Raw genomic sequence first — 144179 nt, 5'->3', positions numbered from 1 at the left:
ATGTTTTTTTTCAATCCTCCCATATTCTTTGGGCCACCTGCCACCTTCAACCCTAGGAATTTCTCAATGGCTTCTGTCCACCAGGTCACCTCTTTACTGAAGGGTAGCATAAGGGTGATACACACTCATGAACAGTCATCGCTGCCTCCTAGACCGTTGCTTGGTAGGCCCTGGTCTAGGATATAAGCACCGTATAAAGCCTTTATGAAACATCTGTAGTGTTCAGAGCCCTCTCTTCCTGCCCTCTTTCTGTGCTAGCCCAGATGAACTTGTGCCACCTACCTTCGGAGACTACATGACCCATATTAGCATTCAGATCCCAGGAGGAGAAAATAAACCAATCCAGAACTGCAAAAGAAAAAGGACGGCAAGAAGCTGAAGGCTATATCTGGCTGATAATGAGACAAGTTCAATTGTAGCAGGCTCCTGGAAAGCTCATCAAGAACAATCCCTCACATAGTTTCAGAAAATATGCAACAGGAAATTACAGCCTGAAGGCACTGTGTTCACTAGCAATTCCCAACAAAGAAAGGGAGACAGAGGACAAACCAAAATAATTGAATAAGACTCTTTGAGCTTTATATGCAAGCTCTGCACTTGCCAAGGGAAGCAGGCAAGCAGCCAGAAGGGACACAATATATCACTAATTATCAAATATAGGAGAGAAATAGCCTCCTTGTTGGAGAAACAATTCACATAAAGCTTTCTCTTACTTTCTAGCATAGATGCTGTAATATTGGCGGGGCTCAGTAAAAGCACATTTTCCACAACGTAACTCTGGAGGGAGGCATTTGGTAACGTACCTGTGATGGAAGAACAGGGAGAAATCCCCCATGCTTCTTACATTGGCATCACTTTTGTATTGGTGCTTCTAAGCGGAGGCTCAGCCTGTGCACAACATGGACACAAAGAATGCAAGGCACTGTAAGCCATTTGTTTTGTGGAAGAAATTTATGGGATAGCTGTCTGCAGTGATTTGCCACAGTCCTGAGGCACATGAACCCCTTCTTGGCAATACCCCACCAGCAGCCAACTCACTATTGCAGGGGTTGTCTTCTCTGTTTTTCAGAAAGCCTAAGTAAATGTGGGGGATTGAAGAAAAGTGGAACCAGGAGGAGAGGGGAAGCCGTCTACATCCCCTATGTGGCCAGGCAGGACATTGCTTCCTCTCAGATGGGAGCAAGCGCTGCAGATCCAGAGCGCACGCAGCCAAGCCGCTCTGAAGCAGCCTTCCAGCCCTGATTTCTCCTGGAGCTGTGGCCACAGATCTCCTCCTCTGTCTTCCTCCACTCCCAAGACATTTATAGGCAGCGGTCAGTACACTTACAGGTATCTAGCACCTTCTTTCTGTGCCCAAGACCAGTGAGGACATTTAATTATTGAGTCAGCACTACAAAACAACATTGAGAACTGTATCAGCCAGGACACTTTAATAAATGCAATCTTTTCTCATCATAAATTTCCTTGTTACTATTTTGTTTTCTCGAGTCGGTGTTTCATGTGAACTTTGGATGCAGGTACGGGTAGGGCAGCAGCCCCAAAGCTGCAGTGTTTGAGGCAGCTGTAGGTGTAAGACTTTGGGCTCACTGGGAAAGGACAGGACAGAATACAGATCCACTCACCGTTCCCATCATTTTGCCTCACTCTGTATTTGTATGGACTCAGCTAAACCCCTTCCAAATTACATTTTCAGCCAAATTCATGCAGAAAAAACAAAACAACCCACCAAAACCCGACCCAACCCCAGCCTGTCTTTATTCCACTGGATGCTGTGATTGTTTTTGACGCATCCGATCATGGAGCCACGGGATAGAGAACATTCAAAAACACGCTGAGAGCCAAACCTAAGGTGGCATAGATGTCAGGGCAGGGCAGAAACTGGGGGTAACCCCCAAAATCCCCCCCCAGAAGCCGAGGCTGTCGGGGTGCCGGTCCCGCTGCCCGAAGCGCGGAGCGACGCTGCCCCCTGCCGCACGCCGGGCCGGGGGCTGGCGGCAACCGGGATTCCCAGGAAAAAAAACGGCTTTCCCCTGGGATTTTGGGATCATTCACGGGAAGGGCAAAAACCTCAAGCGGTCGGCACGCCCGAGGTTGGTGTTCAAGCCAAATTAGGGGGGTTGGGGGTGGGGTTATGGGTTAAAAATGTAAGCGGTCATCCCTTCGAAAGGTTTGGGCAGGCGATCAGCAAAAAAAAAAGACAAATTATGTCTCTGAGGAAGTGTCTGGGGTGAAGCAGAAGTGGAGGGAAGACCCCCGACAGAAACCCGTCAGAGACCCCGTGTGCGTGATGGCAGAGCAATCACCGCTGTTGCTTCTTTCCCAGCACACGCTGCATTAACCGTATTTTACAGCCTTAAGGAAAAAAGGGGATATTTAATGCCTCAGCATCTGTTGTTGTGAGCCTGCAATATCCTGCCCCTGGGCTTTACAGGCCTTGCAGCAGGAGTAGCAGGCGTGGGACCAGAGACTGGGTTTCCCAAGTGCTCCAGCTCTCTCTGCTAACTTGACATGGGAGGGGAGAAAAGGGAGACTGGAGCCCTACGGACACAGCGGAGGGGAAAGGGGCCTTCACGACGATCTCCAAAAAAATGGACAACCAGCTAGACTTCCCTCCTGACACGTCAGTGAGCACCCCAGAGCTGATGGGTAGGGGAGAAGTTGTTCAGAAAGCTCCCAGCCTTTCGTGATATGAACCCTGATTCTGGATTTTGATGACCTCTCAGCACAGCTTTGCCCCGGCAGGCTGCCCTGGGCATTGCGGATTAGCTGGTTCTGCATCCTGGCCGTGCTTTAATGTCCTCTTGCTCTCTGCAAACCTCCTTACAGCTTTTCCTAGGTTGCTCAGATCCTAGTCTGCATGTTGTCCATACAATCCATGTCTGCTTTTATCTGTGTTATTTCTTTCCAGTTCACCTGGCATAACCGAAAACCGACAGCGTATTTTTGCATCGGTGACAAGACTCTTGCAATCCTGTCTTGCTCACCGTCCTCGCAGACAAGCTGGGAGGGACAGAGGAATTAATGCTTGAGCAAAAGCAGAGAATGTAAAACTTCTTATCAGAGGATATGGTAGGTCGGGCCCTGACAGCACTGCTCAAGAAAGTAAAAGTAAGCCAGCTCGAAAGAGGAACCTTGCAAGGCAGATTTAGAGTTGCTGCTAGGTCGTGCAAGGGTAAACTCAGCTAGAAGGCTCTACTCTCCATGAAGGAACAGAGGAACTATGAAGTATATGGGGAAAAGCACCGGAAAGAGGGGGTTGCTCAGCCTCCGGACTGCTCTTTGCGGCATGTGGGAGCACAGGGATGGCACTCATCCTTGGAGAGGGGCAGGGGCACCCACCATCAGAGCATGCCTCCGGAACACAGGGAAGAAAAGGCTGAACCCAGGCACTGCCAGAGAATTTCAGGCCCTCCTTGGCTTTCAGCATTTAGTACCTTTCACAAAGGGCTGCTTTAGCAGCTTGAAAAAGCAGATTATTTTCTGGACCGTGACTTGCTTCAAGCTGATCATATAGGAAAGCCCAGGCCTAGCGCAAATCCTGGTTTGTGTTCCTGCCACAAGAAGTGAAATTCCACAGTCTGGTGTACAGAAATTAACCCGTGACGTCCCCCAGAGAGGCAGAGAGCTGAAAGGCATGAAAACCCAGTCTCACCATCTCCTTAGGGTATGGTTTGGGAAAGGCAGCAGAAGGATGCAACAGCTCACTGTGGCTGGATGTGCAGAGAGGTTTTTTTGGTCTTTAGGTTGTGTAAAGGAGACAGAAATATCGAGGTCATTTTCAAATTTCAATTTCCTACCATGTAACAACTGAAGCAGCCTATCCCTGACTTCATCCTGTGTTCTCGCCAGATATGCAGTTTTCTGAGATTTTTAGTGCCGGGTTCAAAAAGGGAGGGAGGTGGCTTTGGCTCACCAGCTTGCTTTGTACCGTCTCAAGCCCCTTTCCCACTCTGCTTGGGATCAAACAGCCTCCAGTTGCCATCTTACACGTAGCCTTTCCCTCACAAAGCCTCTGGGGGAGACAAGACGTGGCACTGGCGGGTACCGCGACCACAAGACCAGCACTATCGGTGTTTGTAATCAACAGATCGGGACGGTCTGTGGCTTTGTTCACATCACCGTGTTCTGGGCTTCCTAATATAGATCAAAACAACCATCACCGCAGGGGCAAACTAAACGCCATGGAGCACTTGGTTTTCTTAAAAGCTTTGTTTTCTTAAGCTGCTACCTCAGCTGAAGTCATACCTGGCTTTTTTGCAATCGGCTGCTTGGGCATTGTAGGAACTTAAGAAAACAGATGCTGAAAAGACAGCTCAAATTAGTGTTAACACTAGTCACATGGAAAGGGGTCTTTAAGTACTGAATTAGACAGAGAAAAAGTAGTTATCCAAATCAGAGATACCCACAAAAGCCAAAAACATTCTTAGGGCATATATGACACTGCAAAAGCCTGCAGGTCAAGCAGTCCACCAGCCTAACATGACTTCATTGCAGTCCAGCCAATCAAGTCAACCACTTCGTTGGAGGCAAATTTTCCTGAAAAATTAAAGCTGGAGACAAGTAAAGTGGCTAAGCTCCCAAAAAGCATGGCACTTCCAAGTACAATTTGCAAAACTTCAACTGAGTGCTGGCATCTTTTTTGCTCTTGAGCTTATTATTGTTCATGTGATGATGTGGCTTTCTGTCTGATCTGTGTTCTTCTAACAGTACTTCTACCACTTCTCAACGTCACCTTCCACTTTCTGGAGGAGGAATTGCCTGGGGTTTGTCCTTTTGGGAAGATAAAGGAAGGAAGCTGACAAATTAAAATGCGTAATGCAGGCTTCCCTTCCCTTTTTAGCACTTTTTAAAGACCAGTCCCAGTTCTTCCCTAAGTAAGTGCTTTGTTATTGTTTAACCCAGAAGACTGGAAATGAAGCCTTAGACCAGCTAGAATTCCTCCTCCTCCTCCTGCTGCTGCAAAAAGACCTTAGAAACCACCCGCAGGCCTCTAAAGACAGGTATTTTTCTCTGCTATCAGAGCTGTCAGATCAGCCTTTTCTTTATTCCCAGGGTAAATGTGACTTCTATGTGTACAACCCTGGCTGAGGAAGCTCGTAAGCACCTTGTTCTGCTCTAACATGACAAGAGATAACCTTTCTGTGCCGCCTCCCCATCTCCACAACTCTCCAAGATGTGGCAGAGAGTGGAGCAATACACCTACACAGAGTCTTTTAATATAGATGGCTGGTAAGTCAGGTTCCAGTGTACACTTCCCCAAAACCGTATGGCTGTTGAGTGAGTCACATCAGCAATGTTGCCCTTCCCTTTGCATTTGGACTCCTACGTACACCACAGTTTACTGTGCAGCCAGAGATCATTTGCAGAAGGCATCAACATCGTGATCTTGGGTCACGAAGAATTAAATTGACAGGGTTTTTTTCTAATTGTTACAATCGTGCTTACTTGCACGGACTCTCTGTGGGGTGCATGAAGCATGCACCGGGTCTGTTTGAGTGGCTTTGTGCTCCTTCCATGTCTGATTACCTCTGATGCCTCCTCAAAATTCTCTGTCTAAATAGCTTTGGAAGTTCACTCACCACTACCATTTTAAATAAAGATAATGACAAGCTTTGCTTTGTTTTGTCCTCTCTTTACCTACCTTCTCAGTTCTCTCTGACATTAAAATAAAACCTAGGTGGCAGCAGAGAAAAATTCTGACTTGACTAACTCAACTAGGATATATATGGTTTTACACCAACCATTCAAGGAATTATAGAGCCAATAGCAGCAACGTCATTAAGAAAAACCAGAATATTTTAACACCGTTAATTTAACATCAGCTTTTACCTTTACGTCAGTTGCAGCAAGTCTATATTTTTTTAGAAAGTCCTGTTTTCATTCTCAGGGATGCTAATTTGCTGCACATAATACATCGGCCTGTTTGGAGCTGCAACATTTGTCAGCTGAGGGTTGAAGAGAGGAAGGCCCCAAGACTGCAGTTACTGAAACACACATGTCTGAGTGGGAGTCGAGTGGGTATCTTTACTGAGAACACGTCAACCGAGAGAGGGAGCAGCAAAAATGAAATGAGATACAAAGCAGGAGTTCAAGGGAGAAAGAGGTACGCCTCTTCAGCTTCGGCTTCAAGTGTTACCTCAACCTTTGTACAAAGGGATGACGAACAATCTGCTGTGTGATTTATCGTCTTCTTTTCCTGGACTAGAATACTTGCTGCTCTTATTTGGTCCATGTTGCAAAAGTAATAATGTCATATGTTAATATCCTAGAAATAAAATTTGAAGATTATTCAACAAAGACACAGGTTAACAGCAAAAGCTTTGAGTAATTCATAATCAAAAATATTTAATTTTCAGATGTCCATTATATGTGTTAAATTCTTGGTTACAGAAAAAAGATTTTAACATACAGCATCACAGCGACATATAATCAAGCCATAACAGTGTAGTTTATTACAACTGTGTAAACAAGAAGTATTTCCGTAATGGCACTCTTCATGAACCAAATTCTGGCATACAGAATCTCAGCAGAAGTCAAAAAAAAAAAAAAAAACATTTACAAAGAAAAGAAAACCCCAAATTGAATCACAGTATACCTGGCCAAAATGGCCCAATCCACATTTCGTAAGAGGAAAAAAGTGTCCTCAGAAATTTTGCTTGCTTGTTTTTAAGGAAATTCAATCTGAGTTTTTTCAAGGCATCAATCCAGCATGTGAAATATTTTTACTAACATTGAATAATATGAACAAAGACTAAACATCTTTTAATTATGACCATGTGAATACCTCCTACTGTGACATTATTAGAGACAAGAGTTTATTTGGGAATGCCATTGTCTGTATAGCATGACACCTGCAGAAGATAGTCCTTAGGAAAAAAAAAATAAGTTATTGAGAAATAAAATCCAACGTGCTCCATCAAAGAAAATTTTTGTGCATAAATATCTACGAGGAAAAGTAGTATCTTACTTTCCTGTAACAGAAGTAAACGATTGATCGTAAGACAATGTACATACTGTAAACTGTAAGATGGGGTTTGAACTTGAAATACACTCATCTCAAAGAGATTTTAAACATTAGCACCTGAAACGTAACGCTGGGATTTAAACAATTTTAGTAGCTTTCAGGTCATGCATTAGTTATGGCTTGCTTTACAGATACAATTTTGCCAGCAACATTTTAGTGTTCCGTGAGATCCTCTTAATAAAAAACACATAGGTCTGAATGCCACTACATTTTACACGTGTACCTTTCATATGGGCAGTTTTGCATATGTTCCATCTGCAGACAGAAGGCCCCAGTATAGATAGAGCATAGAAGTTACAGTTATTAAAAAATACTGGAAAATTGGGAGTACATGATATAATTACAAGCTGGTATTTTCAGTTTACAGAAAGCCATAAATTTGCATGTTTAAAAAAAGACATCCAACATGTGCTTAGTCACATGCTGACACAGAGTTCATGCAAACTATTAAAAAAAACCCTTATAAATTTTACCCTTCAGAAATGCTGCATATACTTTGTCCTCAAATAAACTGAAGCCCCCTCAGAAATAACAGGGACCTAATGTGCAGATTGACTCAAGCAACATGTAATTGCTTCCTCTGTAATGAGAAGTGAACAGCAGTATCAAACAGGAAATTTCATTGAATTGTACTTCATTTCAAACACTGTTAAGTCCAAATCCAGATTCACCTGTCATTAGGCAATAAGGCTACCTTAAAAAAAAAAAAAAAAAAAAAAAAAGTTATTTTCTTGGAGGAAGGACATTTTCTTCATAATAGCCTGGATTTACTACATTTCCAGCTGGATCATATCTAGCCACCACAAATGTTGAGCCATCACTAGCAGATGCTTTTCCGACTCCCATCTTTTTTGTGTTCTTCCAAACCATTGCTGTGAAGTGACCTGAAGAAAGAGAAACATACGCATTCATTTTAGGTACTAAATCTGTAACATTCCCTTTAACACGTGAGGGGTGGGGAAAGAAAGAACAATACAAAACTGTTTCTTTAACAGGAGAACAAGCTAAGGACATGAAAAAAACCCAACCTACTTCTAGCATTTTCTCTTGAAAAAGCCTGATCTGATCTGGTTCCGCACTACTATTCCCATTTCCACGTCCTATATCCAAATAAGAATACCTAGTAGAAGAATCATGAAAGAAGTAGTTTGATAAATATCTGATATAAAATTTGACAAAGACATCACGGTCTTTACTTCCTGCAGTATGAACAGCAGTCCTGCCAGTGACTATTATTTAGTTGCTTTAACCATCTCGTACTCCCCCATGTGTCTGCATGTGCAACTGTTCAAACTAATACTGATTTTGTGGCTTTTTCTGCCTAGCTGTAATAGCCACCCCTGCTCTTTGCTGCTCTGTCAGTTGTTCCCTCTATGCATAGACAAATCTCACGGGAGAAAAATGTTATTTTCTTCATCTGAAACAAGCTCAGGCATATCTCCTGCTTGAGCATTATTCAAGGAACAACGTTCTTAGGTTCATTCAACACCGGATTGCCAATATGCAGTCAATGGCTTGTTCCTGATCTGCAAATTATATCTGAAGTGATCTCTGTGATTGATTGGAGTGATATAATTTGGTAGAAGTCACATGTCAATGTAAAAAACAGGATATTACATTTAGTAAGACACCTATATGATTCCAGTTTAGTATTTTCTACAAATTAATTTGCCTTAAAAATAAGTTGCCTTTTAAAAACTTTGTAGTTGGAGGAAAAATACAGTATAAAGAAACCCCACAGATTTTGCTTACTTCCTTATTTCTCAGTTTCCTTTTACCCTTCTGTCAGTTTCTAACATAAAACTTGGGGGAAATTCTAAATTTTTTTTCCCCTCCTAATTTTTTTTCTAAGAAAAAAAGGTAGATTTTTGAAAAATATCAAACAAGTTGGCTAGCCAATTTCTTAAAATAAAAGCTGCGGTTTTGAAGAGACAGTGCCCAGTCTGAACTTACCTGTCCCAGAAGAAAACCCTGGGTTTTGAAAGCTGTAATTTTTTATTTCACTGTACCATCTGTCAGCCACATCCTTTCCTGAAAGACAAAAGAAACCTGCTGTGGAATCATGACATAAACACAGAAGTGTAGCTCACTTTTACAGCCTGGCCAGCAAGATCTTCTGTTAATAGCTGGCAAGAACATCTAGAAACATGGAGAAACAGCCTTTTTACTGAAAAGAGTTTTTTGAAATGTAGTACATGTTACTTACCAAATCTTTTTGGGTTTGCAATAGCTATTGCTACTCAGTTATGATAGAATCATAGAATCATTTAGGTTGGAAAAGACCTTTAAGATCATCAAGCCCAGCTGTTAGCTTAACACTGCCAAGTCCACCACTAAACCACGTCCCTAAGCACCACATCTACATATCTTCTAAATACCTCCAGGGATGGTGACTCCACCACTTCCCTGGGCAGCCTGTTCCAATGCTTGATAGCCCTTTTGGTGAAGAAATTTTCTGTAATATCCAATCTAACCCCCCCGGCGCAACTTGAGGCCATTTCCTCTTGTCCTACGGCTTGTTACTTGGGAAAAGAGACCAGCACCCACCTCACCACAACCCCCTTTCAGGCAGTTGTAGAGAGCGATAAGGTCTCCCCTCAGCCTTCTTTCCTCCAGGCTAAACCACACCAGTTCCCTCAGCCGCTCCTCATAAGACTTGTGCTCCAGGCCCCTCACCAACTTGGTTGCCCTTCTCTGGACACGCTCCAGCACCTCAATGTCTGTCTTGGAGTGAGGGGCCCAAAACTGAACACAGGACTCGAGGTGCGGCCTCACCAGGGCTGAGTACAGGGGGACGATCACCTCCCTGCTCCTGCTGGCCACACTATTTCTGATACAGGCCAGGATGCCGTTGGCCTTCTTGGCCACCTGGGCACACTGCCGGCTCATATTCAGCCGGCTGTTGACCAGCACCCCCAGGTCCTTTTCTGCCGGGCAGCTTTCCAGCCCCTCTTCCTAATTTACTAACTTACTAATTTACTAACTCACTGATTAGTCCAATGCTTTTTGTTAAGCATCTCATGCCATCAATGCCATCAATGACTTGAGTTCTGCTCGACACAAACACAGTCGATCGGTTCTCCACTGGAGTACGGGGCCATGGCCAGCACAGCCTGGCTCAAAGCCTGGACAGGCAACCCACAAAACAGCTGTAGAAGCAAGTGGAGTTCGTCCCGTTCAGGGAAGATCTCTGCAGCAAGGTGCTCGCCTGGTAGGACAGAGCTGATGAAGAGCGCTATACTACCACCAACAGATCAGGGAACAGGACCATCCACCAATTCTCGTCTGCTGTTAAAACTTTAAAAGGTTGAAGTTACAAAAACCTTTGGACAAGAGAGATCTATCTGTGTGGCACAGCATTTGGATCGAGATGGGGGCAGAAATCCTTTTAGTCCTCAAAGAAATGTCCTCAAAGAAACCATCTGGCAATTTAACACATTGAGCTTACATTTTATTCTGCCCAGAACCTTCTGTAACTTTCAGCCTGGAAGGTAGTGAAGACACATCTCCCTCATCCTGGATGAGTGCTGCTGTCATTAGGCTGCTACGTACAGCTTTCACCAGCTCCTCCCTCTTGGAACAGGTTTGAAAAGACTTAAGTGAGCCTTGCCAGATTTTTCTGAGCAAAAGGGCACAGGGATCTTTTCTACAGGGAGGCCTCCCACCTGTGGATGCAGGTATATGAAGACATCCCCTTGCAGCTCCAAGCAACCCAAAGAAAAATGACACTTCTGACATCCTCTACTTTTCCGTGTTCTCATCAGCATTTAACACTTCAAATTTCTGAGTGCATTTATTTTCAGTGGTTCTTACTTAGCACTTGAGCCATTGTGAATGTCCCCTTTGAGGCACTCTAACTCGGGGTACTCCAGGCAGACACCTCAAATGTACATTCCTAGGAGCAGCTGCTGTGTGGAAATCCTTGTGTCCAGCACTGTCTCATCTCATCAAAGGCTTTTACTGACCACAGCTGTATAACGACTGTGACTACGGCCAGGGATGTAGCACTGCATGTCTGTGGGTCTCCAAGGTTGATGTTTGCCAGAGAAATAATCCTTCCTTGTTTTCTGTTGAACAGTTAGGGAACCTGACAGGAAGGAGCAGATTCTGATAATCTGCAGTGGGTCCTGTGGAACAGGCAGCACAGAGGGCAGAAGCTCCGACCAGAACTTGCAGATGCTCTGCACTCAAAAGTCAAATGTTACTTCTCTCCGTTACTGGTTGTTAGGAAATTTTTGTGTCAAACACTGGGAGGGGGGAAAGGGGCAGGTTTTTCCCTGAGCTACATCAGTAATGAAATTTCTGCTTAGCATTCCAGGATGTATAACGCAAGGCCGGTTGATTTCATAGCAAGCTGCCAATGCTGTTAAGCCTACCGCCATGAAGAACGTGGGTCCCTGGTGGACTGTTGGCTGCAGAACAGCAATGACTCATGTTTTGCTATTTTGCAGCAAAAAGTCTTAAACTTGCACTGTTGTAGAAGTCAGACACTGCGTTAACTTCTTTAAACTTCAGTTTCTTATGAGTGCAGTCTGCTAAAAGGATGGCGTTGTTAGCCTGGCAAGCTGGCTGTCAGAGCTGTCATTGAAAGGAAAATATTGAATGAAATGCCATCTCTTGAGAGGTTTGTGAACCGAAAGTACTATGAACTTATCTATGCCATGCTGCTTGTTAGGAATAGTGCTCTCTTAGTAGAGTCAATTTACCTTTTCTACATAAAAAAGTAGAAAACCCTCTCTTGTTTCCCAAAGTAAATGTTTCAGGAATAACAGTAGGTTCCTCCTTTCCCTGCGCCAAACAACAAACCCTGTAGACCTCTTTTAGGGCTGAAGTCTGTAACACAAGTAAATATCTGCTCATTTTGTTACTTACTCTAAAGCTAAAATGAAGACTGAAAAAAGTGTAAAGTGCATCTTTATGCAATACTGATGGAAAAGAAAAAGCACATAGTAAAAACAAAACAAAACAAAACAAAACAAAACAAGAAGACCATCCTGTCCCACCCCAGACTTCAAAGCTATGAAGGATTTAGATATGTTTGTGGTAAGGCGGGTGGAACAGAAGTACAAAATGTGACTGCAGACATATTAGGCCTTATGAAGCACATGTGCTTTACGTGTACAAGTGCTTAAGTGACTATAGTATGTAAGTAGCATTTTTACAAATGTAGGACTGCATTCCCACTGCTACCAGCACTTCATTCCCTCTGTTAACGTATCAGTGTGATACAGCGTAAAGAGTAGCTCAAGAGAAAGTCATCCCCACTCTGCTTACTGTAGCTCTAAGAAGTGTAACTAGGCTCCATGTGACAAAAACTTAAAATCTCCATCATGGAAATACTGCAGGACACACGGAAGTTTTGACAAACAGAGTATCTCTTTGTAATTTTTTTTTTTTAATTTTTTTTTAAGAATACTATCATGTGAAAATTTGGTAACTCTTTAATTCAAGGGAGATGGCAACGGCATCGGGTAAGAATACCTCAGTCCTGTACATGAAAGACAACGAGCATAGCTGGGTAGCACAATCTATGACATGTTAATTCCCAGCCTTCGTGGATGAAAGCTTGCAACTTACTGCAGCCAGGCAGTGACAGCCTAGAAGCTGATAGCTATGCTCCATTTTTCATGTGCAGGATCAGGCTATCATATGGCACTGCTGTCATCCTCCTTGAATTAAAAGAGTGATTGCATCATAGGCTGTGAGAAATTAAAGACTAACTTGTTCTCGGCAAAAGAGAAGGTGACCGAAGGACTAGGCAACTTTTGACAGACTCTGTCTTGAACTCATGTTAAAGAAGTGTCCTGGAAGTGAAGGGAATGAATTGTATCTGTCATATGCCGCAGAAGGTGAGGGGGTCCTACGTGGAAGTTATTACCACGTGAGAAGACAGGTGGGTACCTAGCGATTAAACATCCTCTCTTTCCTCTGAAATACTTTTCTTCTGATTCTTTGCCCCTTGGGGAGCAGTAAGCAATGCAGTGGAGGGACACAAGCCAAACCAGCGTTGAAAGCGACAGCTGATACACAGGGGACTAAGCAAAAACTCTGGTTTGAGCCCAGTGACCCCCAGGCTTCCAGAGAGAGAACAGCAGAGGGGTCAGCAGAGCACCGAGCCTACCTGCTTTAGCAGCAGCTTGCATCCTCAGACTTGCTGGTCCAGAGAAGTGACCACAGTATTTCCATTTCAAATTATTACGGAACAAGTGATGCAGTGATATTTAGCGTCTGTTTCCCTTGCATTTCAATGTTTCATTGAAAACAGCTCCCACTCCCCCCAGAGCTCCCCCAAAACAGGGGTTGGTTGCTGTTCAAAATGCATTTCAATCAGAAAGCAAGAACACAGAAAAGAAATCTCACTCCCACCCCTCATTCCCTATCATAGCAGAAATGATAGAAGTTTACGTCTATCAAAAAGCATGCAGTTCCGTCCTACAGTCAGCGCTGCAGCTTCCCTCCTGTCGCTCCGCTTGCAGACCCAATGAGCATATTGCTGGTTTTTTGAACATACCCTTCCTGTTTGCATCGCTGTAAACCACATTCTTAGTTTCAACACTTTCTCTTTGGAAACATAGTTTGACTCCACCCTTCTCCTAGCGATAGCTGACTGATGACCTGCTCGGTTGGACTTACTAGGTGTTCATTTCAGACAGAAGAGGCTGAATGTTGCTCTCATGAGTTTCATCGGTACCACGACTCTCTGAACACATCTACATCGCATAAAAATTTCGTGCAACTATCCTTGAATTAGTGTCCAAGCATAGTTCTGCCCAAGCCCAGGTCCCGAATCAGCATACTGATTTGATTTTATTTACCGAAGCTATGAGCTAGTAACGTGGCCACGCTGACTGCGCCTCAAGCTGCCTCGTATCACCAGAGGCTTGACCGTGAGAGGTCAGAGTCCTGGTGTAAAGTTCTTCTGCTGACACGACTCTCTGAAGGACGGAGAGAGAATAAGGGGCCACTGCATGTAAACAGGTGTCGGTGCTCTTGCCTGGCCATCCTCTGCATCTCATCAGTTGTCCTGTTGCCTCATTAAATTTCATTTCTAACTATTTTCCTGGGTGAGGAGCTCTGTTCTCTGTGGATGTGGGCGGGTGGGGGGTGAGTGCCAACAACGGGTATCACACCAAGGGTTGCAGGGACCTGGGTGTCTGCAGTGCCGGCAACTGGAGGACCAGTGTGGGTGCGAGTACTAGCAAAACGCAAGCCGGACCCGCTGGCGAGCAGGCGGAGTGGTCTGGGAGGAATCGCTACAGAAGTGTACGGCCACCGCAGAGACAAGGGGGGGTCCTGGCTGACGGCCAGGGAGCTGCATGTGCCTGTGTGCAAGACGCGCTGTAGTGGCGGCTGGAGTGGGACTGCAGCCTCAGGGGTTGGTACGTCCAGGTGCCAGCAACTGGGGAGACTGGCACCCAGGGGCAGCTACTGGGCAGACGGAGTGTCTGAGCTCAGCTGCTGGAGGGACCCACACTGGAATTTTATTTCCATTACTGATATATATATATATATATATATACACATCAAATTTAATGCTATAAAAATATAAATTATATCTATTTTAAAAAATCCATTACTGGGAAATACATATTTTATATGCATATATTATGTTATATTATTTTATTTTTATACATATATTCCAGTAACATACTTCACTGCGATCAGCCCAAAAGGGGAACAGGATAAGGCCACTGGTGCTGTTCATTTTAATGTTGACAGCATCTGTTTGTGCTGATCTGTGTGGCCACCTGCACATATACACATGTACATGCTGTGTATGTGTGCACAAGCCTGGGAATACATTCTCAGCCTCACTACTGGCAACACAAGGCTGTGGCAGCCCTACTACTGTATTCAGCTCCCCCAGCATTTAGTTTCTCTGGACCCAGCCTTACTGTTTCTCCTCATACCAAAGAATCCTTAAATCTTCAAGTAATCCCACCGAGTAAGTTGCTAAAAACATTCTAATAAAAACACACAGGACATATTTCTGTGCAAGGATGGGCAGCACCATGGTGATCTACTTAAAAACTAAGTACCCCAAACCTCAGAACTCTCCTCAAATGTTTGTCTAGCTTTTGTTGTCACAACCTTCCTCCCACCACTCTGAGGGGAAAGAGGATAGAGGTAGATTTAAATTTGCCTCAGAAATAAAATATCTACCTAGGCTGAAGTCGTACTAAAGGTTTTAGGAAGTAATCCTCTGCTTCCAGCGTTCCTCATATAGGTCCTTATTTCATTTGACTTTATTTTATTTACCAGCACTGTATAAGCCTGGTGTTAGACAGCAAGGGAGGCATCAAGGCAGAGCGTGCTCCTCCAGGGCTGGGGCAGAGGGTGGCTGTGCCGCTCTGCCCACTAGTCCCCATCTGCAGGCAGACCCAGGTTCCCCCCATAACAGATCTGGGGGATAACAGAGTGAATTTCCCTTACGAACTCTCTCGAGCTGACAAGCTGCAGTGTTTTCACAGGCGACGCGGCACGTTTTCACGACCACACCAGCCGTCCCAACCAGAATTCAGTCATCCAGTGCTTGCCTTCAGCCTCCGGACACATGAGAAATGAGATGAGGCATCCCGAGAAGCCTGACATACTACAGCTGCCAAGGCAGGCTGCGGTCTCTCGCATTAGTGGCAGATGACAGCTCACTTATTTGAACACAGACAAAGAGAAGTCTGCCACGGAGCAGTTCCTGCAGGACTGGAGGGAAGAAACAGCTGTCAACTATTTCTTGGATTACAGGGATAAACATATTTCCAGCGACAGCTTTAGGCTATGTGACTCTCAAATCCTGAATACAATTCAAGGTATTCTTGTACCAGGAGAGGAGTCAAACTAGAAGGCTTTTGTAGTTGAAAGCTTAAATCTTCTCTGAAACAAGAAATGGATCTTCTGGCACTATTACAGAACTCAATAAAAGCCAAAATAAACAATAGCATCACTCTTTTTTTTAGAGAGAATACAGAGTATGCTGGAGGTTTATTGAGTTTTGCTTTATCTGGGAAAGAAACCGGAAGACACTGCCTGCCTTTGTTAAGCCCTTGAATGGATACCTTAATACAAATTTCAGCCTCATTGAGCAGGGTACAAATTAACTATCCAAAGGAACTATATGAGAAAAAAAGGAAGAATGAACCAACTCCACAGAGATGAAGACTGAGCCCAGGGGAGAGAATAACTTTCTTTGAAGAGCTAGTTTTCTCATTCTGGTATTTTGAATGATCCTGCTGCATAGGAAATGTCGAAGCGTTTTACAGAACAAAAGAGGACGCAGCTTAATTTTCTCAGCAAGACGTTCAATCCTGCGCATAAAAAAATAGCAACAAAATTGCTGAAAACTGGCAAGTTATGTATGGAAATAGCGCACCGAAGAAAACAAATGGGATCCAGAAAAAGACAGGCGTTATATAATTTATGGAAGGATTCATCTGTTTTGTTTCCAGCTCTCTAAATGGCAATTCTGTGACTTTAACCTCGGGGGAAGGAGCATAGGCCATTAACACAAACAAGAAGGGAGAAGTAAGCTGAGTCCGTGAGTCATAGCCGCTATGCAAACTTTGCCATACATCTGTGTTTTCCCATGCTGCTCTGAACCCTTGCCTCAGACTCTTGCGATGGACAGAATGCCAAATATGAGTAGATCAAATTGTATTTTTCCACCCCGGGTTTCTTTTTCAACATGAAAAAGTACCCATTAGGGACTAGAGTTGGCACTTGCAAAGGAACCGAGCAGTGTCTCTGGGTCTAAAACTCAACTGAAATTTCCAGGTCCTTCAAACAGGGCCTCCAGCCTGCAGAAATGATCCGCTGTCTCCCTGTACTGGAAATTCCATGGGTAGGTGGGAATAAAGCAAGCAAGTGGTCACTTTTAATACATCCCACCTGCTGTCTCAGCAGGCTGAGGCATGAGCCCCGAACATCGCTCCAGCGGAGGGCTCACCGCAGGCTCGCAGCCCGGCCAAAACTCAGCTCCTTGGGCATCCAAACCGAAGGCCGCCAGTTACGTGTTACATTTATGATCAGAAAATATACGGAGAGGTTTTGTCTTCTAAAGTGAAGGCATGGAAAAAGGCTCAAAGCCTGTTTGCTGACAGAGCAGAAGAGACTAGATGTCTAACACACTAGCTTCTGTCACTTTGGTGTCCGCCCTGCCCCGTGTTTGCCCCCCCCCCCCAAAGAGGAACTGCTGTGTAACACGCAATGGGCATTTTTCCACCTTCCTCACCACAGCTGGCCTGCGGTCAACCCTCTCTTTGGCTGGGACAAACTAAGGATAAAGGTGAAGTGCAGGGCATTGACGGCTTCCTCCTCTCCTCCCATGGACATATGAGTAGCACAGCAGGGACGCACGAAGCCAAGTCTTACCTCCGAAGGGACGTAGCGCACCACCGCAGTCCCTGACCCCCTCCGTGCCTACGGGTGGTCCTTGCTCCCAGTACACACAGGTGACTGTGTACCACCATCCCATCCCCACGGAGCCTGGGCTGGGCTGGGCTGCGGTTGGACACGTTTTCAAAGCGGAGGAAGCACCAGTACTCTTGCAACCGGATGCCCGGAGCCCAAAGTACATGAGACAAGCCATTCATCCAGTGTCTGTGAGGCAGCAAGGGAAGAAAGCGTACCTGGTTGGTCATAGGATGCCCATGCTAGGTTTTCTCCACATTTTCCGTTAGCAGACTCGGAGCTGTGTTTGAGGACCCTCGTGGTAGCCAGTTCTTCTGCATACCTAGCAAAGGAATCCACACACCAAGTTACGGACCACAGCCACAGTGAGCAGAGAGGAGGGGGAGATGCAAGCAAGGAATTTTGCTGGAAGATGATGATTTAAGTCAAGTTACTCAGCTGCAAAGCCCTGAAGCCAGGGATGCTTTAAGCTTACGCAGACCTAGGAGTTAGGCAAAGGGAAGGCCTGGAGGCCATTTTCCCTCTCTTTCATGAGCATCTGTGTCACCGATGAGAAGGTCCCAGAAGAAATCAAAGGGCAGATCTCCCCCCACCGTGTTCTGCCCAGCACCTGGAAATCCACTGGCCATCCTTAGCTGCAGCTGCTGGTGGGAAGAGAAGTACCTGCCGCGATTGCTACAGGTGTCACCTCCTGACATTTCTAGGCACCTCACAGGAGTAACTTAAATGTTCTCAGTGAGACGAAAAAAAGACCTGAGTGGGGATTCAGTCAAAGCAAGTGTAAAAAACCCTACATTTACAAACGGAAAAAAATCAAATGCAAAACAAGAGCAATGACAGTATGGAAGAGAAGGGGATCACACGGAGAACCTGAGGCAACAACTGTGTACACCAACACAGGGATAAGCAGCACTGTTTCTATAGAAGTTGACATGTGTGAGAGCGTGGGATGTATTTTATTGTCTTATGACAATAAGGCTAAGAATAACATCATGTGTAAAACAATTATTCTCTTTATTCAACATTGGAAAGGCTTCAGTACAGAGACAGTGAAATTGGAAAGGCCATTTGTTATTTCTCATGGCACAAGAAATAGGAGGCAACACACAGAGTCATCAGGTCGTAGATTTAAAAGTTAAGTAAGACACAGCACTTTTCCCACACTGCAGCAGAAGTCATCGCTACAGACGACACAGACACCAAAGCACAAGTGGTTTTGAAAATGAGCTAGACAAATTTACAGTGTGTGTATGTGGGGGGGAATCTTCAGGGCTTATTAAACAACAGCAACAAACCTACTGCTTAGGGAAACCATAATTTCCAGGAGAAATCTGTAATATCCGGGAGAAGATAACGGGGGAAGGATCACCACATTTGTTTTGTCCTGCTACTCCTGCCCTAATCATGAATTACTGGCATCTGCCAGAGACAGGAAATTTGTCCAGCTGAACATTTTGGCCCAAGTTAGTACTTCATTCGTTAGGTTCTCATTTCCTTCTGTCCTAATCCTCCCACAAAAAATAATAAAAAAAAATGTTTAGCTACATCCATCAATTCAGAAATAATGAAAACTTGTCAGTTGTCAGTCTGCTAGATCCTGAACTAGAAGATCTCTAGATGATCCTTCATGCCCTATATCACTACAGTCCTGTAATTTTTCTTTTCAAGGATTCCCACATCCCAAGCAAGAGGCAAGACTGGAACAAAGTACACATTACACACGGATAAAGTTGCCAAGGATTTGAGACAAAGGGTGATTAATTCACTCTAGCTCAGGCAGTTGAAAGCATGAGATTTGCATCTGAGATCATCACCCTATGCTTCATTACAGTCAGAGATAAACAGACACCTGCTGAGGGTGACTCATCTCATGCTAAAGCAGGGATCCAACAGCCAGTTCATCTAACCTGTCGCAATTACTGGAACTGAAAATAGTAGGAAACAGACCATTTTCAGCACAGATAGAGAAGCACGGAAAAGTACCCAGAGATACACCAGATACATATCAACAAAGATATCAGATATACCTAAAGAAAAGGTGAAGTCCTTCTTTGAATTTAAGATTATCTGTCTTGACAAATAAGAGATCTCTTACATTTCATGTCTTCTATTCAGATCAAACCATTTCTGGTTCTTGCTATCAACCAGTCTCACCAGACTCTGAACATGTGTTTCTTAATTCTTACAAGTTAAGTTACAGACCGCAACCAAAGGTTTCCTATTGTTATTCACCACAGTGGGAAAAGTCAGCTGAGACCAGAGAGGACTGTGAGGAATTCCAGAAGGGCCTAAAAATACTCAGCAGGGGCAATAGCACGCTTGGAGATAAATGCGGAGCAATGCATATTTGACAGAATAATCTGAACTATTTATACAAGTTGACTTGTTCAAACCAACTGTAGCACTTTGGAGACACAAGTGTTATTGACAAGTCAACGAAATTTCTTCCTCGTTGTGAGGCAGCATGTAAAACAGAAATGAAAACAACACTTTGAAGAACAGAAGGAAAACCCCAGATGATTACAAAGGTATGTGGATGACTCACTGGCATTCCATCTCTTAGAAATACTGTATCCAGTTATCATGCTGTCTCAAGAAAAAAAGAAATGTGAAAAAATAAAGACAGAATCAGATTTTGCTTGCTGCCAGAGTGCATGCCCACACGCCACATACACGGTGCGCTGTACAGAACAACACCTGGTCTAGGAGTGTGGGAGCTGGTGTATCTGTGTGACGGTGCAGCACCGTGCTCGCACAGTAAATCAGGTTCTGGAAAGGCCAAAGCCTCTCTGGCTCCCAGCCAGCTGGCGTGGAGAAGGCTGCATGGTTATGGTAGAAAGCCTAACGGGAGATGAGATCTCATGTCTGCAGGGATCAAACCGGCCACTATTTAGCTATTATGGAAAGACGTTTGTTTTCTGAATAGTTTAATCAGCATTTATTTACTCCTGCAGGTATCTGCTTTGTACTGTGAGGATCATCCTGAAAAAAATTGAAGATTTTCAAATCTACCTTGAAAAAGGTTGCTGTAAAGGGAAAGGAAGTAATCTGGTTGTCATGTGTACAGCAAAGAGGACAAGCAGTATTGGACTCAAATTTCAGTAAGGAGGACTTAAGTGAGACAGCAGGAAGGTGGAGCCACTGTACGTTAGACTAACAAGAAGTTCTGCAGCCTTCAGCACTGCAGAAGAGGTAAGATGTGTCCCTCCTGACAGATGAGAGAACAACATACACTGATTGTGCTTTTGGGGCAGGGAGATAGACAATTTGATCTAAAATTACTTCCTTCTGATTCCATTGATCTTAGACCAGTCATCACTTCCTACCATGAAAAAGTTCTTTTCTCACTATTTCAGCAGCAGTGGATATTCTCCTGCAGATGACAATCCATCATCTGACCGCGGTGGTGGTGAAGCATGTTTTAGGCAACTGCCCTCTGCAGAGGAGACATACCAGGGTAGACAGATGCAGCCCATGTCTGGAAAAGGGTGCAAGAAAGATTTATACAGTTGTGACCACAGAAGCATCCATGTGACCAGCTGGTGCTATGTGATGGAGAAAGAAGGCATGACAAGAGTTGGGTAAGGAAACAGAAAGAGTAGAGTCCCTCACTTTCCACCCAGTAAATCTTCATTGAGTATCAGCACATCAAAGGGCAAATATTTTTGCAGTATGCACGGTCAAACCTAACAGATAAAAATGTCACGAATCTCATTAGAGAAAAGAAAGGACTGAACTCACTGTTGGGCTCCTCTGTTTAACTTCTTGCAGAGTTTTAATGGGGGGACTCCGTGTTTCTTCCTGTAGTCATTGTGTGCTTTCAAGACCTCTTCAGCAAACTGTTTGGAAGCTGAAATCACATCAAAAAAATTGGAAAGGTCTGTCAAATACAGACATTAGCGAAGACAGAAAAAGCATACCCTGTAGCTAAGACGTTGATGCAGACTGGACTGAAGAACAGAATACCACCCTCATTACCTGGGAGTAGGACGAAACGAACAGTTAATGCCTTCCATCCAGGAACTAACTCCAAGAAACACTCTCATTGGGATGGTACAGACTCACCAAAGGTTGAAGAAAAATGTGAACCTTACTCCTTTCCTCAATAGCAAGGTGATTTAAGGTTAGTTTGACTGACTTTCATTTTAAGATTTCAGTGCACTGCATCACCATTGTCAAGTCTCAGAGTAAGTGACAAATAGGCCCTTTGAGGACGTACACTAAAAATGCAAATTATTGTCACTGTATGCAAGAATTTTCTGTGTTAGTCAAGACACCACCTATGAAAGTACTTTGAAACATGCACCATTCTTTTTGTTCATTATATAGTACAAATTCATAGAGATGTCAAAATGCACCTTTATTTGGCTCAAGACAAATAATTGTTCACAAACAGCAAGTGGTAAGGAAAGAAAGGACTGCTGGGGATGGTTCCCACCCCCCATGCTAGAGTGTATTCAGTAAATATCTGAATTCCAAAGTTACTGCGAAGCTTTAAAAGAGCTCGTGTTTGTACCACAGTAAACTTGGGACTTTCAGCAGCGCAAGGCAGAGGACAAGCAACAAGTCACAGCGCAGTTCACTTTGATAGCAATTTCATGTTACCTCCTTTTATGACTTTGCCCCAAGATTCAGAGAAAAAAAAATTCTCTGTCATTGGTCACCCTGTGGAATTTGCTGCGTTAAGAGAAATCTGGAACCTGAAACAAGGTATTGGGACAGTTAGAGAGGTATGGATGGCATCTTTAAAACAGAAAGACAGTTTTCACTTTCTCTGTCTTGCTGAAGCTTCTGAACAGGCCAAGACATCTTTGAATATTTACTCCACTTCTACCATGACACAGGTTCCTACATTTATTAATGATTCATCAGCTTCATTTCTGAATATCCTAACTAGCATGACTACCATCATTTTCCTTGAGACGCTTCTGAAGCTCAAATAGACCTCATGACTAGAAAGTGTTTCCTGCTACTAACCTTAGATTTCTCAACTTCCTCTCACTACTCAATCCTCACAACTATAATCAATCATTCTCTCCTTTATTAGCATGTACACTATTATTAGCATGCCGTGATGCATTTTCCCCACAGCAGAGCTGTCAGTTTGCACATACTGCTCTTATAACTTTTTCCTAAGGTGATTACCCAATGTATATTCATGCTTTAAGCTGTTCTCAGAGTTCTCTCCAGTTTTCCCAACAGCAGCCTAAGATAATCCAAAGCACATAGAAAGCCATTACTGTTTCATGCAGTACCTTAAACCTTTTGAACACAGTCTAAAGTTGGGTTGGCCTTTTCCGGACCAAAGTGTCATTGTGGACATGTATTTAATATATTCTCCATCAACACGCTTTCAGGCTCAATTTTTTTGGTATAAAATTGTTGGCATAAAACAGCAACAGGAACCCTGTTGAGTGAGATGAGATCTGCCCGCCACCTTCCTCCTTGTAGGTTTTCCTTCAAGTTTGTCTGGGTATCACAAGTTGCATATCATCAAACAAAACAGGCACCCCCACTCTGGTGTTTAAGCACCTACACACCCTTTTGCTAACAAACCTGTCCCATCACTCTTATTACCACTGCTCACAGCTGACTGATTCTATCAGGTCAGAGCTCTAAACCTCTCATCTGCTGCATCATGCGGGGTCATGGCCTATTTCTAAGGCATCCATCACAGGTTACTCAGGAAACCAAGCCTATGGCCAGTTCACTTAACTTCACTGATGCAGGGGTCCATGCTTCCAGCAGGGAAATTTTAAGACAGCCTGCAAATCAAAGAAGTTGAAATACACAGCTTTGGAAGTTGCATCACACACTCCAGGCTGCATTTTTCTGCAAAAGACCACCTTAATGCTTGTGGCTGTTATCACCTAGACTTACTATCTCACCCACTCAGCATTAAATAGTAGATAAACAATCTGACCTGCAAGTGTGAAAGTTTCTATTCAAATTATTTGCTCTCAATGACAATAACAAATTGAAATTCTAAAAAAAAATTAAGTCAACTGAAATACAGGCTTTGTCAACTGTCAGTCCATCCATTAACAGAAGTGTTGCATAATCGAGCTCTGTACTAACACTTTGACTTACAAAGACCAACAAGTCATGGACAAAACAGTTCCTTCTAGCCATGGCAGGCACCGCTACGCTGTCCCTAGAGAACCTCCATCCTCCCCTTCCCTCAGAGGTGGCTGCTATAGAAACACTTCTCTATCGTGACTCAAGCTCATGGGCTAACCGCCTCCTTATGCACAGCTTCTCCCGTGCATGCTGATGTGTGGAGACGGACACCCAACTGCCAAATGTATTTCAGATTTGTTTTGGAAGACATGTTAAGTTTTTCCATTTTACCAATGTTCCATACACTGAGAAGCCAGACATTAAAAGTGAGAGTTAACGGGAGTTTTTGGGCTCCCACCCAAATGGGAACAGCTTCCCAAACAGCTTTGGAGACGTACTTTTTTCCCTTCATGTAAGCCGCTAGAAAAACTTATTTCCTACTGCCAGGAAGTTAGGTTTGGTCATGAATCATTACACAGCTTAATAAGTAAAACAACTAAAGGTATTAGACACAGTTGCTTGCTTCTCATTGTTCGATTATTTACCTCTATTTTGGATTCTTCTGGAATATTGGCTAAGATAATGACAGCACGTGACAACGAACTTCCAGGCTATGATGTGGTACAGAGCACACCTTACAGTTGTTATTTTTTTGGACTTTCGGTTTCATTGATCAACTTTGTGTGACCACGGAAAAGTAAGCAGAGGCATCTAGATTGCCCTTGCCCATCAGATTAGTTTTTCTGAGTATTCTACGTCTCCAGTCTCTTACAGTTTCTAAACAGTGCCAATCTACTCAGTTTTTCTCGTACGAAGAGCTCTTCATGCCTGAACCCTTCCTGCCTTTTCTGTGAACCCTGTCTTCTCCTGCTCTGTTCTTTCCTGAGTTTGGACATCAAAACAGAAGCAAGTTATCTGAACGTGTCTTCCACAATACTAACTGCTCTGCATCGCCTTTGCAGCTGTCAACTGGACCTACTCCGCTGGTCTTGAAGAGCTGCAAGATGATGTGGGGAAAGATTAACCATCAAATATTCCACAAAATACAAACATAAAACCTCTCTACCCAATACCTACACAACAGAAATGCTGGGGGTAGCCCTTATGTCAGCACTGAAGATGCACATTATACCAGGCATACACTTAACTAGCAAAAAAGGCATACTTTTTTATTGCCAAGTATCCACCCCAGTGATTCAAGAAAGAGCCCAGTATTAATTTCTAGAAGTGTCATTGCCTTCTCAGTGCTTTCTGTCCTATTTTTTATGGATTAATCTTCAATGGTAATTTTGCACTTTCCATACATACTAAGTTTTTCGATTTAGACTTCAGATAATTAACATATAATGTAATCAATGAGAGAGAGTTGGGGTTGTTTAGCCTGGAGAAGAGAAGGCTCTGGGGAGACCTTATAGCAGCCTGCCAGTACCTAAAGGGAGTTTATAAGAAAGATGGAGACAGATTTTTTAGTAGGGCCTGTAGTGATAGGACAAAGGGTAATGGCTTTAAACTAAAAGAAGGTAGATTCAGACTAGACACAAGAAAGAAATTTTTTACGATGAGGGTGGTGAAACACTGGAACAGGTTGCCCAGAGAGGTGGTGGATGCCCCATCCCTGGAAACATTCAGGGTCAGGTTGGACGGGGCTCTGAGCAACCTGATCTGGTTGAAGATGTCCCTGCTTATTGCAGGGGGGTTGGACTGGATGACCTTTAAAGGTCCCTTCCAAACCAAACCGTTCTATGATTCTATGAAATGGACCCCATGTAGTATCCTACACAGAAGTGTACCATTATGTCTGTCTCAATCCCTCTTTGAACCATGACACAGGCCTCAACTCTTCACCCAATGTGTGCATTACAGGTAAACGGAGATAATGATACCACCTTTCAATTCTGACCCAAAATAAATAATTAGAAATGTGCTCATATAATGGCTAGAGCAACATATCTGAAGAAAGCTGCAAAATATACTTCAAAGGACCTACCCTTTTGGAAAGAGGTAAATGTGAAAACCTGATACCAACAGCCTTGGCAACGTGACTCATGTTACCCAGGATGCTGCATGTTACTTCCACACTCTTTCCTGCCCAGAACCCAGGCAGGAGGAATCCAAGCGCCAGACTGTATGGAGAGGACACAAATGCAAATTGGACAGAAAACACATAAAAGGGTAACCATTTAAACACCAAGTATAGCCCTGCTTTAATACTGAAATCCCTTCAGTCTCCCTTGACACTGCAGAATTGCTCTACACTACTCTAATAGCAGAAATGGGGTGTGAAATAAGAATGCAGCAAATACAACTTTTAATATGCCCAACAGGTTTGTGAAAAAATTCACTGGAGGCTTTAGGGAACTGTAAAGTAATTATATCAGGAAGTCCTTTGTTACTGTCCCAGATAACTGAAGATACCTCTATTTCAACAAACTTCTCAAAGGATATTAACAGACTGGAAACAAACAAAATTCTTGAGTAAAGCACATCCCAGCTTCTAATGGCCACATTTTCATCTAGGCCTTTCTAAGAGAAGACCTGACATATTTATTATTATTAATCTTTATTAATAATCTTTATCCTCACTTGAAATGTAATTCCCTGGAAACTAGCCCTTGCCGAATCTTTCACACTCTGAGAACAATGTTCCTTCAATGGAGAAGTGATATATATTTAACTGATAGGAGAAATGTTAAGAGGACAGTTATGCCTCTACTGCATTTTGACTCAGCACTTTGGCTTGAAGTCACAAACGCTCCAGGATGGTCTTATACTGGCTGGCCTCTGCAGTGCCACAGGGAGGGAATATTCCATGTTTCTTTCTCCATGTACTTGACTGCACTTTCTTGCTCCCCATTTGGGACAGTAACGTCTTCAAAGACTGGCCATTAATGCTATTTCTAAATATGTCATTTGGGAGCATGGATCTGACCCTCCAATTCATGAATGACTTCCAGCCATAAAAACTGACCTCCTTCAGTGCTAAACTCCCCTGTTCTCTAACAAAACTGGCTGATTGCTTCAAAACATACAGAAGAAATGAAACCATTTATACATCCTGGACGGAAGGAAAGATAAAATGATACTATGTTCAGAAAGTGTTATATCCTGGGTGGGGTTTCTTTGTCTTCTTTGACACCTTTGAACCAAGAATTAAATAAAGGGGCAACATCTCCATCCCATACAATAGGCATTTTTATGGGACACTTCATAATTGTTGGTACACTATTTCCCTTCCAACCTGAATTGTCCTATGACCCTACTAAAACTTAGAAGAGAAAGTATTGCTTTGGGGAATTAAAGGAACTGGGGGTTATAATTAGACATGAGTTTGAATGGGAGTAGTTTCCTGGAACATTCTTGTGTTTATCAGGCTGCTCAAAATAGCTTTCCCTTCAGCTCAGGAGATCCCTCTTCAGGGAGGAGATTCTCTGATGTCTTTCAGCATTCAGTTTTGCCTGAACTTTTCTTACACACCTGCTTATAGCTGGGGTGACCTTCAGGACAACAGTAAGATATCTGAGTTAATCGAATCTGATGGGCAAAGTCCCCGCTCATTTTATTATCTGGGTTTCCTCTACAGCAAACCAGCAACTTAATAACCTTGCATTACCTGTGCCATATGACATAACACACTATTTCCCCCCATACCCAATTTGAGGCTTATTGCCTGAGAATATGAAGCTGCCGGTGTAATAATGTTTCGATGACATTAGTCATCTCGCTATTTGATTGCAAATCCTATTCTTGCTATAATAGACAGTGTTGATGACTTCCTCACTTAAGGCCTTTTATAAACTGTGAGGCAATTGACTGCCCTGATTAAAAAGGAACACCTGGTAAACTGGAAACTGCACAGCTCTGAGAGGCAGCAGAGTCTTCTGTGATATAAGGATTTTAAAAAAAAGCAACACTAATCAGCAAATCAGCAGTCTTGAGCACTGACAGAAGCAAGTTCTCACTGTCATTGGAGGCAAGGGTGGGGGGAGAAGTCTTCTGTTTGCAGCCCCTCTCTCCTCCAAACAATCAGACCAACAAGGCTGTCAACAAGCAGTCACTACCATGGACTGGCCATCTTGCATAAGGTTGGAACTGACTGCTCATCACATCGAGAGAAGGCAGTGTTGGGTTTGCATGAAAGACAATCAAAAGTATGACTTCTATTACTATTCTGCCATGGGAGACAGCTAAATATTGTAATCATGCCACACACCGACACAGACAACCCTGGTAGGCAGTTAATGTGTTAGCTGCTAATCCTTTTAAAAAGGCTAAGGCGACACTATCATTAGTAAGGCCTTGTATTCTTAAACCTAATTGCCACACAATTCCTAGGGTACGTACACTTCAAAATACAAAGCCACAGGTGACCTGCGTGGTCACATTATGCAGGAGAAGAAAGGGAAACAATCTTCTCCATTTCTTCTCTTCCCCTCTTCCCAACATTCTATCTGCTTAGAGTTTCTAATTACAGTAGTTTATGAAGAAAATAAAGTGCAACTGTATTCACTAATGGGTAATACCAGAAATCAGAATTTCCCTACTACCAAATCTGAGCTTCAGCTATTAGGCTGTGATTCCACCTTATAACAATGTTCACATGATAGCAGCATGACACTGTACTCTTCAGCAAGTAACAACTCTTCTAAGCCTTTTGCAAGTCATTTGCATGTCTAACTTCAGCAATTTTTGTGGGTCACTTATTCATATTTTGGATGCTGCATATTCTTGTGCTCTGTGTATGGGCAGCAATAGAGAGAACCTTGTTGGTTCCAGTGCCAAGTCCATTTTACATAGCACTGTTAGCTGTCTGGTGGCAACCAAAATCTTTGCAAAAAGTGAAGAATTTTGTCAAGAAGAACTGCATAAGGGTAGAGTAACTATCCCATGTCTCCTGGGATATGCTCCACCATTTCATACCTCTACCATTTATGTTCTACCATTGCTTGGGGTAGCCATACCTGAACTAGCTTTCATCTCATTAGCTCCAATACCCTCCCACCTTGCTTTTCTGCCAAGGACATTCAAGCTAGCTGGGGCAATGCTCAAAGTATGTTTATTTATGCACCTTCCCGAGGCATGGAAATATGGCCATGCACATTTCTTCTGATCACTGATGTGTAAACTCACCTATCCAGTAGCCCAGACCAGGCAGGGAGACACAGGAAGCTTTCTTTACCCATATTTACTATCAATTACATCATCTCATTCTCATCCCCCTGCTCAACAGGCTAAATCCCAGTACTCATAACTCAAAATCTTGAAAAATATCGTCTTTGTATTTCCTAGAATCATAGAATGGTTTGGTTTGGAAGGGACCTTTAAAGGTGATCCAGTCCAACCCCCCTGCAATAAGCAGGGACATCTTCAACCAGATCAGGTTGCTCAGAGCCCTGTCTAACCTGACCTTGAATGTTTCCAGAGATGGGGCATCCACCACCTCTCTGGGCAACCTGTTTCAGTGCCTCACCACCCTCATCGTAAAAAATTTCTTCCTTACATCTAGTCTGAATAGAATGTATTTAAAGGATCAAATAGGCATGTTGCCCCCACATAACCCCCTAGAAAGGTAATATTCCTCCTAAACCCCAGAATCTTTGAACCCAGCGCTTGGGAGCCAAAGGAAAAAAAGAGACTGCAGTATATGGAAGGAATGTACATGCATGCCTACAGCCAGGGACTGCAGTTCCAAAGGGAAGACCTTTGCATCTCTCCAGAAAGCCAGTGCCGCACCTACAACATTGTGTCATGGACATGCCCTCCTGTGACCTGCCATGGGGGTAGTTCAGGGGAATATACTCCTCCTGGTCATAAGTCCTCATACAGTAGAGCTGTAGAAACTATAGGAGCTATCAAAGTCTGAACATCAGGAAACACTTTTTCATGCTGAGGGTGACTGAGCACTGGCACAGGTTGCCCAGAGAGGTTGTGGAGTCTCCATCTTTGGAGACAATCAAAAGCCATCTGGACATGGTCCTGGGCAACCAGCTCTAGGTGGCCCTGCTTTAGTAGGGGGGTTGCACCAGATGACCTCTGGAGGTCCCTTCCCACCTCAACCCTTCTGTGATTCTAAACTGAGAAGTCTGTTTTAGTCATGGGTCTTCATAAGGCAAAATTCAAGAACAGGTTATACCCTACCACAGTTTATCCCAAGTCACTCCCTGAGGATCATTTATTAAGTGCTCAACTCGTGCCACTGGCCCACAGAATTTACAAGTGTGACAAGCAAACACATAGGGTGTAAGGAAGCATGTATTCAATAATTTCTTAACATCTGCCTATCACAAACTGTCACCAGAGCTGTCTCATGGAAAACAGCCCCCCTGTCCCCCATACTTATATTTACAACAGGGCACGGAGACTTCAGCAATGCATGCAACGCCATTTCAGCTCTGTGACACACAGGTGTATATGCGGGGACAGCTCTCACAAGCTATGTCAGAAAATGGCTCCCAAACACCACTCCTACAATGGCGGCATGGCAAAGCTTCAGGAGGACGGTCAACTTACCATTTCATGCAGCTCTGCAACGATCACGCTTAAAGCTGAGACCAGGCAAAGCCCACACGATTTCTGTTCAAAGCTGAGATTCCCTCTGGTAACTCAGTTCGGTCAACTTTAAATGACATTAAATAATGTTTGTGGTGGCCTTAAACAGGCCCATATTGTCTTCCTCCACAACACCCCAGGCTGCTCCTGTCTCCTCGTACCTGCCGGCAGAGGGGTCAGTTCTGAACCAAAGGGGTCGGCCACCCTCCCGGCCTCGTGTCCCCCCCACTCGCAGGGCCACCTGGCCCCGCTCTGGCAGAGCCGCTGTTCAGACCTTCAAAGTCTGGGCAGAACTTGTGTACATCCGCCTGTGAAAACATAACATAGATATGCTCCAGCTAATCTTTTGGAGAACAACACGGCCTCTCCCAAAACAGTGATCTGAAACAGCCTTCTGGCCTGTTGAGATATGTAATAAACAACAAAGCGGTTAAAATCAAGAGTCTCGTTTTCTTGTGTTTTTTGTGCCTGCACATAAAGCAGCAACCGAGGCAAGTTCAAATCCAGGCAAGATAGACACTACCAGCTGCTCTGATAGAAAACTAAGGGTTTGAATGTTTCCGGTAATAAAAGCTTTCTTCATGCTCAATTTTTTTTATTTTTTATTTTTTTTGAGAAAGATTTCTTGGAGGGTTCAGAAATGCGAGCTGATGTTTTTTGATGTGCAGCTCTGTGGCACAGGAAACCTTGGTGGGTATCTCAGTTACTACAGACCGTCGCATTCCATCTTATTCTGTGTGAGGCCTTCAGACTTGTTTTGGCATTTTTCTGTCTTGACTATGAGGAGCAAAGGCCACTGATCTAACAGTTAACAGCAGTAACTGCTGTTGCACGGGATGGCTGCTGTGTTCTCCTCCCTTCCCCCACCGAAACCCTGACGGTTTGGCAGACAGGTAAAAATTGGGCCCAGAATACTGCTTGCCAAAGCCCGATGGCCTCCTGGCATATTTTTCTCTATTTGCCATTTACTGAACTTGAACCAAGTAATCAATGTCTTCTACGCACAAAAACTGGTAAAGTGTGGGGGGTTTCATTGAATTAACTTGATTTTTTGAAAGGGCCCTTTCCCACCACACCTCCAGTTCAGTCCTGGTGTAACTTGCATTGACGACAAGTTCTAAAAACACCCCGCTGTTACCAAACACGAATGCTCACTTGCTAGCAGTTCAGACTAATTCATTTCCTCTATCCTCACCGGTCCCGTAAAACCAGCCAGCATGAAACACTTTGTCATTTTGGCAGCTTGTGAGTATCGCATTTCTCAGAAAGCAAACAGGTCACTTCTCTAGCATGTTTGTACTTTCGTTACAACCTGCTACGGCTGTCTCCCACCCAGGTGCTCAAGTACAAGTTCGCACTTCAGATCAGCTGAAGGTGTAGCTCGCTCCGCAGAAAACACAACAGTCCTTTTTACCGTGCTCTGAAGGTGCATCTGAAGAGTTAAAAACCAGCACGTGTTTCTGAGGAAGATTAAAACCAGCGTGGAAAACTGCACCGAGTTTGGTTTGTGCCTCTTTTCTTTTTGTTGAAACCCTTTCTCGGCCCTTGTTTTTGTGCTGGCTCAACAAGCAGCACAGTGGGTAACTCCCAGCCCTTTCTCTGGAGTCCCACCCACATTTGCAGAAGGGGGAAAAAAAGACAAGGAAAGAAAACCAACCACTGTAAAAAGATAGCCAGCGTTTGCTGAGCCCGTCCTTGTCTCCGTCTGATAGCATCTGCACCCACCGGCCAGAAGCAGCAGGGCGATTCCCCTGCTCTTCACCTCCGCCTGGTTTTTAGGGAGTGAGCGGGGCAAGCTCCCTTCCCCCCCCAGCCTGGGCCAGAGGGGAAGCGGAAGAAATGAGACTTTTAGCAGCCTGTTTTCTGCCACCATCCGAGCCTTTTCGGAGACTCCCACCACGCAGCAGAAATCCCCGCGCTCCAGAGCAGAGGAGTGGAGCTGGCAGCCAGCTGCTTTCCCCCGAGCATCGTCCGCAGCTGCTGGCATGGCCATCCCTTTTGGGACGAGGGCTGCCGGCAGGACCCCGGCCTCCCACCGCACACAGCTGCAGGGGGGTCAGAGCCCAGCGGACACGGCAGTCTTGGCAACAGGGCAACAAAGAGCAGCCAGCTCACCATCACCTCATTTCCTGCAGAAAATACTTAACTCTAGCCTTTTGGGTTCGGGCTCTCCGGGATCTGCGGGGAGGGGAGCCTGTGCCACACGCTAATCCAAACGCTGTCCCAAAAGAGAAGACCGCGGGGAGGGCAGAGAGGGTCCCCGTCTTTGGCTTAAGTATTTGCAGGAGTTACGGCCATGGGAGGTGTTTTTATAAACCTGATGAGGGCATTTCAGTATGAATTTGGTTTTAGCAGCCTGCAGCTTCCAAGGAAGAAAGCTGAGTCAGACGTACCGGTCTCTTCCAGCACTCGGCTCTATTCAGTCAAGCAAAACCAGTGCTAAGTCTCTAGCTCTGATACTTGCAAAGAACATTGCTTCAAATGTAATCCAACAGCTAGTAACAACACAATATTAGGGAGTTTTTATCAAAGAACCGAGATTTTCAACAGCAGGATTTCATTGCCTGGGGATACTTAGACTTCAAGATAGACTTACCAAAGATAAAAAGTTGAAGAAACTGCTTTGAAGACATTTATTCTAAAACAGTGGTCCCACTTTACATGAATTAGAGCGTCCCTAAATTTACGCCTTCAGGTGATCTCTGCCTTAATCCTTCTGACCCAGGAGTGGAGCAAGGTTTCAAGGTCAGACAGCTCCCAAACTGTTACCTTTCCATACATCCTAGTATAGAGAAACCTGCCCGCATCATGTCCTCAAGAGTACTAGAGCAGGAACATGGGGTATTTTACACAAAACACAGAGGAAGCAGTACTCTGTAAAGTAGCTGCTCTCGCCCATTCAAAGGGAAACCACACTGAATGATCTCAGACAGGAATTTGAAGACTTCAATGCACTGGAAAGGGCAGATGGGATTTAGTCAATAAACCAATTGTCAGGACAGGATCTCAGTTTTATAATTCATCTAAAAATACCACACACGGCTCAAAGACAGTAACCTGGACCCAGTTTACCATTGATTTGAAAAGCATGACACAAGTGACAAAACATTTTTAACATGTACTTAGATCTCAAGCTCTATTTGTGTAACTACTTAGAGATGCAAACATTACCCAAGCCTTGCAAAAGAGGTTTCTGGTCTGTCATTGCTGCTAAGTGTGGAACAACCAACTAATGTGCAGTAATAAATGTGCAGGAAATAACAAAGGCAGCAATTGCCTTATGACTGTATTAGCAATTTGCAAATATTAAAACAAGAGGAGATTCTAATTATTTTGGGATTGCAAGGGGCACAGTGGAATCTCTCTACTGCTTTTGCCCAACACGCTTTGCTAATGTAACGTACAGCCACTAGACTTATCTGGTATTTGTACTTTTTATACTATAGGCAAGGAAGTGCTGAACTTGATACTTCTCAGCAATTACAGTTATTTAAATTGTTGTAAGGTTATTCACTAAATCCCAATCCACTTGAAAACATATGCAGCTTCCAGGACACGGAGCCAAAACCACCCACAGGCAGCTATATGGTGTTTCACCTGGACTGGGTGTCATACCAGTAAGCCCTTTACAGCCACATTTGCAGACAGCTGTGATCTCATCTAGGATGCTGACCTTTAAAAAAAAGGAAAAAAACTCAACACACCCATGCTGAGGCCCATGAACGTGTTACCCGCACAAAGATTTTTCTCAAGTTCCTCTGGAAGAGGCCGATGGTTTTGAGTCAATCAAGTACTAGGTTTTGCTGAGCGTGTCCCATACATGCTGTTTACACACAGGACAGACAGACAATATGCTGACAGGCTCTGATTTGTCACAGAAATAACGTCCTAACCACAAGAGCAAAAATAAACCATCCAGTTTCGCAGCCGTCTCAGAAGATGGGCACAGATTTTCGCTCATGACTCTGAACGGGACAGAGACGGAGAAAGCCCCGAGCACAAGCTCTCTCTTCTTAAGGTCTCTGGCTCCTTGGCAGCTCCCGAGGAGTCTCCCCCAGCCGAGACCTTCAGAGCAGGGCACGCAGACAGCCGGCGGCGGTGGGGAAAGGACCAACAACGCAGCCAGCAGCGGGGAGAGGCTTCACGAGTATGTGCACCGCTGGGGAGAGACTTTGGAGCCGAGCAAGGCTATTCTCAGTTAAACAGTAACCAAATCTTAAATCTAAATCCTTCTGACAGGAAGGGTGATTAAAAGCTTCCCCCCTCCTCAAAGCATCCTGCCGCAGGTAAGTTTTGTCAGACAGCTAGACACAAGATAATTTTATACAGCAAAGCAAAGCTACTATAACTTACAAAATGTAAGCCGTATATAAAATACAACTACCTCTGCATTGTGCAGGTTGGGGGGGGGGGGGGCATTTTTCTTGTTTTTTTTTAATCTAACCCTGTGTCAGAGAAAGCTCCTCCCAGGCTGTACCATGCACAAATGAAAGCAGCTTTCTCCGTGGGAAGCCACTAACTCTTTAGCAATGCTTTGCGAGCACAAAACCAGGCACGGACATTGTAAGAATACACAGCCAACTGCACAAAAGCATTTGCTCACCTGATTTTCCCATGATCAAGTGGTTTGTTTTTTTTTTTTTAATTTCCCCCGCTGCCTTCTCTCTTCAGTGATTTCTGCCGCTAAGTGCCAGGGAACGAAGCGTTTGCAATTTCAGCTCAACTTCTTCAGTCGCCTGCGACCGCTGCCGGAGAACACTCAGCAGCATGAACCCGTTACCGCCCCTTCTTCAGCACTGGAGTAAGCCTGCCCATGCCTTATAAGGCATAGGGACACCGCTTTTTTTTTCTTAAAAAGATCCTGTTTAGGGTCAGGAGCTATTTATCCTCCACAGTAACCAAGCAGCTCCAAAACACCATATGGTTTTACATACCAATTTAGCTTAGTAATCGCGGCTGTCTTCTGATAAGAGTAGGCTGTGAAAATAAATTCTGCTGACAAATAATTCTGCTGCCACAGTGGGCATAGCCCATGAGGTTAATTCATACAGCTTAATACTTGTTAAATTTTTACCTAGTTACTGTACATAAAGTTGAAACAGGCAAGTGATGAGGTAGTTCAAAGTATAACTATATTTTATGTCTAAAATAAATCACCTTCTGCACTGTTATAATCTGTAGAAGATATTAGTAAAATGAAGCATAAGATTTTGCAGGTTACAGAGGAACTGTGCTGACGGTGTATTTCTGTAAAAACAGTTGGATGTGCGTATGCCTCATTTTATCTGTGCAAGCACACTGTGCCACTGTTGTCTTCACACTAGATCAAAACACCTCAAGCTAATCTGGCAAATATTAACTACTTCAACTACGGCAAACACAATACTTTGATTTAACTTCAGAAGCGCTGCATCTCTCCAAATGTTAATTCAGTTACATGTTTCCAACTTTCATCTTTTCATCATCACAAAAAATGATCTGAGGTTACTGCTTCCCATTTTTTTACAACGCTTTTCAAAATTTTGAGATTCGATTTGGTTTTGTGCCAAGTCTGCTGGCTCAGAGGGTTTTAATTATCCTTTACCTACCTCTGGAGGCTGAGCTCCAAGACAAGAAAAGAAACGAAAACTCAGAAATAAAAAGATGGAGGGTTTGGGTTTTTTTTCCTTTTTAAACAAGTAGCAGCAGCAGGTGGGGAAAGCCAACATCCCTTCACCAATCCGCTGCTCCTCCTGAGGCTGTTTCACTGGCAAGGCTGAAAACAGAGGCCGAGGGGGTGTCACTATCTAATAGCTGATGGGATCACTAAGAAGAGGTATGGGGGCAACCGATCACCACCCAGAAAAGGAAACTGCAGGGCGTGAGATCCCACTCATCTTCACAGCTGCCTGACGCTTCCCTTCGCCGGTACCAAGGCAGGCAGCAGAGCAGAAGAAGAGGTCAGAGAAGATGCAGGAGGAAATCTCTTCCCACGCCCTCTGCCGTGAGTGGCAGTAGTTGGCTGAGGCGCAGGGTGGAGAGCTGGAGCTGGTACTATCAGAGCCCTTTATCTGGAGGCGAAAGCCGCTGTTTTATTTGCTTACAGGAGTGAACAAACCATGGACCGGTCTGTGAACCCTAGCCTCCAAAAATGCTCTGCTAAACTTGAAATACTGGGTTGTACTACTCCGAGGACATACATCAGTGCTCAGCAATACCCTGTGCCACCCTATGGCTGTGACAAGGAGTTGAAGGGAATTTAAATTTGTGTAGTTGGGAGTCTCTGGTATTTGAAATGTTCATTTATATCCTTATAGTTGATTGCTATATTTTATACTGTTTATGTTTTAAATCTTTATAAAATTCAGCTGCATTATAAAGCAACATCCCCTTGGGAACTGGACTGCTACTAAGAAAACAGCATCAAGATCTTCAGAAGTGACCAGAGATACCTGCATGCCATTTTAACAACATCCTGTGCAATCATAACTTGGAAAAGAGGGTTTCTCTGATCTGGCAAAAATCTAGCGTTAACCTACAGGAAAAATATGGTGCTTTTTCTGATCAGAAAATAAGGAAACCAAACTTGCTGCTCAGGCATGAAATGTGTAAAGTATCAGTGCAAAGTAAATGCAATGACTCATCAGAGACTGGAAAGCAGTGTAAGCTGAGATACACAAAAACAAAGAGGAAGGGGGGAGATGGGCTTTTTTAGCATGTTAACATTACCTGCTTAAGTTTCTACCCTAACAAATATTGCTGATCTTATCAGATGGAAATTTGGAGGAATTATGTATGCTAGTAATTAAGAATGTAATCGAGTCTTTGAAAATAATGAAAGCAATTAAATAAAAGCCACTGCTAGGGAAAATTGCATACTGTAAATCACTAATATCCTTTTACCAGTTTCAGGTAGTATCAAACATACCGGAACCTGAGTGGAAACAAACGGGATTTCCCATTTGCTTTATGATGTATCAGAGCACCTCCAAATGCACGCTTGTTTAATTACTGCATGATTCCTTTACACAGAGATGACACTGGTATTATCCAACAGTGGGCATTGGAAACTATCTTACAGAAACAGAAATGCCCTGACACAATCAGATCTAAGTCCAGCATTCTGCCTCCTATAGCAACACCTACTAAACATTTCTGGAAAAGATGCAAAAAAAGTGCAATGTGGATTGACTCATTTTTAATTGTTCCATTTTTCTGCTCAAAGGAAAACAGAACAAAAACAGCTGGCTGGAAAAAATAACACTTAACTAGTAAAGACTGGTGTAATAAATATTCTTTCTGGAAATAGGTTATAGAGTACATAAGAAGGAAAAATGCAATTTGAAAGGAAGTGCTTGAATCATTACAATCAGGGAGTTAGAGATAATTCATCTGCAGCAGAGCCTTCATCTGCATCCTGAAAATCTGTGGCTAAAATTTTGGTGTCAAACTGAGTATGTGGCATTCAGATGACAACACATCTTCTACCCTCTCTTCCCTTTTCTCCCAACAAAGGAAATCCATTTTACCCATCTGCATCAACCGCTTCTCTTTCCCTCGATGTGACTGACCCTAATGCTCACAGTCTCATAACCTCCTCTGGTGCCACCATATGTAAACCCACATCCTTCCCCTGCGTTGCTTTCCTGTCTCTTCTGGAAGCTTCCTGCACCTCTTTCCACCAGTGATTTCTCTTTGCTGTCCCCAACCTGCCCTGTGCGACCTGCTGTTCACATTGTGATCAACCCTGGGTAGCCACAGGCACTCCTGTGGTGCCCCACAGATTGCCTCAGGGCACGTGGACCCAGCAAGGCCACTGTGATGGAACTGGCAGTGTGAATTTCCAGGTCTAGCTGGGATTGTGCTGCTGCCTGTTGTCTCACACAGCTTAGTCTTCGCGGCCACGTGCGGACAGCCTCCTCTAGTCCTCCAGCACCTTCCACCAGCCAGCCGCATATGGCTAAATCTGTAGAAACTCAGGACTAAACAGACATCTTTCTGATAGAGCAAGAAACCCCAGGCAGACCCCTGGTCACCCGTTGTCTTCCCAGAGGTCTGCCTCCACGGAGCTGAGCACCCGTCTCCATCTGGCAAGAGAACCCACCTCAGCGGGACTCTGCACCAGCCGTGTGTCTGTTGTGAAGGCCCCAGTAGCATCACGGATTTCAGCCTGCAGATTTCTGTTCCAGCAGCAGTGCAAGTGATGAAGTAACATCTGGCCAGCTGCTGCCTGTGCAGATCCCCAACTGCTTGCAGCCAGGTTCAGACGCATTTAAGAAGGCCCGAGATGAACCCTTTCACGTGTGAACGCTCTTATGGGTCCAGTTGATGCAAATGCCTGTCATCATTAATGTTTTGAATTGTTAATTCATTCCATCAGGTGGTATGAATCAGGTACAATTAGGCACCCACACAGACTGGGACAGACATATGATAACACTGTCATACATAAACCCTGCCAAGGAGGTCTGTATGCTTCCCAGCCTTCTTTTAAACACAACACTAAGTTTCTCCACAAGTCAAACCACGCATACAAAAACTTTGTGAGCAATACTAAGTGTAACAAATCTGTTCTCCCCAGAGACTTTTAGCAAGTGACCCTAAGGACCAACAGTATTCATATGAATATAAATACATCACACATGAATAACATCATATATGGTGACAAGAACCATAAAATTAGGCACCAGACTATCAATCAACTAAAAAACTGCATATTGATGTAAAAGGAAAACAGGGCAAAAATGATGGTAGAATATTTGAGAATGTTCTTCCTGTTCCACTTTTGCCAGGCTTTGCTTGTGGGATCCAATCTGGTATTGCCATTTCGCCTGTAAAGTAATCCAGGCTGCACAGCAGGTCACAAAAATTCAACTTCAACACAGTTGCAGATGTTAGTTTTTCTTGCAAGAGGAGATATTCATCTCTGCTTTCTCGTTTGACCATAACTCTCAGATGCTGAAGAAAATGAAAAGAACTGAGCTGAAAAGAGCAAGAGTACAAAAGCAAGGCTATTCCTCTTTTTTCAGCACTGTGCTGCTATCGGCTGGCCACATCCACAAAGCCCTCACACTGAAAACAGGAGACTGTCACTGCAGAGTAGTCATTGACTTTAACTTCTTCCTACATATTGAAAGATAAAAGCAGAGCGTGATTAATCACCAACAGTCTTAAGGGCTGGATTCAAAGCAAAGGTTTGGGGGACAAAATGCAAGAATACTGTTGTCCAAAGGAGAGTGTGGCACAAGCACTGCCTTTCTCTCCAGAGGCCCAGCACCCTCCCCAGCTGACATTCTTCAGGCTCAGTGCTTGGCCATCTAAACATCTGAGAGCACAAATACACAAATCTCACCAGAGCCAGGCAGTGAAATGCCCACTTCAGCCTCAGGGTGTTCCTCAACGTGGGCCATACTACTGGGCTTGTAGCTTCAGAAAAGAACCAGAGGAAAACCCTCAGCATGGTTGCTCTCAACTAGCTCCAAGCAGGAGCCTCCATAAGAAGTGTCACTTCCCACCTCTGCAGATGCTCAGAGTGCCTCCCCTGCACCCTGCCAGGGAGAAGGACATGGAGCCCCTATGGCTCTGTGAGAGGCAGGGGCAAGCTCAGCCTCAGGGTACAGAGGAGCTAAGGTAAAGAGGGGGAAGAGAGGGTACTCTGGAAGGACTTCTAGCACATAAAAAGATTTGAGGGCATTCAAAAGGAAGAGAGTTTCTGTCAGAGCTACCAAGTGTTACCTCTCTCCTCCAAGGCTGCACTGGGCTCAACAGTACCTGGCGGATGGTGTTAGGACACTTTATGGGCTCTCTGCTTCAGCACAGTACCTCAGGCTGAGGTTAAATGCCATTTTTCCAGGACCACTGCTCCGTGGCTATGATAAGAAAAGTCCAATGACAGCCCAGGTGAGCACAAATACACAAAGGAGTCAGACGACTAGGTCAGCTGCTGACCTCCAGTAGTGGTATATCCATACATAAACACACTGACTTCGCAGCATCTGTGGTTTTGCCACCTTGTGCATATCCCCACAATTTACTACTTTTTATATCAGATCCACATACGCAGTAACCTTTGTTTTAGCAAAACCTCATCCTACTAACTGGAAGCACCTCCTGCTTAACAGCCACATTTTTAGCCATTACATTAAAATATCCTTGTATATGAACCACTGTATGAGTCAGAAAGTAAATTTGAGCAGTTACTCATGAATGAGATCACACAATTATGATAGGTCCAGAAAACACCAGTTTAAGTGTTCAGAAGAAGACAAGAAAGCACATCCGATACTGGGAGTAACTAGAGAAGAAACAAAGGCAGCAGATTGTGGTACTGTTTCAACCTCTGATTTGCTTGTGCCTTGAATTACATGGGTAGTCCTGGTTTCCTGATCTTAAAAAGGATACAGCAGAAGTGGAAAAAGATCATAGAAAGGCAACAAGGGCATGGAAGCTTCATACAGAGAACAGGGTTTTGAGCAACCCGATCTAGAGGAAAGTATCCCTGCCCCTGGCAGGGGCATTGGAACTAGATGATCTTTAAGGTCCCTTCCAACCCAAACCATTCTATGATTCTATGATTCTTCAGCCATGGGAAGAGATCATGGAAAAGGAAATTACAGACATTACTACAAGATGATGAGCAACACAGGTGGCTCATGACTGTTGACTGTGTCCTCCAATACAGGAATCAGAGTACATTAAAAGAAGCTTGTGGGAACAAGGTTAAAAAAAATGGATGTGGGATGCAACAGAGAAGGTGCTTTGGCAAGGAGTTTTTATTTATGTGCACATTGCCTCTTGTCCTACCAGCAGGCACTACTGAGAAGTGTCTGTCTCCCTCTCCTTCACTCCCTCCCTTCAGGTATTTATACATGCTGATGAGATCCCCCCCGAGCCTTCTATTCTCCAGGCGGAACAGTCCCAGGTCTCTCAGCCTCTCCTCACAGGAGATGTTCTAGTTCCTTAATTGTCTTTGTGACCCTTGACTGGACTCACTCCAGTACGTCTGTTTCTTGTATTGGCAAGCCCAGTAAAAACTTCCCAGTAAAGACTGAGGTACAGAGGGCATCACCTACCTCAGCCTTTTTGGTGTCCTGCATCACCAGGCCCCCGCTGCTTTCAGCAGTGGGCCACGTTTTCCCTGGTCTTCCTTGTGCTGTTTATGCACTTGTAGAAGGCTTTCCTGTTGCCCTTCACATCCCTCACCAGATTCAAGTCCAGGTTGGCCTTGGCTTTCCTAACCCTGTCCCTGCAAGACCAAACAGCAGCTCTATCGTCCCGCTGCGTCACCTGCCCCTGCTTCCATCTCCTGTATGCTTCCTTATTACATCTCAATTCAGTTAGAAGGTCTATATCTGTTCCTCCATGTCACTCCTCCATCATCTCCTCTCCAGCAGCTTTCCGACCTGACCTTTACACCAGGCTCTTGTCTTCACAATTCCCCTGCATGAATTTCATTTCCGTATTAGTGACCCACTCAAGTCCTCAAATATAAACTCCAGCACCATCACATCTGCGTTCATCACAGCTTTGGTTCAGACTTTGTACTCCTGAAGAGTGCTGTTTACCACCCCGGGGCTATGCCTGTCCTAGCAAGTAGTTCAGCACAGCAGAGGCAGATTTGTACGGAGAAACCTGATGTTAAAGCTAAACGTTTCACTGAGTTTCATCTTGACCTAAGACTAGCTCAAGGCCAGCAGCATGGAATGAATACCCAACAGCAGCTGTAGCATATCTCTGGCTACATTCAATCCAAAAATAATCCATTTCACACCCAGAGACAGTTCCATAGTGCAAACTAATGAGTGCCAGAATGCTAACTGAGATGGGCACTAGCCCTGCTTTTGCTCATCTCTTTCTATTGTTGATCCTGTGTCCTTATAATTTCATCCAACTCACCTGGCAGAGTCTTGACTTATCTCACTGGTACATGCAATGAATTTGCAATGGCACTGCTCATCTACCTTGTTAGCTAACAACATCATAGCTGATTTTCCTTAGGCAAGATTGCTCTGGCATTACTGCTTTGTGTTTTCCTTCCTTTGACTACAGAAACACAATTAAATCCAGGAAAAGTCAAGCTAATAAATCCAGAAAGAAAACACGATTTTTGTTCAATTATATTGTTTAGTATTTTTCCCCTCAGTAAATACTTTTTCCCTTAGCAGTCTTCCAATACACTGGATTTTAGATGCAACAGGCACACTTTCAAAAAAAGTCCCAGCAACCACTAACACCAAGAATGAGGGCACTGCTTATCACTAGCAGTTGGTATTGGAGTTGCTAAAACGTTGCTGGAAGTAGGCATCTGAGCAGGACATACAGCACACAGACACCTCTGCAGTGAAGACGAGGCTACTCCCAACGCCTAGTGTTTTTGTTCTTCTTTCCCTCTATGCTTCCAATCAAATTGCAAAGCCACCTATGTAGAGGGAAGGGCTAATCAAAGAAGGATGAGGAAAACAGATGCTAATTCCATAGCAGGCATCGCCCGGGCTGCATACCTTCCCAGTGATACTGCCAGGGAAAGTGAGTCCCACCAGCAGACAGCTTTGCTTGCCTTCTCAGGGGGATGGCTGGGAGTAGCGGGGTGTCACCCCTCATGCCTGTGCCAGGACATCGATGATGGAGCTGGACTGATTTTTAGCCAGAGCAGACTAATGGTATGGCCAATTCTACCTGCAAGTCCTACTGCTTTCATGAAAGAGGCAGTAACGGTGACCTGGTCCAGACTGTCCTTTCACAGTTCTTCTAGTACAGTTAAAGCCCCTGCTAAAACTGTGTTCTTGGGAGCAGTGCACCCTGAGGCAAAAAAATTAAAATGCTCCTAAACTGTGAAGAAATAATAAAATTGCACGTGTATGTCAGGTCTGTTGTGGATCTTCTTTCATACCTCCCAGTTCAGGGATCTTACCCTTATCTGCTCATGTTGCTGAAAGCCCTGTCACCACAAGTTTACACCCTAGCATTTGCCCTGGCTTATCTCCTGGCTATGATATTTTCTACCTCTTCCATTCCTGCATGAGACTCTTACCATTCCTTTTTTTCTTTTTTTTTTTTGTATGAACCAACCTGAACCAGCTCTTCTGGCAGTTTGCAGCTCTCTGCAAACCTTTTAGATTGACTGATGTTCAGAGAAACATTTCAGATGCTCCTATCATACTTAGTGCCAGCTCTCAGTTTTAAAGTCCTAGGATTGCAGGAATTTCAGCTATTGCTTTTTCTTTTTTAAAGGTTGTTTTCTAGACCACTTGCTCATGAAGAAAATCCTGACAGTGTCACCTGTAAGAAACAGATGGCAATTTATTTTTAAATAATGTAGGCATCAAGCTATTCTCAAGAAAACTACAGTTTCTGAACAGTGGGAGATGATAAATCAAATTGGAAACTGGTCTTCGGATGCTCAGCAAGTGTTTGGGGGGTTTTTCCCCATCAATTCTGTCCCTTTGTCTTTTCACTTGGAACCTTCTAATGGAATCCTTGCTAACATTCAGTTCGCTTTCTTAACTCTGTCAGCTCATTTATATAGCTGTATTTTCAATACACCTTTTTTTTAAAAAAAAACTATTCAAGATCCTATATAGATAGCACATTTGACTGAAAACATATTTATGACTATTTATGTAATCTTAAAGTCTTTTTTCTATTATTTAAACTAATAGTACATGAAATAATGTACAGACAATATTAAAGTTGACAAAAATTAAATGTTTTGAGTCTTTCATGTGGATTTTAGACAGGATACTTTGGTTTTCCTATCTTATCCTTTTGTCTGATATAATTCTAAAGGCAATATTTCAATTTTTCTTTTTCAAACTACATATCTACACGTGGCTGCATTCTGTCTCACCAGCATTATTCAGCACTACCCATGAGCAGTACCTTTGGTTTTCCTTTTTTCTTCTTTGCTTGTTACTTAGCACTTTTAAGACATTGATCATCACACATAATTTGAATACTACTTATACTGTTTTACAAAATCATAAAAATTACCAGCATTAAGTTTGTGAGTAGATAACCTCAAGCAAGAAGGTAAAGAAAATTCCCTAAATCTCTAAGATTAGCTGGAGCTGGAGTCTGTACTACCACCTTTAGGCTGTACTACCACCCATCGGTTTAAAGCAGAATCAACAAAAGCAGTGGAATGGACAAAGCCTCTACTCTGCTGTTGCAGCACAGCCTGCCGCAGTAACCTAGCCCCTACAAGGCTGTGAATCCCAACAGTTGAAGACCCTTCATTCCTGATGGATTTAGCTGCAGTGGCTAGAGAGATTACCAACCCCCATTATGGCCCTTTTTGACCGTAGCTAAATCTGACAGGGATTTTGTCTTTTCAGGGTAGGGCTTCTGTCTGGGCATATGGGGTTTTCTTGGTAGCTGGCCCAAGACTAGAATTTTTTTCTACAAAAACTGAAGAAGTTTGAAAGTGTCATCACTGTTTGGTTTTTTTTTTGTATGGGAACCTTAAAATATTTACCATTTTCAAACGTAAAGTTCTCTTCACAGATGTAGATGCAAGCTATCTTTCTTATTCTGGAAGGTGTTTCACTCAGGATCACTCTAGAGCTCAAGATGTTAGTATTTGGAAACAGTTCCTGTGCAGGACAGAATCCAAATTAAGCTTGCTACTGATTTCTTAGTACTGCAGGTAAAACTACTTAACCTTGACAGTTGTTTTCAGCAGAAGTAATGAACTACTATGGGTTTTGATAATGTCAATGTAATCCAGTGCATCTTTAAACAATTTATTATTTGGTCAGATAAATCAGCAAATCTGTTTCTTTTCACATCAGTAACTTGCATCCTTCTACAATTTCTTTAGGCTTTATAGCACCTGCAGTATCATTGCTCAAGAGCGGAACAAGATGTGTAGGTCCAAAAATAGTTAAATACAAATATCAATCTTTATGTGCCTACTTCAGGCATGGTTTATCACATAACCAAATACTTAGGTAAGACAGATCACATTGATTTTTGCCCAGGAGCTACAAAAAATGTGGACCTCCAACATTCAGTCCATCTTGCATATCTTGTGAATGAAGCTTTTGTTGTGCGTATATCTATATATATATATACACACAGACACACACATACATCTTACAGTAAACAGGTATGTTTTAGTAAGCCACAGCATTAATTTCAACTAGACACTTGCCTAAAATGTACCTAACTGTAAGAATATAAAAATTTTTAGCATCTCTGCTAGGATAACTAACATCTCTGCTTCATGTCATAGAACTGCTTTTGGAGCCTACAAATTTTGACTTCACAATCTTTAATTTTTACTAACTGTTGCTTCAGATACTTGTTTAGAACCTGGTCCCTGCTGCTGTTGGGAGACAAAGCCATGTGGTTTTCAAAGCTTTATCTATTAATATATATCTAATCCTTGCTCTGCAACTGCATACCTTTTTCTGTGCTTGCAACACAAAATCAGCAGACATGTTGCTTCCCTAATGCATACCTTATTCTTCTGAAATTTGAATTTCAGGTATTTGTAGTGAGCTATAGTGGCAGTAAAACAGCACTGGTAAAATTGTTGTTCAGAGGAATACAACAATTTATGATTAACACCCACTAGGTATTTTACGAGGCTGTATGCAAAAAGGTTCTCGGAAACAGTGGTGCAGTCCGATACTGTCAGGAGAAATGCAAGACCACAACAGGGGTTAGAGAGCTATTAGTTTATTGATAATATACTCACACTGCAATCAGCGCAGGAAGCCCCAGTAACCACATGGAGGGTTGCAAGGGAAAACCGGACAGTGTGGTCAGGCACCTGATAAGAGACTCAGTCCAGGGATGTCCCTGCCTCAACTTGGATACTTTTCCTTTTTGACAGCAGGTTATATATACATCAAGCCCACCTGGTTACACATCAAACAATACAATGCTGCAATAATTAGCAGCTCAGGTCGCTGTGACCTGATGATCATCAGTGGGGGCAGGATGTTGCCTTTGTGAACTGGGACTAGATCACGTGCATCAAGCCATGTCCTTGACTCCTCGCCGATCTTTCAAGTCCTCCCTTTGCAAGTTGTACATCCCAACACAGCGCATTGCTCTGTCCAAACTGCAGGGACCAGGTTCCAAAACTTGAAGTAGATGATTTTATGCATAGTTTTTCTTTTCACCTCATTCAGTACATTAGAAGGAAGGAAAAAAAAAACCCCCACAACCAAAAGACATCCTTGTGGTATAGGTATTTACACTTGTAACAGCACAGATATTTATGTGTTAGACGATTTATATATAAAAGTATGTTTCCTATTATGTCCCTATTTAAAAAGAAAAAAATTAATACAGAAGGATTCTTAAATTCTTTCCCAAATATAATCTGAAAATTTATACTGTGTTTTAGGAAGACTTTTGAAATAATGTACACAAACAAAGATTACCTGAAAATACTGCCTGAAGGAAGACAATGAGTATCAGAATGGCAATATGCCATCAACAATGCTCAGAAATGCAGCTCTTTTGAGGTTAGCATTTCTTTTGTTCACTTGGCAGTCTCTACTCTGGCTGATTCATATCAATCCCAAAGCAAAAATCATCAATAAGGTGCTTCGTTAAGACACGGAAAATAGTCTTCAGTCTTGAAGAGGACTGGAGGTTCATAGAGGGTCTGTTGTTGTCGTGAAGACGACGGTTTCTGCAAATTAGATAAGTTTATTTTTTGCCTTCTTAGAATAGCAAGTTTTAAAACAAAGCCTACAGACCTAAAATGCAAAACAAGAAAAGTTTTAAAGGCATATCTCCTCAGTCAGGCGAATTTTTAATCATAGGTCAGATAGGTCTGGCATATTCTTAATGTTAGTGAAGAAAAGCAGCCTTTGACTTTTGCCTTTCTTTCACCTGAACAGACTCAGTCCCGGAGGGTGTACGATATGCCAGCTTTGCAGAAGCCAAATGGGCATCTTTTCCAGCTGATGGTATAATCATTGTAACCTTCATCCTTCCAAAGCCATATACCTTTACCTTTCTTGCTCCGGCCTTTGAGTTCTCCTCAGCTGCTTCCTTGGAGTTAATCCTAGCCTGTGTACTCATTTACTCAGTTAAAAAAGTCTTCATATGGAAACACACCTAGCAAACGTTTCTTCCAAGAAGGTTGCTGCTCCCGCTGAGCTTCTTTATCAAGTACATATTAGAATATATGTACTATGACATACCATCAGAAATAATATGGTAGTGGACTGGAAAAGAGCTGTTACACTGTTTTTCAGGAAAAGTGCACGTTTCTTTTAAATATTACCTGCATATTGTTTTGTTATACCAAACGGCCCATTTAAAGAGACAACAGCAAGGACCACTACCGACTATCGTGTCAGCCTTCCTGCATGTAAATAACACTGCACTGCAACCAGACCCCGTGTATGTTTTCCATGTATGGTCTTAAATAGAAGGCTTGAAATCAAGTCTTCATTCATTAAAAATTCTTTTGGACTCATGAAAAGATTTTGATGAACCATTTTGCAGAGCTCTTAATCAGTTTGTGTGCAGAGTTCTTCAGGCACTTTTTTGCCTGTCTGGGATGAGAAAATTAGAGTCTTCACTGATAATAAAGTTCAAAGCATACCAAATATCATTAATATACTTGGAGTTTGGAATGCTTTTACAGCACCAAAACGAGGATATAATTAAGCATACCTACAAAAGAGCTAAGTGGAATTTTTCCAATATTCAGCTGAGCTGTATACTTGCTCTCCATAAGAAATAAGTACATATTCTGCCATTATATAAAACATTGCTGATTTATGTCTTTTAAATTACATTTGTCTTTAACTTTACAGGACCATTAATTTCTCTGAAGTAAGTTTGTTTTGTCATTCAAGTTGTAAGGAAATAAAAAAATATAAACAAAGATCGGATCTATAAATAGTGGATATCATCAGTGTATCAGAAATTTTGCCAGATGTAAAAACAATCTTTGAAATCAAAGTTCTGTCTTTAAAATTTATTTCCTATCCTGTACTGCCCTATGAGAAAACACCTTGCAAGCAAGGGAAACTAAGGTCACAAGCATCCTGCAACTCATGACACCAATTTAAGAGGCGCTATATTTGCATATGCGCAAGAAGAGGATAACTTCAATCCAGTGAGGAAATTTCCTGGGCAGGCACAGTACCCACAGTTGCCTAAGTACACATTTATGATTAGTTATTTTTGCAGCTGCTTAGCAGACATTTTTACCTTTTGAGAGAGTCTACATCCTTAGTGATATTAGAGGTCTTACAGTACTGTACTTTACACTGCCTGGTATTCACAAGGGAAGAACTTGGGGCAAAATCTGAAAGTGAGATTACAAATACACAGCTTGAGAAATACAAAATATATCTTTTGTGTAAAGAAACAGCTACATTTAAATGGGAAGAGAGTCAGGGGACTTGACTAGGTTAAAATTGTAGCAGGAAAATGTGAACTACAGCTACAATGAAAATCATGACATCAGTACAGCCTTCTTTTCCAAAGCGTTTGTATATTGAGCGAGCTAGTTAAGTGTTAGGCACGAGGAGAAATCTCTGTAGGCATTTTCATTGAGACATGCTTGTGTTTACTAGTGAAAATAGATACTTTACCATGCAATACTCAGTACCACTGCGGAACAGTGACCTGCCTTTTAGTTAATCAATTAATGGCAGGAAATTCTAAGTGTTGATTTTAATGCTATCCATACTCAAACCAAGAAACCACTGGGCATGACAGGTTCAGCTTGCTGACACTTTCAAAGACACTTTCCACCTTATTAATTGTGGAAAAACTGCTGACAAATTGTTCCCATGCAACACTAAAAAAAGCACTTGCTTAGAACTTTCAAACTTTCTAATTGAAGATTATAATTCCATGGTCAACACTGTTTTTAGCAACAAAATGGAAAATACTGTTGCATATTATTCAAGGCAATTGCTGCAATTGTTTCTTTTTGTAATTGGCTCATAAATAGCAGCTTTGTGTTATTTTTTTAAAAGAAAAAAATGACATCACTCTAAACTTAAACTCCAAAGAAAATGAAGGAATGAGAAGTTAATTAACTTAAAGATTGCGCAGAAAATAGCAGTGAAGAATAGCTTTCCTGAACTGTCTTAACAAGCCACACAGGCTTGCAATACGTAGGAACACAAGTTCCTCAAAACCCCACAACCATCTTCTCCTCCTCCCCTGCAAACTTAGTTTACTTCAGCACTGTCACCGGTATGACAACACAGAAACCTGAGTTAGTACAGGATGAATATAGGAAAAGACACAGAAAAGAATCTGGGATCCAACAAGATGCAAGGAGGAGTATTTATAAATGGTGTACTGGCAGGTGATGCCAAGAAGCATCAGGTGTTGAGAAGACTTTTTTTCTTTTTTTTTTTTTTTTTTATTAAACCAGAAAGGTTATTATAAAACTAGGGCATAGTGCCAGTTTAAGGTTAGGTTAAGGCATCTCTTTGAAACATAGCAGAGAGAGCACTTCAAGTCTTCTGTAGAGAAACAGTCCACGTGTAGTAACAAGGAAAGACAGAGAAAACCACATCCTTAGAAAGTGTAACAAGGTACTTACATGATTACTGAACTGTGTGGATTGAGTATAAATAGAACTTTATTTTAAAAATACTGTGCTGCATAGCTTTCATTTCCTTTTTTGGTAACATTTCTGCAGTGATATTATCAACGTAGTACGATCCTTTAACAGTGTTGTCTGTACAGGCTCCTACTACTTGCTTCACATACTATCAGAGATCGCAGTACTTCAGTATAAAGACTTGTGCATTATATGCTTGTTTATGCCCTTCACGTTCCCTTCTTCATGTATTCAGCCTTGCTTTGGAAAGTTACACAAATCCTTGTAAGAATTTGTGATTTTTAAGTTTGGGAATTTTTGTATTAAGTCTAAGAACTTTGCAAATATCCTAATAAAGTACATAAAAGCTTTACAGTGGAATTCAGATATATGTGTAACAAACTATTATTTTAATCATCTACTCCCGTAAGCAGAGCAACTAAGCTGGTCACACGGTAACAAAAGTTGACTTACATTAAGGAAGGATGGCATGCTGATTGTGTGCAAGATTTTCTTGAATGTGCTCGGAAAAGCTCCAAGGTCTGTTTCTGCCTTTATGACGCGTTCTTCCAGTCCAGCTACGCTATTTCCAATCATCTTCACAAAAGCCTAGTGTGAAAAAAACAAAAGAAATCCAACCTTTTCACTTACAAATTAAAACAGGATTATGTATTGCACAACAGTGGGGAAAGTTCCATTGCTTAAATGAGGAGTCAAAAACTCCATGCTCTATTTCCCTTCCACCTACAAGTCCATTTCATTCCTAAAAATTACTTGAAATACTTAAGAGGCTGCAAGAACAGCTTAAAACTAATAAAACAATCAGTTCTCCTTTTCCTACTTGCCTTTCAAATAACTAATTTAGACTTCTTAGACTCTAGACTTCTATCTGCCTTTCTACTAAAAGTGGGACCAAGGATCTGAGTCACAGATTTGAAGCTTTACCAGGGATCAATAGGTCTCTCGTTCTACTAGTCTCTGAATAGCTCCCAAGACAATAACTTTGAAAGGCATTATTAAAAAAAAACAAACCAAACAACAGAAAACCCAAACTAAACCCAAAAAGGAAGAAGTGGTACTACTGCTTTCTGAAAAAAGATGTCTGCCTTGCTTCAAGCAGGAAACAAACAACAACAAAAAAGCATTTTTTTTAAAAAAGGCATTTTGTTTTACAATGCCCACAGTCTCCAGAAATTCTTAATAAATTGTGCTCTCTTTATTAACCCTGAAATATTGAACCCAGATTGGACACGGAGAGCAAAACGGATCTGAGCCCACTCCACATGCACGCATGCATGCATACACACACACACGATTATAGTATATCACTGATTCTTCCCCCTGCTAAAAAATGGAATACATCTAGAAGATATCAAATACATACCTCTAATTTGTCAATCTTCCTGTATATCTGTCTCATTTCTGTAGCTTTTGTGTAAATCTGAGGTATGCTTTCGTTGACAACTTGAGAGGAATCACTTCGAATCTAAGACGATTCAAAAAAATAATAAAAAAATCAATGAATAAAAGAAAACGTGTAGTAGATTTCACTCTGGAAACTAGAACTTGCTCCAGTTAACAGATTAAAAGTCATAGTTTAAAAATATCAGATTAATATTAGAATAAAAATACTAGATTAAAACTAATAAGCTAGCTTCTTTGTATGGTTTAGTAAGTGCCTTTGAAGAAAATTTATTTTGCATAGGCACATACTTACCTTTACGGTTATGTTAAAAAATAGGCTGCTACAGCCTTATCAGAACTAAGAGAAGGTATATTTCCCAAGACATACTAAAGAATCAAACATTGTAAACTAAAATTTTTACTTCAATTTTACTACCTCTATGTTTCCCCAACTTTGCTGAAAAAGTCAGGCCACAAAATCTTGTTTTATTGGTATTAAAAAAAAAAATAAATAAAAAAAATAGTAAAGTTCCCCTTAGAGTAGTGCAGGAGAACCACATGTGCTATGCTTTAAAAGACAGACTGTACACCAGAGTCAGCTTATAGAAACTTTCCATTCAGTTCCCCCATCTCCCCCTCATGTGAAAGTGAAAACAAAGCTGCCTTTCTAATGAAAGGGTAAGAAAGGGTCCCCTAAAGACAAATCTAGCTTTGGAGGTTTGGCAAATCCGATTAGATACTTTGATTACAGAAACCATGGAGGACGTCTTTACATATTTTAAAGAAGCGACAGAATACCACACTCTTCTTTTGAACAGCTGTCATTACACCAGTCAAAATGGGATTCCACGTATGTACACAGACAAATATATAAATACAACTATGTAACTATGCAGTTAAATAGCTATATAGGCATATTTTGCTCCGATGTGAAAGTTCAGTAGTTTTTGACCACGAGTTATCTAATTATCAAACGTGTTTTCATACTGGAACCTGCCTAGACCAAAGGCTGCTTCCTATCTCCGTCTCGTTTAAAAACACAAGCACACATTAGACTGTATTCCGACTTCAAAACCACAACTACGTGCAGGTTATACACACCATGTCCAGCATTCCCACAAATTCATCCACTCTGGTCAGCAGATCTTCTAGACTCTTGTCTAGGCTTTCTATCTGCAAAACAGAAATCCTTTAAGGGCACGTGAAAACACGAGAAACCCGCAGACTCTCCCAAACAAAACCTCCGAGCAGACACCAGCCAGACTAACGCCAGCTTCGCAGAAATCCCGCAGCTTTCCCATCTCCCGCCCACGTTAAGCGCAAGCGACTCGACACACCGGCAGCACCTCCTCCGGCACGAAACTCCCCCCCCCCCCCCCCCCCAGGCCGTGTAACCGGCGCAGCGGGACGGCCCGAACCGGGAACGGCCGGCGACCCCTCGCTCCGTCCGCCGGGCAGCCGCGAAAGGCCCGCCGTTCTCTCCCGCTCCCCGGGGAGCTCGGCAGGCCCAGCCGCAGGGACGGGACGGGACGGGACAGAGACCGCCCTCCTCTCCGCCGAGGGGCCGCAGCCCCCCTCACCTGCTCGCTGAAGAGGCTGCGGTCGGCGAGCAGGTAGGCGGAATAGGCGGCGGCGGTGGCGCTGAGCGACGCCTCCCAAGCGTCCTCGTCCTCCGGTTCCCCGAGGCCGGAAGCGCTGCTGTGGCTCTGGGAGACGTTCCCGCTGTCCGCGCCGGGGCAGGCGTCAGCCAAGTCGGCCCCGGCCCCTCGGCCCGCTCCGGCGGCGTCCGCCATGCTTCCACAGCCTACCTCCACCCCGCCCCCGCCCCTCGCGCACCTTCCCCTCAGCGCGTCAGGCGGCGCCGCCGCCGCTCACGTGAGCGGGGCGGGGCTCCCCCGCCCGCAGCCGTTGAGGGGAGGCGGCGCATGCGCGGTCGCCGTCGCCGCAGGCGGGGCTGGGAGAGGCTCGGCCCCGCTGCCGCCGTGAGGCGGGAGAGCTGAGGGGAGAAACGCGGCTTCCTCCGGGGGAAGGCCGGCGGAGGATTTGTCCTCTGAAGGCGGCTACGGTGCCCGCGTTCCCTCCGCCACCCGCGTTTTTTAAAGGCCCGTTCAACAACAGCCTGATCCGGATGCGTGAAACCCCAACGGCTCGGCCGCGTTTCCACGCAGAGGGGGTGCCGGCGGTAAACGGCAGAACTGGGAAAGGAGTTCGCCTTAAAAAAACACTACCCCAGGGCCTCAAAGGGACGAGGTCTGAAGGAATCCGTGCCATGAGGAGCGTAGCAAACTGCTCGATGCCCACAGGAATCGGGGTGGCAGCACCAGCCAACAGAAGCAGTACTGGGAAAAAACACGAGGGGATGAAAGTTGGTCTCGCTAACAGCAAGTGGGGGAATCGGACTGAGAAAAGCATTATTAAAATGGTTATGTATTTGAAAAGTCATCAAAATCGGGCATCTGGTTTCCACAGGGAGGGGAGAGGGTCCCACAGCAAGCCGTGCTTGAAGACGGGGGAAAGGATTGAGCGTAGAAGTAAGACAGTGCACATTTTATTGCAGACAGGTCACATTTTCATCAGTTAAATAAGGTAAAATGAGTAACTTCAGCCAGGCAAATCCACTTATTCATAAAAGTAGTCTTAGTGAAGGTGTAACAAAATTTTCCTGGTGAGATGGTTTGATTGACTGAAGCATATCCAGCTTTTTTTTTTTTTTTTTACTGCACCAATAATCAGATTTTTTTAAAAAATGAAAACCTTTGGTAAAGTACAAACACAGTTTTAAGATGAACAGGATCAATGTTCCATTCTTACTGTGCTGGGAAAAACAAGTACAGCTCTATAACTGCTGGGATACCTAGAAGAGGTTTAATTAGAGTAAGTGAAAGAATTTTAAAATAAACTTTTAAAGCAAATCTAAAAGAAACAAACTAAGTTCAATGTCCCAAACATATTTAACAATGAGCAGAAGACTGGTTGTTCCACAGGTATTCTAAATTAGCGACAATGAATTAGTCCGCACATCCTTTGTCCAGCTATTACAGATTCCAGAATGGAATGTAATTTTTTTCAAACCAAGACTTCTGAATTTTCATATCCATACAATATTTAAGAAATGTCTATTCCACCGTATAAAAAAAGCTTTAATGTACTACAAAGTTAAAAAGAAAATGACACAAGCTAAAAGTAGAAAAATACATTGTAAAACATTTATAACTTTTGTTCCTTACACTGATCAAGATATAACAAAATACTTTAGACCACTTTCATAAATTCATGGCATTTTCAGAAGCAGACAGTTATCGACTCAACAGTCACTGGTTACCCACTAGCCAGCATCCAGTAAAGATGTCTGACCATTGCAAACATCCAGTATATTTTAAGTTTCTAGAAATCCTGTGTAGACATTAAGCTTTATTACTAGAAGAGTCCAAAAATAACAGAACTATTCTAAGTTAGGTTTGGCAGTCAGTCAGCATCCCTCCTCTGTACAGCAATCAGCCAACCTTTTGTAAGGAAAGACCTTGCAGATTTAGGTTGCCCCAAAGGTACAGCAAGGACTTGGGTCAGCTCTGAGGTGAAGGGGACAGTCCTAGCACACTCCTCCACTTTTGTTGCCTTCCCGCTTGCATCCCTAAAATTCACATGAACCATGATACTGAAAAAACAGAGATGATGGGAAAAAAGAGGTATTATCTAATAAATATCGAAAAGGAATACATTTACACATAATGGTGCTGAACCTAGTTTTAAGCCCTTATTGTCATGTTTTTCTTTCCCCACGCCTATGCTGCAGACAGGTCTGCCTCTGACCAGCAGGTGGTGGTGATCTCACAGCAATAACACCAACATCACCTCCTTAGGCTTTTAAAAACGTCTATATAGATAAGAGTTTCATTTGGAAAATACATTTGCAGCATCTCCCTAATGTTGTTACCAGAGTAGGAAACCGCTACTTTTATAGAGCTTGTCTGGATTAGACATAAGGTTGCAAATATGGTGTAAACAAGTTAGTGGAAGGTCTGTATGTAACAGTAGAAGATCGGATGGCTATTAAGAAGCACTCTCTTTAAACTGGTATTAGAAGAAAACCAGATTCCACTTCAAATAGACATATCTGTTACTATTAAAATCTAATTCATATACATGCATGTATAAATACATCCACCCATGCATTCAAACCCAAGTATGTAGCACTGCCATTGGTAGTCTACAAGACTACTTAGATTTATACCAACTAAAACAAATTTGTGTTCTCGCTTTAGGGCTGGGACATAAACCAGGTTTTACACTGGCTTTCTCCTGACAAATTTTGCAGTGCATGACAGTTTTATGTCTAACTCCAGATGTCACATTTCCTAGAAAGCAACAATTTTCTGCACCCGTGAGGTCTATGAAGATATCAGCTCTCTGTTTTGTGCATAACATGTTGCAAGAGTCAATTGTCCCAATTGGCACTTAAGACTGAAAGGAGAGTTGCAGGAATTGCTACTAAAGTGTAATGACTGTTCCATCCTCCTCGATACCTCCTCTGGGGATAACCAGACTGTGTCGGGGGTCAGTTTTTAAGGAACTGAGTAATTTGTGGATGTTGCCATTGCTTTCTCGGCCAGAGTTGTTGTTGAGCACCAGGTCCCTTTGAAGTCTGTGGCTAAGGCTGCTGCCATTGATTCGAGAGAGGCTACTGGAAGTAAGGCTGTGCAGTTTAGGAATGTGCTGTGGCTCCAGACCACCCTCGATGACAATGTCAGCCTCTTCATCACTCTCCATTTCATCAGGGTGGAAGTTCTGCAGCACGTGGGATGTAGGCAAGCTATGGTGACTCGCAGTGCTGTCTGTAGACTGGCCAGAGCTACCAGACATCCTACTGCTTCGAATAATATTGTTCCTCTGGTTTGCTGGCTTGACCGTGATAATAAGATTATGGCTGTTGGCAATCATCATGTCTGTGACTTGGTCGAGAGTCTTTCCTGCTACTTCAATGCCATTAACTTCCAGGACTTCATCATTCACAGCCAGCAAGCCTGTGCTTTCTGCTAAGCCTCCAGGAACCATACGAGAGATGAAGATACCGGGTACTTTTTCGAGTCCATGAGGAGTAACCCTTACGCTGGTGCCATCACGAATGTAAAATCCTAAGGGTTTCTCACACCCGTGTCGATACAGCCTCACCCTCCTGTGTGTTTCAGGAAGAATGTCCACATCGATTATGGAAGACACTGGTCTAAAATCATGAGGCATGCTAATGTTAATGTGAGGACGCCGGCGGAGGTTGTCATTGCGGAGTGTCACCAGGGCCTTCTTCTTCCTCGATAGTGTGTTGGTCCCAAAATTACTGTAGTCCACTTCATCTGAAAGAGAAACAGTACCAATGTATCAACCAAACAGAGAATAATTCCATCTACAGGGCATTTTCCTCTTAAATCTGGTTCAGTGAAGCCACACTCCTCATAGTATGGGGAAAAAAAAAAAAATCAAATTAATTCTTCCACTTACTCTAACCTTTGTTTCTCTTTATGTCCATCAGCACATCATTCAGAATGAACGAGTTCTTATCAATGACTACCCGTATTTCTTCCATATTTTGAGGGAAAAAGACTTCCAATTCTCAACTCCTGTTGTCAGCTGTGCAATTACTTGTAGTTGCAGGCCTGATACACCATCTTAGATGTGAGACTGTATTTGCAGAGCTGGATTGTAATTTTACACATACATCTTGAGTGGGCAAGGAGTGTATACACATTCCTAACCTAAAAGGCTGAATTGGGGAGTATTTTAATATCCAATACACAGCCTTAACTGATAGCAGACCTTAGGTACAAACATGAAAGCAGGGCATGAGAGAGTAGTTGGATATATGTTTTTAGCCTAGCCTTTTTTAGTAAGGGATTTATGTTACTATGCATCTCTCAGTACAGCACTTCTCTCTTTGGAATATTTTACTTCATTTCAGCTGAATATGACAGCAATAAGAAGTGCTAAAAAAGGATCACAGAACAGACACAGACTCACACACGCTCTCTTGCCCTTGAGAGGAAGATCCACAGAAAAGCAGCCTTTTCTAGGGTCTGCTCTTTAAGGAATTATTGAAGTATTTCACTCTCTCTGTAGTAGTATCTCAAGGGCATGTGCAAAGTGATCAACTTTAAATCAGTCAAGTAATAGGACAAGTTATTCCATATAAGAAGCTCATGTTGTGCTTTGCATAACAAATACTCAGTCGTGAAGTTGTTAGTGTACAAAATGAGTCACTGCATTTCACATTAAAAATACTGTGCATATTTTAAACATGAAGCACACACTAGCTGGAAAATTTTTTCACCAGGAGTTTAAGCATGCTAACACTTTTCAGATAAACAGACTTTCAGTTTATTCTGCCATTGAAGATGATCAGTAAACCACAAAAGTACAATTAAACTGCCACTAAGAAAATCTTCTCTCCAACAAATGAACCTTGCATAGTAATGTTTGAGAAAGTAAGACAATACCTCTACCTGATAAAGGTTGAAAAAAAAAAAAGTATTAGTGAAAACAAACTTATAATGACATTTTTTTATTTCTTGCAAGGTCTCATTTTCAAGTCGGCTTTCAAGGCATATTATTGACAGGCTTCAATTAAGTGACATTGTTAGACAGCTCAAAGACACTACAAAAAAGTGCTAAGCGGCAAACTGATCTAACTGAGCCTGCTTGGAGCAGGGTGTTGGTTTAGCTGGCCTTCAGAGGTCCTTTCCAGCCTAAATTATTCTATGATCCTACATAGTCCTTTGGGTTGGAAAAAAAAACATTTGAAGACTTCAGAAAGACTATTTCTGCATTCTCCTATGACTTATTTACACTGGATATGCTAACACTGAGGGCATCACAAGGCACCTAGAAAGTCATCCTGAAGGAAAAGCTTCTGTGAAATAAAGATACTCCTTGGACAAGTTTGTCGTGTCTAACTTCACGCTTGCCTCTTCTCACTCCTCCCAGGCCCTTCAGAGCTGTACCAACCGCACAGGCCCTACTGTGTTATTTATACTGGTGAGGCACAAGACTGGAAGTCCTTAAAATCACCCAAACACGAGAAGCTCCCAGCTGGTTCCTGGAAGTGTATTCACAGCCAAGACAGTGACTGTGTGGAGATGGCACCTTCTCAAGTCTGCCTGGTGAACAGAGTTAGTGTAGTGTCTACTCTTTTGAATGGACAAGCCACCTGTGGCAGCCAAAGCCAGCTATTATCCTTTTTCTTTCATCAACAGGATCACCATCTACATTCACTTAGTCTTTAAGTTTTGATGGATGATTTTGAAGGTTGGCGACAAATATTTTTTCCCTGTAAAATATGGGCCCCACAAGAGATGTCTTTCATCACCACAGTCTCAAACACTGCGCCCTGCTCACCCTCACAATTCACTGATAAATTTCTGTGACAGTCCTATAAAAACAACTTGGGGATTCAGGTTTAGAATTGAAATTCTTCCTCACTTGAAAAATAGCACTGTAGAATAGCAGCACTGTACCTTAGAGCCCAAGACAACCTTTATCCCAAAATTTCGGTTTAACATGGCAATTAAACACGGGTTTACACATTGAAGACTGTCTCTTGCAGTAGTGGCAAACCAAACTCAAAGCAAAAGCTGGATCCCTTAAATACTCAGAAAATTAGGTTGGTGAGTGCAGTTCATTGCACTGCAGGTAAAATGAAACACATGCCCTAGTTATCCATCTCCTCCCTGAAAGCAGCCAGGTAACTGTTCTCTCCCTTTCTCTCTATGTTAGTATATTAATACTGAATTACTTTAAGGCAGACTTGCAAAAACTTTACCAAATAATTCACCTGGGAGGATCTGACAACAGTTTTCTTCCCCTTAAATTAACAGCCCAGAGAGTTAACTCTTCACAACGCGCAAGTCTGTGATGATAAAGTAGTAATGTCACGGAAGTATGATGGTCCTCCTGACACACATAGGTCATTTCTGAAGCAGCTTCCTTTGGCTGAACCACCACCAGGGCAATGGCACAAAAGAAGTGGTTGTTTTGTGTCTGTGACCTCCTCACCTGTGCACAGCTCACTAATCTGCCTCCCCAGATGATTGCCAGCATTCCTAACCTCTGAACAGCTTCAAAACAACCACCTCCTTTAATAACAAAAAGCCCAGCTTACCACAAAAATGCTATCTTTTTCCTCCAAACATGAACCAGGCAGAAGCATGGATTACATTACAACTGATACAGACTACTTTCAGTGTTGGACCACTGACCATTCTTGGATTTCATATTTCAGGGCTGGAGCGCATTAAAAAAATGAAGTCTATGTCCTGTTGATGACTGGATTTTTTGTTTTTAAAAGTGCCAGGCATTAGTTTCCAACTCTGACCCTAAAAAGGATTATGTAGTAGAAAGATGAAGTCCCAATTTTAACAGGTTAAACTGTTAAAACATATTATAGGTTGGAGAAATGAGAGCTAATTTGGAGATCTTTTATGAAAAAAAAAATGATTAACTCTATTTTCTAGAAAAAGTTCAAGTACAGAATACACGTTCCTTGACAATACAGGGATTATTACATTACTTGTGTTCAAGATGACCTGCTCCCTAGCAGTTACACCCGTTTGGGACATCACCTTAGAATGAAAAAAATTAAAAATTAAAAAAAAAAAAAAAACAGAACAAAACAGCTACCTCCTGATGCTACTTAGAGCCACTACTCTTGCTGCAGAAATAAAGGAAAGTTTCTCTACTGAAGTTTAACATCAGCTTGTGCTGTGGCAGTAGAAAGTCATCAATCCCTAGCACAATGGAAAAAATTTTCCTTCCTCATGAGGGAACTGGGAGAAGTCAGCCAACATCACTCACTTTTATCAACTACAGGGTGGTCACACAGTGGTGTATTACCTATTTCCAGTAATAAACTGCTCAGGCAGCATGTGTCGGACTGAAATAAAAACTGTATCATTGCATAATTTACAATGACACACTTTTAATGAAGGTCAGCAACTTCTTGTTAGGTTTTTAGTTTCTCACCATATAGGATTTCAAGCAGGAATGCCACTTCAGCTAATGAAACAGACTGTGCTTGATGCCAGGTCTCAGTGAAGACCAGTATATACCATCTGGAACCAGACAGAGCTCATTTTTCCTGTTTCATTTGTTGCAATATCAAATTCTCCTTTTGCAGAGCAAAAAGTTTACAGAAATCTGCATGCATACTGGCAGGAGAGGTGCCATCAAGTGGCATATCTGAACAGTGCTTAAAGCCTCATATTTTACAGGGTGTCATGTTTTCCTATGTCTTGAATGAGGCTGGAGTGAAATGTTACATGCAGGTAACAGAGGGAGAATTAGTCTTTTAGGTGCTGAATATGACCCCATTTCTTAGAATGGGGCAGATTACATGCAGCATTTTCATGTACAAGAGGTAGTGCTTTCAGACAAAGACGTACTACGAACTGGACTGCTAATCCTGGATAACCACTAAACTTTGGAAGGCTTGGACCTGAATTTTACTTGTGCCCATAATTTGCTTCCTACTGAAAATACTGTTCCTGTAAAAAGAGGTGAAGAAGAACATTTACCACAGTTGGAGAAGGACTCCTCAGCTTTCCAGTTCTCTCCTACCTGAAACTGCAACCCAAAGCTATGCAAAAAAATACCTCAAACTCTTCTGTAGGCACTGAATATTATTGCAACTCTTTTCCCAGAAAGCTTCAGGTTTTGGTACATTTTAAGAAACATTTTGTTATCTGGCAATGAGTTACATAAAACCTTAAGTATTTTGGCTGCCTCCTTTCTGTTAATATGTGCTTTTCTTTTTTTTTTTTTTAAATAGAGCTGTCACTACCTACTTACCCATGAGGACCTTCCTGTTAGAGAAGATATATGCTACAGATCTCTTCACACACAGATATACCTGTGCTCGCTTTCTTGACAACAGTGGTGGTGGTGAGTTTGTCTTTGTTTGGTTTTTTTAACTGGTGGATCTACCTCCACTTATCCAGCAACAGTAAAACCCATTAAAGTAGGTTTTCACTTCCAAGCATGGATGTTTTACTATCAGAATATTTTTTTTTAAACATATCTGGAAAGTTGTAGATGGCAACATCTTCAAGGTACTCTTCTAACAATCCTGTAGTCAACCTGTGACTTTACAGAATACATTATACCTTCCTGGTGGGCATCACGAATCCTATCATTAAGTCATACAGTACATAGCAGCAAAGCATACTTAAAGGGCTATTTATAAGGGAAAGAAAACTGCTTAAAGCATCTGGTTGTAGCCAAAAGAGTATTGTATTTCTTTAATTTACATGAAACAAGAAATTACAGACCTTCTGAAAAAACCACCAGGAGCACCACTCCCACTGCTTGGACAGCTGCTTTTCATAGGAACTGCCTGCCAGATGAAATACCAAAGCTTAGCCAGATAAGATTGTATAAACAAGCTGAATTCCACAGAGAAGCAGACTGCCAGGCTCCTATAGGAACAGTTCATTTCAGACTCTACGTTTGCAGTGTACATGCACTCATGGCTTATTATTTCCTCTGGGAACTGTGGAACATTAGTTGACAGGTCTGGAAAGTACTTCAAAGACCAAATTACTTCCACTAGGGAGAGCAGCACTTCAGGCAGCTTGGGAAGGAGGCCAATGAGTCATTAATAGTGAAGGGTAACCCCTCCATCCAACAAATCTCTATTACTGAGCATTCAAATTAGCAGCAGTCACAAAACCATTTCAAGGGAACGTGTCATGTTTAACCCTTCTACCTTTCTGTGTCCCAGCTACAAAACACTGTCTGTGTTTGACACAAGTTGCATTCAGTGTCTGTTTTCTCAGGAAGATCAAAACCAGAAGCATTTGTGAAAGCAATCAGACAACAAATAAGCTGGCAGTCTCTCATTTGTGACCTGTAAGGCTGACCACATGCAAAGGGATTTAAAGAGGAAACAGATATGAAGTGAACTATGGCTTGGGGGGAGGTCCAGTGCCAATATCACTCATCAAGGAGTATTTAATGGGGGGAAAAATAAGGCTATCTGAATGCTAGCATTGCATTCAGTGTGTTACAGGAATATTAAAAAAATCCAGCTATTGCTGCTGCCAGCAACCTCTGGGTGAACCAATCTGAAAAATACATAGTAGGTAAAGTAGTTGTAGCTGCTATTCCATCAAAAGTCGAGTAATATATCCCACACATGCACAGCCACACACACTCTCACTCCTCTCTCCCCCTTCATATCACTGTATCACAAGGAACTGGGCACAATCTCATCAAGGTTTAGAAGACTACCTAAACGTTACAGTTTATCTATGATGTTCAACAGGGCTTTTGAAGCACAACCAAGATCAAAAGGAACAAATTCAAATTAACAAGAGAGCACATTATCCTTGATATCCTTAATCTCAATCCTTTAGTTTCTAAACGAATGCTTTCTAAAAACTTGTTTGTAAACTGGAAACTCAATGACATTTTTGAAAAGAAATTTCACCAATTAACTGCACTAGAAAGATTTGAGAACACCATCCTACTCCAGTCTAGCCCCTACTAAACATAGTAAACTGCAGTTTTGCAAAAGGCAATGTTCCTTCTATAGTGATTCAGTATTAAAAATGTAAATTTGCATTCCTACTTCAGAAGTGTTCATTAGTAGGTTAGAACTAAAATCTGAGAAACACAAATGTGTCTCTCTACTCCCAACGTGTTTATAAATTTAAAACATGAAGAAAGTAAACACTATTTTGTTCCTTGGTTTAGCGTGTTACAGCAAGCAAAAGTATAATAGCATTAGGCTCAGGCTCTCTTTACAGTGTCGGACATGCATAAGAAACCTTTTCAGGCCGCTTGCCTTGAGGATGGAGATGACCCCTTGGGAATTCAGCCTGCGCTGCTGGTGTGGCCTGTGCACTTCTCACTGCCTGTCGTCAGAGGCCACTGTTCCCTTGCTGAATCTCTTCCCTTCTCAGCAGAAGGCTCTTTACTTTTGACTTGCTGCACTGCTCCAAAGAAGCAGGAGTTGTTGTTTGACCTGCAAGTTTGCCCCATGAAACAAGGGAGGTTTTCAGAGGGGAAGGGTGCTACCAAATGTAAGCAAGCACTGAGGCCTGTACCTCCTGAAGTTGTCCTCGCCCTCAGAAGCATTCAAACCCAGCTCCCCAAACTAGCCCAAAAGCCAGCTGTGGGACTTCGAATTTTACAGGTGATGTTGTGGATGGTGTTTACTAGGATTGTATTTACTAGGATTGTCAGTGTCTTCTTCCTCTAAGTTTCATATATGACTCCTCTTCTACTCTTAAAACATGACAGAAACAGCCCTTTCCCCTTGTTTCCTTCCACAAACCACATTATGCCAAGGTTATGTTATTGCAGCATTAGAAAATTGTGGGGTTTGAGCTTTGGCTTCACTGTTGTTTTTATTTTTTTTAAAGTATTAGTTAATATATCCCTCTTCCTGCAGGGGGTCAGTGGGAAGTTAGGGGAAGTCATGTTTCTCTTGCACATCTCAGCCACCAATCATTATTATGTTCATCCCAAGGTCGCAGGTGCTGCTATGGAGGCTTTATTGGTGAGACGGTTTCCCAGGCCAGTCAGCGCTGAGCAGACACCCAGTAATGGGTCGGTGATAAATGCAGAGAGTCATAGCATCACCTGTACACAGCTCTCCTGCAGGTCAGAGCCTGACAAAGCCTAACACCATGCACCCAACAACTCCCAGCAGCCATCAAAAATTGTATTCACTCAGCTGATGGTATCAAAATGGGAGGGCTATCAATCCTACTCAAAGATGCTGGGGGCGAGGGGGGAAGGAAAATAAATCACCCCCCAAAACCCAGAACCACCACTCTCCAACCTATAATTACATGCAATCTCTTCAGCAACTCATCATTATAAACTTCAATGTTTAAAGTTATTAAAAAGCAACCCTTTAATTATTTTATTTCACCCACTCAATTTTTGACCTGCAACAAACACACTCTGCTATTCACTCAGAAGATCAGGCAATTGAGGGGAGCACCATTTGCTCCCCATACAGGCACAAAGAGAGTATCTTCTTTCCAAAAGAAAATGTGCACGTTACACAAAGCAAAACAAAGTGAAATGACAGACTAAACTATAATAACTCTTACTATGCACTGCAGATACAGTAAAAGTCTTGTTAATGACAAAAAAGCCGTGGATTTAATCGAGTATTCTGCAAGTATTGACTATAATTGTTTCCTAACTGCTAGTAGAAAAATAGTTACTTTTTGCACAAGTCTAAAATGTGGAAGGTAAGAAAGGTAAACAGCATTGACAAATTGAACCAAAGAGGAAATTCAGGAGAATACCATTACAAGTAATGAAAAGAGCAAAAAAAATTCACCTCTAGAATCATATTTGTTCAAAAACCAAATTTTATACCTCTGACAGGAAACAAAAGTTTTTGACTCATAGTAGTCTCAGAAGAAGCTGCAAATGAAGCTTGGAAAGGCAGCACATGAGGCAGTACAAAATAAAGGTAGTGTATTTGTACGAGAGTATTTACATAGCCATAGGTCAAAGGAAAAGGTTTTGAAGAGCCGCAGTACTGAACCTGATCAGAACCATCATCCTACAGATCCTGATATTAAAACACAGCCTTTTCCTCCTTTCAGAAGTAACTTCATCAGCATCGAAGGCCATTTCAGGGCTCTGCTCAACAGCTAGCAGAGGTGAGCCACACCAGGAAGGCAGGACCTGTATTATCCAGCCAACACAGCTTGCAGCTCGCCCAAGGGAAACTGAATCTAACCTGGTATTTCATACTCCCTCCTGCTGCTTTCTGCTATGTACCCTCACCTTCTCTGCCAGGTGCTCTCCTCCTCTCCAATCCAAAGTGATCCTCCCTTCCCAGCTAAAAGCAAAACCTATGGTGATCAAGAATTGTCTATTATCCTGCATTCAGGTAACTGCTAATCACATTTCTGTAGCATGCAAGTGGTTTTTCTGTTTGAAAGGAAAAGATATCCCAGAGCTGGGAGCACTAGTAGCTTATTCGAAGGTGGCAACAGGGACATTGAATTGTTGCAAACATTAAATCTGAGAGATACAAGGGTACTACCGAGACAGACTGTTTTCTGTTCTGAAGTAATTCTTTCTCATGCATTCTTTTGCTGAGTAACACCTTATTCATCCCAAGCTAGTTCAGACAGGCAAGCTAGGAAGCGCCTTTTTGCTTATACTTCTAAGTTCCCAGTAAAAATAACTAGAAAAGAAATCCCTAAACTGTGGAGAAATTAATATTTAATGAAGATTTAAGTCTCAAAGAAATAAATAGTGGTCTTTGCCCTGGATTGTTCTAAAAAGTTGCTACCACATCTTCTCAAAGAAAGATGTGGTTTTACGCAGTTAAAATTCTTCTAGGATGTATTTTCTCTCTTCAAAAAAAAAGGATGCAATCATGTTTTTATAGCTTCACTGTTGTGGTGTGATAATACCACATACATCCTGCAATGGGGGGAAGGGAGAGAAAAACATTTACAGTGCTTTACGAAGCACTTTTCTGGTTCCTGCCTCCAAGCTGGGAGATTGTAAACAAAGTCCAGATTCTGCCTCTTATCATGGAATTAAAGAGATTTCAAAACAAGCGTGGCATGAGAAATTAATTACAACACTTGTCTTTCAAGTCGCGACCTCTGGGAGCCTCCCAAACTTTGCTGGCTGGAGTCAGATTAGTCACACGATAAACACCCCTCCCGGGCCAGCCCTGTGCAGGGCTCCGCACAGCTGCACCCTCTTCTCAGCAGCCCCACGCAGCCGCTGCCCCCGAGCCTTACGGCCCTGGCAAGCTCTCGCCTCCACCTGCGGCCTCCCGGATGCGCCGTGATGGCCTCCTGGCTTGGTGGGATGGGGGAGCTGTGGGAATCCCACCTGGTTTATCTCCCACATCCTGGTGGGACTGGAACAGGAGGCACTGCCCCCAGTGCAGGCACGTTTTCGTGTCCCCTGCTCCCCAGGCTGGAGGGAGCAGGTCAGGGCGGGCAGAAGCAAGCCCGCAGGCAGGAGGAGAAGGAGCGGCACCCAGCCCTGGCAGGAGCGAGTCAGAGCCAGTCATCCTCCGCACCAAGGGAGTATGGCCGGCGCAACACCATGCTTCCGACGTGGGAATGACAGGGTGGAAAAGGAGCACCAAGAAGTGAAGCAAAAACAAGGGCCCACCGGGAGAAAGGAGGAGCAACCTCAAAGCGCCGCTGATACAAAGCAGAAGAGTTGCAAGCACGTTTTATATACATCTATTTCATGGTCTGTTTTCTAATGTGGAGGAGAAGCAAGGTCAAGATCCCAATCTAACTACCACAATTCAAATTGCATCTGTAATGCTTGACTTCCCCAAGTTGCCCCTCCGGCACCCTTCCTCCTTCAGAGGACAAGGCTGCTCACTTCACAAATGGAAATCATTGCTTCTTCTAGATATAAACAAAGCAGGCCAGGAAGCCCTTTCCTGATGACAGATCGCAAAGTAGTAAAAGCTGCCTGCAGAGTGCAAAATAAAGATTTTTCCTGATAAAACACAAGGGCACAAGCAAACGCTACTTTTCCTGAGAACTCAATCGCTCCTGCGGAGCCCCAGCCCTGTGCCAGGCAGAGCAGAGCTGACCTAGCCCACAGAGAGTGGCTGGGAAGAACTCCCCACTTGGGGAACAAAATGCCGACCCCATCCCTAATGCACAGCTGCCCCTGGCTGAATCCTGCTACTGGTGTACCCCCAGCCCGTGCCCCCAGGCTAAGGAAGGGCTGAAAAAAGTCAGTCCGAGGAGGGCTGCCTATCTGGTATTTGCCCCATGCACATCCCCCTACAGACCCAAGCACATGCTGGTCATCTCAGTGGAGGGAGCAGCTCTGCAATACACCTTTTTTGCAGCAACAACAGTGGATATTTAAAGATTTAAATCGTATCTCACAAGTTCTCAACGTGAAGTTGATCATAATCCCTGCAGTCTTCACCCCCTCATATGGCACATTACCACGTGGTACCCATAACCTTTGCTGTGATGGCACCACTTACCTGGGCCACAGAAACATGTTACTACCTTGTTTCCTCAGCAGCCGTAACAGCATGGAGCAAGAGGGTCAGAGCAAGGCCCCCACCCCTCTTCCTCAAAAAACCATAAACAAAGTCTTGCCTAATATACAACTACCATGGCTTCTCCAGCTGAGAACAAAATACAGCAGCTACTTTTAATGTTAGGCTAGCGATATCTTTCCCTGGCCACCATCAGAAAGCAAGAGGTATTTAACTCCCATCCCTCCTCTGTCAGTAAAAACTGCATGTTTTACTTAAAAGCAGCTTAAAGGACCATGGCGATTCTGGCAGAAGGATCACCCGAATAGAGTTATTGGCCAAGTGATTTCCCCAACATTATTTTTATAATGCTGTATTCCTTTCTTCATGACTGGCTAGGGCTGCATGCCCAATTGTGTACACAAAGTAATTAAAGGCTGCAGCCTGGGTAAACTTTGCACCTGAGGGGATTCTCCCAAGAGCTGCAGACATTAGCAGAACCTGTGTACTTGAGGGGTCCAGCCCTCAGATGACGCACTAACGACTGCGAAGCTTCTCTTTTCCTAGGATATCAAGCACTTATCTGCAAGATTGAAAAAACAAACAGGACAAAACACCTCAAAATACACCGCCAATGTTTAGACCACTTTAAAAACCTGGCTTCTTTCTTTAAACAATTTTTGAGATACCCCATCATTATGTGAGTGTGGTAAGCTAGTGGCTGGTGTACTTTTTCCTTTAAAAAAGTGTTTCTTCCTATGAGCACATGATACAAACAAGGGAGTGGCAGACAGGAAGTGATTATTCAGAAGTGAAAGAATTAGATCAGGTTCCATGATACCAAGAACAAAACATGACACACCGCAAGTGAAGCTGACATTTACTGGCTCAAATGTAAGAAATTTTTTTCTTTATATACTAAATCTAATTCAGGGTTCATGTAAGCATTTTGTCTCCGTAACGCACATCAGTGTTGGCAGCTGCAAGCATCGATATGCCCCCTGGGGAGGACAAGTTAGCCCATGTATTTCACCAGCAAAGTTATACCAAACACTGCAGTACAGACCTCCAGCTTCTAGCCAAACAAGTTTTTTTGAATTAAAGCATAGCTCTGACAGTAGTAGCAGCAAGTCTCTGACGGCACTGCTGGTCACAGTTTGACTGGCACAGCTGCTCAGAGGTGCTAAACACAGACACTGCTCAAGTTCAGCTCTCGTCTCCGCTAATAGCAATCTCCTGCCACTATGAACAGCGCGGAGGTTCCCAGTACCACACTCGGGTACGCCCGGTATTCCTGCCACTGGGAATTCCCTCATGATCTCAGTTTTCCTGTTACACAGAAGATAACACTGAGTCATTACCACATCTGCTTGTTAAGTGACATTGTTGGGGTGCAGGGGCAGACATAATACCCAAAAGAACATACAGCATTCACAGCCTGATCCCTGCTCTGAGTGAAGTGCATGGACTATGCCAGGGCATGGCTTTTCCTGTGGCTGAAAAATTTTAAGTTGTGGCCAGACTACAGCCATGCAACTCCTTAGTCTGCACTGGCTATTTACTACCATCGTAAGGTTCCAGAAAAGTCACCTGAAAGAAAAGCATCCCACACAAGAGGGCCAATTACATAAAGCACTTTTCATCTGTGGATCCTGAAGTGCTAAAAATAAAAATTTACTGTTCATGAGGGACTAAGCTCCCATTAGAATGGTTAAGCTAAAAACCTGGAGAATACATCAGAGGTTACGCAAAGCCCAGCAGCTTTAAAGGAAAGAGGAGGGATTTGCATGGTTCAAAGGCAGGAAAGAACAGATGCAGTAGGTTAGGACTTATTTTCATTACACTGCATAGCTTGTTTCCAAGAATGCTTTCAACAGAAGCATCCTCCAATACAAAAGGCAAGCACTTGCTAAGCTGACTCGGACAAGCTTCAATACAAGCTGCGTCCCAGCCCAGAGACAGTGAACTGCTACCAGTAACATCAGCTCACTGCTTATTTCTTGCCTCTAGCTGCAAGACCTTTCTCCACTTTCAGTCCCTCCTGGGGTACTACTGTGAGCAGCCCCCATATGTCTTCATGTCTTCACCCCCTCCATATGAAACGAGAATGAATTAAAAAAAAAAAAACAACCAAAAACAAAAAACAACCCACTCCTGCTTTCTTTAGACAAAAGCCCTGTGTTCCTTTTCCATGTCTTTCCTCACCTCACTCTCTTAAATTGCTAGACAGCATCAGAAATTGGCAAGATCTTTAATAATAAGATCAGGCAGTATTACTAAATCCATACTAAATTCCCACATCAGCAGCCAAATGGTGACCAAAACAAGAATTTTTATTTGATGATGCATTCTATCTTCAGAAAAAACTGTTCCAAGGACATGAAAAGTGAAGACAAATAGTTATATAAAACAAAGACACTGGCTCAGAGGTTGATATGATCAACGTGTCTTCTTGCTAAGATGTTCTTAAGGTGGGGGGGGTACAAACACTCAGCACTAAGTTGTGCTGTATTTTAACATGTACTCATTAACACACTAGCTAAGGAAACAGCATATTTGAAGTCTACCAACTCCACAAAGTTTTGTGGCTGCAGCATAGAGATCAATGTTAAAAGCCAACAACTCACTCTCAGGGTTAAAAAAGAAATTTGCTTTGTGCTTACGTTAAGCCTGACAGAGCCGTTTAAAGGCAGCCAAGAACGGAAGTGCAGAACCTTTGTGTTCGGTACGGTACTCGGAGGCACAGCATCGACACAGGGCACCTCCTGCAGAAACTGAAAAGATCCAAGTGCTTCCTCCCATGCTGAGGGACAGATAGAGCATCAAGGAGACAGGTTAAACAGGTTTCGAAGTTAACAACACCTGCCCTTGGCTTAGCAGCTACCACCACAGTTAATCCAGGGAGCTGCGGGGGGCGGGGAGGTGGGAAGTTTTTTTCCAGCTTTCTTTTCCCTTTACCCATCCAGATCATATTTATCTGCTCAGCTCCAGTTTTTCGTTCAGGGTGGATGTAATTTAATATCCAGATCACCGTGCTAAAAGTCTACACAAGATAGCTCATCTTGCCTTTGTATCAGTTCACTTCACACCAGTCAGGCCTATGGCCGTGGCAAGTCACGCGATAGGTTAGTTGAAAGGAAACACCTCGAACCCTTAGTCTCCAACTTCTAATACACAGATACAGTACAGAAAGTTTAAGAAAGAAAATGGGGAAAAAGAAAAAGGCTGTGGCTATGAATCAACTCCTTGTCTGGGAAAGAAAGAAATCTGGATAATCTTGATCCTAAGAGTACCTGAAGCATACTGAAAGAGTGGCGAGGCATTCAAGACCAGCTAGACTTGATAGATACCAAAAAGCCAGTCAATGGAAGTGAGAATCTCATTTGTAACACACATTTCCCCTGGGAAAGCACCACCGTCCTGTTTGGTTTTATGCCTCTTGTGTCACATCAGTCAAAGGCCAATGTAAAGCTACCATGCCAGATTTCACATCACCTGCTTGCCCAAACAGCTGGGGAAACTGTTTTAGCTGAGCTCTGCTCTTTCGCTCACTTCAGATTGTTGTGTTAATTAAAAAGTCTTGCTCTTGTGTTACACGGCCCACAGGAAGCGAGGAGGAGATTCCTAGCTTTATATTCATGTTAGTCAATAGCTCCCAGCGCTCTCACTGCTGCTACGCACAGAGCCAGCATTGCGCTGTCGGTTTGACAGGCTGTGGGAGGATGCTGCGTAGGAGACTCGTCACATTATGCAGAGTCAGCCCGAGCTCCTTCACAATGGGAGCTTTCTGCAGAAGCGCAACCTAAAATCCTCCCTAAAACTACAGGACCATCTGAGCAAATTTCCCAAACAGAGAGCCAGACCCACAAAAATCCACTTGATAAACAAAAGGCAGTTGCTAGCTGGTGAGTTACTGGATATGGACGTGTCACCTTTGGGTTCACCCCAACCCCTAACCTAACAAGTAAGTAAAAAATATTACTGTTGTCACCTCCAAGCTTAGACTTAAGAATTTCCATCTTGGAAGCGCTACAAGAAGTGAGTCACTCTATATACCTTGGCAGTGATTTGCAAGCCAACAGGGAATATCCAGAAGGAAATAATGTCACCAATTGGTGAGGCAGCAGCTATGTTTACCAGCTTAAACAAGTTTGTGTCTCTGCACTTCCAGTTAACTATGGCTAACAGTGAACTGCCAATTCACAAGTCATTAAAACTTTCAATTCAGAAGTAATTTTCAACGTAATATGCCTGAAAATTAGAGATCTTTAAAAGTTATCCCAATTGCTGAAGAAAAATACTAACTATTAGGATCACACCAAGTGGGTTCTTTTGAATACCTGTATTGCCCTTGCCCGATCTCTGCAAGGTGTTCAGAGTGGGAGTTTCAGACGCTGAAGATGCATTCGGCGTGACGCCAGACCAGCTGCCACCTTGCCCTCTCCCTGGGCAGCAGGAGAAACATGGAGAAGAGCCAGCCAAAGACAGCCTTCATAAACGGGATCCAGGCGTGGTGGCACAGGGCACCCATGGGGACAGTAACCAGAGCAGCTCAGCAAAGACAGGAACAGGGCGTGGAGCTGCCAGCCTGAGCAATTCTGACAGCCCAAGGAAGGTTAGTCAAGAATTTGCTACATACGAGCAAGCTAGTTAGAAGGGAAAAAAACCCCAAACAAACCTGAAGAATAAAACCACCCAAACTCATTCTGTACTGGTCAAACTAAGTTTTGAGGGAGGTATCAATAAATGAGACACTGAATAATTAAGATGACTGCTTATGTGTCAAATGAGATGCTTTATACTATACAAGATGTACAACTATTCACTAGCTAAAGCCAAGAATAAACTGAGGAATTAAGGGCTCTCAACAAATCTGTGTACCACATAACCTCTAGCAATTTACACCTTTGCTACCTGCCTGATGAGCAGTGCTGAAGGCACATGGCAGTGCACTTAAGGAAGTCTTCCTCACTTCACTCCAGATAAACTCCTTATGTGGCTTACATTTTCAGCTAAAAGTTTACTTTCAAGAAGCACTAACGGAGATGCATCAAATTAACTTTTGAAGCAGTGAAGGGACCAGCACAGAGGCAGGCTTATGGCACAGCAGAGTTAGGATGAATGTCAGACCAAAAGCTAAGAAGCCATGAGAATACCACCAAGCAGTCACTCAAGAGAAAGTGTATTAATTGAGCAAGGTCCTTAAGCTGGTTTTCCTCTGTCTACTTCTAACAGATCTGTTATCCTCAGAGGATTTATTATTTCCAGAGCATGACAACTGCTTTCATTACCAGAAACACTTCATAAATGGTAAAATCTGGACACTTGTATCAGCAAGGATCACATGCAACAACCGCACATTTTTAAAGCAATTTGCAAAAAATGAGGATGCAATCCCCTTCTACTACATTGATTTAGAAAGCAGGAGAAATGCCTTGTCTCCTTCTCCCCATCCTAAGTTTTAAAACTGACAACAGACTACATAAACATCCTTTCTTTCTAGCCTTTTTATTTGTGTGTATTATTGCAAGTGTCTAGGATGCTTTCCTTAAGGCCTCAAATGGAAGAAAGTAACCGTGAGCACAAACTTTCCCCTCTTCTCTGGAATTTTTAGATGCCTTAAATAAGCATTAAAATAAGGTACAACAGTTCAACTAAGATGCTTCAATCCTCAGGTTTTACCTCCTTCACTGTGTACAGTCAATGCCCTATCAGCTGCCAATGGTTAACAGGCAGAAACAAAGGTGGCGTATGTTTGTAACACTGCAACCCCAAAACCACAAAATAAAAGCCCTGTAAGAACCTAATTTTCTTTTAATAAAACACTAGGTCTCTGCTGTCCGCTCAGTAGGGCACTTTAAACATCTTTATCTTCTAAGCAGACAGAAACTGTGTCTCTGCAAACACAAGGCATCATTACAAGACCGGTGTTCATTTCTTCTCATGAAGAAACAGCTTTCTGAAATTTGCTTTAAGATTTCTATTTTTGAGGTATCAGTGCACAGGGCAGCACACAGAAAGTGTCCCTAACTGGCATTTGCAGTTACTGCAAATTGTATTAGTTGCTCATGCAGATATTACAGCTGTCAGCACACACATCACCAACCGCAATTATTTGCAGACTCTTCAAAAAAAGCCTGCCCTTGTACAATAGCGTTCTCACAGTACCCATTTTAAGAAATCACTCACATTAGAATGGAGATAAATGGACGTAAGTGACCATCTTGCTAAAGCATTTACAATAAGAGTAACTTCTAAAGTTTGAGAACTTGGTGTAGGCAGAACGTTTGCACAGCAAGTTCTCTTTAGATGAGTAAGCTGCCACTGAAACGGGCTGAAACTTTGAACCACAATTCCTCTCGCAGGGGGCTTTGCCAGCTCTGCTGCCTACTGCCAGTTTTCACCAGCTCAGCAGCAGCCACCACCACCCGACAAACCACTTCCAAATACAACTTCTGCATCGAGCCTCACAGGCTGGGGCAAGGTAAGGCAGCCAAGTACGGTAAGAAAAGTTTAGACTTCTTGCACGGTGGAGCACAATGATTCAGTATGAGAAAGGAGAAGTTCTTTTGATTCTATGAATTTACACAAGATCAATACTGATAATTTCTCTCAGTTGCTATAGAGGGAAGGCCACTTTAAAAAAAAGAAGAAAGAAGACTGTATCAAGGCTTCTTCCCTCCTCCAACATTTTTATTTTCCCCTCTTCACATGTCTAACGGAGCATGAAAGCTGTTGCTCTGTCCCATCCACTGTCACTCTCTGCCAGCAACACAGCCAAGAGATTCTAGCTTTAAAATTTACAGACTGTGTTATAACCTGTCAGCACCTCTAATGTAAAAAATATGCCAGATCTCATCTTTTAATCAATTTCCATCAGAGGAAGTCATGCTGTCAGTGGGGTGCAGAAAAAGGAGGAATTCCTGTTTACGGTTCAACTTGAAAACTTACTTGGGAGGGGACTTCCAATTAAAAGCTAACACATGAAATACTACACTAATTTGTGTGTCATTAACCCATATGTTTATCTAGAAGACCAACCTAAAGTTTGTTGATGAAGCATCATTGCAGAAGGTGAGCAGCAACTAATGTGAGAGGAATGGGACATGCAGGAAAACATTGCTTAATGCTTGTTCAGGGTAGGAAGTGATACCAGAGGAGAGACATGGTCCTGTCCTTTCTGAGGACACCTGTGCAGAAACGTGTATGCTATGTCACACCATTGCATTCCCCAATGTCACTCTCAGGGCTCACACTGCTATAAAGATTCTGTATCTGAGCTGCCAGGAATGCAGAGACTTCAGCTTACCAAAGCTATGAGCTGTCATTTTATTTTAGGACACTTGATTTTGTGATGTTCTAGTTTTAGACATGCTATATTACTCTTACAGGTCCCCTGTCCTTCCAGGTGAATCACGAGCTGTTAGCTGGATGTTGGCTCTCTAAGAGGTACCTCAGACTTGCAACTCAAACCTGACCATATACAAATGTAGGCAGAGTCACTACAGTTTTCAAGTCCGAGAGTCAAATAATGTTGGCAAAGCTGGGACTGCCACTGTGCGGAGAACATACCTAACATCCCGTAGCATTGCACGAGTGGCTTCCACATGCTCCAGCCAGGGCTGACCACAGCTCTGTCCCACTCTCAGCTAATTAATGACTGCAGAATGAGGAGAGGGGAAGTAGACACACTGTGGGTCTTCTCACGAGCACTCCTACCCCCAAACAAAAGCCAGATTCCCACCCAGTGTTGGGAAAGATGAACACACTTGCTCAGACTGTTCATCACACCTCTCATGAGCAAGGGCAGTGAGACCCTCAGAACAGTAACTGTCTCATTACAGAGCTGTAATACACACAGAACAGATTTCAGTTCTGGTTATTCACGGATGGCTAATTTGTACTGATACCACACCTCTGCCAAACCCACCCAACAGGCCCAGTTTGAACCCTCCAATGCTGCCAGCTTCCCATGGACATACCTGATCTTTGCTAACTAAGCTCCACCCTCCGCTCTTTCATCCTGACAAGCGACTAGGTTGTCCAGGATGCTCCAGGCTGATAAGCAAACTCCTTTTGATTACTGCTGATTGTATTAATACAAGCAGCACTTCAGCAGCTGGCTCCACACCACACAAAAAGGTTGAAGGGAGAAAAAAAACAAAACCAAAACCAACACACCAATAAAAAACAGGTCCATTGATAGGTGAACCACCTGGAGAAGCAAATAATTTGCCAGCTATTGGCCTGATTCACTCTGCTCATGCAGCAACCCTTTCTGCCTAGTCTCTGTCAACAGATATCTTCAGGGCAGGGACTGCATCCACGTTTTTTTGGTACACAGCGTCTTCAATTTCTAATGCAACACAGAGATTGTTCAAGCTTGTGGAAGAGAGAATGCTTGCAAGGAAAGCACTTGTTTGTAAACAATCTGAAGAATTTTCCTGTAAAAACACAATATTTTTCTATATATATGAAATATACATACTTTAATGTTCATACATATGAACATGCATTTCACAATTTTCAATCACACCTTTTCATTTGCTTCGGCCCACTGCTGTCTAGAAGATAGCCACACTGTACTGAACATTTCATAGTTTCCAGATCGAGACAGAACAGGCCTAAAGACAATCTGGATTTAATTCAAAAAGCAACTTTGCCTCAACTGAACTTTATTGGTGATTCTGCTTGTGAAGAGGCAACCTAAGAGAAGGAAAGGCCCACCTCAGCTTTATGTTCCACACTGGCCGCAGAGACTTCAGTGTGAAAGCTTTGCTCCGTTTCCACCACCAAGGGTAGCTCTGAAGAAGGTCTAAAAACAGACACAAGTTATGAGGACCACATCCAGCCTGTTGATAGTTTTGCTGGAAGGACAGATTCTATCCATGAGCAATTCCAGCATACATCTCCATGCCTCACGCTACAAGTTCAGGTCTCAGACTGAAAACTTTACACACCTGCTGTACCCAAGCTTGAATTTGGGCAGACTTCTCGTCCACATTTCCATCTACCTTTTGTGGCTAATTCAATCAGTCCCTGACTCTATCTTCTCAGGCTGCCATAGGCTGTGCCATGGCACCACCCTAGCTTCATCTCAGGATTGCTACAGCAAGCCAAACCCACTGCTGTATCTTTCTCCAGTTAGGACAGTATTTTTTTGTGGCCAGATAAAAGTGCTTACTCCTTGACAGCCTCTGAGCAATTAGGAGGAAGTCATTGCTGGTCCCTGCAGGTCACTGACTATGGCTTTTAGCCTCTCCCTGTGGGAATCTAGATTGGGATTCATCAGGTTAATGAAATAGCAGTAATGCTGCCAGCAGTTCCACAGACCAATATTAACAAAATTATTTTCACCTTAACCTTTTTTTGACTGTGGGATATCAAAATGTATTAACTGGTTCTTTTTTTCAGTTCTAGCTGAACAAGAAGTTTCCAGGCCAAGTCAATTCAGCCAGCCCTCTCTCAAAATCACTACCATAATTATAAAGTCCCCACTTCATTGTTCTCCTGCTCCCTTCCTGAGAAGTTCCTGGCATGACAAAAAAAAAAAAAAAACCAACCAAAAACACCAAAAAAACCAACAACAACAAAAAAAATCACATAAATATTCCAGGAGTACAGGATTATTTCATGCAGTTTATGTGCAAGTTTATAGCAGAAGGCTACCAATTCAGGACCAACAAATTATAGGGCAGGTTGAAAATATTGGTCCTTAGAGGTAAATATTTCTCTCCTATGTTGTCTTAGCTCAAAAGCCCAAGCCCAGCCTGCTCCAAGTCTGATTTTGCAGACTTTGCTTTGGAAAGGATTCTTTTCTAGTCAAGAGAGGCCTGTTAAATAAAGTCAAATACGTACGATAGCTCTGCATCAACCATTTCTGTATGCCTTTACAGTAACCAGCAATCTTATGGATGTTATCACCTGACTATACAGACACCACCTCTAAAGGAGCTACTGAGGAAAGCAGGGAAGAAATAAAGTCATTACTTTTGCTTTGGAGATAAGGGACTTAAGGAATAACACTTGAAGGATCATTAACAAAAACCCCAATGATAGTGAGATAGTAATTGGCTGTCCATCTGTCCTGGGTTCAGAATAAATCTTTAAAACTTCTCTACCAGTCCTTGAGAAGCTCCAGATCAGAAGGATAGTGAAGAACCTCTGCCCTCATCAAGCTCCTCCTGGGAACAGAAACGTACGTGTACACACACACGCTGGAGGACAGATAATGAAAAGCTCTGCAGAGTACTCCCTGAAGCTAGGCCATGTGGCTAACATCAGAGGAGCAGCAAACTCTGTGTAAATGTATCTGCATAGAAGAAGGCCTTTAAAGTAAGATTGCTGACTGCATGACAGGCACTGCTCCTACCGTTACTGGCCAGCAACTTGCTCCAAAAGGGTGGCTGCTGTCTGTATGGCTACTCATAGCCTTCTACCGTGAAAGGGAAGCCAACCTGTGGATTTACCACTTATGGATGTAACTCCCAAGTCCCCAAATACAGGGCTATAACCCAGATTCTGCTCTAAATGACTCTCCCAGTCCAATCTGCAGAGAACTGACAGCAAGTTACTTCAGTATGAGCAGAAGGACCTGGAGAGGGGACCAGCTCACTTTCACAATCTGGTCAAATTTTGAAGTGGTATCTTCTAAAGCAAGGAAAGGTTTGCATCTGCCATCAGGTGAGATCTGGAATAAGATCAGATAAAAGACAGTGTTGTTTGTCCTAGGAGGTTCTGACAGGAGCTTAAAGCAATGCTTATGTTCTGGCCAGCGTCACTGACAGAGACCAGCAGAGCCATGGTGATGTGCCAGCAGATGAAAGCAGTGTTAAGTGCTACTGTGGAAGGAGCAGAAAGCATCTGAGCATCTGCTGACCTCACTACAACCATGACTAGTTAAGTAAAAGAAAATCTTCCAGAAAAACAGAAGTAAGAACAGCTTGTTCTTCAGACTGTCAAGCTTATAGATACCTACTCAAAGAATCTGGATTTCACAGCAGAGGCATACAAGGCAGTAGTCCAGTGTACACACAGAGAGCCAAAGGCTGTCATGGACACTCAGTCACAGAGATATTTTAAAGCAGTACAAAAGGGGAAAAGAGGAAGAATCAAAATGAGCCGGAAAAGAGGAGGGAGGAAAAAAAAGGGGCGGGTGGGAGGGGGAGGAGCAGTGCTGAGCTGATGACTACATTACAGGAGCACTGACTACCAAAAAGAAGCACCAAGAGTATTTAGAAGAGTCAAAGCCTGTATAGTCCTAGCAGGCTGGCCACAGGGGAAGAAGATAAGAACACAAGAAGGTCAGCCTTCAGATTATGAGGTTGAAAGAGCACTGTGGGCAGCACTGAGGAAAGCTGAAATTCATTATTTGGGAGATGGAAGGAACTGAAACCATTGTTAAAGACTGAGAGGACCTCTGTAAATAGAGCTACATTTCCTCAGTCATCTCACTTCAGTCTGAGATATGCTTTCCTTAATGCAGATTCAAGTAGATGAAGAAAAAGTTCACAATTCACACCATCTAGACAGAAACTGCTAATTTATTTGTATCCTCCTCTCTTTCCACTGAAGACAATATTCAGGCAGAGAACCCTATTCCAACCTGACACCAAAAGCTTTTATTTTCTCCCCTAGAAAGAAAGCTTCAGCTTTTATCTTCAAATGATACATTAAGAACTCTAGTTTGTAAGGCATCCATCTGCTGTGACTAGATTTACAGGGCCACATCATCAGCTGTCATATACGATCATCACTCCCCTGAAGCCAGTGGAGCTGCAGCTGGATCTGCCTCATGAGCTTCACAGTTTAAACATCGCAGTGTGATGTGCTGTCAAGTTACAGAAAAAAGTATTACCTATCTTTCAGAGCTTTAGCTATTTTCTATGAAGACAGTGGATCCTGGCTTTTGTTTTTGGTCAAGTCTTCAAGGTCTGGGCCTAATCTTTTGTGATTTTCTTCCTGCTTTGTCTCTCAGCATGCATCAAGGGAGTTGCAAGCCTTTCACTAAGCCAGGTTTGAAATACAGCACTTGGATTGATCATGAAATTCTACTTGTTAGACATTATGTGGTGGAACTCCACAACGTCATGAAGCTCACTGGACTTCACAATCTCTTCTGCCTTTCAGGAGTCATCAGCTTCGTAAACAGTAGAGACAATTACTTCCACATAGCAGTTATTTCAGGCTTCCCCACTCCATGAAGATGGGTTGTGTGAGATAACAAGGGTGGCCCAAAAACACTTCCTGCTCAAGACACCTTTCTTCTTATCTTTCAGCAAAGTAAGTCAGGACACCACAATGCTTCTGCTTCTGGCCAATCTGGAAGCCTTCAAAGGTGGCACCCACCTCAACTGTTCAGAATTTGGCACCAACCAGCCCTTGCAACCTTACAGTGTTTTACCCTTTCTACCCTTTGCAGAAGCAAGTGCTGAGATGTCCTCTCTGAACAATCCCCAGCATCAGCTAGGCAGCAGTCCCCACAATGAAGATTTACTCCTGGCAACATGCAGACAGGTGGATTGCATGGCCCAAAGTCTGCAGAGTTGTTCAAGGAATAACACTTTGTAAGTCCTACAGGGATAGATCTATCACATCACATCTGGGTGACTTCTCTATGAAGATTAAGCATAACTTACAAGCGGGCAGGAGGTACACCATCCCACTTTGGTGCTGCTGAAAGACAGGAGCATTGCTTAAAACCAGGAAAAGACATGGCATCTTCAACGCAGCAACACATTATGCAAAATAAACTTTGATCCTACCCTAAAGCTATTTCATGCCTATTCCCCGTGCTGCTCCTCTGAGCCACTTAAGCCACTGAGTTGTACTGCTCCACTTCTACAGCAGCCCATAAAAACAGTACGGAAGGCAGAGGAGGCAAGAGGTTGGGCTAGCAGCTGCACTGCACCCAGCAGAAAATTCTTGCTCCCTGCAAAGACGAGACAACAGAGAAAAATCTCTAAGTCTGCACAGTAATGTTAGGTGTTGGGAGGAGGGATAAGGGTGGTGGGGGTGGTGGTAAAAGATGATCTCACACAGCTATCAAGAAAAACAGGAGGGAGGGAGAAGAAAGAAAGCACACCTGACAGACATGTTAAGAGATGTCTGAACAAGAACAGGGCTGGCCCCAAACCACACTGCAGTCTCTTGGGTGCAGTGGTAGTAAAAGCAGTTCTACAACTAAAGGCTTATCAATCACTTGTGTGTCTGCTTTACTGAACTCCTGAAGAAACTGATTTAAAAGACAGGAATCAAAGGATGACTCTAACAGGCTCTCAGACAGGAAGAGGAGAGCAGATATGGGCAGAGGGGACAACATAGGAAGAAGTGCAAACACTATGGTTAGGAAAAGCCGACACATACACAATGCCCATATGCCATACACTGCCTGGAATTATTCTTTTATCTTCCTTTCCTTTAAATAACTAGCACCACATGCTGACTCCCTTCATATTCCCACCTACAGACTTTCCCAAAACATCCTTTCTACTTCAGGAGTGGTGACTGCTAAGCTACAACCTATGAAACAAGCAGCTGCTGAAGGAAGGATGCACTGAGTCTTCACTTGACTTGCAAGTCATACAACTCAGTCAAAAGAGAGTAATTCCCAGAGCCATTCTGTGGAACAGGAGAACGAGAATTAGATGCTGAACTACCACCATTAGTTAGTTTACTATGCATGTTTGGATCTGCTTTGTCCACAACTCTAGCAATCCAGAAGAGGTGGTCAACTTACTTCCTAGGGGAAAAAAAGCAAGCCAGCTAACACTAAGTTACAGAGTTAATCCTGCAAAAAACGACACCGCCTTGCGAAAACATTCCAGCCTAAGCTTGTTTAGGTAATTAAGACAAAAGATCTTCCACCCTACCTTTGCTATAAGGTATTCCAGTACAACTGTACCCAACACTTAGCCTCAGAACATGCCCATTCAAGTCTGGATACTGGATTCAACCCACTTAAAAATTCTTCTGCATAATTTGAAAAACTGAGAATATACTTCATTAACAGCTGGTATCTTAGCATTAATCAGCCATTTCACTCCTCTCCCACTATCCTTGTAGCCAGGGGCTGAAAGCATTCACTAGAAAAGTCACTCAATGTATAAAGCTTTGTCACATGATAAATATGGTCATGACTTAAGATTTCCAACAAGCCTTTCCTGAGTCAGCACCACCAGACTGACCCACCCCCTGCAGTGATTGTCTGCCCAGGCCTGGCCACATTACTCTGTGATTACTCCAGCTCTTATTTCTGCCAAAACTGCTCTATCCTCACCAAAGCAGGATTTCCCATATGTTATAACTCCAACACTATGGCATAGAACATGTCTATAAAGACATAGCTATAGCTGTACGTCAGTATTCAGTGCTGCAGGAAGCGAAAAAAGTAGACAAGGTGCTAAACTGATTTAGTGCTTGTTATAGTTCATTCCTGTTTGCATATATATATATAATTCTCCAACAACTCTCCAGACAAGCACAGCACATCCAGAGGCAGCGCAAGCCTCTCACACTGCTCCTCCTCAACTCAGAAGCAGCAGCACTAGAAGGGCAGAGTAATGTATTTGTAAGATTTGAGGTTCAGAAGGAATTTCACTGAGTACACGTGTCCAATCCCCTACTACCACACCCAATATCATAGGAAGGTGTCCTGAAGCCAGTTAGATACCTTTTTCCAACTTTGCATCCTGGGACACTCATTGAAAGCATTGATGCTCCATTGATTAGAGACCATCTGAGCTACAGCACATGTGTATTTCTGGTCAGTTCATAGGCATTTATTCTCATGCCAAAACAAGTCTTCAGCTTCTTCACCTCCTTCCCCTTCCACAGCCTCACCCGTCAGTGCTTCTCATATTGACATCTGCAGAACTCCTCTTTACATGATTCTCTCACCAGGAGCAGTCAGTCACCTTTGGACAGGTACAGCCAGGTCTTTGCCACCTAACGAGCTCCCACTTTCTATCTTTCAGTCTCTGGACGACTTCAGGGTATCTCCCTGCAAGGGCCTGGACTGCAAGAAGATGCATTTCAGAGCTGCTGTTCCATTATTTCACAAATGACAAAGTCAGAAGTTTACAGGAACAGAGTAAGAATGGGCATGTTTCTTTTGACAAGTTGGGGCTTGAAAATGTGAGTGGAGGGCAATGGCAAGTTAAAAAATAATGTACAGTTCTCTGATTTTTACCAGAAACTTATTGAGAAAACATTCATTTTTTCTGGCTATATTTGAAACTTCACCCTTCACTTTCACAGAAGTTAACAGCAGATAATCAAATCTTTTGTTCATTGCATTTGCTTATGTTGCCCTTTTCGGGGAGGGGCAGGCGGAGAAAAATCCAGGCTTTGGCATCTGTTTCTTTCCCCTCAGCTCCCCTGATATTCCTTGGCAGACTAGACCTGATCATGAAAGACTCCAACAAATTGCTCGACCATTTTCAAGTATGTCAAATCAGCACTACCACCCCTCATCACCCAGTCTGCCCTCCCACACCCCAGGTAAAGCTATTCATTGTATAAGCACCACCTGCTGAAAAGAGTAGAGCTCACACAACTGACATGTTTTCATAAGGTAGTGAGACACCTCAAGCCACTCGCTCTCCTGTGGATCCCCAGCAAGAATGGTCTGCCGAGACTCCAGGCATAAGAGAAAAAACAAACAAACAAAACCAAGTCACAGCTTCATATCAGCAGAACCCAATGTTTCTTCTGCGGCAGGTAGTGTGGAGAAGATATTTCGCAACATCCGCCACTGGCCTCCTCCAGGCTCCAGCAATTGCAGCCTTTCTAGTCCGCAGAAAGCCCTTTATTTCACAGGATTGAGGGGACAAGAAGTCAGCTCTCCCATAGAGTTGTGGTCCCATGAGACCACTCCAACGGTCAGCTTGCATCTTGCCAGCACAGACACACTTGTGAAGAAATTAAAGCAGCTTGAGAAACCCACTGCATGGCCACCTACACATCTGTGGAAGTCACAGCTTGGCTCAGTGTGCTGAGGAGACCTACGTAATGCTGTCAAGCAGAAACAGCAGCCAAAACCAGCAAACCGAAGTGGCATTAGCATCAGAGGGAACCCAGTGGTTAACACCTGCTGCTCTAAGTCAGACCTACAAGCGAGCGAGGTTCCAGTCAACAGCTCTTCAAAGGCATACACAGGATTTAACCAAGTCCTACAGCAAGGATAGGAAACCATTCGTTTTGGACTCCAACAGACAGCAAAGGCATTTTCAGTGAAGCCAGTGAATTCTCCCCTTCTTATCCATAGCAGGACAGGGGAAAGCTGCTTTCCTTGCTCAGCAGAGGCAGCTGCTGAAGGAGGGCAGAGGGCTGTCTGGAGTGGAAGGAGCAGTATTGCCAAAATCAGCAACACAAACATGGGAACAGCTTCAGCATCTCACCCCCTGCCTGCTGGCAAAGCAGCTGCCCTTCTGCCAAGGCACAGAGGAAGGTTAGCCATCGTAGAAGTAATTGAACAGAGATGAACACTGGGGATAGATTTCCTCGAAAAGTCTCATTAGCAGAGCTACTAGAGCCTGATCTCCTCCCTCTTTACTATAAAAACATACTCTTTATTAAACTCCACTTGCAAGTGATTTCAGGGAGACTGGGAGTAGGGCACACTTAATAACAGAACATGACTGGAAGGGCTAGACCTGATTTAAAAAGTCAATAAAGCGTGTGTTTTCATTTACGAAACAAAACTTAGTCGTGGTTTTAATAAAAATCCAACCCTTATTTGTTTTGGAGGAGGAGAAGGGAGATCACTGTGCTGCTCCCCTTGCCTCCCCAATTTTGAATCCATCTCATTGCTTCTGGCAACAACAAACAAAATTCAGCTCATCCCTAAGAGAGGTTTGCTCCTAAAGCAAGTGGGAAACCCAGGCACGTGCTGGGTGGAGAGAGGAAAACCACTTGGAGATTCTTGCATTGCTTCAAAGATTAATCTAACATTTTAATTTTAGACCAGAAGCAGCACAGCAAGATAGGGATTTTGTTTTTAAAGGGCAATTAGAGCCTTCCTCCTCCATTTGTTCTTTCTTCAGAAGAAATGTTTCCATTGTCTTGACATTTTGGAAAGGAAAAGCCCCACTGTGATTGTTTTACAGCAGTTATGAAATGCAGCAGCCACACAATAAATATGCAGCCCTGGGTTTTTGGTTTTGGTTCTCTTTTAGGTGCCCAGCCCAGGCTGTGCAGGCATGAAATCATCTGCCCGACAGCTCAGTTACTGGTCACTTATCTAAGGAGAAAAATCACTGATGACTGCAAACCAAGATAAACACCCAATGTGCACAATGGAAGAACTCTGAAAAACAATACACTCATTTAAAGAGAGCCCACATGTTAATTGACCCATTCCTTTTCCACCTTGGTCACTGCCTCTACCATAGTCATAGCTTAGTATTCAGCCTATTTGAGTTCATTTTACTCCTATAGAGAACATAAAAATATTTGCCTTACAGAGCACACACAGACTAAGAACAAGTTACCCTGGAAAGCATGCTGCCAGATTTATAGTCTAAAAACACCACGACAAACAACCATTACCAACTCTACTGAAATGGCATCTGAAGAGCCATCTTAAAGTCCTTTAACCTCTTATCTTGAGAAAACTTGCCAGTACCAAATGAATCGTAGTCATGTTGCCTGCTAGCTAAGGTCAAGAATTCTGCAACATGTTGCTGTACGATTTTATCGGGCATGAGAAATGCAGAACTCCTCACATGTGCCAGCAGCCACCCCACAACACTTGCAGTGAAAACTAGCGTATACTAAGTGAGTGAACAAGGAGGATGAATTTTCTAACCGTAAGCAGCTCCCTGGGGACATCTCAGATTCCTGAAAATCTTACTGTCCATAAGGTGCTTGATTTTTATGCAGCAAGACTGCAATTTTATTTCGGAGTTTGAATGAGGAAATTTTGGGCAGCCCCAGTCAAGACACACCAGGACAGAAGCCCACTGCATTTTTAAAGGCAAGGTCCTTATTTATCCTGTACAGCAGTCATTAAAAAACAAACAAACAAACAAAAACCAAAACAAAAACCAAGAATCCCCAGGATCTTAGTGTCTCTTTAGGGGGAAAAAAGTTAAATTATTTGCTTCCATATTTCCCACAGTGATTAACGTGGTTAAAAAAAAAGTTCCCCAGTAAGACACAAGAACTGTACTTATCCAATCGATTTCACGCCATGACACTGACAGTAAGATGCCTTCCTGCCAACAGCTAGCTCTTACTAATCCTTCCATTCAACCTGCTGAAACACGATTTTGCACCCAAGGCCACATGCAAAAGCATCTGGCTCAGGAGCAGAAAAAGAGATGCTGTTAAGCAGGATGAGCTCCACACCTTTCCTTTCTATCCCCATAAATGGACACAATCAATGTCTGATGCCAGATCCCACAGGCACTGAGATGGATGCGACAGCGAGGAAATGCTTCTTTAAAAGTGGGGGTAGAACCACACACTATAAATTAGGTACAACCCAGTGCAGGTGGCCACAAAGCTGTAATGCAAAGCAACCTTAATTTCATATTGAATTAATCCTAAACCCAGAGATTCATAGTATGTTGTTGAGGTCTCTTCTGCTTACTAAGTAGAAGAGACTAAGCAGTCAAGAGTCTGCTGTGAATTCCTTACACCTTACAGTCACCGACTTCGATATGAAGATCAAGGAGGTGAACAGCAGCTTCTAATATAAGTGAACTCCAGCAGAGAACATTTTAAAAAATTAACAGAAACTGGGCTGAACAACAAAAAGTCTAAACCCAAGCAGGTTCAAGGCACTCCAGCCCTTTCCTGCAATAACGTGCCATGTTTAAATGGAATCAAGTTTTTATGCCTCAATCCAGAGAGGATTTCCTTTTCTAGGACAGAGTAGCATACTATTTCCTTCCCTCAAATAAAGGCAGCAAAACTAGGTCTTCTGAACTTAACTTGATCCAGCAATGTTGGCACTGAGTGCTGGTCGAACAAGAGAGAAATTAGGAAAAAAAAAAAGTAACATAATAGTTCACTCAGAGACTACCTTTATGCTGAGACTCAGGAAATGGATGGCAGAAGTTTTATTATAACTAGAGGGGGAGCATTTTTCTTTAATAATCTCCACAAGTGAAGTTACTCAGGTGTGTCTCCAGCAGACCTAGACTCAGACACATTGCATAGTCAAAAGATGAAGTCATCATTAGTGCAAAAACCAGTCTAGCCACCAAAGATGGAGGCTTTTCTCACACTCAGCTACTTCACAGCAAACATCTGATGTACCTGAACAGAGCGGAGCACAGCCAACAACCACTGCAAGCAGCAAGCTCCCCAAGAAGAAGCAAGACAAAGAGCACAAATTCAGTAATGGAGAGCCCTGCAAAAGACTGAGACACTGAGCTGTGCAAATGCATCATGCCACCAACACCCAATGGTTTAAGGAACACTGACACATGTCTGCCTTGGAGCTCCAAAACAAGAGGACTAGTGAGCCTTTAATGCATCGCTGTCTTCTGTGTCAGGAACACATCCCAACCACACAGACACAGAGCAATTAATGGCTGGTTAATGGTCAGAATTGCTTCCCAAGCTGACCAAAGACAAACATACAGCATGATGAGTTTATGTGAGGCATGTGCCATTTAGGACACAGCATCCTTAGTTCATATTAGTTTTTATTTCTTCACTCTTCACATCAGTCAATAATGCTCACTCCTCTCCCATCTTAAGCAATTTCAAATGTTGGGGGGTGCGGGGAGAGGAAAGAGGAAGCAATATATTCTTCTTTCCCTCCATTCTCCTAAAAAACCTACTCGCAGCTTTGGGGTTTCAGTTTTAACAGTAAGCAAGTAGTTACACAGATGGTGTTGGGAATTGCAGCAGTGAGATCAGAATCCAAGGACAACAGCATTGCACAAGGTCACTTGCATTTTCCAACTTGCCAGTTGTTCATTACATGAGGCAAGTAGTAGGCTTGGCCTTCAGAAGGTCGGAATAACATGCCTCTTTAGATCAAGCGCGTTTGAAAACGAAGTCATCCAGACACATAGAGGGCAAAGGGTGAGGAGATCCATCTCCAAGATTACAGCAGACTGCACCATGGGATCTCTATAGTGTATATCTGAACTACGGACTTTTGGAACAAAAACTACCAGTTGGATTGAGGAGACAACAGAGAAGCTGACTTGTTATTTGCACTACCTGCTCACACACAGGTAGGAAATTTGATCGGCCAGAAACTGGCTGCAGGCAAATTCTAGCACATGCAGGACATACAGCACCAATTCCCATAAGCAGTGCCCACGAGGAAAGATAGTACTTCACTTCTAGAGTCCAACCTTTCTCATGCTACCTTTTCTTACCCTGTTCTAGTGAAAAGCATGCCTCTTCTTCCCCCACTTTATGCTTGATTTTCTCTTACCTTCCTAACCATTTAAATTCAGGCAAAATACTCTAAGACTGCAACAAAAGCATACACTTGTGGTGAAAGGCACATATGCATTTCTAAATAGTTCTGAGGGAGCACACAGCAGCCAAAGAAAACTCCTACCATGTATTACTTGTACAGAAGGTTGATACGCAGGGGCTGAGAAAGTACCTCGAGAGACCATTAGTGCAATTCTCTACAGTAAGGCAAAAATCAATTATCTCTTAGGAATGGAGAGCATCAAGATGAAAAAAGGGCTCCTGGCAACTTTCAGTAATTGTGTGAAAGGTAGCTATGAAAAAAAAAAAACAAAACAAAACAACACAAATAGGACAAACCAAATCCACTGGAAGGGAGTGTAAAAGTCTGCCACACATCTCCACTGGCACATGGGGCTCTGCAGCCACAGAAGGCTGAGATTGACCATTTCTAGCCTTCCATCTGGGCAGTCTGTCCTTACCACCACACTAGAGCTAGCTCTGCATGACCAAGTAGTTTGGCCCACTTGAAGCAATCTATAAAACAATGATATAGAAGGTCCCAACACCTACATTAAAGGCTTACACGGCTTTTACTTCACACCAGGTCTTCTGCCACAGACCAAACACCCAGCACATGAGGTGAGCTGGGTGGGCTTTGGGAATGCAGCCTCTGGTTTCGTTTTAGGTAGGAGGAACCCAGCTTGCACATCCTGATGCTGCTCTGCAATGCCAGCCAATACACAGGGCAGGGAGGGGGGGAAATCAAGAGGTTTACTTCAGAAGTGCCCTCCTGATCCAAATCAAAACATAAAAGGCAGGCATACCTATCTTCCAATGCCTTTACCCCACACCAGTGGTATCTTCTCCTCCTTCAATTCATCTGCTTAATTTGGGGAAAAACAGAAGGAAAAGCTTCCTAAGCCTCTTTGCCTTCTTGCTGCTCACCTCTGGACCCTTCTTTCCCGAGATGAAGGGTTAGCAGCAAAAACAGGACACGGCACATTAAACAGAGGCTCCCCCTGTGCCAAATTGCCTCTCAGATGCCAGTGTGCTAGCTTTATTGATGAATGCATCCCACCACCATGTTTCCCTGTGGTGTTCTCTGCCATTGACAACGCTGGATTAAACTATTGACTTGAAGAGCGGCTTTTACAGCTACTTTTGAAGTGGCCTGCCCCACTTGCAGCATTGCTTACAAAGTGGCTCAAGCCTGAGAGTGGTATGGGAGGAGAAAGATGCTGCACAGAGACATCCATCACATGAGCTAGGGGCTGGGCTGCTGCTGGAGCAGGGAGGGAGCTGGTAGCTGGGAAGCAGCAGCCATGACAAGGATACTGGCACAGAGGGTCCAGCTGAGACCAGTTACTGGTGGAGCAGGAGAGGCGGTGGCAGCAGTCACTCTGCTAACTCAAGAGCTTCCCAGCTGAGGAACCTCCCCCAAAAAATGGGCATTACTAGCAGCTTGCCCCAGGCTTCTGGGACATTGCTGTGCGGGGCCATGGGACAAGAAAAGCTGGATCCTTTGCTAGGCTGCAGAGTCTGAAAGGACAATTTGGCCCTATATAATAAACTCCCTTTTAAAAAGAGATTGTAACTTGTGGGAAGCTTTGGCAGAGAATGTAAATTCCTCCCCCCCTCCCTTTATATGCCTCTAAGAGCTTCAAGCAATAGACAAAACACTCCCAACACTTTCAGCTGCTGTCTCAGCTTAATGCAGGACCATATACTTCTTCCCCTCCCACATGCATGTCCTCCCCAGTTTTCCAAAGATCCACCTTTGCCAGCATGAAAACAGGCACAGGTTACACTTCTGGCAGCAGTGGGAACAGGCTGCACAAACTACACAGCAGATCTGCAGCAACTCCTCACAGCACAAAAGAGTGCTTGGGAAAGGGGAAAGGAAGGCACAAGGGGAACAGTGTGCTTTTCTCCAGATTGAAGATACTGAGTGGGAGTGTTTTTGTTCATTTCAAGGGCAAAAAACCAATAAATTCTTATTAGCATGCATACTATAATTCAAAGCCTTATGAGCCTCAGTGCAACAGCAATATGAAAGACATTGACAAGCAAAGAACTGCTGGACTGCAGAAAACTGGGTATAAGTGGAAAAACTTCAATAAGTTCTCCTCTTCAGAAGGACTTTTACCTCAACACACTGGCATTTCATTTCCTCCCTCCAGCACCCCAGTCACTGATGCTCTCAAGGCTGACAGCAATTGCCTCCATCATTCTCCCCAGCTGGTTTAGGAAGCAATGACCAGGGTAACGCAGTGCATGCAAAGGGGGATTGAAATCAAGCTAGGAAAACAGCGTGAGTAACAAAGCCAGACCCCTGGGCTTTCAGCAGGGTTTGCCTCTCTGCCCTCAAACAGCAGCCTCCTTCAGTCCCACTCCTCACAGAGCCACTCAGTTTTCAATGAGGCCACCTTTCCTTTTAGTCCCCATAGCTGTGAGTCATCATCGAAGGTCTGAGGTTAGCCTCTGGAAACCACCAGTTTTCTTCCTTCCTGCAATGCTCGGTGATAGAGCCCATATGAAGTTTTAAAGAAAAATCTGACCCTGGAGGGCATGCATTTGTTCACCGTCACACAGCAACCCTTTTTGGTGCATAGATACCTGTATTAACACTGGTAAAGAACTGTTCGCACCACATATGCTAGAAGAACTGTGGTGTAGTAGAGCAAATAACTCTTTATGGTATAGTGAATACCTGGTGCTGGCCACACATTGTAATTCCCCTCTTCCACTTCCTCACCCAAAAAGAGGGCATAGCACGGGGGATATATATATACACACACACACACACACACACGTGTAGTTCTGTTAGTTTACCCCTGGAGCACCAAGGCCAAGGGCACTGCTCTCCCGTCCACAGCAGAGCTGCTCTCCCAGCACGCTCTGGACACCAGGCACAGGAATCCGAGCTTGGCACCACGCTAACCCAGCTATGTGGCTTCTGGAGCAAAACCAGTTCATGTCCAGCCAAGAGCACAGAAGCAGCCAAAATGCAACTGTCTGTACCACTGTCTGTGCAACTAGGCCCTTAGATACTTGTTCTGCTTGTGTTTTCAGGTGGAAGTTTTTTTCCTTGGTAACTAGGAAAACTAGATGACTTGCAGAAGCGCCTCAGAAGTCAACCACAGGCTCTAGAAGCAAGGGCTTTGCAAACAAAAACATCCAGCATTGCCAGAGCTAAATAAAGCAGCTGAAGTTTACCTAACTAGGAGTATGTTACTATAACATACTTTCTTGGGAATCACTGTTTCATTCTTTGAAGCTATGAGCAGCAGCATGCACTGCAGTGCTGCCTCCCCAGCCTGGATGAAGGATATGTCCTCTGCTACTTTAATTTTCTACTCCTTGAGTTTTTCCTTGAAAGTCTCCACCCCTAACACTGCATTCCCATCTATCCACCCCCAAGCACTTGGACTAAATTAAGCCAAAAATCAAAGCCAGCTGATTATTTATTAAACAAACAGGATACATTTTGTCTTTGGTAGAATCGAGCACTCCTGGTAGCTGTAGACTTTAAACTTTACTTTGAGGGGCAGGGGGTAAGGAAGGAAGCAGTGGTTCACTTTAGGAGTGCATACTGAGAAGTCGTTATTTTACTTAAAAGCCATCTGCCTATAAAATGAAACTGTACACGCACGTAAGACTTAACAAGCTATAAACAAGCATCAATAGCAACACTCATATTTCAGTGATAATAGCTGGCTTTGATCGCATTTCTTTAAACTACCCTCCTCTTCAAAATATTTTCAACTCTCTCAGCTCCTGTCAAGCCCATCTCCCACATCTGCCAATTAAAGGAAGAAGAAGAAATTGGAATTAATGGGGGTGCAGGGAGGGAGCTAGTGTGCTTTGTTTCCCTGCCAAAAGCTTTACCAGGATGCAGAGAGGTCCCTAACAAACAGGGGCTAGTAACACGTGCAAATGAAAAAAAGCCACAGTTATGTACCCGGAAAGGCATTCCTAAATTTTTCCAGAGAAATTCTGAATACTTTGTTTCCTGTGAGAAAATGAGCATTTGACTAGAGATCTCCTAATCAGGAAACAGACAGGTCAGGTATTTCTAGAATGCTAATGAATGTACAGAACAGAGCAGGGATTATCTGCTCCCTGCCTCAGCTGACACCAGGGACTCTCAGCATCTGAACTCCCTCCTGCTTTTATTCAAGTCACAGTTTGCAGACAGATCTTTTGCATGAAAACAAAACAATACACAAAGTCAGTTCCCAAATGGATACAGAGCACTACATGTGGAGCTACAGGAAGACAGAGCTTAGAAGCCACTTGCATCAGGGATTGTTTTGTTCTTCTGGTTGGGGAAAAAAGAGAAAACATATCCAAGACAAGAATGTGCAATAAAATCAGATTAAGGAATGTTAGTCACTCCTGGCTTCCCCTCAAAACAGAAGTCAAAGACTTTCCGCCATTCATTCACAAGATGTCTAAACAGTGAGTCTTGATAAAGAATAGGAAAAAAAAAGAAAAAAAGAGAAAAGTGAAAGGAGGTAAAGAAGGTTGCTCTTCTCAACCTAGTAATAAGCTCCCAAAAGTGCTTTGCCTTCATCCATGTGCTAAAAGCCAAAGCAATCCCTGCAGCATCAGCAGGCGCTGTGGTCAGGGCTGGGTCCCAGCCAGCCAAGAGTGCAAATACAGTATTAAATGCATTCATACTTTCCCACTGAGACAAAGCCTGAAAAGCCTAACCACTGCTCCATCCTCTGTGCTGCCTCTTCCCAGTTAAGCCTCCTGATATTGCTCCTAAATAAAAATGTCCCTGACTGCTTCCATCCATGTTTATACAAGGAAGAGACTGAGGGTCATGGGCTGGAACAGCTGTGAAGAGCAGGCACATTGCAGCAAACGTGTCCACTCTTCTTTGGATTTGGCTTAGGTACTCAGTGGCTTTGCTGTTGCGATTTGGCATCCATTTGCACAAACACCAGTGCGGTTCTTGGAGAAAGGAGGATTGTAATTGAAACCACCAAAAATAACCATTGGCATACGACACTTGTTATTTAGCACAGACCCCCTTCAGCAGTTTTCATGGTCATGATTCAGCAGGCACGGTGGCAACACTCCAAAATAAGGTCTCTTTCTCCTTTTTCTGCAAAAGGACCACAAAGCTGCATAGAGCAGCCCAGGAGAGGACCTCATTCCCCAAGCTTAACCAATTTACCACCACGCTGCATCCCAACCACAAGAGAAAATACAGACCAATACGGTTGCAGACAGAGCATTGTGCTAAGCCTTCACAAAGCCTCTCCCAGGGAGCCCTTTCCCCACAAGCAAAATGGACCTGGGCTGCCATTCCCAGCAGCTGATGAGTCAAGTAACTTCGTTATGAAATGCTTGCTTAAGACCAGAGTTGTTATTTAAGGAGCCGGTATCTCACCTGCCTCACAAAGATAATAGAGGTACACGAGACAACACACCCAGAATGCAGCTCCTCTTTCAACCTACAGAAGTGATATGCTCTGAAGCAGCTTTTCTTTGACTATTTTAAATGTGTCACGCTAGCGCAGGAGTTGTTTACCCAACTTCTGCTGAGAGAATAAAGCTGGACATATAACACCTCCCAGCAGTTGCAGAAGCTAGTGAATGTACAAAAAAAGCTGTTGGTTTTGTTAGGTTTGGGGTGGGGTTGTGTGTGTTAAATAAATGAAGATAATGTAAAATCAAAATTCTTCATCTCAAAGAGGGCCTGGCTGAAAAAGTTACAGAATGGCTACATGAGGTGACATTTCTCTCCAGTTTTTGCCACACTGAGAGCAGCAGGAAGTAAATATGCCCTAGACTTCTTGTAAATATATCTCAATAAAAAAATGGTTGTAAGCCACACAGTTTCAAAACACCCTGAATAAACCCCCTTCCTATGAATTTGTGCTTGAACTTCAGGCACAAGGTACCGTATTTAGCATTTCCAGAGGGATGCACACAGAGATAACCACAAGGAAGACGGCCATGGTCGCAGACTTCCTTTTAAACACCTTCTTTTGCTCTGAAAACAGACAAGCACATTATGTCTGAAGAGAAGATATTTACCAGCTCCCAATTTACACATCCATTGAGCAAGCGAGCTACCACAGACATGAGGATTTTTGTCTTGCAGTGGTCATGTCAGATCCCCTGAGCTGTCAGACACAACCGCCTTCATGTATGAGGACTCAGAATCTTCTAAACCTATTTGGAGGAACAATTCTGCTCCTTGGGGTCTTTATAGGGTTTGAACTGAACCTGGCACCTCAGCTTTGAATCTCGTCCTCCTCCAAAGGTCTTGGGCTGCTGCCTATTCAGACTGTTACTGGTCATTGCCCCCTTGGCAGGGCTAGGAATCAGGGTAGAAATAATAAGCAGCAGAGCGTAGCAGCTGTACCATGCTAGTGCATGGAGAGACAGAGAGAGAAAATGACAGACAGGAAATAACTTTTTTAAAAAATGGTGGAACTGTGCATTTGACAGGTTTTTTTAATCAAAGTAAACCACTCAGAAATGTATACATGTGTTCTGAGCAGATTAGTCATCATAACTATTTTAAAGCCGTTAGCTGGCAACTGTTTCCCAGCTGATGTAGATTCCCAGTTGAAGGTACACTAGCCAACACACGTGAACTCTTCAGGTTTTTTTCCTCATTTTATCCTTAAAAATAACTAAGTGGCATGGGATCCAAGTGTCTTAAAAACACTTGATGATCTTTATTTTTTTCCATCAAGAAAAGCTTATTAGACCAGTGCAAAAGCTGTTCACACAGCTCTTAGTGGGATGATAAAAAGTTAGGCATATAACTTGCCCATCACAAAAGAAAAAAATAAAAATGAAAGCTTAACTACCTTTGGCTGTTCTGGAAGTTGCAAAAGCTCACGTTTTATCATGGAAATGATTACATTATTCAGGAGTAGTTAGTGGCAGTGACTGTGCCACTACCCTGGCAGACACACCACTTGTGTGAACTAGCAGCTAGGTAATCATCAGCCTCCCACCCTGTTTTCAAAAGAAACACCGTTCTGAACAGTGAAAAGAAAAGCTCCCCATAGAAGCACTACAATGCAAGCAAATTCAGGGGCTGTATTTCAATAGCTCTATTCTTCCACAGCAGAACTTGTTTTATTTTACTGACATCCAAGCTGCCAAGAACTGATGTTGAGATTTAGATAAACATATCAAGCATAGACAAATATTACATGCAACCACTCTGTTTCTTCCAAGTGCCAATGTTCTCAGTGCCACTGGCACATATAAAAAGCTTGAACCATATTCTGTATTTTACTACCTGAATTCAACATCCAGCCTCCTTGTGATGTTCTCCCTGGTAAGGTGTCTCCAAAAGCTATTCTAGCCAAATAGTGAGATACCAGCTCCTTAGGCCTCTCAAACTGCTGTGCAGAACAGCTACTGTTTCTGCTCATGCACCTTCAAGCCAGCTGGTTGCAAACACCAAGTGCTAGAAAGAAATAGTTAAGCTGATGATTTGTTTTAAAAATGATTCAAGTTTTAACTACATAAAAAAAGTCTTGAGGCAAAAGATCTAGGAAGCAAGGTTTTGCAGACAGAGTATGTGAATTTGGAACCAAAGTCCTTACTGGGTTCCTTTTCAAAACCAGTGAGATTTTGCTGGTTTTTTTCAGTTCTTTCCCCATCTTTCCCATAGAAATTTATAACTTCCTGCACATTCTCTCTTCCTCTACTTTTTCAATTGTACTGAAACCTACTGTTTGTGGGTAGGTAGATGCTGGAAGAAACCTCAGTGATCTTAAGACTGCAATCTCAAAACCAGTAGACCCCCTCCTGCGAGCTAACAAAGCAGCCAAGTGCACAGTTGCAAGTTACGTGCAACGTGAGCCCAAGGAGACCCAGACTGCATCTGCACAGGGACAAGGCTTCCCCTTCGATCCTGAACTCTGCCCAAGTGCTCTGCACCAAAGCACATCGCTTCTGGTATTTATGCATTGGATCATCTCACAAAGCCCAACTGCATGCACCATAGCCAGCCACCACATTCAAGAGGAGAGGGATTCATTCACTGCATCGAATAACAAGCATTCCTGATTTATTTTAGGCTGCAGGAAAGCTAAAAACAAGCAAATATTATGTTTTCCTTGAAACAGTACAAACACTAACAGCCAGGAACCATGTCTCGGCAAGACAGCAGGAACCAAACCTGAGTAACAGACCCCACAACTGCATGGCACACAGCGTGAACATGCTCTGCTCTGTAAGCCAGACCGGTCCACACGAGCTGACAGAGCCCCATCATGGAAGAGGGATGCGAGGCTACGCCAAAGCCTTTGTGCACCTTACAGACACGGGACTGTAGCAAGCTGCCTTTATGAACATTCAGACCTCAGCACAACCCCAGAAATACGTCTAGCAGCATTCCCTCCACAGTGATGCCTCCTCAGCAGGGATGCAACTTCTTGTTATTTCTATGTGCAAGCAGCTATCCAGCAATACATATTGCCGACACTGACATGCCTTGTAGTGCCAGGAGGTCTTTAAGGTAGGGAGACGTTGTTTGCTGGAATTGCTCAGTCCATGCTGGTGGCAAGAGAGCCACCATGGAAGTGTACCATTTAGCAAGCGCTAGCAATCAACCTAGCTAACCAGGCTTACACTAGCAGGAAAACAATTTCCTCTCATGGCTGCTGCTGATGCACATACAGAACTATCTTCTTCACACTTCTCTCTTTCAGCTCTCCTGGGACATCCACATGGAACCACTCCGAGACAGAGGCAGTAACATTTCTGAGGACAAATGGAGCTAGTGACTCTGATTTTCCAAGTTAAGCACAACACACCCATAAACCAGACCATCAAGACTCAAGAGCATACTACCCACACACTGTATGACACCCGTCAGGGTAGAAAGGCACCCGCACCACACTATGCAGCTCCAGTTCTTCCTCGTGATGCAATATGGCTCTGGGAACTCAGGATGCAACTGGTGAGAGGAAGGGTGTGGGACATAGCCACCACTTACCAACTGAACTGGGACCAGCTGAGGTACAGTGCTGAAAAAAAGGAAAAACACTGAGGGAAATACTGCTGTTGTCTAGCCTTTGTCCAGGCATCCAGAGGCAGGACAAATTAATTGCAGAGATGCTCTCCACATGGTCTGGGGTTCCACACTGGTGAAGCCCACTGTAAGACAGGGCTTTGCGCATACCTCCAACAACACCCTTCCTCTTGTTTGCCACCACTATGCACTTTCCCAGAGCTGATGCAGATGACACGTACCCTTGCTGAGGGTCATCTGAGCAGAGGAAGCCAAGTTTGTTGTGGCAAGCTGTTTCCTGTGATCTGCAACCCATCAGCTGGCTCCTGTGGCCAGCTGCTTCTGGGAATGTTTCAGGGAGGGAAGATGGGTTTTGAGGTACTGCCAAGCCACTTTACCCACAGCAGCACATGTTAAATCACAATGGATATCCAGTTTGCACCTTCTCCCAGAGCTCCCCCTCTCCTGTCCATCCTCTCTGGATGACATGGCATGTCTGAGATGAGCTTAAATACATCCCCCTACCCCAGAGTGCCCTGCAGTGCTTGTCCAACAGAAATCGGTGTACAGCAACGAACCACCTCTAACACAGAACCTGGATGACAACCCACAGGTACCATACTTCTTCATTCCACTGTACGTCCCCTGTAAGGTGACTGGGAAACTGTGTGTTGTGGCAGGGGGAGGCATGCTATGGTATGGTAGCCAAACAGATCAAGGAAAGAGAAATTAAATCCCGCTTAAAGTGAAATACAGCACAGGCCAGTGTTCTTCTAGGGTCAGGCTGGGACCCTCAGGGCAGCCTACAGACAGGTATTCAATTCCTCTCTTTCAGTGCAAGAAGTGTTAATGCACCAAACTCTTCACTGACAAAAGCTGCCAGGTAATGCTGCCACACGGTCTCTGAGGTCAGCCAAAAAAACAGGGAAGGGGAAATTCCGCAATACTCCCACCAGCACCTTTGCATCCACAAGCAAAAGGCAAGAGACCTGAACAGAAGACTGAAGTTAAACAAAAAAGTTTCCTGTTTTTCATCGTTTTCCCAGTCATAGCCCAGTGAAAGCACAGATACCTTGAAGAGGTCAGAAAGGCACCAAGCCACACAATTACTGAAATCAACTAAAACAAAAAAGAATGTAATGTGCCTCTGGGCTTGGCTTATTTACACAAGAAGAGGTGTTAGCCAGATCTAGTGAAAATCATGACCAGAATTAGCATTTTCAGTCACCCTTGCAAATGTTAAGTTCACTAGCAAATGAGCAGCAGAACTGTTTGGACTCAATTATTGTCTGTCCAGGGGAAACCCTTGGGATACAACCTTTCAGGTACAAGAAGCTGATAAATGGAGACATCATGTGGTAACCCATATGGAAAAGTAACTCCCTCATGAAAGAACCTAACGGATGAAGAAGCAACTTTGCAACCATAGCACTGTAGGACCCAAGTTCAGTTTAACACTGGAAACAAGGATCTCGCATTTTGTGAAAGCTACAGATAAAACTCACCACGAAGAGGTCAGCTGTAGCTTTAAAGACAATTCAGGCTTAAGGAGAGATCCTGTACGAGGGATTAATGCTTCAATGTTAAGTTACTCCCTGTATGCTACCCTCACCTCTCTCTAATACTACTCAGGTAGAAGTTTTAAAAGCAACGAGTACGTTGCACATGTGTCCAGTGCACTTTTAAGTGACTGAGGAGTAATGCAGGCACAGCAGATATTGTCACTCCTCCTGCTATAGATACTCTCTGTCTCAGCTAAGAATTGGTCTAAAACAAAAATTTTAAAACGTCTTGTTGCATACTGTACTCCAAATGTGCTATACTTTTATTTTTCCCCCTCTACAAAGGATAAGGCATGTTAGAATTACGCAGCTTCAAGGAATGCAAGCTTAGGGAACTCATTTTTTCTTGTTGGTAGCCACAAAGACACTACCCCTGGACTGATTTATGGGCTCTATTATAAAGCATTCATTCATTCATTCAGATTCTTGCAGTTTGGGGGGAATTCTCTCTGAAACTTTATGGTTTTCAGGCTAACACAATGTGTTTTTTCCTTCCCTTTGCTCATGCCAGCTGCATTTAAAACTAAACCTTAGTAAGTACACAAAAGAGAAAATGTAAAGATTACATTATTTTGTAAACAAAATTACTAAAACTACCTACTAAAACTACCAAATTGCTTGGCAGAATGAAATGAAGCAGCAATAAAGCAGGCTAATAAAGCGGACAAACCAGTTGCCATCACTGTCCAACCTGAGGTTGTAACTGGCAGACCTTCTCTTATCACATCTCAGTGGCATTCAGGGATGAGGAAAATAGCTTTAGGCCTTTTCAAATCCTCAGCTAGTACCTCAGCTTTAAAGGAAACAGTAGTGTTCACCTACTGTGGCTGAAGAGGCAGAAACGCTGTCTCGGAACTTGCCGCTGCCAGTGGCTGGGTAGCCTTGCAGTGCCCTTGCCGTGCAAAGAGAGTGCTTTCCACCAAGTCTGCTGGATTCCAGCTCTCCAACTTCCGTGGACACCAGGCATGACATAATTTCTTATTCATATGTAAATTCAAATTAAATAACCGTTCTCCTTCAGAATTTCACAATGTTTTTGTTTGTTTTTTTTTAAATGCATCTCCTCTACTATTTCTCAGGCAAAGGGATAATCAGAGAAGAAAACGACTTGGTCTAAGACCCACGGTAACAGGTAGTTTTTCCTCACTAATTGCTATTTCCATACCTGCTCTGCCACTGCCACTCCACCCCACTGATGCCGGTGTTCTCCAAGCCTTCTGCTAGCACTTGGGAGTAAAACAGGCACCAGCACCCGCGCGCTTTCACCCAACACACGCTCTCCTGCCTGGTGAGCGACAGCCTTGCAGAGCAATTAAAAAGCTAAGACAAGGAGTAGAAAGCTGAGAGCTGAAAGAAGAAAAAAGCAATAAATGGGAGGAAGAAGCTGAACAAGAAAATTGAGGGGGGGGAGGATGAGTGGTGTAGAAGCTGTTCATAAGGAAGTTTTTAGAGGTTACTTAATGTCAGCATACGGCAGGGGACTTAAGAGCAAGAACAACAGTGAAGTTTTCTAGGTTAATAGTTTCCTTAATATTCCCACAGGATTCTTTGCTACTCTAAACATAGCACAGAGGAAAAAATAAGATTCGAGTAGATCATCATCAGGGGCAGGTTCAAGAACGAGTACTTTCAGACTCCCCCAAACCGCTTTCTCTCTTGAAGTTGAAAAATATCCAGAGTTCTTCCGCAGTATTAACGCTGATACTCGCATTTAAATTCGGAGTGTGCGATCCCAACAACACAGGCAGTCTGAAGACAAAAGAGGAGCTTTCAGTCACTTTAAAAAAAAAAGTGTTTGAGTTAATTTTTCAGTGCCTACTACAAACACCTAGCAGAAACATTCCTCACTGCATGCTTGCTTTCAGTGCAAGCGTGTACCGATTAAGTTATCATAAGGCCTTTATTGCACTTAAGAAGCTTAGTGTACTTCAGAAATTTAGCAGAAAGCCTACTCCTGAAAGCCTGACTTTTGAGTTAATCTTTGTATTTGCATTGTACTCTCCCTCACTACCTGAAAGCTACTTTGAATTTGTGAGGTCTCTTCAGGTAAAATCCGGTGTCAAAGAAGAGACTGTCAAGTGCATTTCACTATTATCTGCACATTGTACTTGTTTCCATCACTTACAAAAGGGAAATGACAACTAGGCACAACAGGAAAAAACCTGAGCCATGAGCAGGAAACAGAATCTCTTGTTTTGACTACTAAGGTAAGGAAAGATAAATAGTGGAAAATTCCCCTCACAGGGACTTTTAACAGAGGTGGATCATTTGACAGGTCTTCCTCTCCACTGTTTTTATACAGTCAAGCCACCTGTTAGAGCAGCTTCACTATCTTAAATAAAAAGGGCCAGACCAAGGAAGAAAACAGTTTCACTTTAGACTGTCTTTGAGTAGACATAATTGAGGGGTTCTTCTATTTTGCTTTAAGTACTGTCAGAGCAGCAATCTGCAACTGTAAGACAACAAACAGGAGTTTGGAGGGACAGAAAAGAGTGTTTATTTGCTTGTTCTTATGTGGGTTACCAGCTAAAGCTAAGCATGGAGTTGAGTAGAGGTTCCTGTTAAAGGCTGCACGAGTTCCCACTGTAAAAAAGTTTCTTCAGTCTAAATTCAGAAGAAGGTGTGGTGCTGGTACCAGATTGATGCAATTTTTGAGAAGCATCAACTGTGAAAGTCTGTTTTTATTATTAATGTATTTGGTTGCGTGTATTTATTACTAAGTTACTAAACTTTGAAACTGAAACCAAATTCCATGTAGCTTTAACAGAAGTGCAACAAACATTTGCTGCCAGTGACAGAACAGCAGCGGTATTTTTGCCAGGCTTCTGTTCCATGTTTACTGTACACTGCAACTACTAATATTTATGCAGCACATATTTCTGCAACAGTTCCCACTATCAGCTATCAACCGACTCTACAAAGCCTATCTGTAGGCTATGCTATTTCCACACGCTTTCCCCTCCTTTCACTGAAAATTCTAGCTTACTTTCATTGCAACCAGAACAGCTGGTGACTGGTGATGAAGATAAAATATCCTCGTATTCTAAAAATGAGTTTTCAAGGAGAAGGAGAGAAGCAGCTTCATGCTGGCTCTGCTCAGCCACCAGGTATCAGTAACCACGCCAGCAACAAAATCCAAGGCTGTTTTGTGTTTGTGTCTGACAAGCCAGATAAAACATAATGTTTTTAAAGATGCTTAATAAAGTAGTTGAAAGATAATGATTACCCAGTCTCATCATTTGCACATGAAAGGTGGAGCCAAGAAGTTACAGTAATTTGTTGCCAGACTTCACTGGAACAAACAGCTGCATTTTACTTATCTTCAGATATCAAAGGGCTTGAGTGGGACAAAGATTACTTAGCTTGACAAGTATTCAAAGACCCCTCCAGCTCAAAACCAGAGATGTTTCTCAGAAAAGTCATGAAAGGATTTAATTTAAGCCTAGCAGCAATTCCTATTATACTAGCATGAAATCCACCACCAACCTCTAATCTTGTCAAAGCTAAGACAAGATGCTTTCCCTCCTTCCCAAATACAGAGGTGTTGCACATTTCCAAAGGCTACAAGCAGACAAGTTCTTCCTCCCAGGAAGCAGAGGCTTCACGGCACTGTTAAGGTGCTTTAAATCTTCTGTGGTCCTGCCCACCCCATGCTAGCTCCTCACTCAAACAACTAGTTTTCTGCCAAAGAGCTGGCTCAGAGAGCTCAGTCACTGGGTCACACCAGTGCCAACACAGAGGAGACAGGGTAGCAGCCCTGGGACAGTCTGACCAACACGCATCCTCCAGCATGCCAATGAGCTACACCGAGTGTCAGAAGAGTTTCTTCTCCCTGCTCCCCACCTCCTCTTATACGGGAGCAGATAAACTGAAGACCTCAAGTCACCTTCTCTGCACCCTTAACCTTATTTCATTCCCGCAGACTCACGTAAGACTACCATGAAAATCTGCACAGCTCAACCAAGAGCAAGACCAGCAGCAGTTCAGTATTTTCCCTCAACGCGTGCTGCAGCCTGCTTTATTATTTAATATATCAGATGCCTTTAACAAGAGCAGTAAAATCACATTGTTCTTATTCAGAAATACAACGTTTTGAGAAGGTGAAGTCAATGTCTGTGCTGTAAAACAGGAAGGTTACTGAAGAACCAAGAAGACAATGTGAAAGACTTCAACTCAAACTTTTCCAACTGTACCCACTCTTGAAGGCCAAGCAGAGAGTTAAATGTAGCTAGAAATAGGTTTCATTCCAGTTGCTGCCTCAAAGCCAGTTTTTGTGTTTAACATATGCGGTTAGACAGCCAACCACCATTCCTGGGGATTATCTGCTTAGAGTATGAAAGACAATAAAACAACCCACCATCAGTTTTTCAGTCAGACCTGGGCATGATTCCCGTTAGCACATTTTTATTTTAAAACTGAATGTGATTGCTCTGATTTTATAATACAAGAAAGCTAAGTGCAGATGTTGGTACTTCAAGCAGATCAGAACTTTGCCAGGTAAATAACAAATTGCAGAGTTATGAACTGCTTCTGAACATACAGAAATACGTTCCATGGCACAGCAGTTTAAATACATTAGTCACTGCATGCAGTTGATGAAAACCAGCATCTTCCAATCTTTAATTTAACATAAATTAAAACAAGCCAAATCCAAAACCCAACCAGGTAAAAAGCATATTTTTACCCCTGTTGATTTTGGATCAAGCTTTAAGTGAGAACTGATGGTAGACAGCAACTTTAACCACTCAAGGAGAAAAGCAACGACTGGTGTTCAGTATTGGTTTACTGTTACACTAATGGACCATTAAAATAGAACTACAAAAGAAAAGACACTTATAGCAAGTTTCTGAAGATGGTACTTAATGGCTTTTTACACACTATCAGTTTTCCAGACTGCAAAATGCAAGACAATACACGTGTCAGAAGACATCAGCCTTCTCCAACTTCAGGCCACCTCAGCTCATTTGTGGCATTTACTAAATTATTACGTAAAGCCCTGCTCCAGTTAACTGTAGAGAGTGTTTTAGGGTTATTTGCTGTTAGAATGCTGTTCAGCTTCTTCAGGTTTTTTGCCTTTTACGTTCCTGCAAGAAGTGTGATATTTGACAAAGATACACCAAAATACAGATCCAGCATCTGACACTCCATCACTTCACCCATCTCCTACTTGTAGGATGCTTACCATTAAACCATTTAAACCTTTAGAAACCTTTAAAATTAATTTTATTGATTGAAAGATTGTGAATTTGATCTAGAATCTGCTTTAGGATTGACAAAGTGTCCCCACATTCATTAATTCACTGTTATTTTTATGGAAGTTGCAATATGGAAGAGCAATAGTAATATACCTGCTGATTCACAGCAACAGCAGCTGTACTCAAACAATAGCCACATGCACCATCACAGTCTCCACTGACACTCTGTATGTCTTGTCAAGACTGCCTGCATATTTAAGTAAGTTTTGTTATTTCTCTAAACCCTAACTCCTTCAAGTTTTCCTTGAGAATTTTTCTGCAGAGGGATATGTTTTCAGCAACACTACAGATGTATAGGAACAAAGCCACATGCTGAAACTTGGGCAAAGCAAGCAGAGGTCCAAAACCTCAAATCACCATCAGGACAGACCTCCAGTTGCGATGGGGACAAAATAAAAAGGCTTCTCAGAAGAAGTGTTCATTTGACCTCAGACCAAGATGAGGCCTGACAGGCTGCTCGCCACCTCTCTCATCTCCTTTGCTACTTGAGCTACAGCAGATTTTCTGTTACTGCCCATGGAAACTCTATAAACCCTGAAGAGCCGAAAGGAAGTGAGGGTCTGGTCATCAGCAGCTTCCACCAATTCTCCCAGAATCAGAATAATTAGTCGGAATTTACAGTGGTGTGCTCAGTTAGAATTAGAGCCAAATATCACTCCATTCACTATGCTTGCTGTACTTCAGCATCTTGGTCCTGGATCTACCTCTTTTCCTTGGAAAAAAAGTGCTGCACAGGGTACTTACAGCATGATCAGCATGTTCATTTTGCAACACTGCCCTGAGTTTCTGGACTTCCTAGGTTACACACAGCATAGTAGGTAACCCAAGCAGAAGAGGAGAAATATTGAAATCTCTGTTACCTGGTAGACCTCCACTTACATCCTTATATCCCACTCACAAAGTTCAAGGAGTCATTTCAGCAGGTTTACAATAAAGAAGTCATTATAATTCTGCTGTTTATTCCATTCTATTTAAGAGTCTCCAGCACAGCCTAGTTTGACACATACTCTGCCTCTGGGAGACAGGCATTTAAGCAAGATTTGATAATAATATCATTCCATTTAATCATACAAGGAAAAACATAATGCATTCACAGTATGCAATACTAACTCCTTTCAGTTTTCCTGTTCTTTGTTTCTGCTTGAACTCATAGCTCACACTCAAATATTTTTGCAGTATTAAAGAGACTGTCTCAAGTGCTGTAGTTTAAATCAGACACAGAACAAAGTCTTGAAAAAATGATGACCAACTGCATCATTGGATAAGCTCTTCCTTCATGCAGGTCTTGGCTAGAGTACAAGAGTTCAGTTATTATGGAGCAAGTCAAACACATCCATAATTCCTTGCATTGTTCAAAGGCCTTTGGGACATCCGTCCCTTCCCCAGCAGCAGGCACCTTCCATAAAGAGTTCTGGATACGTCCAGTATCAGTTACAGCCAAGTGAATAAATTGTTGGGCTCAAAGCATCAGCTGATATAAAACACTACTGTGCTAATGAAGTCAAAAGAGTCACATCAGTTTACAACACAGGACGTGACCCATGCTTGCAGCCTGGGAAAGCAAGTCAAAGGAAAACTGCCTTTTCTTTTTATGGCCTGGTTCTCTAATTAGGATTTTTGCCTGCACCATAATCTGGTATTGGAGGAAAAAAAAACAGAAGAAAAGAGCACCTTGTACTTTCAGCAGATCGATCACTATGAGCTATAAAAACTTGCCATAGCTGAGTTTACTCAAACATAACCTGCAAACGTCCCAGAGCCTTCAAGACCCCCAAAACAATGAACAGTAATTGTTGCAAGCACACTGGGAATGGCAATTCAGGTCCTTAGTAAAAAGGCTGGCTAATAAGCCCTGACATACCCTGCCTGTGGAGGGAACAGCTACTGTGATCCTGAAAAATCTGGGGCTCAGGAGACTTGAACAAAAAGGAGGTGGAGTAAAACAGCCATCCCATACCTGGGCATCAACCTGGTATGTAAGAGTCCAAGCAGCGTGCACATGGCTTGCCTCTGGGGACAAGTGAGGGAAACGCTTTTGAATTGAAAAAGTGCAAGACTAAGCTCAAATGAAAAACAAAAATCAAAATAGCAAATTGTTGCTTGATTATTGTGCAAAGAGTAAGTTGACTATTTTGCCACTGTGGGAACAAATAGTTAAGCTGTTTTAATATGATTGTGTAATTCACTTGACAAGAGAAAGGATAACCCAGCTATAAACTGGGAAAACAGATAAGATGACTAATCATGCAGTTGATAAACAGTTTGCTCTGCTAGAAAAAGACCTGAACTTCAACTATTAAGTACTTCCACGCCTGCATACTTCCAACCCAGTTCTCTCAAACCCTTCCTACTCTACAACACTGCGAGAACAACCTTTGGCAGCCACCTCCCAGGACTTCTCCCACTGCAGAGCAGTGATCCCTGATCCAACAGGCTGGAGAGCCCATACTCTGCAGTTTTCTTCAAAGTCACAGAGGAGGACTGCCCTCATACTTTACTAGCATCCCTGTCAGCTTAATTTCCTGCCTCTGAAGTCAGAGTTTAGGATGTGAGCCGAAGCACTGCAGGCACACCACATTCTCCTGGATGGCACAATGATTTCTTGGTGCTAGTCACCTTGTTCTTTAGTGCAGGTCTCCAACAGAAGGACCAGCATTGCTCCGTCACCTCAATCTGAAGACAGGGAAAACAGCAGGGGAGCAAAGGAAGAAGAGACAAACAAGATTTCAGTAACTCCTATTATTGTTGAAGGGAACAATTTCTAAAGGCTTTTTCTCAGAAAAAGAAACGGACATGATTGTTTTGGAGCATCCACAAGCATGAATCTCAAATGTTAACCTCAGGAGTCCTTTATTAAAGGTGCCATTAATCAAAGGGACGAGCCAGAATTTACTGTTCCCTTCAGCTTTATAAAGGGAGTGTGGAAGAATGCATGTTAGGAAAGTTTCCAGGCTTTGCCACACATGAGGAGGCGTGGGCCTGTCTTCCCTCTTGTATGAGCTTCCTTACTTGTCAGCGTGACTCTTTCCACTGAGCAACAGGTAAAAGAAAAGCTTTTTAAAAAAGGAAATACTGCACTTTTCCAATAAGGTTACAAGTTATAAACCTCCACAACTAGCATACTTCTCCTACCGGAGAAGAGGAAGGAGCATTTTTTCCACATGTAGTCAACAGTTTTCTCTCATTTGCCTACTTCTGCAATCAGCATTTCGGTGGCAACCCCCCTCCCAATGCAGAGTTAGGGATACTCGGTGGGTTCAGCAGTCTGCCCAGGCAGAGCAAGGACAGCTGCATTTTGAACAGGATTGATCCAGAGACATGAATAAACTCAAACTGATGCAGGCACGACAAAGTCATGCAAGTGATTTCTCATGATCTGACCAACCATGAACATTCACAAGCCCTAACATGCATTGCAGGAAGGAGACTTAATAGGGCTTGTCATCCACCTTTGCATTTTCTGCACAAGAAGGGAGAGCTAGCAACACAAGTCCTCTCCCACAGACATTTCCACTCATCTGACAGACACACAAACAGACCAAACTGCTCTAGGCCCTCTCCTCCATTGCCTCCTTGAGCTCTTATTCCCATCTAAAAGAAGGTGGCAGACAACATGCTCTGAATGGGCAGGGCCACACAGTCCTGGATGTCTGACAACACCGAATCAAACCACATGTTATATACCAGTTCATACCAATGAGCAGACTGGAGCCTTCTGCTAAATCCTTATCAGTACAAACGCCCACACAGCGGAGAGTCCAGGCCAAAAAAGCTACATGACTGCTCAAAGTCTCAGATCAAGTCTTTATTTCTGACTCTGCTTCTGACAAGATTTTAATTCCAAAAGCCCTGTGCTATAAATCACTACATGACTGAAAAAACTGTGGAGGTAGTGTTAACACAGTGTTAGGTTCTCCCTGGGATTTAAGGAGCTCTGTGGGGAAGACACCTTGTTATAAAAACCAATCCTCATCTGAAGCAACTGCCAAACATGGTCTTTAAGGAGAAGTTTCGGATATCTGCAATAAAAGATTGACAAGAACAACACACAACCACTTAAATCTGATGTGATCTTGCCATTTGGGCAATTCTGCCCACGGTTTGCTTGATGATTCAAAATGGGAAGATTCAACACTCCTTAGCATAAGTACAGAGAGGACAATCATCATTTGTCTGTCTGCCAGGTCAACATAATCAAACAAGACCTTATTTGTGACAGAATTTTTTTTTTTTTAGTAGCTACATATCTGTGTGCATTCGTCCACTATACAGGCATGAATCATTTGGGTATGACACTGACTATCAAGATGGAAAGATAAGATTTTTAAATGTAAAGTAGTAGTACTAGGATCCCCTCCCTCAAACAAGCAGAGTGGTGCAGTTGGCATGCTCAAGTGATGACACAGTACCAGCAGCCCAAGATATGCTCCCCTTGGAAGAGGGGCTCATGGTAATTCTCACCACATTATCCTTCAAACAGCTTACAGGCAGCAGTGCAGTCCCTCTACCTGCCCTGAACTCATGCCATTCCTGCAAACTGTAATGAAGGGCCTGAAAGGAGGAGTGAGAGGGCTCCTAGGTCCCTCTTACATCATTTCAGCCTTTAAATGGGGACCACAAATCCACTCATCACCTTGCCCCAACACATTTCAAGGCACTGAAATGAAACTGCATCTTACCTTGTCTTTGTATAAAAACCCTGAGCAGTGGATGAGCACTTGAAACAGCCTTGAAGAAGTTGTCATCATTATTAATAGGGAGAAGGTCTCCATGCACATCAGCATATCCGATCATCACTTCCAGGTTGGCTATGTGATGAATGTGAAGAATCAGTTTGTAGAAGTCTTCAAACTTTCCTGGCTTGTAGCGATCCAGGGAGAACCTTCTGAACTCTGCCCCAAACTGCAAGAGAAAACAAACAGAGCATCTGCTGTCAAACGTCACCACAGCCCAATGCTCTAGCTTGGTATTTGAACATGGTGTACATCACCTCGCTCTTTCATGATGAATACAGTCACATATTGGTGCTTTCAAGTCTACAAATGGCCTTTTAGGTCCTCACATTAAAACATAACCATGGCTAGCAAGACACCACCCTGCTTGACAATAGATATGCTCAAGTGTGGCACATTAAAAGAAAGTGTATTTTTTAAAATATTAAGTTTTCATTAAGTCCTCTATAGGATAATTGCATTTGTAGGATTTAACTTTGAAGTTCCATCATACATTATCATCATCTCAGGCATCCACAGAACCATTCTTCTCCAAAGCAGAAGTGTTCACTCTACTGCTTTCAGAAGAAGTTACTCAGCTATTTAAACCACCTTATAAAAATTCTTTGCACGCTTCCCATCAATACCACTGGGATCCCAACCACGAGACTTTTATAGAAGTGTGGTGTGCGAGCACACAGCTAGTTATTAGGAAATACACTCACTCTACATGTCCCTTGAATTTCCTGGTAAGCGATTCAGGAGGAGGAAAGTTCTTATTCTAAGTTAGTTTTCATGGTTTAATTTTTCTGTCACTCCACTGGTTTTTATTCTCAAAGCTTTACAGAGGAGTAAGTGGTTGTTTAAAAAACAACAGAAAAGGGGCAGGGGGGTGTGATTTGGCACAAAACAATTGAAAATGTCTTAAATCCATGAAGTTATTTTAAATAAGTCAGGAAGTGATTGAGGAAAGATTTCAATGGACCTTAGTTCTGACATTAGAAACCAAACAAGCTATTATGAACAGGAGGAAAAAAAATTAGATTCTCTAATCAAGGAAACGAAGAGAGTGAAAAAAGACATCTAGTTAAACTAAGTAGCTTAAGTCATCTTTCTGGTACATTTAATTTCATAACTCAGATTGTATAGTACTAGTAAACTACTGACTGTTCATCAACTGAACCTCTAAAACCATGCTAACTCACTCCTGAAAGCATGGAACCACATCCACAAATCCAAGAACAAGGAAGGCTATGACTAGCATCTCATGGAGGTTCTCATTTGCAAAGTCAGTCAATACCAGAGCAAGAAACCAAAAGACAAAAAAATAACAAGCAAAGAAGAAAAAAAAAAAATTTCTGTAGATCAATTCTTCCTCAAAATGGAGAATGACTTGCTTAGAGGTTCTCAGATGCTAAATCAACTATACATGCAAGCCACTCTTTTGCTGAGACTAACAAAAGTATGAATCATCACCATAATCATCCTCAAGAAAAAAAAAGTAAAAAAGAAACAACCCAACTGGCTTTGGGTGCAAGCATGTTCTCAAATTACTTCCGCAGTTATGAAAATCCCACTCTTCAGCATCAAAGCTTAGTTGGGATCATCTGAAAGCTTGTTTAGTCAAATTATGCTGCTTGTTTGTAATATTAACTGCTAGTTCCAGTTTGGATTTCAATTCAGAGTGCCCATCCAAATGCACAAAAGCCGAACAAACCACAACTGGTTCCAATGGAGCAAAACCAGCCCTCCTTTGTCCTCCACACCCTGCTTCCTTCCAGAAAAATCCAAGTGGCAACTTACTTCTGCTGGCACATTTCAAGCTGAAAAAAAAGCCTAAGACTTTTTATTTGAAAAGTATCTTAAAGTTTTCTTTTTCCTAGATTCAAACAAGAAGCAACCATCTTCAAGTGACAAGTTTAACATCTACATGGTAAACTTAAGGGACAGGAACAAGATCTTTGTAGGCTTTGTTTAGAGTTGCACCTCCTGCTCCACGCACCTGAAGAGGAACACATGATTCCTTTAGCCAAAAAAGCACCAGGCGGGGGGTATTGGGATGCCAATCCCAGTAACCACTTCTTTACCGGACAGACAACTTGTTGACAACCATTAGCGTGCACGGTACTTGCAAGGAAGCAGATGCCATGCAGTCTCAGCCCAGCCAGCACAACACCCACCCCACTACCACCAGCCGGACCCCTGCCCCGTGCTGGGGCATCGCGCTCGGCAGGAAAGCAACATGGGAAAGCAGCAAGAATGGTTATTGACACATCGGTACAACCCAAAGTTCGGCTTAAGCTGCCCCACGAGAGGAGGGCAGCTGGTGAAAGGGCCAGGCCTCCCAGGCTAAGCCCAGCGGGCACGCTAGCTAGGCACGATCGTATCAGTGGAGCATGACACCCACAGGGATGCAATTGCAGACTCGGGGCGCCGAGGTCTGATGCAAACGCTGCTGTAGAGTCAAATTAACTCGTTCACGCGTTCAGCCTCGGGAAAGCCCAAGATACAATTTCCTTCGCCTCGGAACAGGACAACGATAAACAAATGCAAGCGATTTCACCTGTGCTTTTTGCATGACGCAGCCCTTTAAGGCAAGGGAGCTAGAAGGTGATTCTGCAGAGTGGAGGAAGAGGAGGGAAGAGTCTTTTCAAAAGAGATTTAAGCAGATAGTGAGGATGATGGGTTTTTTTCTTTAAAGGTTAGTATCACTGTAGTAGTGGTTTAGCTGATTAATCCACCCTGTGCATATACACAGGCAGCAACCACTGTCAGCAGGTCTTTTCAGAAGAGGGGGAAAAAAATGCTTCAGCAGTGACCATTCATTCATCATCCCTAATGAGGCTGATAGAGAGTACCACAGTAATAATAGGTTTTGCAGTACTGCACAGCTTGGAGACTGGGTGCTCTGCATTGTATTCAGCCAGGATTTCAAGATAACATGCACCACGTATCTTCCAGAAACTACAAATTCTGAGGGCTTTGCACAGATAGCCAAGATTACCATCTGCTTTTCTAAACTACACACAAAATCCATCTTTAGTATAGCCCTCCACAGAAAGAGACACGAGGACTGGTGTCTGCCAGCGGAGTCTCTGCCAGAACAATACCGTATTACACTGTTTGATAAACTAACAGTTTTAACAAGTGGATTAGTTTTCCATAATGAAGTAAATGATTCTGACCTATTTATCTAACGCAAATACTGCATCTACTATTGCAGAAGGCAGAGGACAGGAGGGTCCAAGGGAACTTAAAAGAATTTAGTCTGACAGAGCTAATTATGACTGAAAAAAACCTAGAAAGAACTGTATGTTTTGTTTCACGAAGAATAAGCTCCATCCCAAGATCCTCTGAAGTCTCAGCCAGCCACTATAGTTGCTGTCTGCAGCTAGATGACAAAAAGCACCCAACAAAATACTATACATCAGGCAGGAGCCCTGAGCAAAAACAGACACCAAGAAAAATCAGAAGAAAAAAAAAAAGCAGCAGTGTTCTGATAAAAGTTGTGTTAAAGAAGAAGAAAGTCACAGCTAGCTGACCAAAACTTACACAGGCTGACCAAGAGCAATCAACCACTTTTTTTTTTTTTCCTGGCCAGGGGGGGACAAGAGGTCAGAGGAGAGGAGGGAGCAGGATTTTGAGGTTTGTTTACTTGGAGGGCTGTTATTTTGTGAAATGAAATCGAAGAGTTACTTGCAAGCAAAAGAGACCAACTTTTTTTTCTTTAAAGTTTAAAAAAATTTAGAGTCAAAAATGAAGCCCTATGTTTATGAGGTGCCATCCCTCTAGTTTATTGCTGGCTCTGAGTTCAAGCTATTGTAATAAGAAAACATCAAAGAGCAACATTTAGCAATAAAGATGAATTACGTTAGCCACCTAACTTCTCCCATGAAGTAAAAATCAGGAACAGAAAGAAAAACAAACACCCTCATCCTTGCATAGACTGTATTTTGTGCTTACCTGCGAGAATTCCAAATGGGGAAGACCTGATCAGGGCTGCTTTATCAGTGAGAAGGAACAGAGGGCAAGAAAGAGGAGGAGGGAAGACTGAATGTAGATGGTTTTGTGCTGGCTGACCTCATCTGGGACTTCACGGGTCCACTGTCATGTTCATGTTGGCATTTCTCTGTTCCCTCTTTCTCCCCCAGAGATGTCTTTCCCAGCTCAGCCAGCACTCTCTTGCTCTGCTCCCAGTCTCATAGCAGTTGTCACTAGTCACCAACCAAGCAGATATTCTCTGCAACAAGTTCTCTCTTCTCCCCTTCAACCGCTTGCCCCAAAGCAGCTCTGCTCCATCCCAATGATCAAGCTGGTGGGAAATGTGAGATTTCATGTTCTGCTGAATCCCCTGCTCACCTCTTGCTATTTTTTTCCAACAGACAGTAACAAGAGCAACACAGCCTCTCTTCTATTTGCACTCCACAGGAACCCCATCACAGAAACAATTTCACTAACTTCTCCCCCAAACTTTTTTCCTGTTTGGCATCGAGCCATACTCCTACCCTTGTCCCTTGTATTCGCCCCTTTCACTCCCCCACAAAAATACAGCCATGCTTTACTATCCTCAATTCTTAGATTAGTTTCTCTCCCCAAAGAAACCCAGAGGTACTCCTTCTTTATCATGCTTGTTGGACACAATGCTTCACGTCTCTGCTTTTCATTTGAAGAACAGCCTTTGCAACCTCTCCAACCCTCTCCAGCAGTCTGTGATGTTCAGATCTTGACAACACTTCTCTCTCTTCTGCATCTACCCAGAAGACAAATTCAGTTTCTTCCTCTATCCCCATCACTCTCAGATCAACTTTGGTTCATGAGACGCACGTCCCATGCAATCTCTTATTGATAATCTCTTCCTGATCTCTTCACAGATGCTCAGCTGCCAGCTCAAGGGCAACTTAAAGCTAAGCTTACTCCTTTCCCTGCTTCACCTACCTTCTTTCATGATTATTGGGCACAAGACCATTGCACGGTCTTCCCCAGCACCTGTAACCCCAGTACCACCCTTCATCCAGGCAGTTGCATGTATCGACATGTTAATTACCCAGATCTTTTCTGCCCAGTATCTTAAATCCATGGACACCATTCAGCTACTCCTCTGCACAGCTGGATTTAGCCTTGACCGCTGCTCTGTACTTTTCTCTAGCCTTCCTAAACACTATTTTGCCTCACCACCACCCAACTATTAGTTGGTGGTAGTTTGTGAAAACAGCTATCCACAAAAGCTATTTTCCCAGACAGTTCTTCTGAACTCATCATCCCTTTCCTTGCCACCCCTGCTCCAGCAGCTCCTCTCCTATCAGGTCACCCATGTAGCTGCTTTCTCCCTACCATCCCTCTCAGTCAGTACTGCCTCCAAGCAGCACACAGTGCCAGCCTTCCTCACTGCCTCAACTCTTGATATTTAAACCCACAGACCTGTTCTCCTTCAAGAAACAGTCATTCGCAGCAAAGCCTTCAAAATAAATCTTCACCTTAAGTGGTTGGTCTACCTTTCCAAAAGCAAATCTCTTCCTTTTTTCTTCCTGTCCCCCTAAATCTCTGGGAAGAAACCAAAGTCTGTTTGCAAAGGATATAGACCAAGCCGGTCCTGTATTTTCAAGAGACAACAGAGCACCGCACACACCATCACACCACACAGCTTTAGCACAAATACAGCACAGGATGCATACATCAATGGCATGTCACCATCAGCACAAGGGGGAAAGGAACATTTGGCACCCTGCCACCCAAAGGGACAAAGGACCACTGAATCAGGAGGTCTAGTCAACCCTGCCAAGATCAGAGAAACAAACCCATGAGCCTCACTTTCTGCAGAAAGGCAGCCCTGCATTAGTACAAGTCTCTAGCAAGAGCAAACCACTTTCTGAACATTTATTAAGAGAGACATCTGCATGGTTAAAAGACACCTGTAACCAGTAAGGACTCCGGCTAGTTGCAAACTTATGTAAGACCCTTTTAGCTCCCGTCAGAGGTTTCCCCATGAGCTCAGGGCCAACAACAGCTGCAGAGAAGTAATTTGATGCACACACCTAGCCAGACCTGATGGGGGACTGGGAACAGCTGTGCAGGGCAGAAACAGGAGGGATGGCCCCAGGCTGGGTGGCCCTGGGGCCGGTGCACCACACCCTGCCCCAGACATTTCTGCCTCAATTAACTTCAGGAATTTCCAATGGGCATGGACTACCTCTGTACTGGGAGACTTTGCCTTCACTTAGAGGGAGGGAATGTCTCCAAAGATACAGTTCATCTTTAACTTCTGGCCTGCGTTGTAAAGGTAATTAGGGGCAAGCAATCAATCCTTGGAAGAGCGTTTCTTGGTTACTAAAAGCTCAGATTAAGTGCACGCAAAGTCTCTTACAAAGGGAATGATAAGGGACTACTAAGGAAAGCACTATTAATTGCACCCCTAAAGAACTCCTTGGAGGTGGCTAGCCCTGCAGCCTGCCAGATGGAGCCTCCACAGGTATTTTAACCTCACATGGGAGACATTCCTTTCCGACTTGGCTGTAAACAACTTTTCAACTTTAAAGAGCACCTTGGTAAATTAAAGGTCCACTGTTCAGTGTCCTTTAGGACTCTTTCAGTGTGGCGAGACTAAAATTCAGAAGACTACTCACATAAGACAGACTGGCTAGACGAAGTTTTAAGCAGATCAGAAATTCCCAAGTTACTAGGCTAAAAATTATTACAATTAAAAGCAAAGGTGAGAACCTGGAGGCAGGATCAAGAATAGGAGCGTATGGGAGATGCTGAAATACAAGGTAGCAGTCTAGCCTTCTGGTCAATGCATCACAGGGACATTGATAACCACCCGGTTAGCACAGCTAGCACCCAAGCCTGTAACAGATTACTAAACTCGGGAACACTGTCAGAGGAACTACTGTCTTTCAGTAACCAGATTTTGACTTTTTCTTGTTATGCAGGACCTGAGACTATAACCCTAGCACCAGAGCATACCCTCCTCCATCCCATGCTCTGTGAAGCCAGGTAGCTCAAAGCACGTGTCCCAGCCTTCCCTGCATCTCCTACAGGTACTACTGCTCACATAGTGCCAAAGTATAGGTCAGAGGAAATAGTTACACTGTGCTGGTGCTTATTGCAGCTATCATGTGAACAGAGCTATCACAAAATAACTTGTTTATGCAACACCTTTTCAGCTGAAAAGTTTGGATCTGTGAGGGGCAGCAAGCGTGCACAGGACCAGCTGTTGTGGTTCAGCTGCGGCACGGTAACTTCTTAAACCATGGCCCCTTTCTCTCAAGTCACCTAACCATTTAAAGACAGACTTGAGTTTACTATGCATGACCACCTTCAGAAAGTCATCCTACTATGAAAAACAAAGATTTCTAGTAACAGAGGAACTGGGAGTTTAGTACATGCTATTTAGCACATCAGAATAAATACAATACCTGCTGTCAGAAGGTCAGCAAACTGGGAGGGAAAGGAGGCAAGATTTCTTAAGAGATTAACATTTACAGTCTCTTTCTCTTGACACATTTTGCAACAATCCAGACCGTCTCAAGTTGCTATGACTGTGCCATACTGTCTTCATTTGAGAGGGGGAAGCATTGCGGTTTTCTGAGTCCGTGCCACATTTGGTTTGCATATAATCAAATATGTTTTGAAGCTCAAAACCAGAAGTTAAATCAGCTGGTTACAGGGCTTTTCACTGCACTTATTTTATTCTAGGTATGACAAATATGACCTTAACTTGGAAGAATCTGAAGTACTGCTTAAAAACTTAAAGCAGACTTAAAGACTGTTTTAACATCCTGTAGGTTTAAAAAGAGGGATGCTTTTTTGATCAATTTTGAAACGCACTACAGATGGAAAACATTTCTTAAAACTTCAGAAGGCCTGTAAGGCTTCAGGGTGAGAGCGAAATCAAAGTGCAAAAGGCTGGAAAACACAATTTGTAGACCTCTCTCAGTTAACACCAAAGAAGAACCAGACCTTTAAAATCTCTTTACAGGGGACTGATAAAAGCAAGTTTGCTCTATCGCTACAGTTACAGCACTGCTTGATCTTATACTTTACAGTGCTCAAATACACAATGTGTGTACATATACTGTAATAGCTAAACGGTCGTGTGGACATGCAATACTGCTAAGGTGTCTGAGCAGTATCAGCAACTTTTTTTGCAGAGGGTGAGGGGAGGAGGATATGAAAGGTTTAAAACAGCTATCTTAATGTAACAAGCACAGGTACACTCCTCCTAAGAAGAGGAGATGACACATGAGCAGGACAAACCACCCACAAGCTGTTTGGATGTTACACCAATCTAGCAGTTGGGCAGGCTTGCTGAAGCACTGACTTCTGCACTTGCCCAAGACCAAAACACATAATTTTATCTGCTAGAGGCTTCATAAGAGCACAGCTGATCCCAAACACGTTCTCTGTCTTCAAGGTCCAGAACAGTATCATGTCTATACTCCGAATACATCAAAATATGATTGAAAATTTATTTTAAATCCATTTGTGACATCCATCTGAACACCAACATTTACTGGAACAAACTCAAAACAGGATGGTAGAAGAGGAAAAAAAATATGGTTATAGTTAACTGGATATATTTATCTTAATGGGTTTGTTTATAGTAGTAGCGCGTTAGTCACATTACTGTTAATTTGTAAATCAGTTTGTAATGCAAGAAAACATGACACTATTAATAAGGCGGAAATGTCACAGTCAGCACTTGAGTCAGGTAGCTGTGCTTTTATAATCCTCAGCCATCATCAAAAGTTCCTATTGTTCAGCAACAAAAAGGGTTTTTTTCCAAAGGACTATTTTTCAGGGAACGAGTGCTTTTACCCACTTTTGAAAACACTAAAAGGAATTCTTACTCGTACATACAGCTTGCAGGAAATATAGTAATAGTAAGAGAAAGACTTTTCTGCTGCTTTTAAGCCAAAACCATAAAATTGTCAGTTTCAAAATGCAAAAACCCCACACTTTCACAAACAATTCAAAGGGCTACCATTTAAAGGCCTGAGGCAATATTATACCTCTACTATTCCAGACTATCCAACTGACTGGAAAAGAAATAGACACTTGCGCTGACAGCTACCCTCCTATTTGAAAAGCTGTATATACAATTCAAGAAAAAAAATAAAAATCTCTTTTCACTCGGAGCAGGAAGAGAGAAGACTGGCTACATGGAGCTATAATTAAAGAGAATTCTCACCATTAATGTAGGAATTCCTATTTTAAATGTATTTGTTCTTCTGTAGACTACTCTCATGGGGAAAGAGGCCTGCAACCTCTCTTTAAAGCTAAGGAGAGAAAATGAAAAATAGGTTTGGGACCTCGTGGCCACAGGCAGGATTCTTAACAAAACAAACAAAAAAAAGCCCCACACATCACATGCACTGGAGCTCTTGGTATAAAGGAGGAGAGAGAGAGAGAGAGAGAAAGGGTCATCTGGAAACCTTTTTCAGAGATTAGAGGCAATTTCTTCAGAGGGGACAGATACTTCACTTGTCACCCGACAAGGGAAAGGAGCCAGTGAGTACTCGACACATGAGAATACACAGTTGTTTTATGCCAGCAAGATAATGTGTTTTCAGATCCTGTCTAAAAGGGCTGAAACGTTAATCCTGAACTACACAGGCAACACCTAGTAAGAACTGAGCTTCTAATGTCTTCTGTCATGAGAGACAAGAGAAGAGGGATAAGGTGTAATTACAATTCAATTAATATTTTCCTACAACATGTGCCAATTTCTAAGCAGGTTTCTCTTTATCCTTCCGCTTTCCTATCTAGCAATAAGCTTTTAAGTGTTTTGATTATAAGGCCAGCTCTCAGGGGAGGAGACTGAGGAAGGGAGGAAGCGCCGAGTCCAAAGGAAGAAGACTTCTTAAAGCAGAAGACTACAGCAATTCCCATCACTGCCATGTCCGAAAACAGAGGTGTGCGCACAGATGGCTGATGCTCTGTTTTCCCCTTCAGTATTTGCTGCAACACAGTGATTCGAGAGGCTTCTGCAGCACCTTACAGTCACCCACAGGAAAACCAATCCGACGTAGACCAAAAGGTATTACGCAGCACCACAAAGCTCACCCTTCTGCAAAGACAACGTAGCCAAGAACATATCACTGCAAATGTTCCCACCGGGTAGTCACTAGGCATTAAAATATCCACGCACATGAGCATTGGGAGTTGAAGCTTGCTTCTGGGCCACATTCCCAGCAGGGGTGATGGGTCAGGCTAGGTCCAGGGAAGGTGCAGGCTGGTTTACACCAGCTGAAATCCGATCATCCACAAAGCTCACACGTCTACTGGACAAGGAAAGGAATACCACCTACAGTTTTTGGCCCTTCAGCATAAAATGGATGTTGAAAAACTGGATTGACTTCAGCCACCAAGATGCTCCCTCCCTCCTTCTCCCCCCCACCCCACCCCCACTTTTTTTTTTAAGTAATCCTCTGACACGCATCAGGAATCTTAAATTTTTAAGGATACTTGGGGACTGCTAGAGAAGGGTCTTACCCTGTATGGTACTAAGAATCTGACAAACTCTCCCCTTCCAATCATCAAGGGCACAAACCAACTTTCAAGAACTTTCTTTTAGAGAAAAGGGAAGAAACTCAGGAAACCCAGGAAAATCTTGGTCACTTTTCACAGGAGCCATTTCTGAATTGTGAACTAATGCAAAACACCAGCTGGATGGTGGTTTATCCTTAAGGAAGGAACCACCTGGTTATCATAACAGAGGCAGGGATAACAAAACCCCGATGTTTGCAGACTATCGCCCATCCGACTTCCCCACAGCTATTTTTTTCCAGAGCTCTTCCACATCCAACCTGATCTTCAGAGAAGGAGAAAAGCTATTTCATGCCGTTGTGTAAAAGCAGCGCGCTCTCACACCCGGCTCCTCTGCTAAAAGGGATTCCACCTGCCCACGGCCCGCCACTTCCCCAGCCTTTGAAAAGCCACCTGAGAATCCCTTGATCCCTGGCCAGCAGCATGCCCCGGCGCAGAGGCTGAGCTGCACCCACCTCCGCTCACCTGGCAGCCTGCGCTCTCAGGCGATAGCTGTGAAATCATGAGTTCTCAGACTCAACTTTCGAGTTCTCAGGCAAGTCTGGACAGGCCTCTCACTTACAAAACACAGGCAACTAAATGTTTAAAAGGCTGCCTACATACGGCTACCAAAAGCAGCATTATTGAATCTTTTTGTTTCCCCAGCCTTAGAAAGTCCACCCAATAAAAAAAAAAAAAAAAACAACCAAACAATTCATATTTCTAGGTGATCGCAGGAGGACAACCCAGTGATCCACAGGGACAAGACAGCATCATAACCGACCCTACGAGATTACCATGTTTTAACAAGAGGTATAAGGTCTTTATACAGTGCCTTGCCCGGTACAACTGGCCAGAGCTTTTCACTGGATCTAATTCCAACCATTGAAGAGTAACTCTGTGTGAGGTAACCTACGAGCTTTACAGACAAATGAAAATCATCTTGCAAGCAATGTCAGTACCAACCTCTGTTTGCCAACAACCTGCAACAGCCTGCTACATAAACAGTCTAGATGTTATTGCGCACAAGTCATGCTAAGAGTATAACCCCACCAGCACCAGAACATTCAACAGCACAGCCTCCACTGACCCACGCTGCATGTTAATGGACCATCAGTGGGTGTAGGCCCTCAGCAGGATATTTTGAATTTAGCCTCTATTTTAAGTTTCCTTCCAATGCAGTACAGTTCTCTAAAGTAACTTCTGGGCCATCAGCAGTGACAATCCTGAACTACAGAAGACCTCCAGTAAAACCCTCCCACTCACACAAGCCTATTTTCCTTCTCTCCAGAAATCTGCAGTCATTCGTACAGTTACAGTCTCCCTAAATCTCCGTGTCTATACAGCTATGTAGGATTCACTTACAGGATTCCTGCAGCTGTAACGAAGGCTACGAGGTGTTCATTATAAGGTTGCTTTTTCATTGTTAACAGAACAAACTCAAGCTATGGCAATATTAAAATAGAAGAGAGAGGATGAACTTAAAAAAAAAAAATTCTTACCTGTGGTCAAGATTTTAGTTTGAAGCTCATATAGTGCACAGGGTATAACTCAGTAACTAGAAAACAGGATCTGGAGCATTTGGGGGCCACAATGAATGTTGTGGGTGGGTCATTATCTTAGAACTAGCACAAACTGAACCAAAGCTTTCCAGCAATGGAAGCAGGATGGAACTTTCCAGGCCAGCTGAGCCCCTTCAAGTGGCAACAGGAGGTTAGGAAATAAGGGCCTCCACCTACATTTTAGGTGTCACATTTAGAAACGACTGGAGAGTCCCTCGGACATAAGGTAGTTCTCCCACTGAAGCCATCCCACCATGCTCAGGTCTACGTGTTGCTCAAGGCTGTTTGATCTGAATGCAAATATTAACAGCAGCAAGGGACAAAAAGCGGGGAGCACCGAGCACAAAGTCCCAAAGACATCGCCTCCAGCACCATCTCAGGAGGTGATCGGGGCTGCGCACAATTCCAGGACGTGCTAAAGTTACCCCATGCGCTTTTCAACTTATGCATTGCCTAGACCGTTTCTGTGATAAGCGTATACAACACAGGCTTCCAGGGAGATTCCTCAGTTTTGCTTCAAGGCTACTCGTTTTTTGCAGACTGAGGCGGCAGGCAAGATTCTGATGTGCTGGTTCAACCACGAGCAACCAGAGCCTCTCGAAGAGAGCCCCGCAAGACCGACCACAGAGGCAGGCAACCGGTGCCACCGTTTTAAGAAGCGGAGCTCCGGCACGACAGCCCCGCACATCCCAAATCCTTCCCCAACCATAAAAAGCTGGCTGCCTTACGGCGGGTGCCGGCACCCCCAGGTAACAACACCTGGTCGAGCCGCCGCAGGAGGGTGAAGCTCCCCGCAGGCCTCGCTCCGGCTTCTCCGATTCTCATCTACGGGAAGATTTCGGCGCTGCCAGCACCGGTGCGGGGCTGGGGGGACGGGGGACGGACCCGGCCCTTCTCCCTCCCCGTCCTCCGGCCAAACCGCGCCGGGGGACGCCACCCACCCGTGCGGCTGCGGGGAGGGTGGGTGGGTGGGTGGGCAGGAGCACCCCGGGGCCGGCACCGCCTCCGCGCTCCCCCACCGGCGCCCCCGGTGCGAGCCCCAAGCCTTCCCGGCGGGCGAGGCGACGGGCGCTTTCCGAGCTGCCCCAGAAAGTTAGCGCCGAAGTCCCCGCGGCGAAACAAAAGATCGAGCGGGAGCGGCGAGGCGCGGGGCCCCCGGCGCCCGCCCGCCCCGCCGCCGCCGCCGCCTCACACCGGGCAGGGGCGGCTCGCCGGGGGCGGGAACTGCGCCCAGAGCGGCGAACCCGCTCCTCCGCCAACTGCCGCCAGCCCCGTCACCGCTCCCCGGGCTGCGGACCGGGCGGGGAGGCGTTTGGGGTGGGGGGGGGGCTCCATTCATTTTCGGGAGAACCGCCGGGAGTGGGGCGGGCAGGGGCCGCCGCCGCCACCCTCTCCTCACCTTACTCTTCACTTCCACCGCGCTGCACTCCAGATACCGCAGAGTCTGAGATTTGTTGAAACTCCGGTTCATCTTCCCGGCCCCGCTGCCTTCTCTTCTCTTCTCTCCCCCCCCCCCCCACCCGCCCGCCCGCCGCGGGCCGCGCACCCTCAGGACGCCCGAGCCGAGCTCGAGCCGAGCCGATCCGCCCCGCGCGCGGCCCGGCGGCACGCGGCGCCCCAAGCTCGCGCTCCACCGCTCACGGCCCACTTTGTCCCGGCAGCTGCCAATGAGAACGCGCCGCTGCCGCTTAGCCGCGCCGCTCCGGCTCCCGACCGCCGCCAACCCGCGGAGGGGGCGCCTAGGCCGGCAGGCCACGCCCACGGCCACGCCCATTCCCACCCCACCCCACACACCCCCTCCCCGGCGGCGCCCCGCCCCTCGGCCGACGAGGGGCTGCGGCCCCACGCGTGTTCGCGGAGGCGGGGGGGGGGGGGGACACGACGACACGCCGTGCCGTAGATATTACAGCGGGATTTGCCACCCACCCCTCCCCGCGTCCCCGGTGCGGTTAAACCGAGTGCGGGCAGGCAGGGATCGGCCTGCCGTGAGCGTCCTCCCGAGGACGGGCGATAGCCGGGGCTGGAGGGGCTGCCGGGGCACCGCTTTCAACCATCGCCCCGAAAGGCCGGCAGGGGTACGGGTCCAAAATAAAATGGGTTTGTTCCCGGGCGGTGTTAGGCCCCGGTGCACCTGCCCGGTTTCACAGGCGGCGAGCGATCCCGCTGCCGAAATCGCTCACAAAGCAGAAAGTTCACCCAAAGTGGCCTCCGGACCGTGACGCGCCGGGTGCCCCCAAGAGCGGGGGGTGCTGGAAGGTGCCCGTTGTGCTCCACGGAGACCCCCACGAACTTCCCAGAGAGCGCTGATTATTCAGAAGGGTGTTGGGATCTGGAAAGTGCTGCAAGTCGTTAATTCGAGCCCACGGATCATCAGGTTTGGGAGGCGAGTTTGCACCACTCCCTCCTTGAAATAAATCAGTGGACTGCCTCCCTCTGCTAGTAGCCCTCATTAATTAGGTAGGTTATTAATTTGGGGATCTCGAAGGCACTTAATTCCTTCCATCTTCTGCCAAGGACCTTTATAATTCTAGCAGACCCTGTCCCTTCAGTCAATTCCTTTTAGTCACTGAGAGCCTTTGCCAGTGGGATGTTTTCCTACACGGTCCTGCCCAAAACATCAGTCGCGATGTAAAGAAGCTGAGGACGAGGTACAGACCAGTGCAACCAGTTTCCTGCTGCTCGACATCTCCTAGGATCGTCCGCCCCGTCTGAGGAAGGAGCGTGAAGTCCCAGCAGACGTGACAAAGCACTCACCTCCCCTTCTCCAGGCCCGCTGGGCAGGTGTCGATGGCAGCGACGGGGAATACCCGCGAATTTAGGGGCAAAAAAAAAAAAAAAAAAAAAAAGAGCTGAGTTGACTTTTCATGTGACTCCGAGTGGGAGGATCAAAGCACATGCCCCAGCTACAAACCAGCTCCAGCTTATTGGTAAATGGATCTGAAATGAACATTTGCCACGTGTTCTGGGCTTGCACTGCATTTGGAAGACTTGCTGTAAGTTAAACTGGAAAAATAAAGTCTAGAGAGCTGAGGAAGGAAATGTTTGTATGAACTTGATCTTTCCCTCTTTTTATCTTAGCGTGAGCCATGCAGCAGCTTCGCTTTCCTGCTGTGATGGCTAAGGCCGAGCTGTGGAGATAGAGCGTCCCCGGGGTGCTCAGGGGCTGAGCATCCCTTTTGGGATGTTTCCATTTAAAGATGGACCTCGAAATCCAACAGCTGGATCCATATGGTTTAGTGGTTCAACATCTGGAGCAACAAGGCCGGTTCACTGGAGTGAAGTTAATCGGTAGCTGAAGGACCGGTCTAGCCATGTAACCTCCAACGGGGGAAATACTGGTATTAACTCGCATCGCTGGGAGCGTTAGCGGGGACTTCAGGTGGGATGTTATTCCAGCCCACCTGTCCTCCAGCTGACCCTCGGAAAGGGACCCTGCTGTTTGCATTACCTCCTGGGTCAGGAAAGAGCCCCAGGAGAGCTCTTACACATTTCAGGCATGCGGTGATGTGGTTCAATTCAGAATCACAACCACAGAGAAGGAAAGATCTGTATTCATTTTTGTTTCAAATTTATTTTTTTTTTTCCCTAAGAAAAAGTAAGTTCTCAAGAGTTGGCAATCAACAAGCAATTTAATTTCAGCCTTAACTTTAAATTTGGTACTTCTTGTATTTGTGATATTCATTTGAGAAGTACAGATTAAACTAATTTGTCTCTTTTTTTATTTATTTTATGCTTCCTTCAGGGAGTGTATATGCTTCATTACCATCTCTTTTATATTAATAAAGACTCCTCAAACTAATAATGCCTACCAAGCTCTGTGTAACCAGAATGGGAATTCAATGAAAATGAACAAAACAGATATATATTTCTGGGTGAGATAAAAGCTGGTAAGCCATGCTGGATTCATAAAGATACATTTTTCAAAGCGTAAAACAGGGGTTGATTTACCAGCAGGGCTAAGGGGACTTCCACTCTCCCTTCCCTGTCAGCAGCAGCCCTTGAAGATCCTCTTCATATTTCCACCACCACATGAAGACGCAAGCCTCTTCTTCTCATCTACCCTGTCTTTGAAGCTAACAGGTGTATTAAGGACAGAAATTACTGTATTTGGGGAGTGGAGGTAATGTTGTTTCTATTTCTGCTATCCTACAAGAATTTAAAAGTGCTAGATCACTGCCTCTCCACTTTTTTGACCTTGCATTAAGTACTTGCCGCAGTAAACAAGGTGAATACACTAATATGAGGAAATATGCTCTTTATACCCCCAAAGAGGCTATTGCTAGCAAAGATTCTTTTCAAACTACTTCAACAAAATCTGGTTTCTGCTGCTTTTTCTCAGTTGACCTGTTTGCCTCTAAAAAATTCCAGTGGTAAACCTGAAAAAGATATTTTAATTTCAATCATTTTTGTTCAGGTTTTAATATATGTTGCCATAATTTAAAATGTAATTGTGAACAGTCTTTTAAAATACAAGTGTTTTACTTAAAAGAAATCCAATGTTAGTTAAATAGCCATTCTTTTGTAAATTAATATAAACAATTTTTACCCACTCTGATCCGGGGAATGATCGGTTTCTGGACAGCTCATTGATTAGGCTAAAATAGGCGTGTGCATGGGCAGAGGGTCGCAGTATGAAAAACTGGCTGTATACTTTAATTAGCAGAAAAATACAATAATATAATTATTGAATAAATAATATATTATTTATTCATATCATGCAAGAATTTATTAAAAGTGAATGCTTCTCAACGAGGCTTCACTGAAATCCAGTTCAGTCCATTTTTGTAAATTTGCTAAGATACACTTTTTTTTTTTTCCATTTCCAAATTACTTCCAGGTTTAATCCCTTTCCTCCAGAGCAGAGCTGAGGCATGATTAAGACAGCTTGAGAAAACTCCTTCTTCTCTTGCCTCCCCTTCCCATGCCCGTGCTGTGCTGTAATGAGCAGTAACTTCAGCTCCACATACCAGCAGGAACCAAAACACCGTGTGTTCTCCCAGGCTGCCGAGGCCCCCGGTTGCACCGGGCGCTGCAGCCCCTACCAGCTGTTTTCCTCCTCAAACCCAGTCGCAAAGATGGTTTTAATTTAACTTCTTTTGCTCAGGCACCTTTCAGGGTTCTTTTTTCTCATCGCTTGCCAAGGGCACCGCATTCCTTTGACAATTTCTATAAATCTTCATCTGTTTTAGTAATCCGTAGTTCGTTTACCCTGTTTCTGACCTGCAGAGCTTTTAAATCACCTTTTCTTCCTGGGTGCCCGTCTCTCAGCCCTTCCTTGCAGCTTCGTCCCCAGATGCAACCGGAGCGTGGGGGCACGTTTGCTCTCGCCCCTTCTTGCGTGCAGCACTGCACCAAATACCCTCGTTTCTTGCCCTAAACCGGGCAGGGATGCCACAGCCTGGGGATCCTAACAGGCCATTTAAAAAATATTTATACATTCCTGATTTCAAAGCTTTTTATTTACCCGACCAATGAAAGGTGCTGCAACGTGTGCCTGACTTGCACTCCTGCTTGTTTTTAGCATGCAAGGGGCTTCCCTCCGACTAGCGGCATGCCTCATTAGTATTAACAAGTCGTCTACATGCTCTGAGAGGTGAAAAAATACCCCAGACTCACCTCCAAGGATTAATTTTTCTCCCCCCCTCCCCATGTTGAATTTGCAAGAGTTACAAATAGCAGGTCCTAAGGGCTTGGGGGAGCTGCTGCAATGTCAGGCTGGTTTTGGTTTCTTTAAATGTAAACCGAAATGAAACATAGCACGAGGGAGAGAAGAGGGGGGATGACAACTATTGTTTTGCTTGTAGCGAGCAGTGTTCCTGCCACAGCAAGGACGGTTTCTACTTCATCAAGCGCAGAGGACAATGCCAGGTAACATCAATTGCCCCAGTGCAGGAGCCTACCTAGAGGGGAGCAGGAAGAATAATGCCACCAGTCGCGGCAGTAATGGATGCTCCAGCACAGGAGACCAGCCGCTTCAGTGGTTTTCCATTGTCCCATCCCTCGTGGTGGTGAAACGTCTTCTTTTCCTTTCCTTTTAAGAGCTTTCGCCTTCAGGCCTTCAAGAGACGTATGTGCATTTAATAGGAAAAAGAGTAAAGAGAGACTTGTGTTTGTTCCCGAGGGGTGGGGAAACCCGATGCTTCTTTTCTACCAGCATGATGAAGCATCGTGGAAACCTCTTGCATGACTTTACTAGAAAATACTCCAAGAAGAGAGGCCAGAGCTGTAGCCGAGGGAGCAGCACCTGCTGAGCTGCACTGCAGAGCTCGCAAGCAAGAACGGAGATGGGCGTTTGGCTATTGCAGCTCCCAGGATTTCTCCAGAGAAATGCTCCCCACTACCGACGTGCTTTCCCTTTTTTGTTTCTCCAGAATTCTACTCCCCACCCCACCGCTGGGCTTTGCCGTCACCGCTTGGTGGCTGGCCGTGCCCCCAGAGGTCTCCGGATGATGCACGTGGCAGCTCTGCCCAAAACCAGGGGGAAAAGCTACGCTCACCTTCCCCCTCCGAACAGGCGTGCATCCTCAAAAAGGCCAGCTGAAGCATTGAGGGGTAGAACTTGGCCACGAGAGGATGCCAGGAGCACTGTAGTTTAGAGCTCGATTTTCCTCTGTCTTGGAACAACGTCGGGAAGGGAGCAGCGTGAGTGCTGCCGACGTGCCGGGGGTCTGTGTGCACGCAGGTACCCTGGCTTCGCTGGATCGGATCAATGCGCTCTTGTTTTCTCGACAAAAATTTGCCCCTTTGGCTTAACTGGTGGATATTCTATAACTGGTTACGTATTGACGTGTATCGGCATGCGAACAATTCGGGAAACAGAGCTGATGGGATACTACAGTGCCAGCAGCCAAACTCTGAGCATCGCCAGATAGGGAGTAGGGTGGGTTATCAGACCGATTGTCCTCTTTCCAAATTGCACCTAAACTGGGGTTAAAACCAACAGTGCTTTACAAGGATGGCAAAGGGGAGTTTGATTTGCAGAGGTGAGTTTGGGGGGGGGGGGGGGAAGGAGGAGAGGATTGTGCTCCTTATTCTGCCCCCAAAATATGGTCTGGCTATATGAATCGCCAGAGTAAGACATTGCCCACAGAATAGAGAAATATTCAAATTGTATTTGTTCTGCACATGTATTTGCTGAATTTCATGACTTTTTTTTCTCCCTTTCAATTGCTTTGATTCTTGGTTTTCCAGTCTTAACTGAGGAGGAAAACATGAAAAAGCATTAACATTTCCCAGATATCATTCATTTCAGCAGAAAAATAGATCTCATCCTCCACCAGTTGTCCAGAAGTAGGTCATTCTACTTCCACGTGAGGGAAAAATGTTGTTTACAATGTGATTTCTTGCTATGGAGCACTGGAATCAACACAAACTTTACAAAAGGTAGTTCATACACCTTACGTAGCACAGCAAGGTTTCCGTGTCCACTGCATGCTTTTATGGCTTGATAGTAAGTGTAACAGAGGTTAATTAAGAGAGAAGAAGGGAGAAGAAAAAGGGAGAAAGCAGAGGTTCTAGCAAAGATGATTTTACTGGTTGGTAGTATGGGTTTGGGAGATTCAATGGCTGTTCAAGAAGCACTGAGTTAATTTTTAGAAAGCTCTTTAAGTCTCTAAGTGAAAGCTGCTGTGCAGATAGCAGCTACTTACAATGTTAGAATGACAACTGCAAATACTTTTAAAATATAATTGATTTAAAGGCAGCGCTGCTGATCACAGGCCTGCGGTGTGGGAGTGCCTGCCTGGTTCTCTTTCCCCGAGAGAAAAGTGTGCTTCACTTTGTCCCTTTATTGTTGGTCCTACTTCTACAGTAAATTGAAGCATAATTGTAAGTTGGCAAGTGCCGGGTACAAGTTCCAATTAGTCCAGTGCTATCAAATAATTTATGCAGTTGGCATCATCTTTATCTTCCCAAGCACCTTTTTCTGTGTGAAACTGAGAGGGCTATCGAAACACAAACTATGACACTGCAGTAGTTACCAAATTTTCTAATGGGGTTAAGCTGACGAGATCCTCCTTAAATTAATAAAATGGGAAGAAAAGTAATACTGTTAATTTTCAAAGTTAATGTCTATACGAGACAGCTGCTATCATGAGGATGTAATCATGCCTTCCTTCTGCTTATGATCCAAGTGCTTATCCAACTTGCTTAGTGAACAGAGAGACCTGCCTGTGGCACCCCTCCGCAATTCTTCTCAATCACAAACTGGGTTTAATCTCTTTTGGGTAACCATTTAACTCATATGAATGCCATCTACCATCTTTGTTAGTCCTGGCAGCTGAAGCGTGGGGTTTGGTAACAAGGCAGGGGAATATGACTTTTGCCCAGACTAACAGAGTCTCTCATCAAAAACACATATTGATTTTTAGCCTGGCATGGATGCAGTTAACTGGAAGGGGCAACCAGAATCTTCATGAAAAAGTAATTTATTGAGAACTGCCGTTTAGGAAGTGACAAAAGGTCACTTTAAATAAATGGCCCCAATATTCCTGAATTTCAGCTGTAAGCAATTTGTAAGGTACTAGGTCTAGCTATTAAGCCAAGCCCTCTCAGAAGTGGTGGTTAGTGGTCTCACCTGCTAATAAGGGAAAATAATAAGAAACCGTCCTAGCCATGTGCGCCATACAACATACAAATCTTGACTGTTCACTTACTAACTTGAATCCCTAAAAAATGTAACACACTGCAGCTGAAAGCTTCTTAGTTAAAAAAAGAAAAAGTCAGGTGACTTTTTAAGTCTGCTCTTTGCAAGATTTTTCTGGCAGACCTGCTAGACCAGTGGCAGTGTTAAGGTAAAGATAGATTCAAAGATGTAGTTCCTGATTAATAACAATAATAATAACAAAAAAGGTTAGAGGGAAAGGTCACATATATTCACATAGCAAAATCCACCCGATGTTTGCCAAACCGCTGCACATAGCTGTACCAGGCTGAAATCACCTGATCCTGTCAGAACTACTGAAGCAAACGCCTGTACAGAAAGGCACCGTGAAGCTCTTAATTGTCTGGGACTGGACATAATCTCTTCCTCGCCCACCTGATTTGCAGAGAGATTTGCCAAGAAGTGGCTTAGTACATTAGAGGTGTCTTTCAGCATGCCTTCGTACCCTGCGAACACTGAAATTTTAAATGGTTTGCGCACAATCACTCCTTTCCAGAGCTTTCAGCGAGGGCAAACAGTCTTGTGTAAGGCTTGAAGGAGTCCTTCAAAGCAGCTGTTTAGAAATGCATGAAGCGTGAGGCACATTATATCCTCTTCCCACAGGCTGAGGGCCAGATGTTCAGTGGGTGTAAAGCGGCAGAGCCTCAGTGTGACTTTTTTGGGGGCCACGATGATTTATACCAGCCAAGAATCTGGCCTTAAGCGTTTCAGCCAAGTGACTTCTCCCGACCTCTGCTGCTGAAGGGCCTGGTTTTGTAATCTCTGGTCTAACTTTCATCCCGCACCGACATCCTCCAGGAGGTGTGAAGGGATGGGAAGTGCTCAGGATTGCTGGCTCAAGGTGCCGAAAAGAGAAAACTGTCAGAAGATTCCTGACACTGCTTCTCCAAGCCAGTTTGCTGAAGTCATCACCGGTTTTTGGTTGTGGTGCATTTACATATTTTCCTCTCCGTGTTTCTGCTGCTAGCAACGCACGTAGGTTCTTTATATCTGTTTCCTCCCAAAGCAAGTTCCCTTTTGCACCCTCTTAGGATCAGGAAATGAGAATACTTCTATGCAAGGGTGATATTCCTGACTTTTTTTTTTTTTTTCCTTCATAATTTGCGTCTTCCTGAAGCATGAATGAGGATTACTTGTGGGAGTACGGATTTCAGAGTTAGGCCTTTTGGCCATTTTGATAGTGTCATGGGAGGCAAAACTGTTTCCCAGAACGAAACAATTTTATTGCATTCCAGAATCATGTGCAAAACAGGGATCCCATCTGTTCGACAGCATTCCCACTAAGTGCAGTTCTGCCTGTAGCTCACCAGCGTAAGCACTTCAACAAAGGAGCCTCAGTTTTCAGTGATCAGGTTTTCTTCAAAATATAAGACACTAGTAAAAAGGGCTTCATAATAGTTTGCACGTTTGTCAAGGTGTATTTTCTTAAATACTGTTTTGACTGGTAAGGCCACCTCAGAGTAGTATAGTGCTACAGCAATCGCTCCTCAATTAAGCCTTCTCTAAGATCAGTTTTGCCAATTCCTCTAAATCCGCAATGAATGAATAAATAATAAAAACATTAACCTCAAACCGGATGGATTAAAATTGGGCTGAAATAGACTTCCTTATTTTTTCCCTGACAGCTTGAAGAGTTTTGAACAAGGGGTGCTTGAATGCCATACTCTAGGTTTAGGCCAGTTTACCAGAGTGATTCTGCAATAAAAAGATTATGAAATAAAAGAGAGAGGATTTAATTTATGAGATTCCTCCAACTGAGGGCTGGTGCCTGGGATTTTTATCATCACCATGAACATCAGCAAGTTTTGCTTAGCAAATACAATGAAGGACTTCTGGAAATTCTAGGTGAGGGTTCTATGGTTGCTTAATTCTGCATATCTCAATTTCTAAGTGTCTGCTTTGAGTCACCTTAAAGTCCTTTTAATGATCTCACCATCTGACTGTTTGACATTCCCTGACAGCTCTGCTTGTGCTTTTCCTTTCAGAAACTGATCTGACAAAATAAAATGCAATTTCGGGGGATGTTTGCCCATGGAAAGAGATCATTGTTCGGCTGGGAAGTCAGCCTTGCTGGTGCGCCTGCTTTGCCTGAGGGCAAGGAACGAAGCCCACCAAGCCTGGTTTGCCCCAGCCTCCCTGTTTCAATCCCCTTCCCTGTGGCTAGAGGAGCTAGGGAATATTTGTGTGGCTCTGAAAGGACCCAGCTCATGGGTAGTGGCAAGAGGGTGGAAAGGAGATGTCTTCCAAGACAGGCGCTGATGATGTTTTCTCCTTTCCTGTGAAGGGTTGGAGGGAGGGCAGGATCCTGTCGTCCTCCTATACACATAGCTCTGGGATGCCTCATGGGAGGGCATCACCATCCTGATCTCCCAGGTTGTTTCTCACAAGGCGTAGGCATTACGGGTGTCCTCCGTTGCCTAGATTTTCATGCTGGCTGGGATCTACCACGATGCAGGCAGTTCAGCATGGGTGGCCTGTAGTAGGGTGCAAGGGAGACGGGTCTGACTTTCGCTCCTTGGGTTTATCCATAGCCGCAAGGTTTATCCATAGCCGCAAGGCGTCACGAGGGCCACGTGCTGGGCAAGGACAGAGAGGTGCAACTCACAGACGATTAAGAGTCATCCCTCGCCTGATTGATGACTCATATGGGTATGGGTGCCTTCGTGAATGCATCCATGGTGAGGGCCATGGCTGGCCCTCGGGTTTTTGAAAGGGGGCAGCCCGGGCCGGAGGCGCTTCCAGGGCACCGAGGTAGGGAGAAGTAATGGACGTTGAAACTCCTCGTGATTTTCATCTTCGTAAGAAACCTTTCTCAGGATTTTGCAGGGGCACAGGACGTGGTCTGTTAATTTTATCAGCAACAGGTCAAAATGTGTTGATCTTCTGGCAGGTGGGATGGCAGCTAGTGGCTAAGGGGGAGAGGCCAAGGGAGGGCTTGGGCTTTGGGACCGAATAGCCTGTATAAGCTGGTCCCTCAGTTTCTTAATTGGTAAATCACAATGACCAGTATAGCTGTATCTCTGCATCACAGGCTTAGCACGAGGCTTAATTAACTTGTGTTTATGACACCCTGCCGGAAAGGTGTTAAGATAATTAGAAACGTAACTCTTACATCTGTTCAGGCCTACTCCGCTGGGGCCGCAACCCATGATTAAGATTTCTAGCAGATGTCACAACGCAAATGGCGACGAGTAGTAAGCGGGAGTGCAGTAACGAGGAGCTCGCGCGGCTCCTCGTTCTCTGAGAACAGGCACGCTCAAGTCATGGCTGCCCTACACCCGAGTGCCGCTCAGCTCCATGTCCAGGGGGAAAGGGAATCTATGCTGAAACATGGTGTTTTATGGTAAACATCTAGCCTCTAAAAAGCACACTAATCCGTTCCATGCCTTCTACCTCACTGGAGGCAACTGCGGAGAGAGGCACTTAACCATTGGAAAGGATGTTTTATTGATGCCGTGAAGGAGTAGAGTGACATCATTTAAATTTTTTGGAACAATGGCCTTTTTCCCACAACTGCCTTGGCTTTTGTTCCCTTTGCACTGGCGCCATGCGCCTGGCTGGGATCTGACGTTATCCTCCTGGGTGCCAGGAGAAAGCAGTCCCTGGAGAGTGGGTGGTCAGGAGGAGTCAGCAAAATGCTGACGGGCCCTGGTTGGTTTTTTGTCTGTCAGGGGGGGAGCGATGGTATTTGGTTTTGGCCTGCTCCATGTTGGAAACTTGTAACTTGTCAGGAAAATGCCTGTCTGCAGAGCAGGGATCCAGCTTGTCGGCGTTTGAGGTGCTGGAGGTGGTGACACACACGGACAGGAGGGAGCCAAAGTCAGGTACTCTAGGTAAGGGCTGGAAGCTCGCTGGACTGGAGTCAGGCTGAAGGACAGAAATAAAACAGGATCCTATAACTAACAACTTTCCTCATTACTCTCTTTCATCTCCAAATCAGGCCGGGGCTTTGCATCAAGGTGAATCTTGGTTCTCCTGCTCTTCCCCTGCTGCTTCCCTGAAGTTCCTCTGCCTCCTTTGCTTCACTGCATTCCTCCCCCTCAGCATGACGCTTGCTTCTCCTGGTGCAGCCTGGAGCTCTTTCCCACCAAGCCTGGGGTTCCTGCTGTTCAGAGGAGTGATGGGACCCGCTTTGGGTGTCCAGGCCCAGCGTGACCTGCAGGAGCTAAGCATGACTAACCTGGGGAGGGTTTTTCTGCAAATTCAACCATTCAGCTCTCTGAAGGTCGTACAAACTAGGACTCCTCACAGGCTAAGGGTTTGAAAAAAATTAGATGCATGTCGGTGGCGATGCTGGAAGTCTCTTACCCAACAAAATGCTGCACAAATATCTTCTGCGTGAAGACAATCTTTTTCTCAAATCCCGCTAACAGTGATTTCCAAGATCACACAATTTATTTCTTTCAAACGTGGATAAGAGGTAGATTCCCTAGCCTTTTCCTTGGCAATTGTGGAGCTGTTTTGCCCGATAGAAACAATACAGAATAATCCCAAACAACCCCCTCCAAACCACGAAAATCCCAAACTGAAGTCAACTCCCAACAAGACCAAGCTAGCCTGGGGTAGGCACCCGGGGAAGATTTCAACTTGCTCACTTTTGGCGGTGCCGTAAGAAAGCGAAGGCAGGATCTCGTGCCAGAAAACACCAGGCAACCTGAACCCGAGGCGGGCTGCCCGTCGTGCCCGACACAGCTGGCTTGGACACTCGGCAGCCCATTTTGGGTGTGTTGGCTGCGTACGGCAGATAGTCTCTATTACAAATTCCTGCTGGCAAGCTTGCACCTGAAAAGCAGCTCCAGCGACTTTTGTTTTTTTAATGCAAAGCAGTATGAAGTATGTGAAGCATACGACTACGTGAGGCCATTTGGATAATCACTGTGCAGAGATTTACTACCCAGTTTCTAAAACAACAATCTCCTGGGACATTGATTCAGTAGTAATTGAAAAGACAAATCGACTCCTGGGTTTATAGGAGGGGAAGGGCAAAGCTTCAGCAATGCCATTATATAAACCCATAGTGAGCATCTCTCTTGAATATCTGGTGGGTGGTTCTAGTACCCTCTCTCAAAGAAGGCAAAGCAGAATTTGAAAAGGTGCAGAAAGGGCCAACAAAGCTGGCTGGAGGTGTGCTACAGCTTCTCTGCTACAGAAGATGAACTAAAACTCCACGGTCTGGAAAAAAAAGAGGACTGAGAGGAGAAACTGGAAAAGTTATAAAATCATTAAGTGAATGAAGAAGGTGAATAAGGAGTAATTATTAACACTTTATCATAACGCAACAATTAGGAAGCTTCAGATGGAGTTATCAGATAGCAGGTTTAAAGCAAAGAAGAGAAAATATTTTTCTCCCCTAGCACATCATTAAACAGTGGGATGCCGTAGGATGCTGTGAAGACTGGTAGATTAAATTAGTTCAAAAGCACTTTTAGGCTCATGCAAGAAAGACTGTCAGGGCTAATAAACACAGAGCTGCAGATACATCCTTTGACTCTAGAAACCTCTGTGCTGCTAGAAGCCAGAAGAGCACACCAGGACAAGCAGCACTGTATGCTGGTCCTAGACCTTGATATTTTTTTGGTTGTTTGTTTCGTTCCTTTTGTATTCATTCCTAACCTTTTTCAGAAACTACAGGCTGAGTGGCGTTACACATATGGTTGTTCTTCTACTTACACTGCAACAACTGTGGAAGTGGGCCATCTATCATTTGAGCCAACTGGGAAAGCAACATGGCTGAGACAAGGTTCTCTGGGCTGGAAGTTCATTGACACAGCACCAGCAGAGCTACATCAGGGATCAATTTTTACTGTTCGTTTTCAACTACAAATAACTGCTTGGAACACTAGTCCTTTCCAGCTAGGTTTGGTGGATTGTGCTTCCTTAGAAAGGTTACAGTCTATAAAATAGCCATAAGCAAGACAAGTACAAAGTATGCTTTGGCTGGATGCTAGTCTTCTCTTTTCATAAAAAGTATGAGATTGGAGTAATGTGCAGCATGTTTTAAGTTATGTTGTAAAGTTGCCTTAAACCCACTTCTTAGGGGAACAATAATTCTTGGGAAGAAGTGCCAGCTAAGAATTAATACTGATAAAACCTACATTTTTCTTCCTCGTGTTTCTCGTGGGAAATGTCTAGTTCTGCTATTTTAAATTATTTTTGGAAAATGTGCTACCAGTTGTAGGTGTTTTGGAAATAGATTAAGTGATGGAGTAGATGGCAGGCATAAATATAAAACAAGAATAGGGAACCCTGTGTCACTGAGCTTGTCATGCGTGATTTGAATACTCCTGAGAAGATAAGCAGTACCTTACGACCTGTTAGTTTTTAAGCCAGACGCCAGATTGCAGGGGCAGGTCTCCCAGCTTAAATCAGCTTCAAGGTGGATGAGTGAAGAATGTTCCTGGAATAAAAAAAGAGAAAAAAATCTCCAAAGGTATCTTTTCCCTTTAATACACTGCCAAGGGTTTTCTTACAACAGGAAGAGTTAGTTCACAGGGACTGGAAAGCCAGGGTTTGGGCCTCAGACATAGTAGTAGGAAAGTTAAAACGTGTGAAATTATGCTGCTAATGAGCCTAAGACAATTGGCAAGTCATTATCTCCCGTCAGAGAAGCTGAAAAAGCAGTGTGAGGAAGAAGAGCCTGCACTGCCTGCAGGACAATTTTGGCTGCTAAGGAACCTGTATGAATGAAAGAACATCAAATCTGGGCCAGGAGTCCTTCTCGTTTGTTTATTTCTTCCTGTAGGAATTTGTCTGAAGCTGCTTAGTACACTGCTGTCTGACGCCTTCAGGTTTCATCCAGCATCATCCCACCCTTGAATAAAGGACCTAACATTTGTTGCCAATGGAAATGGATAGCTTTAGACAACTGCACCTTTCAGATGCCCCACGTTCTGCCTCCTCTGCTGTCCACCATTGCTTCGTTGTGAGGTTGCCGATGGCGCTGAAGTGACCGCCACGACTGGGCATGGTGTGACACAGCACGGCGCAGCTCCTCGCTTTTACCTTGGCATTCCCCACCATCGTTCTTCTCTGCATGGCAGCCTGGGCAATTTCAATTCACCTCCTTTTTTCCCCAGCTGGGGATAACCCAGTGACTTTGTGATATGAGTATGCTTCCACCGAGAAAAAAAAAGCCATAGTAATTTTTTTTTTCCCCCTTTTCACTGACAATGTGTGTTCGCAACTTTTGGATTAATGGCATCTGACTGCCAGCTTAGGACTGAGCTTTTCTGTTATTAGTAGCACGTCTGTGCTGGTATTTTATTCATGACTGCAACGTGTTGTTCAGCTCTTTCATGTCTTCCTCAGCATCAGCGATAGGACATCAGACTGGACAGTATTCGCCTCAGAATTCAGATTTCAGATTGTATTCAGATTTCAGACTAAGCCTTTGATATCAGGCCCCATGCCATGATAAGATTTTCCTCTGGCCTTTAAGAGCGTACTACCCCAAACTTCATCATCCCGTCTCCATCTGCATTTATGCATCACCTTGCCTTTGCCCGATACAAGATTTTCTTTCCTTCATGCCATGGACTACTTACTGTCCAAATGCCCTGTGTTCATTTCACCAAGTCCTAATGATTTCTGACTGGTTTTCCCATTTCCCTACCTATCTGGGCAATCTGGTATAAAGCATTCCCAGTTCTGTTTTTAAGAGGAAGGCAGAGCTCTCCCGCAGTTAACGTATTGCCTTATTTTAGCACTTCTACACTAACCTACATTAGGTCCACCGTGGAGTGATTAACTGTCACTCCAGCTTCCCTAACAGTTAGAAGATGGCTAGCCTGTATTTCCCAGTGGAGAACAGGAAAGTCATGCAGGGCTCCCCGTGAGGATGAGGGAGCTCTTTGTAGACAGTGAAGCCTGCTCTGGAATTTTGCCGGCTTTTATACATAACAGGATTAAAATTTTCACTGACCTTTGTCAGACATTTCACCATTGATTCCACCCTTGGCAGGGCAGAGGAAGCACCCTTACACCCAAGAGACCCAACATTCAATATTCAGCATGTAGGGGAATAGTAGAGTCAGCTTTGCTTCCTGAAGCACAAGCTCATGTGGAATGGCTGTTTATTTCCAGTGACAAAGAGGGAAGAAATCCTCCTTTCTCAGAGCTTACGGAAAAAAAGAAGCTGACAAGGGAGGGAAGAAATTATGGAGATGAAGTAGTCAGCAAAACTTGTTTCCCATCCAAATAAAATACACAGGCATAGTGTATTTTTCCTAAAAGAACCTGATATGAAAAATGTTATCATTGCTGGGCTATGGGAAAGGAAGCATTTTGCCTTCTCATCTCAGCTTGGTTTCAGCAGATAGGCAGAGCTAGAGCTGCCTTGCACAGCTCACAGTAGATGAATTTGCTTATCTTAAAACTGACATTTTCCAACTGGAGCCTGAATCCTGACCATATGACGGCACCCGTGTATCCAGAGAAGCAGAGCATCCACAGAGCGGGATGCTAGCTGCGTACCATTGAAGTCAACTGAACTTTGGTTTGTATGCTTGGTGCTTCATGAAAAGGGCTCATTTATTAAGGACGTTCAAAGTAAGAGTCCCATGATGGGCTGACTGATTGAAAGACAGAGCAAGGGGGGGAAGTTTATGCAGTTTGTGGATGACACTACGTTTGTGCTGCCTCTTTACAAACATCCAGCTCTGTGAGCAAAGAGCATGAGGCTGCGATTTGAGGTGGGACTTGCAAGCTGAGCTTCAGCAAGCAGCAGGAAAAGGAGTCACGCGTGGACATTGGCTTACGAGCCTAGGTACACCGCCACCAACAGTGCCAGGGACCGTTCCTAGGAGACAGAACTTGCTTGTTCTGTTGTTAAACAATTTTGTTCAAATTGCTGAACAATTACAAAGTATTGTTAAATCGTTAGCATAGCTCCTGCCAAAGAGCAGCTTCCAAAGAGGTCCTGGCCCAGGGACCGTTCCCAGAAGGCAGCTTGGGTATAGGCACACTCTTTGGTGGGTAGGAGAGGTTAAATATACGGTCATGGGGCACTTAGTGCCAGGGAGTGGGGCTGGGCACAATGAATTTACTTGCACGGACATAGCTACAGCTTGTACAGAGGAGAAGCTAACAGAGCTTGATTTGAGTGCTCCCGAACAACCTATACGGGAACGAGCAATGTTTTTAAAAAGGGGCTTTACCAAGCCAAAATAAATGCCTGCAGCGATGCTCTGGATGATACCAAGCTATGAAGGGCTGCAGGCACTCTTTCTTGCTGCCCTGTCAAAAACTCACATGAATAAGAGAGCAGCTAGCAGCCGAGGGACGGCCAGCCACCGAAGTGGTACTCGCTCCATGCCAGGGAGTTTGGATACCAAGTGCTGGCTTTGTGAAGAGGGGAGTGAAATTACACATTACAAACCCTGTTTTTAATAAAGATTTTTTTTTTTTTTTTTTTTTTTTTGCTGTTGAGTTAAAACATCCACGCAGACAATTCTTTCGGGTTGTAAACATTTGCTTCTGGTAGATTAACTTGGTTGTTGCCCTATTTGTCTGTGCTGGTACTTGAGAAACTGAAAGCGGAAACGAGTAGAAAACAAAGGGAAACAGCTGAGCTTGTGTTCACCCTCCGAAGTAAGTAAATCACAAGCAAATAAATAGCACAGATAACATAACTGGTGATTATAAAACTACATAGGATCCTTCCAAAATGCACAATGAAACAAGCTACTCTTTCAGTCTGCCTGTTGCTTATGCTGTTCTTGTTTAAATGTCGTTAAAATAACAGTGTGCCAAGAAATATAAACTGCAAACACAGCGTTTTAATAAACACAAAGTGAAAGAAAACAAGTCAGAACAGATCTGTTGGCTCTTGCAGTTTTTTGTTTGCAAGATGGGGAGGTTGGAGATGGGGGGCATGCAGGGAGGGGGTTATTTCTTGCACATGTTTGCCTGGTGCTGATTAACAGGGACAATGTTAAAAACTTTCTGTGACTTGTTACAGGCTATAATCTTCAAATTTAGGGCCTTGTACTGCTCTCAACCTAGTCACACAATCCCCATTAAGGAGCATAGAAAGCCCTGAGGAGTTTGTGTAATAGGCTTTAACAGTGTCTAAGAAACAAAATTCTCCTTCTTAATTGTGCCCAAACCATCTTTTCTCACATTCTGCAGAAGGACCTTGGGTACTAATGTATTTTGCAATCATATAATCTTTTGTTCTTTAAGAGTGCTCGTGTAAATATAGGCTTAAAACAGATCTAATTAGTCGATCTGATCGGTAGACAAGTCAGATATAACAGCAACTGCAGCGTAGACACACCAAGAACATCCCAAATGTGAAGAAAGCTGAGTGACACCCTTCCTTCCCCCCAGAATTAGCCATAGGTCCGTCATTTTCCCTGCCACATGCTCCAAACTCGCGTTGCTCAGTTTTACTTGTGTTTTGCTCATCCAAAATCCCCGTGAACTTCTGAGCTGAAGCTCCTGCTTCAAATCCCAAAGGATCGGGTCTTTTCCAACATGTGGGCAAATGTCTGTGGCTGTGCTGGCTCCCCTTTCCCTAATCACAAATGTCACGAGCGTGACCACCCTGCGCTGGTGCGGACAGAGGGGCCTCATGGATGGGAAGAGGGGGGCAGCTCCGAGAGCGTCTTTCTAAGCAAAATCACAGCCAGCACGAGGCTGGGGGCGGTGGGGCTCAGGGAGCACAGCTCTGCTCCCTGCCCCGCACAGCATGGCATGGCATGGCATGGCATGGCATGGCATGGCATGGCATGGCAGCCCCCAGGGCCACACCACCCCAGCCCCAGCCCCTGCCACTGCCTCTCTCCTCCCCTCTGAGCAAACTCCCGCCTGATGTTTTAGAAAATTAATCCTAAGTAGAAAATGATGAAAGCATATTGCCTGTAAATTACCTGACTAATCATATTCTCTCTCCTGGGACGTATTACGCTTCCGAGCCTGCAACTTAGTCATCCTTGCAGGCAAGCTCTCCTCGTTTCCCAATTTTGTTCATCAGGTTCATCCAGAATATTTGCTAATTTCTTTCTTTTCCTCCAAGCTAGCAGTTCAGTCCTGCCAGGTGCTCAGCTCTCCGAGCTCTCTCCGGGAAAGTAATTAAGCACATGCTTGACTTTAAGCATGTGAAGCTCATGGCAATTAGGAAAAGGGCAGGCTCTACAGCATTCTCTTTTTTTGCTGGCAATTCCTTAGGTAGGTGGGATGAACTGTCCTCTAGAGACGCTTGCCTCTCTCCATTGACTTATGAGGAAATCCTGACAGCCTGTCCACCAGTAAGAGCAGTCTGAATATACCAGCCAAGACATAGCATGTACATCCCTTGAGTGGGGTATTTTGACTCACATGGAAGATAAGTCAAACGCTATTTTTAGCATCCTTTATTGATTCCTGTATAATTTCCCTTGCTCTTCCTGTGGAAGTTCCTTCCTTTCCAGTAACACCAGCATTTGAAGTAGCACATCAATCCCTATTATGTGTCAAACCTGACTTTTTTTCCCAAGCCTCAGCATGATGCGGAAACTCTTAAACACAAAGTCTTCCTGTAATTTAAACACCCTACTGTATGTGTAATTCAAATAAGATGTGGTGAGTACTAATGAAGTTACCCCCAGGCTCAGCAGATAGTACAACTTTCTGGATTATTTGTGGGAGGGTGGATATAGAGCCACAAAATACTTTGTCTTGCAAGAGAAAAGAAGCAACAGCTCAGTGAAGGCTAAACTCTAAATGGCTTTGGCTCTGCTGACTCTATAACATCCCTTTTGTGGTTCTGATTGATTCTGCCCTTCCGAAAATTGCAGGAAAAAAGAGGTTATTTGCAATTTTATTATACTTGCTCTCAAGCAGGCTGGCTCTCTAGCCCCCTGAAACCTTTTGGAGGAGTTGCTGCTTTTAAAACACTTTCACCACCAAGAAGAACTGATGTTTAAATCAAAGCAAAATAATGGAGGGAGCCTGGCCACTAGTTATGAAAGTCAGATTTAAAGGTGAAAGCTAAACATCAAGTGCCAGCACCTACTGTGTCTCAATAAACAAAGTCAGGCCGCGTGAGATGAAGAGTACACTAGTGTTTTCAGCCTCAGCAGCGGTGGATGCTATATCAGAGCTTTCTAGACTAAGATCTGTCTATGTGCATTTATCCATAAAGCACAGAGCGAAGCAAGTGCTATGCAGTTTGCTCATTAACTATTTTTTCCTCATGCATTTAGTATTGGTATGCCAGCCTTTGTCTCAGGATGTAGCAAGTGCTATCGATTTTGCGTGGGATGACAGCAGACAGAAAGGACCTTGATCATATTCTCATCTTAAGGACAAATAGCAGGAATCTCTATTTCTTCCACCAAAGGTCTTAGGGCCACTTTTTTAGGAAGCATCCAGCCCTGTAAAAATGCCAGTGGGTCAGTGGGTCTAAAAAAAAGCTGAGCCGCTTTCTTTGCTTCTACCAAGTATAAAATGTTTGGCCCTAATCTGTTGGGGCTACATGCTAAGTTTTTATTGCAGAAACTGTGAGCAAAAGCATTGAGCACAACTTCATTGAAGCACAGGGACCCACCACCTCCTTAAGGTTCACCATCTACCACACATTTGCACACCAGAGGGTGATACATGAGTGGAGGAAGATTTAAGTGTTTATGCTACAAGTGTATAGCAGGGAAGCCAGCTACAGGGCGTGATGCTCTGAATTCATGGCTCTCCCACACTGGGCAAAATCCTCTCATATACTGCTGTATTTGGGAAATGAAGGGGTTAACCGAAGTGATGATGCTTGCGACCCTGCCGTGCTTCCCAACAAATACTACTTGTTGCCTGCCACCTAGGTGAGGGCACCCCAGGTCCATGCCGAGCTGCTCAGTAAAACAAGGGGCTTTTTTTGGCCTGCCACTGCCCAGGTTTGGTGACACAAGCGTGGAGCCGATACACGCCAAAGAGAGGAAAGGGGCCATTTTTTCCTCCTGAGGATATCATGACGGCCAGCAAAGTATGGGAAAGCTGGGGAAGCTTTTCATTAAAGCTGTTTTCCGACCAGTTCAGGTGAGCACTGTGGGAATGTGTGAACCCCAAAAGGCTTTGAAGGAGGCTTGAAATATTTGGTCAATAGGGACAAATGATACACTCAATATCACAGTAGAGTTTTCTGTCCTCGTACCTAGGTGACCAGTTTGGGTTTTGAATGCCAACACTAGATGCTTAACAAATATTTCACAGGCTGCAATATTTTTATCATTTTCTTCTAAACTATGAATAGTTTTAAATGTTTCATGAAACTCAAGTAAAAGCTAAACTCAACAACTGTTAAGCAGCTTGCTCAAAAATTTAGCTGTCTACCTTGCTTCGCAGTTCTGAAATGCTTTAGATGAATGTTCTTGTGCAACACTAGCCCTGGCTTCCACGGTGTGCATTAGGGCTGTTATAAATAAGTTGCAAGTTACATGGGCCTGACATGGTATTTATGAAAAGATCATATTAGCTCCTTTGAAATAGCGACCCAGCGGAAAACCCGGCTCTCTTACAAAGGCATTTATTTGGTGCATCCCCTTTAAAGGTCAGGAAAGAAAACTGAGAAGATGGGTAATTGCAAAACTGGTTCTGGAAATGTGCTCTTATCTGCTGTACAAGAGGGGAATGCCAAGAAGGCAGGAAGGTGAGCAAAAGCAGGCTCGGGGAAGATGCAAATTCCAGGACCCTCACGTAGGCAGATGTTACGAAAGGAATTCCTCCTGCCTTTGCCAGCTCCGAGGAGTGCTGCGCTGTCTCCGGCCGGCAGCAGAGGCATCCAAGGGAGGAAAGAGCCATACACCATTTACCACACCTACCAATTCTTTGCAAGAGTGGGAACAGGGAGGAAAAAATAATTCTATATTTTAACTCGGCATTTGGGCTACTCTGTTTTGGTATGGACTATCCTTTTAAATCCCATATCAACCTTCCTAGTTAGACATGAAATCTGGCCTGGCAGACATTTCAGTGCCAGACCCTCTTTTCTGTTCACTCCAGCAGATTTAAGGAGATTTTGTGACCAATGTTGCTGTTAATTTCAAATAGACACGCAGCCTATCTGGTAAATAACAATTTAAAAACCAACCTAGTGTTCTATTCCCTCTTCCTTAGGATTTGTTCTCTGAGACTGACATTACCCTGTTTTGCAGTACTTTCTATCCACATTCTCACCAATCCCCAAGTCATGTCCATGAAGTGCTTGCTGCATTTTGTTACGTGACGGTGAAGACTGGTGTTTCGCTCTGTAACATATGGAAGCGCCTAAATAACTTTTAGCACATCTCTCCTTGACTGTGTTGGGACTTACAGCTGCTGCTGAGCAGAACATTATTGCCCACCTGAAGCACGAGCCTTAATCCTTTCCCTATGGCTGCACTTGTACTGATGCCTTGAAGGGCTCGGGGTGGTCCATCACCAAGCACGGTGCAAGGTTTTAAACCAGGCTTTCTGGGGCAACTCCAAATCAGGTACCACAGTGCAGGAAGGAAGGATTGGGCAGGACTGATCACCCTGTAAAGTGGAAAGTTTCTTACTCAGGAGGAGGTGCTCTTGTTGCAGGCACTGCTTGTTCTCATGAGTAAGCATAAATTACAATTTCTGAGTTTCTGGCACTTGGTAAAACTTACTGAGCGGACAGAAAGCCCAGCACAGAGGTGCAGGGAGGCACTGGATATCACCTGGATCCACCGAGCCTCAAATGGAGTCCAAGGACTCCCGAAGCAGCAAAACTTCTCCTCCATAAAGACCAGATGAAGATGTAGTTCTTTTGAAATCACAAGATGTGTGTAATCCCTCCATATACACCAGCTGTTTCTTCTGTTTTATTCATCTAGAAATAACAAGAAGCGGTGTCAGAGCTTGTCCGGAGTTAGGTGACAAGCACCACGTGATGGAGGTCCACATTTCCTAACTGTAAAGTGAGACAGGCAGCGTGCTAGTGAGACCACAAAATAAAGGAAAATAAATAATAATTTGCGGTAGCACCCTAAAGCCCCCACAATTTCACCTCTCTCTTATTTACAGTATTGGCCAGAGGTGCCCGGAGCCCAGTCTCGGAGGGGAAAGCCCTGCTGCAACCTCGGGAAGCCTCCACGTCCCCACCGCCGTTATTCCTTTTATCACCCTCCCAAAGGCGTTAATCGCTTCCCGCTTCCAAGGGCTGCTCTTTTAATAAGCTGCGGCTTCATCCACTCAGCCGGCTGGAAACGCTGGGTTTCACTGGTGTTTGCGCCAATGCAGTGGGAGAAGAGAGCCAGCCACAAATCAAGCAGCAAAACATGTAAGCGCTGAATGGTCTGGGGTATACAGCCGTCTCCTGCCAAGTGAATGAAACATTAGCATTCTGCTCTCCATCCAACGTCCGCAATTGTTAGGGTAAGAATAAAATATGAACTTAAAGCATTTGCACAACAGCCATCAGGCCATAATGAGATTTCTATCCTGTGGTTTCTTGGATATTTTAGACTGTCAGGCTCAACAGTTCACAGCATATGGTTTAGATTTATGTTTTACGCGTATCAGACTCAGGGCATGCATCTGGAAGATTGCATTTATAGTGGATAAAGGTGGGCCATTGTGG

At 43.9% G+C, this 144179-nt stretch overlaps 3 protein-coding genes across 4 annotated transcripts; all 3 read right to left on the bottom strand.

The window, feature by feature from the left end:
* Positions 1-6319: 6319 nt before the first annotated feature.
* Positions 6320-34794, bottom strand: GLIPR2 (GLI pathogenesis related 2). The gene is made up of 5 exons (XM_049830498.1): positions 34638-34794; positions 21170-21278; positions 17647-17750; positions 8978-9055; positions 6320-7908 (listed from the first exon to the last, which is right to left on the bottom strand). Exons 1-5 carry the CDS (start codon positions 34648-34650, stop codon positions 7748-7750), a joined length of 465 nt encoding a protein of 154 aa, XP_049686455.1. The 5' UTR covers positions 34651-34794; the 3' UTR covers positions 6320-7747.
* Positions 34795-44453: 9659 nt separating this feature from the next.
* BLOC1S4 (biogenesis of lysosomal organelles complex 1 subunit 4) lies at positions 44454-52786 on the bottom strand. 2 transcript variants are annotated; one of them, XR_007509804.1, is made up of 6 exons: positions 52538-52786; positions 52059-52130; positions 50938-51039; positions 50028-50162; positions 46408-46661; positions 44454-44604 (listed from the first exon to the last, which is right to left on the bottom strand). XR_007509804.1 is itself a non-coding variant. In XM_049830496.1 (5 exons), exons 1-5 carry the CDS (start codon positions 52748-52750, stop codon positions 46563-46565), a joined length of 621 nt encoding a protein of 206 aa, XP_049686453.1. In that variant the 5' UTR covers positions 52751-52786; the 3' UTR covers positions 45679-46562. The 2 variants fall into 2 exon arrangements, 1 of the variants encoding a protein (XP_049686453.1); XM_049830496.1 differs by lacking the exon at positions 44454-44604 and having other exon boundaries at positions 45679-46661.
* A 762-nt stretch (positions 52787-53548) lies between these two features.
* Positions 53549-121468, bottom strand: PARD6G (par-6 family cell polarity regulator gamma). Its single transcript, XM_049830478.1, has 3 exons — positions 121364-121468; positions 107846-108068; positions 53549-56305 (listed from the first exon to the last, which is right to left on the bottom strand). The coding sequence occupies exons 1-3, from the start codon at positions 121433-121435 to the stop codon at positions 55446-55448; spliced, it is 1155 nt and encodes a 384-aa protein (XP_049686435.1). The 5' UTR covers positions 121436-121468; the 3' UTR covers positions 53549-55445.
* Positions 121469-144179: the final 22711 nt, after the last annotated feature.

Source organism: Accipiter gentilis, chromosome 27, assembly GCF_929443795.1.
Source record: "Accipiter gentilis chromosome 27, bAccGen1.1, whole genome shotgun sequence".
Lineage (NCBI taxonomy): Eukaryota > Metazoa > Chordata > Aves > Accipitriformes > Accipitridae > Astur > Astur gentilis.
The sequence above is the reverse complement of the archived record's forward strand: the minus strand, read 5'-3'. Positions and strand labels throughout refer to the sequence as shown.

Excerpts from the sequence above, each read along its gene's own strand:
- BLOC1S4 (XM_049830496.1), bottom strand. The coding sequence starts at position 52,750 with ATGGCGGACGCCGCCGGAGCGGGCCGAGGGGCCGGGGCCGACTTGGCT. Across the intron at positions 51,040-52,058 it reads TTGTGGGAATGCTGGACATG|ATTCGAAGTGATTCCTCTCA; the intron begins GTGTGTATAACC and ends GAATCGTCTTAG. Across the intron at positions 46,662-50,027 it reads GCATGCCATCCTTCCTTAAT|AAACCGTCGTCTTCACGACA; the intron begins GTAAGTCAACTT and ends TCTAATTTGCAG.
- PARD6G (XM_049830478.1), bottom strand. The coding sequence starts at position 121,435 with ATGAACCGGAGTTTCAACAAATCTCAGACTCTGCGGTATCTGGAGTGC. Across the intron at positions 108,069-121,363 it reads CGGTGGAAGTGAAGAGTAAG|TTTGGGGCAGAGTTCAGAAG; the intron begins GTGAGGAGAGGG and ends TTTCTCTTGCAG. Across the intron at positions 56,306-107,845 it reads GGTTTTTATACAAAGACAAG|ATGAAGTGGACTACAGTAAT; the intron begins GTAAGATGCAGT and ends TTTCTCTTTCAG.
- GLIPR2 (XM_049830498.1), bottom strand. Across the intron at positions 17,751-21,169 it reads TTAAACAGAGGAGCCCAACA|GTATGCAGAAGAACTGGCTA; the intron begins GTGAGTTCAGTC and ends TTCCTTTGCTAG. Across the intron at positions 9,056-17,646 it reads GGCATCCTATGACCAACCAG|GAAAGGATGTGGCTGACAGA; the intron begins GTACGCTTTCTT and ends TTTGTCTTTCAG.